Here is a 144179-nt window from a genome sequence, read left to right on the forward strand (position 1 = left end):
GTTACGACATGTGCATACAGAACATTCAGCCTGAATGTTATGTATTTTGTTGTTGAGCTTTTCGTGCAAGTCTTTGTGTGCTTATGGGGAGATTGCATGCATTATTTAAGGAGTAATTCTATTTAAAGCCAAAATATTCGGTTTCCCAAAAAGGAATGATTCGCTGTTATTTCTTAGGGAATACGCAATAAATAGAATTAGGGTTTCATGCTGCCCAGGCTCATTTAGAAAGATTCTATTTAAAGACTTTGTAAACCCTATTTCGAATACAAGAAAATACGAACGTGAAGTGAGTGAGGATTAGGGTTTTAGTCTTGTGTGAGTTTGTGAATTGTGAGCCATTCATCCATCTTGTTGATGTGTGAATTGGACTGAGTTTTTGAGTTGTAATTTGTCCACTCTAAGCTTTGAAGTACGAGTCTATTTTTTTACTTGATTGAAGATTTTAAGTAAGATCAAGTGTGTGTCCTTGAAGTGTGTCTTCTTTCTTTTTGGCATTTGTTCTAGTATCACTGCTGTTATTGAGGGGGAGTGAGTAGGGTCTCATGTCTAAGAGTTCTTAGATAGAAATCACACGGGTAGAGATTAGGTGAAAAGACTGTAACTTGAAGTTGTTTGCTGAGAGTCTTTGAACTAATTATGTTTAGTGGATTTCCTTCCTAGCTTGGCAGCCCCCAGACATAGGTGTGTTTGCACCGAACTGGGTTAACAATTGCTTGTTTCATTTTTCAATTGTTTCCTGATTTTTATTTTGTTCATATTTCATCTGTTGTTCAGATATTAGTGTCGTGACATTACCTTTGACATCTCATATCTGATACCAGAATTTCAACTTTGAATTTAGCAGTATTGTCTACCAACATATCAATGTGTGGCAGAGAGAAATCATCTTTCGGATTGGCTTTATTCAAATCTCTATAATCAACACACATGCAGACCTTTCCATCTTTCTTCGGCACAGGAACAATATTGGCCACCCATTGCGGATACTCAGCGGTCACAAGGAAATCGGCGTCAATCTGCTTCTGCACTTCCTCTTTGATCTTCACAGCCATATCAGGATGCTTCTTCTCAACTTTTGCTTGACTGGCGGGCATTCTGGCTTCAACGGCAATCTATGCTCCACAATCTCAGAATCCAAACCAGGCATGTCTTGATAGGACCAAGCAAACACATCTGAATACTCTCAAAGAAGATCAATCAACCCCTTCTTGACATCTGGACACAGTCGAGACCCAATCTTGACTTCCTTCACATCATCCTCGGAAAGTGGAGGTAACAGCTCCCGCCTCATGGATCCATGTCCTTTCCAATAAACAACTGTAGGCCGGGTGGATATCCATTACTTGAAAAGTAATTTGAAAATCACTCGGACCTATCTTAACTGGAAGGTCCACTTCACCAATAACTGTTTTGCGTGAACCGTCAAAAGCTTTGACGATTACACCGTTATACCTCATAGGTGCTCCTTGGTACGATAGCTTTGACAAAGTTGACTTTGGCAGCATGTTCAACGAAGACCCGGTGTCAACTAGCATATTAGACAAAGCATTCTCTTTTCAATTCATGGAGATATGCAAAGCCAAGTTATGATTTCTGCCCTCCTCAGGGAGTTCTTCATCATAAAAGCTGAGATTGTTGCAGGAAGTGATGTTAGCCACAATATGATCGAATTGATCCACTGTAACATCATGTTCCACAAATGCTTGCTCTAGAACTCTCTGCAGTGCTTCTCTGTGTGCTTCTGAATTCATGAGCAGAGATAACACTGAGATCTTTAAGGGGGTTTGGAGCAGCTGCTCCACCATATTAAACTCGCTCCTCTTGAACAATCGAAGTACCCCATCATCATCATTAGCCTTCAAATCGCTGGATTCACCAGACTTACCTTTTGAAGCACTAATGGGATCTACGGAAGGCACCTCCACCTTCTTACCAACAACTGATTCTTCTTTATCTTTTGGGAACACCGTCCCAAACAACCGACCATTGCGAGTCACCTTGGTAACATCAGCAATCCTCACCACAGAACTAGTCGTAGGCAACGGGACCTCTTGACCATCCTTCATCATTGTAGCATATACTGATATGGAACAACTTTATCAGATGAATACGGGACTGGGCCCGCTAATCGTATAACCAACAGCGATACTGATCTATTGTTGACATTGTTACTGTTGCTGCTGTCATACTGAATTACCAATCTCTCTGGCTGCTTGAAAATGGGCACTATGACATTTACATCGTCATCTACATGAAGGGGTTGAACAATCTGAATCATGCCTTCATCCATCAGTCGTTGGATGTCCCTTTTCACAACCTCGCAACCCCTTGAATTAACACTGCAAACAGCACAACCATCATGGTCATGCTCACAATCACTTACCAAACAAATGTCCTTATGCATCTGCACCAAGGACCTCGGATAAAGCGAACATCAAAAACCTTAAACTCGCCAGGACAACCATCCACCATATTCACAGAAGAATTCCCATGGGCGGGCAATGGATTTGCTTTCACATTCGGCGCTCGGTCCTCAAAGGACACCATTCCACTCTTCATCAGCTTCTCAACCTCATACTTGAGCAGATAACAGTTCTCTATATCCTGTCTGGGTGCCCTTGATGAAAAGCACAACGGAGTTCAAGTTTGTAGCACCAAGGAAGTGGTTCTGGAATCTGCGGCGGGTTTCTTGGTTGAAGTAGGTTCTTGAGAACCAAAGATGGGTACATTTCTGCATAAGACACAGGAATCGGGTCGAAAGAGACCTTCTTCCTCTCAAAGTTTTGTTGATGATGATTGTTGTTGGTATTGTTGTTGTTGTATGTGTTTGTTCGTTGTTGCGGTTGTTGTTGTTGACGTTGTTGTTGTTAAACTAGTGTTGAATGATTATTAGAGAATACTGGAATGACTGAAGATACTTGATGATGATGTTGACGGGATGGTTGACTCCTCCAGATCTGAGGCCTCCTCTGCCTCCCACTAGTTACTGCATTAGCTTCATTGCCCTTTTTCTTCCCAAAACTACTGTCGTACCTCTTACTTGACGATGCTTCATCTTTTGACAATCGTCCTTCTCGGACTCCTTCCTCAAGCCTCATCCCCATGTTTACCATTTCGGTAAAGTCACTAGGGGCACTAGCAATCATACGTTCATAATAAAGTGAACTCAGGGTTTTCAGAAAGATCTTTGTCATCTCCTTTTCCTCCAAGGGAGGAGTGATCTGAGCAGCCAATTCCCTCCATCTTTGCGCGTATTCTTTGAATGTCTCCTTATCCTTCTGAGACATAGACCTCAACTGGTCTCTATCAGGCGCCATATACATGTTGTACTTATAGTGCTTAACAAAAGCCTCTCCCAAGTCGTTGAAAGTGCTAATGCTTGCACTGTCCAACCCCATATATCAACGGAGTGCAGCTGTAAGACCCCAATTTTGTCCCTAAGATCCCTCATGGCATCATATCATACCATATCATTGCCTCAAGGATCTTTGTGCACCTTTGCTTCCCTCCTAGTGGGTGGGTTATCTTGTGAGTGTGGTTCTTGATCACCAAGCATGTTTTGCGTTTGTGTATCATTGCTTTTCATCTATCTATTAACCAAAGGTACAAAAATATTGTCATCTAACCATGTTACTTGCAAATGAAGCAAGCTAGGTCAAATCAGTCAAATTATTCATTGAACAGTGGATGGTGGCCATTCTTGAAGAATTTGGGCACCATGATCATTCATCAAGAGTTCATATGAGTTATGACATCATTTTGAATCAAGATATCAAGTGGTAGGGGCTTGGAATTCATCAGAACATGGTTCAGTCAACCAAAACCCTAGCAAAGTCAACTGAAGTCAACTGTGGTCAACTGTGCATTTAATCAGTGATTTGATGGTGGGAATTGGTCTGAGAGGTCTCATTCATGTCCACATAAGCCTCATATAACATGTCAAACATCCACAGTGAAGAATTTGAAGTCAGACAAGAAATTTCCAAAAATAGAAAGTTGACCTGTAATTGGAATTTGCCAAAAATAGAAAGTTCTTCCCCTCAAATTTACATCATCATACAAGCCTCAAATGAATTTTTGTCCAACATGACAGTTGAAGATCTTGTTCTCCCATTTCCAAAAAGTCCAAGAACACTCATTTCTCATGTGTGGTTGGCAAGTTATGATCAAATCATTCTCAAAAAATTTTGAACTTCAAAGTGGCATATCTTCCAAACCATTTGGCCAAATTGAGTGAGGTTTTTTGCTACAAGTCATATTTGATGCGCTCTATCCAAATCCTTCATCACAATTCACCAAAAATCAACCAATCAAAATGGCCTTTTTCAAGTGGCATGAATTAAAAAGGAGAGGGGTGAAAAATGAGCTTTCAAAATAAGCTTTGCCAATGCATTTTACCAATTGCAAGTGTTCAGAAATCACATTTGGAGAGTGGTTTTGGGCCCATTTCGCACTGTAGCTCATGCACATGCAACACTTAAGTGAAATTCATCAATTAACCAAAACACTTCATTTAGCAAAATGTGATTACCACTTAACTAACCAAGGTTATGCAATGCTAAACAGAGTATATATTTCACTTTTCTGATGGAAAAACCCTAGCCACACTTCACCAAAACAGATCAAACTTCATTTTCTCTCAAAACACTCTCATTCTCCATTTGAAATTTTTTCTGAAAATCTTCAAAGAACCCTTGCTATTGTCCATCGTGTCATCATTCACCAATATTTTGGAAGCCATTGCAAGCATTATCTCTCAGCTGTAAATCCTTTCTCTAGCACTGTTCTACTAAGCTTCTCACATGGCAGCTCGAGTTTGGAGCTAGAATCAAGGCAGCTGGGTTTTCAATACTCATTCATCCATCATCTGGAGCATCAAGAAGTTGTTGTTTCTACTAATCACGGCCAAACAACCACCAAATCATCACTGTCTTGCAGATTAGGTAAAAATTCGAATCACACTATTCTTAAAATGTTGACATGCTTATTAAAGATCTTGCCATGCTGATTATTTTGAACTTTGAATCGTGAAAAATGGTTGTGTATTGAGAGAGAAACACTGTTTTGAAGTTTGGTTGGTCAAATGTGTTTTTGCTCGATGCTTCCTTGTTAGTTCAAATTAGTGTTAATGATTGTTGATTTGATGATGTACATGATTAGATGAACATGTTGGTATGTCATTTGTGGATTTTAATTGCAAAATGTTCTTGCTGGGTTCCATTGATGAACACTATGAAGTTGCTGCCCAGAAACCCTAAATTATGAACCCAGGCGCGCGTTTTGGCTTTTCTCTGCATGTTTGTCACTATTCCATTGCCATGTAACGAATCACTGAGTGCCATGCAGTCTAATTGGAACGCAGCGTTCCATTTAAATGAACGCCATATTACAAAAACACCACTGCCGGTTTTAATAATTATTTAAATCATTTTATTTTTTCAATTTTTATTTCATTTGATATGCCAATCTTCCAAAATTCATAAGTCCTTCATTTTTAATCCAAATTTGATGGGATTTTTTGTGAAATGCTCCTCATGACCTCTAGTTTTTTATGATGTTTTTTCCAGATTTTTTGCATGTGTGGATTTTAAAATGTGCTAGGGTTTGTTCATGTTGTCCATTTTATGTATGCCTTGCCAAATTGCTTGTGAAATGATGATACTTAATCCAATGAGGCTGAAATTTTTTGTGCTTAAACTAGACATGTTCATGGTGATTTTGGTGTAGAGTTTGTGAATTTATCATTACTGGTTGATGAGATATGATTTTTTGAATAGAGGTGTGACAATTTGTGTCACACCATTCATGTCCAACTTCATGATTTTAATTACCATGCTTATTGAACTCAAAATGGTCTGGATTTTTGCATGAACATACTTGTGGATGTTGAGAATACATGTGAATGTTTCTGGAATTATTGATGGCATTTCCTATTTGATTGGAATTTTCTCCCCTGTTTGGTCATTTGTTGACTTTTTGTGACACATGATGTTATATGATTTGTGAAATCCTCATGCATTATTGGATGGACTTGAAATTTGACATGTGAATTGTAGACATCTTAAAGTTTGTCATGGTTTTAGTCCCATTCATTCATCATGTGTTGTCACTGTTTTATGATTTATTGAAGTTGGTGCATGTTTTGATGCTTTGTATGAGTTTGCTTGAACTTGCTTTGACTTTCTGATTTTCATTGACCTACTTCCCTTGATCCAGATGAGCTGAAATTTGGTATGTTTATCATGTTATGGATGATGTTTGATCATGAATTATTTGAGGATTTATTGAAATGTTTGTGATTGGATTTGACTTGAATCATTCTGTTGACTTCTATGAGCTTCTATATGACATGTTTTGATCTAATTTGTTTGTGAAATGATAATGATGAATGATATGAACATGAAACCACTTGGGTTTGTTTCTTAATTGTTTGGAATTGATTTTGGATGGCTTTCACTTGCTGTTTTGGATTTTTTATCCCCTTTTGACCCTAGGCTTGTCCTAGTGGTCTTGTTGCTCATGTTTAAGCTTGGTTTTTCAGGTTAAGAAGCAAATGCTTCAAGGAGCTTTATGCAAGTTGATTAAGTTTGATTGATTATCATGAACTAACTTGTTTGTTTTGTAGGATGTTTAGCTCATATGCTTTGAGCTTTGTGCATTGCACATTTGACTGATTGTGTCAATCCTTATCTTATATTGGTTTTGAATTTGAGTTGTGTACTGATTTTATTTGATTGATTTCAGGTACCCTTAGTTGCTTATAGTTCTTTGAGAACTTGCATTGCTTTGCTTGATAGCATTTGCATTGAGGTAGAATCCTTTTTCTTCATGTAGTCTGGAAGACCTGGCCTGTTACTTGGCCAGGCAACTGTCTGAAGTCCTCCTTAAGAGGCAATGTTTTTGCTTGTTTACTTTTGTCCCAAGCAGGTAAAGACCTCATGTGAGGCAATTGGTAGACAAAAGAGATATGTAGCCTATCTCCTACTATTCTGTGAGTCACTCACCTTGCTCACACTACTTGTGTTGATGCATAGTGAGTAAAAAACCCAAGATCTATCGAGTCTAACTTGTGGAGAGAGTTCCATCTTTCTGAACTCCCACACCTTCTGATATTTAAAGCTCTCCCTGACCGGGGATAAGAGCATGAGGCACACCCCTCATATCCTTTCATCTGCTTCACCTTGGCTCTTAATGTCAAGGTTAAGAGCACCAGTAACCCTATTCTAGTTGGCTTCAATGCCTAACCCTTTTGTATGAGCCTTATTGCTTGGTTATAGTGTGTGCTGAATGACTTCTTTTGATTGATTGCTTATTTCATATGCACATGTTTGCTTGTATGCTTTGTGCATTTATCATCATTTATTGCTCATTAGTGCATGATCATCTCATTTGTCTTTGTGACATATCTTTGTTGTTTGCCCATGGAGGACAATTGTAAGACCATTCATTGGCCATTGTTCCTATGATATGGAAGTGAGTATAAGACCATTTCATTGGCCACTCATATTCTCTTTGCTTGATGCATTTGTTTGATTTATGTGAGGATGCAATTGTAAGTCCGTGTAATTTGGCATTTGTTTTCCCATGATCATATGTTGGAGGTTAGAGTAAGCCCAGATAGATTGGCATCTGACATCCAAGTGTTTGCTTTGTTTTTGTTGGAGATTGGTATAAGCCCAGATAGATTGGCATCCGGTATCCACTTTTTATTCCTTTGTTGAGGAGATTGGTATAAGTCCATAGAGTGGCCTCTGATATCCGGTTTTGTTTTAGGAGATTGGTATAAGTCCAGTGATTGGCATCCGGTATCCGCTTTTGTTGACTTTCTTCCTTTCCTTTGCTTGTTTGTTATTGCTCATTGCCTATTCCAAAGGACACACTTGAGTCATCTTCTATATGATTTCAAGAGGTGAACCTTCTAGGAAGTTTTACACTCCATTTTCATCCACTCATCCATTTTGTCCTAAACCTTTTCACACATTGCTTTCAAAACTTGAGATAAATATTGTGCAAACATCTTCATGCTTTCAAATTAAAAACCTGGACCCCAAGTCCTTGACTTTTTCAAACTCCATTTCATAATACTTCTTTTGAATCAATCTTAATCATACTTTGACCCTCCTTTTGTGAATAATCATAATCAATTAACTTCACCCATTCAATTGTTTTGTGGCTTTGTCCATTCTTGTTAAGCTTTCATACATTAGTCATAGGTTTGATTTATCCTAGTTGGTTGATGTTAATCTCACCTATTTGTCCTTAGTTGATTGAATTGTAAGTCTTCCTTGCTTATTATAGGGTTAACCCCTCACTAGCAAGTTGAAGCTTTTCTCACATGGTGGACTTGTTGTTTGTATAAGGTTGAGTTTTCTCCCGTGGATAACGTAAGACCTTAAGGCTTGTGTTTAAAATTGAATCCACTAACTTTTGGAAATCTTTTAGCCGAACTACGGCGTTTTGATCCTTACCTTTGATGGAAGGTACGTAGGCAACGGGTTCATCCGTTCGAACACAAAAACAATAAAAATTGTATATTCTTTTCTCATCATCCCAATCATGTTTGCACAATAAATATTTCATAACAAATAACAATATATACAACAAGTGTGAAAAGGGCTCCCTAGGAGTACCTAGGACGTGATGGGTGCCTAACACCTTCCCATTGCGTAATTTACCCCTTACCCAGACTCTCTGATCTTTTCATTAGTTTTCTACGCGTAAAACTTCTTAGGCTTTTGTTCGCTTTTTAGCCAGTCCTTTGGATAAATAAAAGTGCGGTGGCGACTCGAATTCATTGTATGCTTTGCTTATGGTTTAATCAATAAATCATATAGCGACGAATACACCGCTACAGTAGCACCGGCCAAATTGTCTTGGAAGTAGTGAATCAACAGTTGATCATTGTCAGTTTGGGTAGACATCTTGCGAGCATACATCACTAGATGACTGAGCGGACATGTGTTCCCTTTATACTTTTCAAAGACAGGAACTTTGAACTTTATCAGGATCTTCATATTTGGCACTAAACACAACTCAGCAGCACTTTTCCCAAACGAATCCTTTACCCTTAGTGTCTTCAACTCCTTGCACAGCTCAAGAAACTGATCCTTCATTTCATCCATTTTCTCGTAAACATCCAGACCCTCAGACGGTTCGAAATGATAAATTGTGTCTTCTACACGAGGCAAGGTGTGCATAATGGGAGGTGGCACAGACATGACTTGGCTAGATGCCGACATGGAAGCAAAAGTAGGCGCAAAGCCTTCAGGAAAAAAGTTAGGCGGCATTTCCCATGGTAATTCGACAGACATAGCAGGCGCAAATTGAGCGGCAGCAGCAAGCATGGTAGAGGTATCCACCTCTGAAATAATTGTCCTCTAAGGAGGAGTTACGGGTGTTGGAGAAGACTGGCTCTGAGCAGCCAAGACGGACTCCATCATGGCAGTCAGGTGGGCGATCTCGTCCTTCAGTTCTTTGTTCTCTTGCTTCAAATGTTCCATGATTCTGATACGATTGGCGCGAGTATTGTACCGATGAGTCAGCTTGGCTAAAGCACATAAGAAACACCAATGAGACATCTGGCGAAAGAGAAACCTGCTTATGCAAATGATGCATGAAATGCAATGCTTGTTTATTTATTTTTATTTTCAAGGAACTTACTATATCATTTTCGAATATATATATATATATATATATATATATATATATATATATATCAACAATTGCAATAATTTTTTATATGACCAAAAATCTCATTTCATTGATATAATTGGAAGGATTGCACTGAGTACAATTTCAGAAACCAAATCAAAAATACAAGAGAAAAGGAGACTAGTCATCCTAAGGATCCCTAACAACAATGTTAGAAGACCTAGCTGAAGGAGCGTACTTCCTTCGAATGCGACGGATCTCGGTCTCAAAAGAAGCCTTAATCTAAGTCTTCTCGAGGACAACCTGATCAACAATCTTCTTCCAAGAAACGGAAGGCTGAGGTATACTAGAAGATGAAACTTCCGGGTCTCTCTGTCTCTTTGTCACTCGGTCTTCAAGTAGCTCGATAAGTGAATCTTTTTCCTTAGACTCCAACTGCAAGTCTTCATGCTTCTTGCTCAAAGCATGGAAATTCTCTTCCCACATATCTTTCTCTTGCTTCATCTTGGCGAGCGCGTCTTCCAACTCCTCTACATCTTGGTTAGGGAGACTTAATGGCTCAACCACAACCATGGACATAGGTCTTTCACAAGGATAAGGCATCTTAAACTCCAAATCTCTCTTCTTCACCCAAAGAGTGTAAGCTTCCAAAGCCACACAATTGCACGGACCAAGCCTAGATCTTCCTTTCCTATGCACATTATGCCAAGCATGCACAATCTTCTGCTTCAAATGTTGGGGATCTTTACCCTCTTGATAGAAAAGACCTTCTAACAAAGTGTTATTAGGTTTGTCTCTCAAGGGGAACCCAAGTTGACGACGAGCCAAAGCAGGGTTATAGTTAATTACTCCTTGTGTACCAATGAGAGGCACATTAGAGAATTCACCACAACAATCAATAATATCCAAACTGCTTAAAGATGGATCATACCAAACTATATCATCATTAGTGAGAGATATAAGTCTCTGAGACCACCGTAGACATTGTTTGTTCTCCACAAAAGCAGGTGTTTGAGGCAAGTGCGAAATAAACCACTTGTACAGAAGAGGAATGCAACAGACAATAGTTCCACCACCCTTAGAATTCCTTAGATGCAAAGAGAAATACATATCACCCAACAAAGTAGGCACATGATTCTCAATCAAGAAAACTCTAATGGCGTTAACATCAACAAAACTGTCAATGTTAGGGAGCAAAGCTAATCCATAAATGAGAAACAAAAAGATAGCTTCAAAAGCATCCACACTACAGGCTTGAGAAAAAGCAATAGCTTCCTTGATGAGGAAATCAGATGGCAACCCAAACAATCCTCTTTTCTTCACCCAATGAACCTCTATCTCAGACTTCTTCAAGTGAAGAGCTTCAGTAATAAGATGAGATTTGGGAATCTCTTCCAATCCACTAAAATGTACTCTACTAGAAACCGGTATTCCTAAAAGATGAGAATATTCCTCCAACATAGGCATAAGCTGATAATCAGGAAAAGTGAAGCAACGGTAGGGAGGATCATAGAACTGCACCAACACACTCAAGAGTCCTTCAACTACATCAGCAAACAAGATAGATAGAAGCTTCCCATGACGTTGATTGAAGTCCAAGGGATCTAATACAAAATATGCTAGCTTCCTTAACTCTTTTAAGTCGGGACATCTGAAACTGTACTTCTTAGTGTTCCTTCGTCCATAATCCATGGTCTGAAAATATTTGCAAATAAAACCTCAGTTCCTCAACATTTTCGTGTGATGAATATTATGATGCGTATGAATGCATGAATGCAACAATCACAAATAAGGGATCACACACAAGGAAAACAAACAAAGGTCAAGGGATGAATCAAGTCATTGTCAAGATCAATCATCCATTTTGGTGGATTATGGTTTACACCTTATCAACACCCAAGTTCCATTAATATTGACAAGACTTGATTGGATCAATCAAGAATCAAGGGTTTGTTGTGAGTCACGAGCATGGAGTCTGGGTAAGAACCATCCCAAAGGAATGAACTAAGGATAAAAATCTGTAGATCATGTTCTAAAAAGTTCCCAGAGTCTTAATTCCATTTATCGGATATTACAGGTTAAGATGACTGACTCATCGACCCATAATATTCTCAAGAGAAACTCGTCTGAGTGTAGTATCGCATAACAACTGTTATCAAGTCTACACTTGAACAGTCTCCACACTACGTCCTAAATAGGCAAAGAGGGGGTAAATGTTCTACGGTCCTCAGCTTCTCGGACCCAAATTAGAGATAGTAATGCCTAACCATAAATACTTGTGTGACATTTCCAAATCTAAAAGAGTCTCCACTGAGCAGATGGATCTCAAGCCAACTTATTAAGGACTACTCCATACAAGTCGAACATGACTATACCATCCTCCTATCTTAATTGCACTCAAGTTCGGGTTAGAACTTATCTCACCACTCAGAGATCACCAAGCACAACAAGCAGATTATATCATACAAGCAAATATAAAAACATCACATATATACAAATTATATACACACAAAAAATTAGGCTAAACCCACTTGAGACTACTCCCCAGCAGAGTCACCACTTAATTTCTGTTGCGGTAAATTCATGATCGTCAAGCTATGGATAAGCTAGAGATCAATAAAACTAGAGTCGCCACCGCGTTTTTATTATTTCCAAGGGAAAAGGGAAAAAGTACGAACAAAACCCAAAAGTAAGAAGTTTTCAAATCAAAACTAATAAAATGTCAGAGATTACAGGTAGGGGGTTGGTTACACAGAGGGAAGGTGTTAGCACCCAAAGTGTCCTAGGTACTCCTAGGGAGCCCTTTTTTGTGTGAATATGTGTTTTGTACAAAGATGATGTTTACAAACAAATAGAGTGAGGGGATGAGAAAAGAATTCATTAATTATATTTTTGTGTTTGACAAGACCTTCGGACTTGTGCCTACGTACCAACATAAAAATGAGGGATCAAAACCTCGTAGTTCGTGATACAAATTTCAAAGTGGATACATTGCTTTTAACAAAATTAAGTTTAAAAGACACAAAGTCCTGAAAATGGTTTGAATGAGTTAGTTCTTTTTGGCTTTTGAAAGTTTAGGTCAAGTATAGTTAATTTCATTTATAAGTTTGATTAAGAAAAGAAGTTTGAAAATGCGATGGCATAAGGCAAAAGTTCCTAGTTTGCAAAGTGGTCAAAATTTAGAAAAAATAATAAGTTCAAACAAAGAGGTTTTTAAAAGGAGGGAGTGATTTTGAAATTAAAGAGACGGGAAGGAGATGAAGAGACTAATCATATGCACAAAATTAAAAGTTAAGAGTTGAAAAGATCTGACGGATGGGTAGCAATCCAATAGGCAAGAATGCCACATAGAAACCCCAAATTCCCTTGGATATTAGAATCAAGCAACAAACAATGCATATAATATTAACTTGAAGAGCAAGGCATCAAGTAAAGATAGCCACATCCAAGCTTAACCCTTTCATGATCTTTCTCCAAATTTCCCCATGTAGCAGATGAATTCCATAATGTCATAAGTCACAAGTTCAAAATAACAGCTTCACAATGATCATGTTGCAGATGAACTCAAAGGGGTCTTGAATGGTGTATCAAATGAAGTTTCAGATTGCAATCACTTAGTTTCACAAAAGTTGGCATTGACCAAGTCCTTTAGCATAGGGAGGTTGCCTAAATTCTAAGTCCAATTTTGTCCAAGATCAAGTCAACAGTCCCCACAAAAGTTTTTTAGGGTTTTTGTTCTTATTATGTACATTAATGGTCCAAGACCACACAAACAAACAAAATATACACAAGCAAGATATATCACACAATATGGTCCAAATGGACAAAGTGAAAATTGCATTAACATAAACAATTAGAATGGTATGAATAATGGCAAATGAATATAACTTAAAAATTAAAGTGCATTAAAATAAAGGACTTGAAATTAAATGTTAGTTGTTAATGAGTTAGAGGTTAGTATTTTTTTGCTTTTGCTTTTCATTTTAAGCCATTCTTTGGAGAAAACTCAACCCACTTATCACAAGCATGGATCCTTGAACCAAGACATCTTCCAAAGGAAGGAAAAAAGGCCAAGTTTCCACATAATACCATGAAAGAGGGGAGACTTACAATCTCACTAACTAGAATGCTATGCCTTTTTGTGTCACAAATTTAGCGCTATGTTAAGCAATCATAATTGGACTTATGTAGAAGTCACAACTATTTGAGGTTGGGCAATAGAATTTTGGTGTTAATGGATGTTAGAGACATAGTATATTGGACTATGCTCATGAAACATACCACACACAAAAAGGATATGCAAAAGAGGTGGCCTAATCTCATCCATACTTATGTTGATTTTGCAATCAACTAGCCTTAGGACTTAGAGATATCATAGGCCAAATGAGATGAATGCATAAAGAATGGGAAATAGATGAATAGGGAGGGGAATGGATCAAAACTCAAATTGGTCAAAGGAGGACTTTTACCAAATTAATATCATCCATTCATTTTGGGAGATGAAATGTACATTCCATCAATCCCCTAAATCCAATGATATTAACTTGACAAAGTCAAATCAACCTTGACCAAGGCCCAACAACAAGAGTCAAACTTATACAAGTCATCACAATAGGTCAACATAATTAATTGGCATTTATTCAAATTAAAAATACTAAAATAATACATTTAAATTAAATATGGTTTGTTAAATTCCTAAAACCTCATCAAAACACCAAAGAAATGGCCATGAGATTTATCATAGGTCAAACAAGGTCAAAGGACCTTGGAGAAAAAATTTCAGAATTTTTAAAGACTTAAAAATATTTTTAAACAATTAAAAATAAACACAAAATCAATTAAATCATGAAAAATATTAATAATGCGATGCAGGGATGGTAATTAAAACCAATGCGTGAGATTAAAACATTTTAAATGAAATCAATGGCTCAGAACCTGTCCAGAACACCATCGGCGCTGGACCTCCGGTCACCTTCTCAGGCGAGGTCCACCGAACTGGTTCACTCATCACCATCAAGAAAATGAAAAAGGAGGACATGATCTGAAAGAAAAAATGGCGTAGAGCACGGATCTAACCTCGATTTCAACTAACTCCAAATATATAGAAAAATACGAGGAGTTGAATTTTGAGGTGTGTCAACTGAGTTGCTTCGATTTGACCTCTAAGCAACTCAATTTTCTTGCCTACATTGGTAGGACTTCAGACAACCAAAGATCCAAGAGAATTGATGAGAATTGAGTGAGAATCGAAGAGATGAAGTTTTCTGAAAATTACCTTCAATGCTGTACAGAACTTGATGTCGCTTGCTTCAAACACGATCTGATCACACTTGAGAAGCTTGCAGGAAGTGATTAGCAAGGGTGCAAGGCTTTGGATCCTGGAGTTTTTGAATCTCCAACAATTGAGATTCAAACTCAATTTTCAAATTGAAGATTCTCAGGTTTTCCTTTAGAATGAGAGGGTTTGAATTGGGGGGAAAAGTTGGCGCGCAAGGGGTGTTTGAATTGAGCACAGAGGTCATGTATTTATAGCATGAGGGAGTGATATTTGCACACTTGAAATTTTGTCCAAATTTAGCAATGTGAATGGCACGAGTGCATGGGCATGTACATGACCATGAGGCAATGCATTAAGGTCTAAAATCAATCATGTTGAAGTATGAATGAAGCTTGAATGGCAAGGCAAGGTGAAATGAAGTTTGTACATTTGATTTCGTCCAATGATGCAGCTCTGTTAAAGCCATGCACAACCCTAGCACACCTCATCCAAAATGCATGATTTTAGGTTCTTTGGAAAGCCTGGATCAGGGGGAATAAGTTTGATGTTGAACAATTTTTCATTTGGAGCTTGGATCATGGTGAATTTTGAGGTGGAAGTTTGGAAATTTCAACATGTTGAAATTTTTTCTAAGTGTCAAGCCATATATCTCAATGTTCCACCTTACTTAACCTTTTATGTGAGCTTCAGATGAGAAAAGTGTCTTCATCAAAGTTGTATCTCTTTCAAAGACCTTAAAAATGGTCACCAATTTCATGTCATTTGGATTTAGAATGATAGAGTTATGCATTTTTGATGTTTGGAAAAATCACTTGTTCAATGGTATAGGTAAAAAATGACCTATAATGTCTCCTCATATCACATGCTCATAAAAGTTGAATTTGCTTCCACTTCAAACATGAAAGTTGAAGTAGACATCTTGAATTTGATGTTTCAACTTGGATATCTTTCATATCATAAAAAATGAGCAAGTTATGGCCTTGGGAAGTTGACTTTCAAATTAGGGTTTAGACAAAATGACCTATAATGTTTCAACATAGAAAATGATTTTCCAAGCAAAACTAGCTCTAGGTCTCAACATGAAAGTTGTTTGGAATGTCACTTAGAGTAACTTTGATCTTGGAATCATTTTCATATGGTGAAACTTGTAGGAGATAGGGTCTAGGGAGACCCAATTTTGATCAGATGAATTCATCTGGCCAACCACCATCAACCAACTTGCTAACCTTTAATTCTCTTGACTTTCTTCGATCATGGTAGATCATATATGCATAAGATGATGAATTTTGAAGTGTCCCTTGCCAAATTTTATCAATTAGTGAGATAGCTTGTTGGAGAAGTTACTCAAGATACCCAGTCAAACTAGGGTTTCCAAGGCAAATCACCCTTAAGATCTTGAAGAAAACTTGATCAATATGACATGTAGAGATCAGTGGAACTCATATATGATGCTCATAACCATCCTTGGATCAATTCATGGTTGTGCTCTTTGTCATGGTTTTGTTGGAATTGTACAACTAGTCAAGCTAGTATTGTGATTGATAAATCTAAAAATTGATTTAATTTAGTAAGCCACATTGAATCAATTGTGTACACTTCTTGTGACTACATAACTTGAACCAACTCATACCAAACGTTTCATTATTTATAATCATAGATATTTGTGAAATGAACTTTGTGTTTTCTTGATCATAATCGATTGTGTAATTTTCATTTTTGCTTCAAACCTTTCACGCACAACTCATTTTTTAAAACACTCTGATTTTGTAAAATAGCAGTTGCATTTTTAATTCAGGGTGTTACAATAATGACCAGAGAATAATTATTAAATATTGTGACGTTTTGTTAAAATGACGTATACAGACTGGGCAAACAATGTCGAAAGATTATAAAAACACCATCTTTCTTCCAATGATCATATGATTGAAAGTGACATTTTTGGGGGTCATCTGTTAGCCTGAGATTTTTACTTAGTAGAAAAGTCAAATGAATACTAAAGTGAATGGTGCATTAGTGAAATGTTAAGTGTTATCATTGATTGGAAAGAGTAGACAACAAGCCCATGTTGACTGAGACTATCGACTGATATTTACAGATGTGGTTTTGAAGAATATCAAGAGTAAATTTTAAGACAAGATTTAGAGGAGTCTCAGAAATAGACCTGGGCAAGAGCTCGACACCATTTCGAGGACGAGTCTTTCGGCAAGCTCTGAAGATTTAGAAAATTAAGGAAACTAAAGACAAAAGTGAAACACTATCAATAACTACCTTTGACGGACATACAACTACTAGTTCCTAAGATTAGTTAGAGAACATGGGATAATGCTTCAGCAGTTTTAAAGCCCTGGAGATGTGGCAGTACGTTGAAAGATGAGTTGCATGCATTTGAAGACGTGCCAATTCTTTAGCTGTAAACTGTTGGAAACAATTATTTTTAGTTTAATATATATAGCAAACTGATATGTTGTAATCATGGTAATTATAATATTTGATAATATATTATATTAATTGATAGGCTTAAATGCACTCTTGGTCCCCCTAGATTGTATGTTTTAAACTATTGGTACTCCTATTACAAAACCAGTCATTCTGGTCCCTTAATTTTGATGGCCTTTGGAATTTTATAGTCTCCTCCAATTTTGATACGTGGAAGTGATGATTAGGTTAAAAAAAATTTAATTTTAATGACATGACATTGATGACTAGATTATTTATTTTTTTATAGAATAAATTAATATTTTTAATCAAGTAAGTGTTTTTAGAAATTTATTAATTAGAATTTTCAAAATCAATTTTTGAAACATGGGAGTCTGACACATCACTCACTCATACACAGACACACATGCACTCTCTCTCTCTCTCTCTCTCTCTCTCTCTCTCTCTCTCTCTCTCTCTCTCTCTCTTTCTCTCTCATGTGCTTCATTTTGCAATCAATAGATTTATTACACTTTATAAACACTAATTTTATTTCTTGATAAATCGATTTGGGACTTCTCTCGTTCTCAATTCTACAATTTTGCTTCTCTAGTTCTCTAGTTTTGTTGAGCTTCATTTTTTCACACCATTGGTATCATCTGAATTTTCTCCCAAATAACAAAATTGTTATTGCTTTTCTTTATTATACAAGTAGATCCTCTATTCCATTTCATTCTTTTCATTTTCTCTTCTTTACTTTTCCTCATAACACAGTGCACAATAACATAACCCTCACAACCTTGTAACAACTACACTACCTTACATCCTGCAAACACCACCACACCAAGCACCACCACATATATAACTTCTACACTTGATTCTATATTGAGTTTGTGCATTACCTTAATTTAGGCTTACATAATCTATGAACCATCATAATCTGAAGTTTCTGAACCAACATCTAATGCAAATAATTTATCAGTTTGCTTCCACTTCTTATTGAACTTACATGATCGTGTACTTTCCTATGATATTGTCGGTGGAATTGTTTTTCGCCTGACAATAATACTTCTTGGAACAGACACGATTCATGTGTGTTTTCAACATGAATATATTTCTCATAATATTTTTCATATTTTTATTCTTTTTCGATAAAGTATGCATACTTTTTATTGATTGTCATGTCTAGATTAATACCATGATTTTTAGACGTTTGAGGCAGTCAACCTTCTATTGGCAGCAATATTACTCTTCTCATCATTTAAAGTAACTAATCTCATTATCAAATATTTACTACTCCTTACTTGCTTGGTATAAGGCCTCATACATTCATATTTGTAAAAAAAACATTGATCCTTAAAGCTTAAAATATTAGAACATGGATCCTTTTATATAGCTCATTATCCCCTTCATGTTATCGTTTCTAAGCTCAGATCTTCTATTAATAATAAATATTGTCATTTTATCTTGTGCTCAAGTTTACTTAAGTTACGAAGGAACGAGAGTCACGAGAATCAATTTTTTTTGGCTATCAGATGAATGAGACTTTTATATGATATCAAGGACCAAGCATCTTAAACCTTAAACATATTTGATGAAGAATTTAAATCAAATTATTTATCTCCTCAACGTTATGCTAGAAACTTCAAACTTCTTATTGTGGTATTGACAATTCTATATACCGGCTTTAATCGCAACTTGTTTCTTGTTTTATGAATATCTATTTGCTATTGAAAAAGAAGAGTCGGATTTATCTGATAACTTTGGTGAAGACATGCCATAAACTTATTCCTATAACAAGTAATGTTCTCTAATCATGCATATGTATCATACAGTCATTTTATTCGAGAATGTGCCATATATAAATTCTACACTTAATTATATATGTGGTGGTGTTTGGTGTGGTGTGTTTGCAAGATATAAGATAGTGAAAAATTTAGATGAAATCAATGGTGTAAAAAAATGAAGCTCAACAAAATTGTAGAACCAGAGAAACACAATTACAAAATTCAGAACAAATTATAATGTGTAATAAATTTATGGATTGCAAAATAAAACATATGAGAGAGTGAGAGAGTGTGGGTGTCTTACTCCTATGTTCCAAAAAATAATTTTGAAAATTTTAATTAATAAATTTCTAAAAACACTTACTTGATTAAAAATATTAATTTATTCTATAAAAAATAAATAATTTAGTCATCATCAATATCATGTCATTAAAAGTCAAATTTATATTCTAATCATTAATGTCATGTCTATAAAAAATAAAAAATTAAGGGAGTAGAATGATTAATTTTATAATAGGTGAATCAATAATTTAAATACTTTAAATTAGACAGTCTAGAAATGCATTTAAGTCTAATTGATAAAATAGTTGATTGATTAATAAGAGTTAGGTTCATACAATGCATGTATGACTACTTTCTAATATTTAATCATTTAACATTAACTAACCAAACCAAACTAGTACTATCAAAAGAGAAAACCAAACCAAACTAGTACTATCAAAAGACAAAACAAAGATAAAAAACAAAATGAGAGTTAGGTAAGTGATGTGATCTGTCAGCACAATTGAGAAAAGAAAAGAAAGAAATAATTAAAGGTTATGGAACAACACAGTATAATGCTTGCCTCATTCATGATGTCTCTTTGGTATAAGTAAATACACACACACATCATGATATGTAGGAAAATGTTTGTACACTTTTTTATTTTACATTCATGCCATAAGTAGTGTAATACGTGAAATAATCTATGATTAATTCAGTTGAATACATTTAATTTGTTTAATTTATATTTAAAAAATGTGATTAATTAATTTTTAAACTCAATTTAATCAGTCACATTTTTTTTATATTAATTAATCAAATCTCACATCAATTAAAAAAAAGGGCAAATTTTACTGAAAATATGTTTGAATTTAACATTTAAAAAATTATGTTAAGAGATAAAGTTGTTGTCACATATTTATACATTCATTCAACTGTCCAAAATTTAAATGATGTGAAACTTTGTCCGAAAATTTAAATAATGTGAAAATTTAAATAATGTGAAACTTTGAATATACTTACTTCAACAAAATAAATACAATTTAAATATTATGACTGATACAATATTAAATGTTCTTGTCTCTTATACATTTATTTTATTTTCAAATTCATCTTAGTTTATATAGGCGGTTTGGACCAAAATTTAATTTGTCTTTTACATTGTATTAGAAATTCTCTTTAGTACAACTAACTTCACATAAAAGTCATTAATATATTTTGATTTACTACTACTATTATTTTCCATATATCATTAGTTTGAATAAATTTACTTCAGGATCAGTATATGGACAAGTCCATCAAATTTAAACAAATATCTCAAACATTCAAAAGTACAAAAAGAAAAGTAATGATTTTTTTTATATTTTATTATTTTAAATTTTAAATTAATAATTTATTATCTAAAATAAATAATTTTAAAAAATATTAATATGATCAATATTTTAAAAAATGTTAAATAAAATTGATTGCATTAAATTAATTATATATATATATGATTAAAGCATCTTATTACCTTTAACAAACTTCTAAATAACACATGCTAATAGTAGAAAAGCTTACATCATAAGGTATCAACTAACATGCTATAAAGGGAAATTGTATCTGATAAATTAGTTATTGAAATAATTAACTTGGAATTTCCTAGAAATAGACTTCCTTGCTCAAGTCCTCAGACAAGAGACTTCCTTACTCAATCAATTTAGAAATAGACTTTCTTGCTCAAGCACGCATACAAGAGATTTCCTATACTTTAAACAGAAATTTAGTAGATAAGATAACTACTATACTTTGATACACAATCACAAGTATAACAGTTGTACAACAATCACAAAGATTTTCAACCTTTCTAAGATTTCTAAGATAAACAAAGATAATAAATCTTATGATCTTTATGCTATAACAGTTATAGAAATAACATCTCAGAGTTATGCCAAAGATCTTGTAATGTGTTGTGATATTGTAACCTTCCTTTGAGTCTGTAGTTTCCTTTTATAGAGACTGAAAAAAGTTGTTGGAGAGTTCTATCATAATGTGCAAACTTGGTGAAGAAGTATGTCAAGAGATATGTTGGAGACTTGCATCTGGTCTGAAACTTTATCCACTAAATAATAGCATTGCTCTCAGTATTTTTCATCGTACTAGATATTTACCAAAAGGTAGAACAGACTGAAGATGTCACATATCTTTTTCTTGAGCCTTGCAAAACGAAAAACCTAGTTGACTTTGTCCAGAAATTTGAGGCTTTGATTAAACAAGATTATTTTGATTCAGTGTATGGATCAACTGCTCTCTATGTCGTTAGCGTCTGAGTTATCATCAGAAGTCGGGTCATGAGGCCAGAGTCTGACGCCTTCAGAGGCGATGAACTAGTTCAGATTCTGACCAATCAGAATCAAACTTTAAATTACATCTCCACATTTGCTAACAATACGGATTAGTTCTATTGTTATGATCCCGTGCACTTAAACAAAATATTAGAAAACCTCATTGTTCTTTAAATACTTTGTTATAATCAAAACCTTTTAAGGGCATAAACAAATGTTGTTTTAACAATCTCCCCATTTTTCATGATGACAAACAAATGTATTTAAAACTAATGGTTGATGATTTAATTAACACAGTCTAGCCTCAAATTCTGAGGTTTGTAATCTCCCTCTAAGTTAGACATTCCATTGAAGTGAGGTTTGTAAGCTCCCCATAAGTCTGATAGTCCATTAAGACGAGGTTTGTAAGCTCCCATTAATTCATTATCTATGTTAATTGAATCGTATAATTTTAATCAACAAATTTTAACATCAGGGTCTGAGGTTTGTAAGCTCCCCCTGAGTTTGACAGACCTTAGGTTGAGGCTTGTAAGCTATTCCTTTAATCTTGCAGTTCATTAAGGTAAGGTTTGTAAGCTTTCCTTAACTACTGTCTTTGTTAATCAAAATTAGTCATTTAAGCTCAGTGATATTACATTTATTTAGAAGAAATTAATATCAAAATAATTGAGTGATTAGGTTTCAGGATTAATTAAAAGCATAAAAAATACTTCTAACCTTCTTAACTATTCCCATGATTTTCTCCCCCTTTTTTAATCAACAAAAAAATGAGTTCAGACAGGTCAACAAAAATATTAAATAAGACTATCACATATATGGGAAAAGATAGTTCTGATAAGAACATACCGTGAACAACCCTTACACTTCCCAATACTGAGAAATGACTAAAATGGTTGAACATTTTTTGCTTTTCTCAAGGTGTCACACGTCATTCAAGAATATCAACCATCAGAAGTCACCATTGTAAGCATTAAATGAGTCGATGTTACATCTGCTTATTGCAACGTTCAAGACACATAACTTCCTCTATAAAAGCACATCATTAGAGAAATACTTCTCATCTTTTCATCCAACTCTTCTTCTAAGCAAATGAGTTCTCCATCAAAGAAGTCAACGAGCACCGTTCCAAAGGAGGTTACAACCCCATTCAGCAGCAAACCATAGAGGGGCCCAAGAAGAAAAAGAAGAAGTTGAAGAAGAAAAAGAAGAAAAAAATGCCCATAAGAATGTTCTTCTATGATTCAGATGAGGGGAGTAAGGAGCGGGTGCCTGACTGGGATGACTTTGTAGCAGCTAGGGGTTATTTTTCTGATTTGTACAAATTAATGTAAACACATGACTATTGTAACCTTCCCAGTCTGTAAATGAAAAATTCTCCCCCTTTTTTGCAATGATATTTACTCTGCACTTTTTTATTCTCCTTTGAATTCGTTTAAACATCAAGAGAATAACCGGAAAAAATTCATTCAAAAGATAACCAAGCAAAGATATTATCAAACACTTATCAGAAGAACGATCATAGTTTCCAGAAATATATAACTTAATGCAAAAAACATAAGCAAGATAACAAGACATGCACAACAGATAGAAAGAAAAAGATAATATTTTATAAAAGGAAACAATTTAAAACAAAAAAAAGGTTCAGATCCTAAAACTAGGGTTTCTTTAGAAGATCCAAGATCGCCCTTAGATTTGCACCGTATCTCTTCGATCAAAAAGAGTTAAGTATGAGACAAAGAAGATAACTCGAATTTCTGAAAGATTATGATTTTGGTTTGAGTTACCATCAGGGTAAAGCCAATGTCGTGGTTGATGCATTGAGTATGAAGTCGTTGCATATGTAGATGTTGATGGTTCAGAGACACGAGTTTGGTGTGTGAAGAGACTCCTAATAGTGTGAAGTTGAGAATGTTGAAGTTGATCAATGGTATCCTTGAAGAGATCAGAGAATGTCAGAAAGTCGATTTAGGATTGGTTGACCGACTAGTGTTAATCAACCAAGGTAAATGAGGTGATTTCAGGGATGATGATAACATGATGAGATTCAGAGACAGAGTGTGCGTACCTAATGTGAAAGAGTTTAAGAAGAGTATTCTTGAGGAATGACATATAAGTGGTCTTAGTATTCATCTTGGTGCTACTAAAATATATCAATACTTGAGGAAATTTTTTTGGTAACCAAGAATGAAGAAGGAAGTAACTTAGTTTGTTTATGTGTGTTTGACTTGCCAGAAGTCGAAAATTGAACATCAGAAGCCGTCAGGTCTGATGCAACCGTTGAGTATTCCTGAGTGGAAGTGGGATAACATTTCCATGGATTTCGTGACAAGTTTGTCAAAGACGATGAAAGGATATGATTCCATCTTGGTTATTATTGACAGACTGACTAAATCGGCTAATTTCATTCCGATTAAGTCCAGTTACCCTTTGCAGAAGTTAGTTGAATTTTATATTGAGAAGGTTGTTAGCTTGCATGGTATTTCGTCGAGTATTATGTATGATAGGGATCTAAGGTTCACATCAAGATTTTGGAAGAGTTTGCAGGAAACGATGGGTACTAAGCTAAAGTTGAGTTTTACTTATCATCCACAGATATATGATCAGATAGAGAGGACTATTCAGTCTTTGGAGGATTTACTGAGAGCGTGTGCTTTGGAGTAGGGAGGTAATTGGGACAGTTACTTACCATTGTTTGAGTTCACCTACAATAACAATTTCCATTCTAGCATTGGAATGACACCGTTCGTGGCGTTGTATGGTACCTGTAACGTCCTTAATTTTAATGGATTGCGTAGAACTCATATTTTTTTATTAATTATTAGAAGTAGCTAAGTTAGCGTGACTATAATAGTTAAATATTAAGGGGAAAAAACCCATTAAAAATAATATTTATATAATTTTAAATATAAAATTTTGTGTGATCGTTATATTTATTAAATAAAGCTTAAATAAATAAATAAGTAATCTAAAGAAAATTTAAATAAATTAATTATGAATATATTAAGTAATCTAAAATATAAAATATAGTGTGTGATTATCATTTTATAAAACAAAGTTTAAATATATATTAAATTAATTTAATACTTAATGATAATATGTGTTGTTGTTTTCCTTTTAAACCAAATTTAAATAAATATAGTAAATGAATTTGACACTTAATGGTATGTGTTGTTATTATTATTTTAATTTTAATTTATTAATATAAATGGATGAATGTGGGTATGGAAGTAATATGGATGCATCATGCTATTATTGGTTGGAAAATACACTACAGGAAGTAAGTGAGTTACGTAAAACACACAAAGTGGAGATATTTAATTCAAAATTGAGAATTCAATTTTGACTAAGTGAGGTACTTCCTAAAAATAGTGGAGGGTAGTAGACTAAGTTGGAGTGGATAAATCAAATTAATAAAATTCAGTTTATTCCTATCCAAAATTCCAGTCTTCCACTTCTCCAAATTCCTCCTTTGTTTGTTTTAACCGGTGTCACTTATGTCCCTCTTTTCCCTTAACTTCCAACTTTCTAAAAATCTATTAATTCAATTGTTCTCTCTCACAAAAAAGAAATAATAGTTGCACTTTAATAGCATCCATTAAATAATATCTTGAAAAAAATTCGGGATGTTACATTTGGTATCAGAGCAATAATCCTTGGACACACATTTTTGGGTGAGACGATCTTTTATGGCGTATGAGTATGAAGATTCTGTGATGCCTGAGTTATTTAGTCTTATAATATTTTATATAAACATTGTGACTATTTATGGGTTTAATTACTTATGTTATGTACTAACAAGTGTGAAAAATTATGTGTAGCAAATTTCTTTGGATACCACTTACTTATAGCCCAAGTGTTAGGATGAGATCTTAAAAATCCTTCTAATGCAAGTGTAATTGTAGGAAGTTACAATGAGTCGACGAAGAACTTCTACCGACCCACAAAATACCCAGCCAATTGCCGACATGGCAGACGCCATTCAAGCAATTCACGCAATGGCTACTGCTATTGCAAAACAATCTGCCACTACTATTCAACAAGCGAAAACTTCTGCCCAACAAGCTGCAATCCGAGCTCAACGTGAGGCGCTAAGGGATCAGAGAGAAGAAGTTGTTGCTGCTGCGAGAGAACTGACAAATTTTAATCGTCAAAACCCACCAAAATTCAAAGGGGAACATGACCCAGACAAGGCTGATCTTTGGATACAAGAAATTGACAATTTTTTTGAAATGTTGCATTGCACAGATGCTAAGAAGGTGGAATATGCAACCTTTTTGCTTAGGGCAGAGGCTGAATCCTGGTGGCGGGGTGCGAAGCAGCTAATGGAGAGTAAGAATGAAGCACTGAATTGCGCAACATTTAAACAGAAATTTTTGGACAAGTATTTCCCATCAAGTGCTAGATCTGAGAAAGAAGCTCAATTCCTTAGATTATACCAAGGTAATATGACTATCTCTGAGTATGCTGACAAATTTGACTCACTAGCCAAATATTTCCGCTATTTTCGTGACCATGTGGATGAGAACTATAAGTGTGAGAGGTTTGAGCAAGGACTCAGATATGAGATTAAGGAATATGTGGAGCCCTTGGAGATCCGTCAGTTCCAAGTGCTAGTGGAGAAATGTAAGAAGGTGGAACAGATGAAGCAAGGACGTCCGAATAGATGGGTTTCTGGAGGACCGTCTAGACACCAGGTAGAATCTGAGAAATCTCTTTAAATTTGTTCAAAACTTTATATCACTAAGCCTTTTAAAACAGGGACATCAAGACCGCAATAATATGGGCAAGCAACAACAACCATACATCCGACCTCAACGGGGTGGAAGAGACCAACCTCAAACACAGTTCAAGGGAGGTCAGAGGCCACAAAATTCAAGTAGTATTCGCTGCTACAACTGCAATAAGGAGGGACATGTGAGTACTCAGTGCCCAGAAAGAGTGAGAGTATGTTATCTTTGCCAGCGACCGGGACATTTTACTAGGGATTGTCGAGCACCAAGGAGAGATCATGTTCCATCTACCAACAACAACAATGATGCTATCCGGCCTACTGCTAAGGGACGTGCCTATCACATTGGGGGAGAGGAAGCTTCGAACGCCTCAGGATTAATCCAGGGTGAGTGTGAAATTGCAGACAAACTATTCCCAATATTATTTGATTCTGGTGCTACTCATTCTTTCATCTCTGTGGAGTATGCAAATTATGTACAACTACTTGTTACTTCACTGCCTTTTGATTTGGTGGTCACAATACCATCTTCTGAACCTGTAATACTTAATGAAGCTTGCTTGCAATGCCCCTTAACTATCTTGGGCATGAAATTCAAAGTCGACCTGATTTGTATTCCCCTAAAACATTTGGGAGTGATCCTTGGGATGGACTGGTTATCTAGTCATCATGTTCTTTTGGATTGTGCTCGAAAGTCTGTAATCCTTCCAGACCACGATGTTTCTCGATTTCTAAATAGAAATCGAATGAAAATATCTTTGAAGGGAGGCATCCAGAAGTATGTGTTCTTAAATTCTGTCAGCATGAAGCCAGAAGTAACGATTAATGAGATACGAGTGGTAAGAGAGTTTCCAGAAGTATTTCCATTAGACGTGCTGGAGTTACCTCCAGTACGTGAGGTTGAATTTGCTATCGATGTGATCCTAGGAACTGCACCTATTCATATTGCTCCATACAGAATGGCTCCATCTGAGATGTTAGAACTAAAAAGACAACTTGAAGACCTGCTATCAAAGAATTTTATCCGACCAAGTGTCTCACCATGGGGAGCTCCTGTATTATTGGTGAAGAAAAAGGATGGGAAGTCGAGATTGTGTGTTCACTATCGACAACTTAATAAAGTCACTATCAAGAATAGATACCCTTTACCACGCATTGATGACTTGATGGACCAACTTAGAGGCGCGGTGATATTCTCGAAGATTGATCTGAAGTCTGGATACCACCATATTCGAGTGAAGGAACAAGATATATCCAAGACAACATTCAGAACGCGATATGGGCATTATGAGTATTTGGTGATGCCTTTTGGAGTGACCAATGCACCAGCGATTTTCATGGAATATATGAATCGTATCTTCCATCCTTTCTTAGACAAGTTTGTTGTGGTTTTCATTGATGATATCCTTATATACTCCAGGAGTAGAGAAGAACATGAGGAGCACTTACGCATACTCTTGCAAGTGTTAAAGGAGAAGCAGCTGTACGCTAACCCGGGGAAGTGTGAATTTTGGTTGGAGGAGGTGAAATTCTTAGGCCATGTAATCTCAAAGGAAGGTATTGCAGTTGACCCATCCAAGGTTGAAGCCGTAGCTTCTTGGGAACAACCAAAAACAACCACTGAAATTAGAAGTTTTATGGGATTGGCAGGATATTACAGAAGATTCATTGAAGGATTCGCCAAGATTGTAGCTCAATTGACACAACTCACTCGAAAAAATCAAATTTTTGCATGGACAGAGGAGTGTGAGAAGAGTTTCCAACTAATGAAGGAGAAATTGACCACATCACCAGTGTTAGTGCTACCACAGCCAGAAGAACCTTATGAAGTTTATTGTGATGCTTCATATCAAGGTTTGGGTTGTGTACTTATGCAGCATAAACAAGTTGTGGCTTATGCCTCAAGGCAATTGAAAATTCATGAGAAGAACTATCCCACTCATGATTTGGAGGTCGCTGCTATAGTATTTGCACTTAAGATCTGGAGGCATTACTTATATGATTGTAGCTTTGGAGTGTTCAGCGACCATAAGAGCTTAAAATATTTATTTGATCAGAAAGAGCTTAACGCTAGGCAGAGGCGATGGATGGAATTCATCAATGATTATGACTTCACTTTGCAATATCACCCAGGAAAAGCAAATGTATTGGAAGATTCATTGAGTAGAAAGCGAGCCCGACTCTCAACTATTGCATTGAAGGGGTTGGAACTATTAGAGAAGTTTCGAGACTTGAACTTAGATTTGGATTCTTCAAATGAGAGAGTGCATTGTGGAATGATCACTATCGAGAATGAATTGATGATTAAGATTGCGACCCTTCAGGGAGACGACGAAGAAATTCAGGAGAAGAGGAAGTTGATGGATACCGAAAGAGCACCATAGTTCAAATTAGGACCAGACAACATTCTGCATTGTAATGGGCGTGTGTGCGTTCCTAATAATGCAGAGTTAAGAAAGACTATTTTGGATGAGGCCCATAAAAGTAAGCTGAGTATTCACCCCGGGACGACAAAAATGTATCAAGACTTAAAGCAGAGATTTTGGTGGTCAGGAATGAAAAAGCAGGTGGCCGAGTATGTGGCTTCTTGTTTGACATGTCAGAAAGCTAAGATAGAACATCAGAAGTCAGCTGAATTATTACATTCTCTGGATGTTCCAAAGTGGAAGTGGGATAACATTTCTACGGACTTTGTAGGGGCGTTACCGAAGACTCAGAGCAAGTTTGATTCCATTTGGGTGATCGTGGATAGGTTTACGAAATCAACTCTCTTCATACCCGTGCGAACCAATTATAATGTAGCCAAGCGTGCAGAGATATATATTGCCGAGATTGTGAAACTACATGGGGTACCTTCTAGCATTGTGTCAGATAGAGATCAAAAGTTTACTTCCCACTTTTGGGGAGAATTACAGGAGGCCTTAGGGACAAAGCTAAGACTAAGTTCTGCTTATCATCCTCAGACAGATGGACAAACCGAGAGGACTATTCAGACCTTGGAAGACATATTAAGGGCCTGTGTCTTGGATAATGGAGGTAGTTGAGACAGTTTATTACCACTTATTGAATTTACTTACAATAACAGTTACCATTCAAACATTAGTATGGCACCGTATGAGGCTTTATATGGACGCAAATGCCAGACCCCATTATGTTGGTATAAGGATGGTGAGAGCATGTTAGTAGGCCCTGAATTAGTCTTGCAAACAACTGAGAAGGTCAGGTTAATCCAAGAACGAATGAAAATAACCCAGAGCAGACATAAGAGTTATGCAGATCAACGGAGGAGACCTCTAGAGTTTCAGGAAGGTGATCATGTATTTTTGAGGGTGACGCCTACAACTGGGGTAGGTAGAGCGCTGAAATCCAAGAAGCTTACCCCTAAGTTTATTGGGCCATACCAGATTCTTAAGCGTGTAGGTCCGGTGGCGTATGAGATTGTTTTGCCTCCAAACTTGGCCAACCTTCACAGTGTATTCCATGTGTCTCAATTGAGAAAGTATATGGCTGATGATTCACATGTTATCACACCAGACGACATTCAACTGAAGGATAATCTTTCGTTTGAGGTCCTTCCAATGAGTATTGATGGTCAATCCAGTAAACTTTTGAGAGGCAAGGAAATCCCATTGGTCAAGATAATTTGGAACCAGAAGACTGGTGACACTATAGGGGAGCGAGAGGATCAAATGCGAAAACTCTATCCAGATCTTTTTGCGATTGTCTAGTTTCGAGGACGAAACTATTTTAAGGGGGTAAGAATTGTAACGTCCTTAATTTTAATGGATTGCGTATAACTCATTTTTTTATTAATTATTAGAAGTAGCTAAATTAGCGTGACTATAATAGTTAAATATTAAGGGGAAAAAAACCCATTAAAAATGATATTTATATAATTTTAAATATAAAATTTTGTGTGATCGTTATATTTATTAAATAAAGCTTAAATAAATAAATAAGTAATCTAAGGAAAATTTAAATAAATTAATTATGAATATATTAAATGATATAGAATATAAAATATAGTGTGTGATTATCATTTTATAAAACTAAGTTTAAATATATATTAAATTAATTTAATACTTAATGATAATATGTGTTGTTGTTTTCCTTTTAAACTAAATTTAAATAAATATAGTAAATGAATTTAACACTTAATGGTATGTGTTGTTATTATTATTTTAATTTTAATTTATTAATATAAATGGATGAATGTGGGTATGGAAGTAATATGGATGCATCATGCTAGTCTTGGTTGGAAAATACAGTAAGTAAGTGAGTTACGTAAAACACACAAAGTGGAGATATTTAATTCAAAATTGAGAATTCAATTTTGACTAAGTGAGGTACTTCCTAAAAATAGTGGAGGGTAGTAGACTAAGTTGGAGTGGATAAATCAAATTAATAAAATTCAGTTTATTCCTATCCAAAATTCCAGTCTTCCACTTCCCCAAATTCCTCCTCTGTTTGTTTTAACCGGCGTCACTTATGTTCCTCTTTTCCCTCAACTTCCAGCTTTCTAAAAATCTATTAATTCAAATGTTCTCTCTCACAAAAAAAAAATAGTTGCACTTTAATAACATCCATTAAATAATATCTTGAAAAAAATTCGGGATGTTACAGTACCAGGAGTAAGACACCTTTATGTTGGTATGATTCTGGTGAGAGTGTTTGAACCTGAGATAGTTCAACAAACTATTGAGAAGATCAAGATGATATAATAGAAGATGAACGCTTCACAGAGTCTCCAAAAGAGCTATCATGACAAGAGGAGGAAAACACTTGAGTTCTCTTGTATCCCAGAATTTACCCTCTTCTTTTCAACCCTAATTTGCTCATGCCTCATTTATCATACATACTCATGCATATCATTGGTTCTGTAGTTATGGGATCAAGGTACCTTGCTCTATTGGCTCATCTCAAAGAAGAAAGAAGAAATACAAGTATTCTAGTCAATAGTGAGGGGATGTCTTCAATTTCTTGGGTCACTCAAGCCACAAGGATTCCATATACCTCAAGAGATTCCAACATGCTCATTATATCCTCAATTGATTGATATTGACAAGGGATTTGAGGATGATCATCATTCTCCTATCATTTGGCTAACAATTAGGGATTTGGTCAAAGTCAGTTTGTGACTGACTTTTTGAGCAAAACTTGCTTCCATGATCCTATGTATGTCTCAAATCACTCATGAGTGAAGTATTGGTCATTAGATGTAATAAGAGAAGTTCAATTGATCAAGAGGGAAGAAGAATTGATTGTGTAGAACAAAAGTCAATTGTGCAACCAAAAATTCAACTCTTGACTTTTTAAGGTCAAATTTGGGTCTTATAAGTCAAACATGGCCAATGGTTAAGATTTTTCCAAGTGGAATCACAAGAATCAATAAAGTCAAGAGATTTATCAAAGTTGCCTAATTTGGGAATTAGGGTTTTAGGGAAACTTACTATTTTTGGCAAGTTTGGTGTTAATAATCAGTTGTCTTCATTACCAAGTTTCCATATGACCAAGGTTTTAAATCAAATTGGCCTCACCATGAATGTTGTTCTCCTTTCTCCAAGCTTTAATAAGATACCAAGTTTGAAGCATTTGGAGCATCATGGTTCAAGTTATGATCATTGGGAGATTGGTATTTCAAAATCATTAAATGTCCAACACTTAGAAAATTTTCTTAGTGTTTCAAGTCTGGATTTTCAAGTAGGTTCATGGAAAATTTAAGGAGTCTTAGAGGATTCATTTCAAGTTTTATTCAACATGAAAAGTGTTCCTTGATCTTCCCTCTTTCCATTGGTATCAAGTTTGTAAATTTTGGTTGAGCACACACAAAGTTGCATTCGTGCCCAGTTGGTTGCATGACCATGTTTGAGCTCGAGGAGAAATCATGCAATTAACCAAGTTTCACACATGTTTTCCCCAAATGACCTATATTTTGCATTTCTACACGCACCACCTATTTTGACCTTTCCTCAAATGGCCCAAACCAAGTGATTTCCATGCACACTCTTGCTCCCATGCATTTGGCAAAAGAAGGAATGTTTCAAATAAGAAAATTTATTGATTCTGTTCACCCTCATGCGCCAACCCACATTGGTGTTTTCCACCCATTTTCTCATGGCCAAAACGCATCAAGCATGTCCTTAAAACATCATGAAATGCAACATTGCACTCCATTTTTCATTATTCACACAAACTCCCCAACATGCCCCTCAATAGAATTCCAAACTTGGTAAACACTGAACCTCTTTCTGTACACCCCATATAAGACCTTCATGACCTAATTTTGAGAGGAGACGCCATTCAGGAGAGATAATACGGATCTGCATTTTTTGAAGCTTGAAAGCATTTTCTCCATTGGAAGTTCTTCCCTCTCCATTTCTTTTACTCCCTTCCTCTCATTTGAAGATCACAAAGCTCTGTTTGTGGGATTTCTGAAGCTCAAACAAGCACAAGAGGCAGTGAACCTTCTCCACTAGGTAAAGCTTCTTCTCATTTCATCTCCTTCATTTTTTATCTGAGCATGCCATGAGTAGCTTGCATATGTTGTATGTGAATGGTTTAACATGATGGTTTAGCTTGAATGTTTGAATTTTTGATGTATGAGTTGTTGAAACTTTGTAAAAATAATGTGTTTTGCTTAACTTTCGTGCCAACTTTCTCCATGATTTATCCATCCTTTTAGGTTTTGCTTGACATGGTTGTGTTCTACTCCATGAGATATGCATCTTTGCTTTTGATTTCGTTTAATTTTATGAACTCTGGATGAAGTTATGTGCATGGGAAGTTGTTGTATGGGATTGCATGGGATTAAGGTTTAACTCGTTTTTTTTTTGTTTTTGGACCAAGGTTGAAGATGATGTGTTGCGCTCTATGATTGGTTGGGTTTCGTTTTTGTCTTTTATGACTTAAAACATGTGTCTGGTTGATGCAAGGTCACATGTTATTTTGGTATTTTTTAAAATGTCACGCTTGTTTTAATTCTGATTATTGGAATTGGGTCATGGGCCGTATGTTTTCACTTTTCCCACCCCCTTGTTTTTGGCCAATGCACATGTTTTAACTATTATCCAATTGTTCCCATATTTTACTCATGTACCCCCATTTGCCTCTTAGCTCCCTTTTATTTCTTTTATTTTATTTTTCAATTCTGATTTTATTTTAATATTCTCAATGCTCCAAAAATTCATGATTATATTTTAATATGTTATTTAATTATTTATATTTTTTATTTTATTTTTCTAATTGTTTTAATATTTTATTTTAATCATATTATAAAATGTGTTTGTTTGACCTAGTTTTTGAATTAGGGTTTGGTTCTTGATAATTCCCTTTGACTTTTAACCCCAATTTTTGTACACACTTAGACACATATATGTAGGATATTTGGGTATTATTTTAGTGATTTAATATTTAATTTTGGATCATGTTTGGATTCATTTTTAATGCTTGACTTGTATGATCAATGATGGATTGTAATGCTTAATGATTGATGCCATGTTGAACTTTTTCTTCGCCATACTTTTAGGCACATGTTAAGAAACTCTTGAGTTGCTGACTTCTTGCTGTCTAGTTAATTTTCCACTTGTTTTTGGAGCCTCCTAATTATTTCTTTTGAGTGATACAATGCATGCCTATATGGTTGGCCTTGGTTTGCTTTTCTTGTTTGTTTAGAGAATGCACTTGTGCAACCATTTAGGGTTTATTATCCTCTCTTGTTCTTGATTGAGATACCATGAGGTAGAGTCCCTTTACTCATTTTTATAGGTCATTCCATGCCTTTTGTTTGGGATTACAATTGTGTTTTGCTCATGATATTTGTTTGCCCACTTTGTGATCTTTCCTTAAGCATACCTTGTGCCATGACTTCTCAATGTTAGGTTGACTTACATGATTAATATAACATGCCATTGGTTTCTGACTTATGGGTTATGGTACCTAATTTACATGTTCCATCCTGACCTTTGTGCATGTTTGTGCCACTTCTTTTCCAAGCATGATTGATGGATGATAATGAGTTTATTGTGCCTTAGTTGCTGACTTATATATCTTCTAACTCTTGCTTTTGTGCATCAACTTTGACCTTTTGTCTTTCAATTCTTCCTTCACATTGAACTAATTTATGATTTTGATCTTCATTTTCTTTTGCTAACATTTGCAATATCTTTTTTTGCTTCATGATAAATATGTCTTCATCATCTTTCAATTCATCATAATACCAAGCAAAATAATCACATCCATTTTTATTAGACCTCTGAGTGAATTTACGAAAACAACTAAGTGTGGACATAAAAAATACTGTGTCAAACTAAAACTGAAAGATGACAAATAAATCATAGCTTAAAGTATTGACATCTCCAAAATTGCTTCCCAATATTCTTATTTTTTGTTCCCCGTCTAAGGACAACCAAATTTCCACATAAACAACTAAGACCCCATTGCTTCTTCTTCGAAGAGAATAACCCCTAGATTAAAAAATGTTATTGTCTTCTCCACCGTTACGATAATATTTTCATATACGAATTTGAAGACATCATTCTTTTACTTCGTTTCGGAAATGAAGATTTCCTAATTCGTACTATGAACCCTAAATCGTAAAGTTGAAGAATAAAAACTTCGGTTGCAGAAGGTGTATTTGACGGGGTCATAGAAGAAAAAAAAAGAACAACGAATCCTAATTTTATAGGTTGAAGAAGAAGAACGTTCAAATTAACTCAGAAGAATTTCAATGCAAACTTTCAATGTTTAAAACCCATGATCTTATATGGAAGCCACGTCTTCTTGACTAGGACAAATCATTAAAAACATTTAACAATGTTTAAGTAAAATGGCTTAGAAGGATAGAGTTTGTGGGAGGAGAAAATCATCCTTCTTTGCCCTTACCTCCATTAGATGAAGGAGACAAACATTTCAATTTTAGTATTACAAACATTAATATCGGCTAATAATGCGCCACCCATGTGCATAATAGTACTATACACTAATAAAAATAAAAAACACAAAAAAGTAAAAGGGTACTATTTGGAAACAGTTTCCACACAAAATTGATCAGGAACATTATCACAATAAACTATCAAATTAATGATTTTTATCCACAAGTCACCTACCTTAAAATTTAAGGTAGCAGTGTCACGTGTTTTATTTTAGTATTTTCCAAACAACTTACAATAGACATTGTGTTACGCCTCTCCCTCTCCTCCTCTCTATATAACTAAGATCATAAGATCACAAGAACTAGAAAAACTCAAAACAAACCATATAGTAAAACTTCACATGGCTGATAATAACCAACATTCTAACGGAAATGTCAATGATGGCCTCGAATTTTGCACACAAGTAACAGGTTCAATTATTCTTCCATTGGCTTTAAGAACAGCCATTGATCTTGGTGTTTTTGACATCCTAGCAAAAGCTGGTGATGGCGCAGAACTATCCGCAGAAGACATTGCTATTAAGATTGGAACCAAAAATCCAGAAGGACCAACAATGTTGGATCGTGTTCTTTGTTTCTTGTCAAGTCACTCTATTCTAAATTCATCTGTTCCTCAACATCCTCAAAGCCTTCAAAGATTCTATAGCCTCTCGAACCAGTCCAGGTTTTTTGTCCCCGATTCCGATGGCATCTCGTTGGGACCGACATTAGCATTGCTTCTAGACAACGTCTTCTACCAAAGCTGGTTAGTTAAGAACCACACTTATTATTATTATTACTATTATATAACTCGTACACAAAAATTTATTGAATAAATGATGTATCTGATCTATTATAAATCAAATGAATGCATAAGTTATAATAACGATTATGTTGGTGTTGATTTAGGACGGAATTGAAAGGCGCGATTATGGAAGGAGGTGTACCATTCGATAGGGTTCATGGAATGCATGCATTTGAGTATCCACGTGTGGATCCAAAGTTCAACGATGTTTTCAACAAAGCTATGGTTTGCACAACTACAATAAACATGAAGATGGTTCTTAATTGTTATAACGGTTTTGAGAATATAAATAAGCTCGTCGATGTTGGTGGTGGTCTTGGAATTAATCTCAAATTGGTTACAACAAAATATTCTCATATCAAAGGAATTAATTTCGATTTGCCTCATGTCCTAGAACATGCTCCATCCTATCCAAGTATTAATCGTTCATACTTTATACATTATATTTTAAGTTTATTGAATAATCAATGTATCTGATTCATTTTATTGATGCAGACGTGGAGCATGTGGGAGGAGATATGTTCGAGAGTGTTCCGTCGGGAGACGCAATTTTTATGAAGGTGGAGTTTACTTTCTTAACTGTTTTTTTTCCAATTATTATGGAGTTGGTATAATTATTAATTAATATTGATATTTCAGTGGATACTTCATGATTGGAGTGATGAACATTGTTTGAAGCTGTTGAAAAATTGTTACAAAGCAATTCCTGAAAATGGAAAGGTTATTGTGGTGGAAGCAGTTCTTCCTATATTGCCAGAGACAAGTGCAACTGCTAAGAGTGGTTACATGTCAGATCTTGTAATGTTGACACAAAATCCAGGAGGAAAAGAGAGAAATGAGAATGAGTTTAAGGAATTGGCAAAAGGATCTGGGTTTAGTGATGTGAAACATGTATGTTCTGTGTCTGGATTAGTGGTTATGGAGTTTTATAAATAGATAGGGTCCCTCTAATTTGTGTCTAAACAAATGTTTACATATATTTTATATATTTTGCTTTATAAATGTGTGGAAATTCTAAGGCGTTAGGTATTAGAGAGGTGAATGTAAAACCAATTTAAGTTTATTCGAAGGTTTTCTATAAATTTGTTAGAGCTTAATCCTTTTAATAAAACCCTCCAACTTATAAAATGTATTAACTACTTTTTTTTCAAACATACTTCTAATTATATTATATCCTTTTCCGCAATAAGTAATAAACAGTCTTCTAACATAAATATAAGAATGTTTCATTAGTCAATTTTACCATTAAACTAATCATAAAAATAAACGTTATTAATCACTTATTTGACTTATAATTTATTAACAATTTTTTTTACTTTATTAGTTAATAAAATAAATAATATTAACTATTTTTAAATAGGTTTAAGTAACATTTTCGTTCTTACGTATTTTTGATTTTATTCTCTAAATTTTTATTTTTTTTAAAATAATTCTTAAATATTAAAATTATTTTTATTTTAATTTCTTAAGTAAAAATCCGTACAAAAAATCCGCATGAAATCTGAAGATTTTAAATCCGAAAAAAAAAAAATCAAAGAGAAATACATAGGAAATCTATCGATTTTTTCTATCCATTTTGATTTTAAAGACTAAAAACAAAAAAAGTTATTTTAAAGATTATTTCCACAAAAGATTTAAAGATTAAAACAAAAAACGCATAAATTTAAAATAAACTAAAAGACTATTTAAACTTTTTACATATGTTAACATGCTAAATCGGATTTTCAAAAAGATTATAATTGAGTTAAAATCAAATCTAAGTTAAGCTATAAATTAGACTTAAACATTATACTTTTTGATCATACAATACTTAAATTTTATAATGCCTAACTCAACATAGCTTATTTCCACTAACTCCAAATCTCTTCATATAACAAATTAAGGGTAAAACATAAATACTATTATTTTGGTCAACATTCGTTGTCTACATTTGTTTTGTTTGATACCTTGAATCAATTGGGTGATATGGTTAGTAGGAATGTTTACACATTTCCACCAACTACAACACTTTTTTGACAAAGACTACCTATGCTGATTGAATCAATATACATACAATCACGACCAATATATGCATGTTTCCATCCAATCTCTTCTTTTTCCCTCGTGTACAATGCATTTAGGTATTAAATGGATTAAAATATATCAATTCAAAACTGTATTGGATGCTTGCACACACTCATCTAAAACCAAAGGTAAGTCAAGCACACATACCGAGAATAATTCACTACTTTTTCTACCCACCCTACCCGATGTTCTCTTTATGCATGCAACCATTCAAATCATATATTCTAATTAATCCAAATAAAAGCAAGTGGGTCACATTGCTCTTTTGTTAATGTGTCCTCTTTTCATTTTTTCCCTGATACACATGAGAGAAGTAAACAAAGAAAGAAAAGTAGAAAAAAGTTACATTTTAATAAAAAACACTCCAACAACTAATGATAACAACGTTGAATAGTGGTAAGCCAACTTCTCATGCATCATAACAAAAGATTCTTTATGATTAGCACATAAATAAATTGAAGCAAATAGCATCTTCGAACACACATATGTGGACTAGTTGGAACTTGAAGGATTGAACGTAGAGCAAGTACAACTAATTTTCTAGTGGTCATAACTGCCGTTGACGGTTATTTTGTAAATAGAATAAATAACAGACTCATACATAGGATTAAAGGTTGCAAAATTTCATACATACTCTCCATACCACTGGAATGCCCGAATGAAAGAGCGAAATAGTTAAGCGAGAAACATGTATGCATCTGCGTCCATCCATTTTTTTAAAGTTTTTTTATTTCCTTTAACGGAACATGTAATTTTTGTTTTGCTTTATTTAATGTCATTTAATGCATTTGACCTTATTATTTATCACAACTTAATTTTATTTAGTCTTTTTGTTATGCTGCATTCAATTCACACGCAAATGTGTTCACACAAATTATTTGCACAAATGATTTTAGAGATTTTTCGAGTTAATCTAATAAACTTTCAAACTCTTGATTGTTTACCAAAAATACTGGTAAAAAAATTGGCACGCTCGGCGGGACCCTTTTGTGCGAATACTTTTATAGAAAAGTAGTGTCTTACGCTTTGTTTTGGTGTCTTCCGTTTTTGTGGTCTTCTGTGTTGTATGTACTTAAGGAGTGGTAAACATCCTTTCGGTATGTCTCAAAAAAACCAAACTTCTTCCCAAAGTAATACTCCAAATCCAAGAGGACAATCAACGATTGTTAGTGTCAGCAGTTTTGTGGCTCCAATCTCAGTCGAGGAGATGCCCACTCTCATAAGTCAAGAGGTGGCATATTCGATGTGGGGATTTCATCACCAAAAGCGTCAACCACACCAACCTTTTCTAGGGAGGCATGGAACCTAAGAGACCATAAACCTCCTTATTTAGGCTTCTCGTTGCCTCAAAAGGAACAACTGTATGGCAATGCCAACTGCAATGATGGCAAGCCTGCGCCCTAGCACGTCAATATATTCAGAGAGCGTGATGGCAACATCATCGCCCTTCAATCCATATTTGGCTTCAGCGTCCATCATGGGCAACATTGGCCAACTAGGACAACCACCAAGAGGTATGGGATATTTCCCTCCACGGGGTGCTTTATCTTTAACCAATAGCTCTCTCTAAGTCATGAGATAGTTAATGGATAAAAGTAACCACAATATGGTTCACACGATTATACAAAAAATAGGAAACATGTTTATCCCACTTCTAGAAAACACAACTAGGAGTTATCAACAGTTAACCCACCAAATGGGTAGGATTGTTGATTTTTTAGGGGCACCACCAGCGCCCTCAACTCCAGTGCATAACATTCTCCAGGGGGTTAACCCCCCGGAAAATAGGGTTGTCGAACACGATCAAAGGCTGGAAGGCCTCGACATGTTTCTGGTGCAGCGTAATCAAGATGTTGACCATGTCCAGAGACAAGCCCGACAAGACAACATATGGGGTACATGATAATATCACCAACGTCATTGAACGTGTTTTGGTCCAGAATGGCCTCAACGTAGGCCTCCACAGGCCAAACTATATATCCCCATTGTCTGAGTATGTAAGGTAAGCCAATTTGGCTAGGGGATGGAAAGTCTCAAAATTCACCAAGTTCGTTGTCGACACTAGTGATTCGATTGTCGAACATGTCTCCCAGTACTAGACTGCATAAGATGGCTTGCCTAAGCACCAGGTCTCACAAGACAAACATTCATGAGTAATGGTTTTCCTAAGCATTGGGTCTTACAAGGCAAACATAAAAACAGAGGGTATGCATAAGCACTGGGTCTCACAAGAAAGACATGCATGAAAAAATGAGGGGTTTGTCTACGTATTGGATCCCATAAGGAAAACATGCATGAAAAGGGGTATGCCTAAGCGTTGAGACTCAAGAAAGACATGCATGAAAAGGGTTTTAACTATGAGAAGGTGATTAACCCAAAGAGAGTTGTATGGTTTAGATATAGGTATTTAACCAAGAGGATGTGATTAATCCATGAAGGAGGTGTTTTAACCAATAAAAGGTGATTAACCTCAAGAGTGTATGGGTGTCCACAGAGTATTGTGTTTGGTCCAAAGAGAGTGATGTTGTTGATGTGAATTATTGAATTATTGGTTTGAGGATGAAAGTTGAAAGTTGTTTTGATTTGAATTGCACAAAAGTCTATGAGTGGAGGTGAATACTTTGAATAACTAGGTCAAGCGTCCCGTATCAAAAGATATTTAGAATAAGGATAAGAATACTCCCTCTCATTCTTTTTCAACTTCTTAAGGCTCGTTGTCGCAGCCCGAAAAATACGGTATGCGAAAAAACAACCGGCGAAAGAAAAAGATGACAGGAGAGTCGCCACCGTGCGTTATTTATCCCAAAGGAGGGAAAGGAAACGCTCGAAGTAAACCTGGAGAAAGGAAAGGAAAAGACAAGGTCTCGCAACCAAATCTTGGGTTCGGGAGTCGATTATGCGAAGGGAAGGTATTAGCACCCCTACGCATCCGTAGTACTCTACGGGATCCACTCTTGTTTGTTTCTTGTCTAAAGGGTGTGTGTTATATCTAATGTATTATTTACTAAAAGAAAGGGTCAAAGAAAATGACTCGCACGGATGTCGCATCCACTGCATACGTATCTCATCTGAATATGAGAATCAGAGTCTTCGTAGCTCGGGTACCTAAGGGTTAAGGATAAATGTGCTCGCTAAGACATCGCGTCTTATGCCTACGTATCTCATCGGGAATGAGAATCAGAGCAAAACGTAGTTCAGCTAACTACGGGAATAAGGGTCTCAATTGCAACTAGGGCAAGAGAAAGGGAATGTCTCGATCGCAACGAGGGCGAGAGAAAGGATCGCAACGAGGGCGAAAGCAAACAAGGATTAGTTGTTAGTCGTTAGTCAAACTCGGCAAGACATCGCATCTTGTGCCTACGTATCTCATCTGAACATGAGAATCAGAGTTGCCGTAGTTCGGCTCACGCACGCCAAACAAAACAAGACACCTACACATAAAAAGGTGGCAAACATGGAGCCCGACTGCCAATCACTGGACTTACATCAGCATCCGAACCAAAACACACACAAAAGGGCAAACATGGAGCCCGACTGCCGATCACTGGACTTACATCAGCATCCGAACCAAAACACACACAAAAGGGCAAACATGGAGCCCGACTGCCAATCACTGGACTTACATCAGCATCCGAACCAAAACACACACAAAAAGAAAAAGAAAGGTGCCCGGAGTGGTCTCGCACGACCACCTGCCTACATACCTCGTCTGGAACAAGGATCAGGGCGATGTAGTTCCCCTAGATAGGGGTTGCCATCTGAATATGGACTTAGAGAAGGAGGACACCAGTTGTGTCAAAAGAGAGTGGGCAATGTGTTCACGCCCTAGTAGTAGGTGTCGTAGCTCGCTGAATCGAGTCTTAGGCAGTTACCTCTTTGCAATAGGACGGACTACATGCCACAAGATCGTAGACGCTCGGAAAGGTCTAGAAGTGGGGAAACTCTGCCCTAAAGTTGTCATGCAATATGTGCTTAAGTGTTAGGATTTACAAATGGGAATATCTACCTAATGTTAGCATGCAAAGGAATATGGGAATCCTACCTATGTTATCATACAAAGGGTTCTATCTAATGGGTGCTACCTAATCGGAACAAGAATCGACGAATGGAGCAAGGAGAAGTGTTAGGGATAAGGGTAGATGGCGATGCATGAAGCAATCGACCTACAAGGTTGATGGCGATGCATAAAGCAATCGACTTACAAGGTTGATGGCGATGCATAAAGCAATCGACTTACAAAAGGGTGGATGAATACGTGCTGGTTCTGTTAGGTTTTGAAAAATGATTACTCGACGTTGGATCGAGGTTTTGATCTTGTTTTGAAATGGTTATCGAATGTTCATTTTAATTCTTGTATTAACAGGTGATATAAAGAATGAAAGAATAAATATTATACATTTCATGGGAGAGGGATACATTTGTTATGAATGGGGGTTGTCATGGCAATCAAACAACGTAAATATATGCCTCATACATCATACAAGTAGGCAACAGTCAAACAATAAAGATATAAACAAGTATATGATCAAATCAAATAATCAAAGAATGAAATAATGAAGCATTAAACAATGTATGAGTGTAAGTGCAAGGGACATGTCTCATTGTAAGAAAGCCCAAGAGTAAGCTATGTGAGGTTGATGGCGATGCTTAAAAAGCAATCGACTTACGAGGGTGTAAAAATGGGCTCGATATTAAATCGAGAAAAGTATGATTTTTATAGTTTTTTTAAAAAAAAATGGTTTTGAACTAAACTAAAATACAACAACTATGCATTATTAACAAATGAAATCATGAGTATATAAAAGATATTAATCAACATACTAAAAGAATAAAAAATGCTAAAGGAAGATAAAATCAAATAACAAGCAAAAGCAACACACATGAGTATTGAACCCTCCCCACCTAATATTATTCAACTACCCTCTCTCCACTAGGCCATTCAACACTATCTGCTATTGAAGTACTGCCAAAAATAAATGAACTGGGTTAAAAATTTAAAATAAAATAAAAAATAAAACAAACATTTTCATGGTTTTCGTATTATCTCTGTTAAAAACAAATTAAGTTAAATAATAAAAAGAATAAATAATAAAAAAGAAATCAAGAACATATAAACATTTTCTGATTTTTGTATTAAAAAAACAAAATAAATTAAATAGTAAAAAGAACGAAATGAAACAGTGTCGTCGTCCTCGTCTAGCTCCCTCGCTCTCTCTTCTCCTCTCTCAGCTTACTCCCCCAAAAACAAAACCAAACCCTACTAACAGTAACCAAACCTAAGTATCAAGAAGAAAACAAATGCAACTGACACAACGAATCCCTAAACCTAGTCCACGAGATCCGACTCGAATCATCCATACGAAAGAAGAAAAACAACATAATTTGCATAGAAAACAATCAGGTTTGGAAGGTAGTAGATAAGCACACATTTATGCATCTGAATAGGGAACGACAAAAGGGCGAGAATTCTACCAGATTGGGATGTCTTGGAAGTGAACGAACAGGTACGTGACCCTCCTTCTGCTTTCTCCTTCGTTGCGCTTCTCTCAATCGATCTCTTTTTTGAGTTGGGGATTTAGGGTTCTTGGTAGAATCTTTGTCCGCCTCCAATTTTCTCTGTTGTGCTTTTCAAAATTGCCTCCCAGCTCTTACTGATTTCTCCTCCTCTTTTATCCTCCGTGAATTAGGGTTTCAAAGGTGCCTTTGGTAATCCAGAAGAGTAACTCTGCAAAGCACTTTTTGATGTTCAGAAACTGGATTGACCCCTTTGATGCTTGGCCTTGGAAAGGTAAACTGAACGCAAGCTTTCTTCTTTGAATTTCATCTCTATTCCAAATTGGGAATTTCTGGATTTACTGCCTTTGCTAATTACCTGTATTGTTTACTGCAGTGAAAAATTAGAAGGAAGTTACAACTTCAGTCATCACAAGGACTTTTCATCGTGATTTTGGGTTGAGCGAACTGAAACGAAGTCTTTGATTTCCCTGACCGGGTAACTTTGGGCTGTGCAAATCATTTCCGCCAAGAATGGAATTTTCTCTCACGATTCGATTGTTGTTTTGCTGCAGGAAATGTGTTACGAGGTGTGAGCGTAATGGTTGGCCTTGTGTTGATTCTACAATGTTGCCTGTTCTAGGTGCTATGATATTGTTGAGGATACCTAAGATTCCACTGCTGCCATCTTGTTGCAAGCCAACAATCCCACTTGAAGAACTTGGCCAATCTGACATATTTGCGGTGAGTTGTTTCTCCTTTTCATTTCTGGGACTGTGCCTCATCACTAAGACATTTACTGGATTTGGTAGCAGTTCGTGTATGTGAATTTGGCTTTTCACAACAGCAAGATTGGGCAGCAGCAGGAGTGACACATAATGGAATACTAGACATGAAACTTATGTGATCAATTCGTCATCGATAATTATGGCAGGATCGTGAGCAACCTTACGCCACTCCCTCCCTCGCTTCCTCCGCAAACTTGCTTCCAATAATGGACAACGAGTCATACTTAGTACTGAGAGAGATGAAGGCAATCCTTTTTTGGCAAAGTCTTAAGTTTGGGAGCATTAACAATCTCAAGATTTTGGAGAGAATTGAGATGTTGAAGCCACTTCCCGTCAAAGCTTGTATCACTAAGACCACAAATGCATAGTGTCACAAGAGATGAAGGTAGAAATGCCCCCATCAGCGTGGTCACCATAATATCGTCGTTAATTCGCAACACTGAAAGACAAGTGAGATGCTCCCAAGTTGGCTTAGTATTCCACATAATCCCTCCAATAGAGCCAACAGTCAGTTCCTGCAAACTGCTAGGTAAATCATCCATGACAAAAGATTGAAGGTTTGGTAGATTATCAACTTCCATTTCTTGAAGGTTGGTCATAATGCATTATGTGCTGCCATTATTTGTAAGATTTGTTATTGATGTGGTTAGGTATGATGTAAGATGACATCCATAATGAATATACTTGTTGCTACCACATTGTGAATGATGATGAACTGAACTCCTGTAAACCATTTCCCTGCTGCTGATTATTGCTACTTTGCAGGTTCTGACATGGAATGGCTTGAAGCCATGCATTGAGCCATGTTGATGTGGAAGTGGTTGTGAAGGTAAAGTAACTAGCGAAACTGAAGGGTTGTTGTTGTTGATTTGAGTAGCACCCCAATTGGGAAACATGTTTTGATTTTGGTTTTGATTCAGAAGAGTTGAAGAGTCAGAAAAATGTAAACTTGTTGGAACAACATCATCAACACGGTTCATGAGTTTCACTGAAGAGTTATTAACATTTGAAGCAGCTAAAACATTACCATCAACATTAACACCACTTTGTTCAGTGCTGTTTCTTTTTCTCTCTGGAACACAAGTGTTTGGTTCTGTGAGAAGACGGAGCCTGTGTTCAAGAACAAGAGCAAGGTTTGGATTGCAACAAAGATTGTTGTTTAAGAGACAAAGGCTGATGATGCTGCCACTGTGGCCCGGAATTACGTGCATGAGAAGGCAAGTTAGCCGACGACTGCCGTGGGTCCTGCCCCTGATTAACAGTCAATGACTCAGTTGCAGCTGAATTTCCAATAGATGTGCCCTCCACAGAGCTCACTTGAATAACTGGATTGGGGGAACCAAATGGTGGTTCTGATGATTTCCACTGAGAAGACGCGGTATGAGCAACTGCTAACACACTAGCTGAATCCATAGAACCTTGAGACATTGAGGTGCTTGTACTGACTTGAGAAGCACTATTTCCAGGTTGTTGATCAATTTTAAGTGAATCAGGTTGAGATGCACTTAATGACTCAGAATGCCCCTGACAATTATGTTGCAATGTCGTCTGAATATTTGGTTGCGTTTGATTAATTTGCTTAGACTGTGTCTGAGATTGCACCTGCAGTTGGTGATGGTTGGGAGCAACAGCAGCAGGCTGTGTTGATGTAGCTATATGACCTGAAATAAACCGGTGAAACTGGAATTTGTATGTTACTGTCAGAAGAAGATGCCAATGGCTTATGTTGCTTCAATGAAGAGCTGGTTGATCCAGAATGTAGCTTCTGCTGCAATTGGCAATTATTAGAAGGATGAGCAGAAACTGGTGGCTTGGGTGGTTGGCTTGGATCTAAACCAGATCCAGGATATAAAGTTTGACCTTGCATCATTTGCGTGATTTGATCACCTTTCTCAACAGGTTGGCTTCCTGAAGCTACAGATAATCCATTTATATGAGAAGGATCAACAGAATCGTTCTGATAGATCAACATGTTTCCTCTTCCCATTCCCTTCAAAAGTTTAGCCTGCTGTTGAGCCTGTGCATGCTGTGGCTGATTAGGATGCTGCCTCGCAGGCTGTTGATACTGCCTCTGTTGTGCCTGCCGTTGTCGTTGCTTCACTGCTTGACTAGTCACACTAGAACCAGGATTTCTACTGAACCCAGGTTGTGGCAGATGATGTTTTTGCTGTTGATGCTGAGATGACATCGGAGTCAAAGGAGATGATGGTGTTGCAGGTGAAACAGATACTTGCTGAGATGAACTTTGTGATTGGGCCTGAGAACTTTGTGCTTGACCATGTGGAATCGGTGCATTTGTTGCAGCAAGCTGCTGTTGCTGCTGTTGAATATAACGCTGCTGATGCAGTTGCCTTTCCTTTGCCAATCGGATTGCATAGGCTTGTTGTGAATTTGTAGTGTGATTCGGACCTTGAAGATGAGGATGGGATGTACATTGAAGCAAAAGGGTCATGCCAAGTTTGGATGGGCAAAAGCAAATGAGGGTTGACTTTGGTCAAAGTTGACCAAAAAGTCAATTGCTGACCAAAGTCAACAAATTGGTCAAAGTTCATTCATTTTTTTGTATTTTTCTTGTAAATGGAATTCAATGGACTATTATGGGTGAATTTTTGGGTTTAATGAATTTGGGTTGACTTTGGTCAAAGTTGACCAAAAAGTCAACTATTGACCAAAGTCAACAACTGGTCAAAAGTGTCAATTTTTTTATTTTTCTTGTATGGAATCAAATGTACTGGTTTAAACAACGACATGAAATAAATTGAAATGGATTAACAAATGGTTGAAAAAATGATTGGAGATTGTTTTCACAATTTGCTTGAATGTTCGACTCTTGAGAAGAAAATAACTTGACTGATAATGTGTATGAACAAAACCATGAAATAAGACCATAAGGTTATAGTATCCATGAACCAATAACAAGACTGGCAAGTGGTTAGAAACACAAGAAACTTGGTTGTTCAGATGACCCAGACCATAGAGGTATCCACAATCACAACACCATGACTTTGGATCAAAACCAATCCTCATGTAAAACCAAAGTTAGGTTAGGCCAAGCATGCCAAACAAACATAAAAAATTCAGGAGCAAAATCGGGGTATGACAGTTGCCCCTATTTAAACGTCTTCAACTAGAGAATATGAAGTAGGATATTCTTCATATGATCATAGTGGGAGATGGTTAAATACTAAGAAGACCCGGATTTTGATCCTGAATCCCTATGAAACAATGCCTGTCAGCATCGTCAAAGAAGCAATCTCAAAAGAAGAATCCGTCTGATACGGTGAAAATCGGCCTGAGTACCGAAACGGAAAGTTGACCTGAATACCAAAATAAATGGTAACATAGGAATACCCATGGCCTGAACGCCGCACTAAGCATCGGAATATGAGAGTATCAATGTTGGTCTGATCACCGGAAATCTGAAACTGGCCTGAACGCCACTTCGGCCTGGATACCGGAAACTTCTTCGATCTGAAAATCGGGAAAGACTGGCTTGAATGCCACTTCGGTCTGGATACCGGGAAAACTGGCCTGAATGCCACTTCGGTCTGGATACCGGGAAAACTGGCCTGAATACCACTTCGGTCTGGATACCGGGAACTTCTTCGATCTGAAAATCGGGAAAGACTGGCTTGAATGCCATTTCGGTATGGATACCGGGAAAACTGGCCTGAATACCACTTCGGTCTGGATACCGGGAACTTCTTCGATCTGAAAATCGGGAAAGACTGGCTTGAATGCCACTTCGGTCTGGATACCGGGAAAACTGGCCTGAATGCCACTTCGGTCTGGATACCAGGAAAACTGGCCTGAATACCACTTCGGTCTGGATACCGGGAACTTCTTCGATCTGAAAATCGGGAAAGACTGGCTTGAATGCCACTTCGGTCTGGATACCGGGAAAACTGGCCTGAATGCCACTTCGGTCTGGATACCGGGAAAACTGGCCTGAATACCACTTCGGTCTGGATACCGGGAACTTCTTCGATCTAAAAATCGGGAAAGACTGGCTTGAATGCCACTTCGGTCTGGATATCGGGAAAACTGGCCTGAATGCCACTTCGGTCTGGATACCACCTCGGTCTGAACACCGGAAAATTCTTCATGTCTATCAGCATCGGCGAAGGTAACAAAACAGTGATACGTGAGCCGACACGCATGCCAAAGACCCATGCTGGGGATAACAATCGAAAGATTGACCAAAGAGTGCATGAGATATATTATCTATAGCCGTCAAAACGTAGATAATACACTCGCATGGAAGATTATCCATAATCGGGTTGTAGGTTGTTAAATGAATAATCGACCGAAAAGAAAGGCATCAGGGTACCAGGACTAGGCATGCAAAGATGACCAATCAAAAGAGGATAAAGTTGCTTACTCGGAGCAAGTATCCAAAAAGAAGGGGAAGACCCAATGGGGGACAATACTGCTTGATCAAGGCAAGTATCCAGAGGGGAAAAGAATATCAATACCGCCAACCGGGTACCGATAACCACAAAGAGGGGATTACATCTACCGGTTAGTAGGCAGAAAACCACGGAAAAGTAACCAGTCATCGATAGGATGAGCACAAAGGGTTAACTCCAACAAGGGGATGAAAGTGGGATTTTACAACTACCAGCTATTAGGTAGAAAACCACAAAGATAGGACTTACAACTACCGGTTCGTTGGTAGAAGCCACAAACAGCATGAACCACAAAGGCTACCTCTGCTAGGGGGTGAAAGTGGGATTTTACAACTACCAGCTTGTAGGTAGAAAACCACGAAGATAGGACTTACAACTACCGGTTCGTTGGTAGAAGCCAAAAAATTCCGCTGAGGATGAGATGAATGAGTGCCGGTTAGTGAGCGACTATTCATTTATGCCCCAGGGAAGCACAAGAGACAGCGAACAAGAAGCCAATTTAGGATCGATCCAAGAAGGCAAATTGAATCAAGACTCATCCTAATGAGGAAAGAACTCAATAGGGAAAACCCATCCCGTCAGGGAGGGAACAGAAACAACCGTCATCCACGAGGATATAACTCAGTGGGGAGCGTAGAAGGAAATGGTAGACACTTTCTGCTTAAGGGGTAGACTCTACATGGAGAGATCAGACACACCCACTGCTGCTAAGGGAATGGACCCAAGCTTGCAAGATGCTGCCAACTTCAAGGAGTAACACTGCTGGGGATACCCACTCAACTAAGGAGTCACTTGTTGGGAAAACACCAACTTCTCAACCATGCTGATGAACCCAATTCTGAAGCCGATCCAATGGCGCGATGCTAAACTCTTTCCAACAACCCAATCTCGGCTGGTCACCACGGCCTAGGGCTAATGGACATGTTTGCAATGTGGATGCATGAGTTTTTTTTTGTTTTACACAATGCCCCATGATCATGGAAATGCTATGCACTAATGATGCAATATGCTACGCTTATCTAAATGATGAATGCATAAACACACGTCTCCTCCAGAGACAAACACCGGGGAACTCCAGGAACTGTGTTGAGGATCTTATAATCACGTCAACTTCCACCCTGCTGGGGAAAGACAAACCTTGCTGAGGATGCATTCCATCGAACCCGAACTGCTTGGAGATTACCCTGCTAGGGGAGGCAACCCATTCTTATCTCTACTGGGGATGATTTTCTCCGAACCCGATCCGCTTGGGGATCTTGCTGAGGGAAAACCATCAACACAAATCCTACTGGGAAGGCAGTAACCTTCAGGCTCGCTGAGGAGACACTGATCTCAAATCTGTTAGGGAGGTAACCCCCTCACACCTACTGGGGAAATACAGCTTATTGGACACGGAACACCTGTCGAGTCGCCGAACATTGGCATCCATCGTCCACCCACAGTGTCGGCTTTCCTCTTTTGAGAACACCCAGACTCGCCTAGACTCTTCTGATTCATCCCACGAAGATCGAAATCCTGGGATTCATACAAACTTTCCAGTCCTTAGACTTTGAAGATGATTAATCCTCCAGGGTCGCCGTCACAACTCTGTCACGGGCCTTTCACCGTTCAACTATCTCTTGCCCCTGATCAGGCTCTGCAACAGAGATCGTTAGATAAAAGCGTGCCTCAGGTATGCCCCAGGTGTTCCGATATTTCAACGCCTAAGTCACTCAAACTTCCGAATAAGATTTCCAGATTTCAACCTCATAAGCATGCATCGGAAGGGACCTCTATGTTTCAAAATGCAACTATTCTTATCAAAACGAATGGATGTTTTCGTAATCAAAACGGTAATGAAAACAAAAACAAAATTATTTGACTGAACACGCACTTTATTGACTGGAATAAAAGATGGCTCACAACCGAGCAACACACAGGAAGCAAACCCTGGAAAGAGGTGATTGCACATAAAAGGAAAAAATCTATCCTAATGGCAACGTGAAACTGTGATCTCATCGGGTTCCAACTCAGTTACACCTCATATATCCTCAAGACTTTCCGCACTTTCTGTCTTCTGAACAAGATGCTTCCGATCGGTTTCTGTCGGAGATTATCCAAGTCATATCTCAAGCACAAACGATCATGTCAGACGCAGTTGTTCGTTTCAATCCCTCTTTTGCCTGGGCCGCCCTTTCGGGTTTCAGTCCACCGGGATACCTTTTTTTGCCCAAGTCGCCCTTGTGGGGTTTTCGACTTGCCGGGTGTACAGTTTTTTTCTTTTATTATCCCTAACTTTTGCCCGAACCTTTTCTCTCTTTTTTTGGTTCGCCGGGATGCCCTTTTTTGCCTGGACTCTTTTATTCTTTTTGTCCAGCGGGTCTCTTTTTCACGAAGTATCTTTTAACTGCGTCCGCATTCACAGGGGATGGAAAATCCTCATCATCCGTGGTCGTCAGCGACAAGGCTCTGTCAGAGGAAACCCCTTTTTTTTGACCACGAACGGACATTCATAATTGTTTATCCACTTGCCCCACGATCGTCTTGAGAAGGAAGGATCCTTTTCAACACCACATCTCTTCCATGCTACCCACGAGGTCGCATTTCTCGGTCAACAACACGCTTCATTTACTGGGTACAACTGCCCCATGACAAGTAACTGTCAGCCTCTTTTCCCAACCAGGCTCAACGCGTTATACCGAGTTCTCATCCACTCGCCCTTTTCTAACTTCTCATCCATCCAGACTCTTTACAATGAAATCTAGCCTCCAGCAGGTAATATCACTTCTATCCCATACCGCATGAGGAAGGTGTTGCCCCAGTAGATGCACGTACCAAAGTACGACACTCAGGATACCAACTTCGTACTCAGCCACTATCATTGGTGCGTTCACATGTTATCGGGGAAGCACTAGCTCACTCTCTTTAAACTCTCCCCATCAGACATCAAAACCCGTTCGGATTCGGGGTCAGGCCCCTCCTCCGGGATCGGTCACTCTCAATCTTTCGATTCGAGTACCTCGAGATGTCCTCATCAGGGACTTCAGACTTCCTTGGTTGACAATCATCAGTGGGCTGTTGGGCGAGATAACCATACAATACCCTCCTCCTGGTTGCTTTCTAGGAGGTATACTGAATATCGTATTCAGTCGACATCACTTGCCCTCTCACAACCCGTCCGTTCGATGCTAGCTCCTCAAGCACATACTTGATCAGATCCATTTTGGACATCCACAAGGTGGTATGAACCAGCATACACTGTCTCAATCGGCGAGCAGCCTATGCCAAAGTACATCAAGTTTTCTCGAGCAGTGAGTGTATTGTTTCACAGTCGATAAAATTTTTGCTTAGGTAAATTGCGTGCTCTTTTCGACAAGACTAGTCATACTGACTCAATACGCACCTCATAGACCCCTTAAGGGCTGCCAGGTACCAGATTAGCAGTCGTTTCTTCCCCGGAAGGTATCAGAATCAGAGGTTCCTACTACTCTTTTTTTTTTTTTTTTTGCAGGATCAACCTTGATTCCTCTTTCGTTTGCAACATGCCTCGGCAGCTTGCTGGACAACACTCCATAAGTGTGCTGATTCGAACTCAACAGTATGAGTTATCTCTACCTGTCAAACAACTTGATCCACCGGATGCCCCTCTTCTGCTTGGGACTTTGCCATCATGTCATCATCATGGCATTTGCTTTCACGATGAATCATATCACGAAACAAAGTCACCCTAGACTTCTGATACTTGGCACCGGCCTTCTCGATACTGAGCGACATCACCTTATAACCAGAAGATGCCCCTTGTGTGATGGACATGGTTTACGTCATATCATCTGGCAACAGTTCAATCTGGTCTCGGCCAAGAAGCCATCCATGAAGATAAATTGAGCATTATAATCAATCCAATACCTCGTTGTGACGTACCGGGAATTCATCTTTCAGCTTAGCTCAACTCACATCTCGACAGTCCACACACATTCTCATCTTTCAGCACCGATTTCCGCTTCCCTAGAGGACAGTCTTCTCTCCATGGTAACTCGTGCCTCCACAACATTGATATCCTACCTTGGTGTATCTAGATACAACCAGGTGCACATATACCATCCTGTTCTTGACTTGCCTCTGAAGCGGCCTCAATATTCGCTTTCTGACCTCGGCGGTGCTTGGAGCAACAATTCTGAGCACTCCTCATGCGGTTGAATCACCTTCTCCTCTGGTTTCAATGACCCGGCTAATTCCAACAAATCACAATCTTCTTCGCCTTCTCCTTCGGCATGATAGATCGAATTGTCGAAGTCATACAAAGGTGTAACCAAATTGTTATCGATGAGATCAGGAGGGTAATCACTTTTGAGGTTGGAACGAGACAAGTTCAAAAGAAAAACGAAAAACATTGCCATTTTTATTTTTTTTAAACTGCAAAAAATGAAAAACAGGGAACACCGTTTTTAATCACAAAAACATCCATTTATTACTGATGCAAAACGTTGCAAAATGAAACACATGAGATGGCCCTTACAATGGACCAGTACGTTTCGGGCAAAACGTATGGCTTTCATGCAAACAGAATTAAAACAGAAATACTACACTTCCGGATGAGCGACAGTGATGCTTTTGGAGGCCCTCCAATCGCCTGGTACGCACGACTTTATCCACAGCTCGAGCTCGCAGTCACAGTCAATCTCTTCACTCACTGAACAAGCATGATCAGAATCCAGCATTCCTGCACTGACAAAGATGTACGGTGGACGACGTCCTCTGTTTGGTCTAGACGACTCTTGATCTGGATAACCAATCCCAAACATGTCTGCCTTCACCACTATGTCAATGATCCTTCCCCAACCTCGGGCCTCTTTGTTTTTCACCACCTCTAGAGCTTGTTTATAAGAAGAAATGGACAGCTTCTTCTCTTTCTCGACAACAAGAGCGCTCTCCACCTGGACGGTTTCGATTGCTTGACTGGGTATTTCAAGTTTTCCAATGTCCATTTCTACTTCTTTCATCTTCTGGGTCGTGTCTCCCATCAATACATACCCTTCTGTGGCAACGGCTGCACAACAATTATCAACCACAGGGAAGACTCCATCCTGCCCCGGAGGTTTTGGAGCCACAGCCAGGGGAACCTTTAGCTGATCTTCCTCAGTCGTCTCCATTCCTTTCTTGACCTTTTTCACCATCTTCATTCTTACAGGACCCTGCCTGGGTACCGGGTTGACATCCCCACTCATTATCTGGGCCAAGCTGATGGTCTTGGAGTCCACCATGTCCTGGACGACATGCTTAAAAGCTTTACAACCCTCAACGCTGTGCCCGGGTGCCTCAGAATGGAATTCACAACTGGCATTCTCATCATAGTGTGCTGGCCTCTTCTGTTGTGCTATGGGAATCAAAATCCTTGGCTGGACTAACCCCAAATCCCTCAATCTCCTGAACAGAAGGGTGTAGGTCACAGGTGGCTCCTCAAACTGACGATCCTCCTTCTTTCTCTTCACCTGGCTCCTAGCTCTCGGTGCCTTCTGTTGAGGTGGTGGTTGTTGCGGGGGTACAGGTGAGTTACCAACAAGAGTGGTTACAGCAACAGCATAAGGATGATAACGATCCTTACTGCGTTCTTTCTTTGCCGGCACACCACTTGACTCAACCTCCTTTTTGAGCGGACCACTGTCAGAGAGTTTCTTTGCTACCGAGCCAGAGGGATTTGTTACATCGGATGATGGAGCCTTTCCCTGAACTTTCTCCTTGATCATCCAGCTCTCAATCCTTTCCAATCTCTCAGACATGGCTTTCTGTCCCAAGGCAAGCCCTTGCACAATACTGAACAATCCCCTCATCATCTCTTTCAGTTCAAGGATGTCGGCGCTGGGAAGATCCATCAGCTTGGATTTGTTGAGTCTGACTGTATGTCTGAATGGAAGAGCTATGCGCACCGGTTAACACCTTCAAAACAGCAAATGGGTTAGTATGACTCACGCATGCAATGTCTATCCGTACCAGAAATATTCCTTGGATTTTGGTTTCACAGAGACAGATAATTTTTCATCAATAACATTCTGACATCTGGACATCTTGTAGCACCTCAAATTTGCACCCATCATTGTACATACATTCTCACATTAGGTCATAGCATAACATGGTCCACTGCATAGCATTGCATTGTCCCATTTGCCTCAAGTGCAAGCCAATCAAGAAATTAAGTCAAACTGGTCAGGAGATCAGTCAGTCAAGCAAGCAAGCACAATTCTCAAGGAGCCAAGGCCTTAGGGTTGGTCCAACATGTTCACATGACTTGGGGATCCATTTGAAGTGTTTTGGTCGAGGATTGAATGTTCAGAAGTCATCAGTCAATGCACAGTCAGTCAGAAACCCTAAAAAGTCAAACTTGGTCAACTGTGTCTGATTTTATGGTTTTGATGGTGGGATTTGGTTTGAGAGAGCTTATTCATGTCCAAATAGGCCTCATATATCATGTCAAACACCGTCATGGAAGAATTTGAAGCCAGATCAGAAATTTCCAAAAATGGAAACTGGACCTGTAATTGAAACCTGCCCAAAATGGAAAGTCTTGATCCTCAAACTTACATCATGATACAAGCTTCAAATGAATTTTTTCCCAACATGAAAGTTGAAGATCTTGTTCTCCCATTTCCAAAAAGTCCAAGAACACTCAATTCCCATGTATGGTTGGCAAGATATGATCAAATCATTTTCAAACATTCTTGAACTTCAAAAGGCCATATCTCTCAAACCATTTGGCCAATTTGGGTGGGGTTTTTTCCTACAAGTCACATTTGATCTCCTCTTTCCAAAAAAGTAACTTTCATGTACCAAAACCTTATGGATCAAAATGGCATTTTTTGACTTACTTGAATTAATTTCAAGTAAAGTGGGATTTTGACTTTTCAAAATAATCATTTTCTAACCATTTGGCCAATTGAAATAGTTCAGAAATGTGGTTTTGGTCATGTTACAAAGTCAAATTCGTGCAAGTACATACACCCATGCCAACTTGCTTGAAAATTGGAAAGAAAGTACATTTTTCAACAACTCTATCCCATATTTCCATGAACTTGGATTTGTACTCTAAAACAGCAGAGGTATAACATTTTTTCTGTCAAATGAAACCCCTAGTGGCAGCCATCTAACTCAGAAAATCTCACTCTCTCTCAAATTCATTTTTTGGCCATTTTCCAAAGTCTTCAAAAATCCTCCAAAGAACCAAGCCTTGCCTTGCTCGATTCACCTTCCAAGCAACCTTGTGAGCACTTTGCAACCACTTTTTTCCATCTGTAAGCAGCTTCATTGCAACTGTTTTCCAAAGCACCCTTCCATGGCAGATTTGAATTAAGTTATCTTCAAGCTTCTTCGAGCAAAGGCGTTTCCTCCATCCACCTTGTAGAAGCATAAAGAGCAACTGTTTCACTTCAAAACGACCAAACAACAACTGCACCACAGCTGTTCTTCAAATTTGGTAAATCCTCGACCTTAACCATTCCAAAAAACATGATATGCTTTAGTTAAATCACACCATGCTAATCATTTTGAAGTTTGAATCATGTTAAATGGTTGCCTATGCTAAAAGATATGTTGACTTGAAATCTGATGTGTGAATATGTTTAGCTTCGGTTCATGAGTGTTAGCGTGTTTTAAGAAAAATGGATGATGGATTCTTAATGTGTGTGGTGTGCTGGTTCTAGTGATATGTTGGATTCCAATTTCTGGGCGTTTTTGAAATTCACGATTTGGGGAAGGGGATGAGATGTACTGTACATGGAAGAACCCTAATTTGCCCAGATTTTCCTCTTTCTCACGTGCTGCATGCCATGTTGGCCCATGAGCCAATCAAAACATTTCCCTGGCCGCGCCTAAACGGCGTCGTTTTGTTTAATGAGGTCCAATATTACGCTTTTGCCATCCGGCCATTTAATTAATCCAATTTAATTCATTTTCATTTCAATAATTATTTCATTTGATCACCAATCTTGTAAAATTCATAAATCATTCATTTTAAATCCATTTTTCATGGGGTTTTTTGCCAAATGCTCATCATGACCTCTAGTATTTTATCATAATTTTTTCAGAATTTTGTGATCAATGGATTTTAATTGGTATTAGGGTTTGTGACATCTATGCATATTTTGTACACTTTGCCAAAACATTTGTGAAATGGTGATACTTTATCCAATGGCTCCCAAATTTTTTGTGCTTAAACTAGACACACTCATGGTGATTTTGGTGTAGAGTTTGTGAATTTATCATTGCTGGTTTGTGGGTTATGATTTTTTGAATTAGGGTGTGACAATTTGTGTCACACCATTGATGTGCAACTTCATGATTTTTGATACCATGCTTCTGGACCTCCAATTGATCTGATTTTTGCATGAACCTACTCTTGTATGTCTACTTTACATGTGAATTTTCTTGGAATTATTTGTGGCATTTCCTAATTGTTTGAGATTTTCTCCCCTGCTTGGTCAAATGTTGACTTTTTGTGACACATGTTGCCATTTCATTTGTGAAATCCTCATACTTTATTAGATGGACATGAAATTTTACATGAGATAACTAGACATCCTCATCTTTGCCATGGTTTTAATCCCATTCATTTATCATACACCATCTATGATTTATGATTTTTATAAGTTGATGCATGTTTGGTTGACTTCTTTGAGCATGTTCAAAATTGCTTTGACTTTCTGATTTTCATTGACTGCCTTCCACTTGTCCAAGTGAGATGAAATTTGACATGCTTACCATGCTGTGGGTTGTGATTGATCATGATTTATTTGGTTATTTTTGGAAATGTTTGAGATTGGTTTTGATGCAAGTCTTTCTGTTGACTTCTATGAGCTTCCATATGCCATGCTTTGACCTAATTTGTTCATGAAATGATGATGATGATTGATATGAATGTGAACCCAATTGGTTTTGATTCTTGATTGTTTGAACATGATTTTGGGTACTTGCCCTTTGCTGTTTTGACTTTTTCATTCTCTTTTGACCCTAGGCTTGCCCTAGTGGTCCTGTTACTCACCTTTGAGCTTATCTTTTCAGGTTGACCAACAAATGACCAATGAGACCATTTCTATTTGATTGAGCTTGTTTGAATATCATTGACTAACTTGTTTGTTTTGTAGGTGGCTTGGCTCACATGCCTTAAGCCTTGTGCCTTGCACATCCATTTGCTTCTGATTAACTGTTGATGACTGTTTCCTTTTGCTTTGTTTTGAAGTTACATACTAACATCTGCTTGACTGTTTCAGGTGCTTTTAGTTGCTCAGTTCCTTGTGAACTTTTGCTTTGCTTTGCTTATATAAGCAATTTGCATTAAGGTATATTCCTCATCTTCATGTAGTCTGGAAGACCTGGCCTGTTACTTGGCCAGGCAATTGTCTGAAGTCCTCCTTAAGAGGCAATGTTTGTGACTGTTTACATTTGTCCCTGTACAGAGTCAAAGACCTCCTAAGTGAAGAGGCAATTGGCAGAACCAAGGGATAAGCAACCTATCCCCTGCTATTCAGTGTGTCTTCTGTTTTGCTCACACCACTGTGTTGATGCATTACAGATAAAAACCCAAGATCTTGTGCAATTGCACAGTTGAGTCAGTATCAAATGTGTAGAAGGGTTCCCACTTTCTGAACCCACACATTCTTGTCTTAAGCTCTCCCAGGCCAGGGATAAGAGCTGTGAAGTCTTATCTTCACTCACCTTTCATCTGCTTCACCTTAGCCCCTCAATGGCAAGGTTAAGAGCACATTCACCCAGTTCCAGAGGTTTGTTTGTTGAGGTTGATATGACCCCTCGACTAAAACCTAACCTTGTTTAAGCCCCTTGCTTGTGTATAGTGTGTGCTACCTGTGCTTGTATGTTTGTTTGACTTGCTTCCTGTGCGAGTTAGGGTTAGCTTAGACTTGCTTCCTGTGCAAGTTAGGTTTTGCTTGGCTTGCTTCCTGTGCAAGTTAAGTGTGTGTGTGGCTTGCTTCCTGTGCAAGTCATGTCTAGGATAGGCTGGCTCCCTGTGCCAATTAGCTAGAAACCTTAACTTAGGGTTGATTTGCATGATAACATCTAGGCTCGAGTTGTAGTCTCCCTAGTTGTGTCTCCCTCTGTTATCTGGTTAGGCTAGTCCTTTATCCCTCTGTAGGGGAACTACGTCGCCCTGATCCTCATACCAGATGAGGTACGTAGGCAGGAGATGAGCAGATCTCTCCGGGCGCCTGTGTCTTTGTTTTGCCTTGTTGTGTGCTTGGAAGCTGATGTAAGTCCATCGAGTGGCATTTGGGTTCCAGTGTGCGTGTGTTTGGTTCGGATGCTGATGTAAGTCCAGTGATTGGCAGTCAGGCTCCACGTTTGCCTCTTTGCGTGTGTTTGGTTCGGATGCTGATGTAAGTCCAGTGATTGGCAGTCAGGCTCCACGTTTGCCTCTTTGTGTGTGTTTTGGTTCGGATGCTGATGTAAGTTCAGTGATTGGCATTCAGGCTCCACGTTTGCCTTTGCCTAGTTTTGTTTGTGTGCGTGTCAGCCGAGCTACGAGTGCTCTGATTCTTCTCTCGTCCGAGGAGATACGTATGCATAGGATGCGATATCCTAGCGAGCATGTGTCGTTTCCCCAGTCCGAACTACTTCGACTCTGATGTCTATGCCTGATAGACTAAGTAGGCCCAGGATGCGGTATCCTGCCGGGTCAGTTTCAGTCAGTTTCTTGCGTCTCTTTCAGCCAGTGTGTGTGTGTGTGTGAGCAGTGTTTTAGCAACCATTTTTCCTTCCTTTTGTGCGTGGATCCCGTAGAGTACTACGGATGCGTAGGGGTGCTAATACCTTCCCTTCGCATAACCGACTCCCGAACCCATTCTCTTTGGTCGCGAGACCATGATCTTTCCTAGGTTTACTCTGAGCGTTTCCTTTCCCTCTTTTGGGATAAATAACGCACGGTGGCGGCTCTGTTGTTTCTTCTTTTCCCGCCGGTTTTTCACGTGATGCGACAGCTGGCGACTCTGCTGGGGATAATAGAGAAGTTGACCTGTGCTGGTCCATCTTCCCTGAGCGAGTCTCTCCTAGCGCTCTCTAGGTTAGGGTTTTGGTTGCTGTTTGTTGTATTTATTGCATTCATTTGTATATATTTGCATTTACTGCTTGCATTTATTGTTTGCATTAATGTTTGCATCCATATTCATCTGTTGGTTGTGCTGTGTCTCTCTGTTGGGGTGGGAGTTACTTGAGGTAAAAGGCCCAATACCCAGGCCATGAGTGAAATTTAGGATACTTAGGAATAGAGTGATTCATGGGAAGCGGGTGGTATTGCGCCACTTAGCGGAACATTGATATCACGAGCAGTTCAGACCCTGGTGGGATATTGTCGTTACATACTTCAGGTGTGTATATGATGGTATTCTGCGAAAGGTTATTTATGCTGCGTTTCTCTTCGACTTTACCCTGGCCTAGATAACACCCGTGAGTGGGGAGGGTTTGATCATTACAGGTACAGTTGCTGATTGGTTGGTGATTTGTTGGTGACTCTTGGTACTGATGGTGACTGTGAATTATGGGGCATTTATTTCTGGGACGCCAGAGTTCTGTCCGTGGTTTATCAGCGGGTTCCGTTTATTTCGGATCCCCGGGCTGAGTTGAGAGTACTTGTTCAGAGGATCCGTTTGTCACCCGTTCAGTGGTTGTTCCTGTGAAGATAGTGATATAATCTCCGGTTCCGTTTATTTCGGAACCCCCCAAGTTGGATTTATGGTGACTTGATCCCACAGATATGACTGGTTCAGAGAAGTGTTGGGCTTTCAGATGACTTGGTGGCACAAGGGCCTGCATTCATGCATTTGCATCATATCATCTCGCATTCATCTGCATTCAACTCCTGTCTGTCCGTACTCAGGGTCCATTATTTTTTAACTAAGACTCAGGTTGAGAGACATCCGGATGTCAAAATGTTGTCAATAAAATTTTATCTGTCTCAATGAAAAAAAAAAACACAAAAAAAAACAAGTCTGATTATTCCTAGTACGGACAGACATTGCATGTGTGAGTCATACTAACCCATTTGTTGTTTTGTAGGTTTTAGTATTCAACCGGTGCGCATAGCTCGTCTGTTCAGATAACCTGCTGGGGGTCAACAAATCCAAGCTGATGGATCTTCTCAACGCCGATATCCTTGAACTGAAAGAGATGATGAGGGAGTTGTTCAGTGTTGTGCAAGGACTTGCCTTGGGGCAGAAAGCCATGTCTGAAAGATTGGAAAGGATCGAGAAATGGCTGATAGTGAAGAAAGTCCAGGGGAAGGCTCCGTCCTCCGAAGTGAACAAACCTTCTGGTACTGTAGCAAGGAAATCCTCCGACAGTGGTCCATTCAAGAGGGAAGTTGAGCCAGTTGGTGTGCCTGCAAAGAAAGAACGTAGTAAAGATCGTTATCATCCTTATGCTGCCACTGTGACCACTCCTGTCAACAATCCGCCTGCTCAACAGCAACAACTGCCACCTCAACAGAAGACACCGGGAGCTAAGAGCCAGGTGAAGAAGAAGAATGAGGATCGTCAGTTTGAGGAACCACCTGTGACTTATGCCCTTCTTTTCCAAAGGCTGAGAAATCTGGGATTAGTTCGGCCGAGGATTTTGATTCCTATAGAACAGCAGCGGAGACCTGCAAACTATGATGAGAGTGCCAAGTGCGAGTTTCACTCTGGGGCATCCGGACACAGCATTGAAGGTTGCAGAGCTTTTAAGCATATTGTCCAAGATCTGGTGGACTCCAAGGCTATCAGCTTGGCCCAGATAATGAATGAGGATGTCAACCCCGTACTCAGGCAGGGACCGGTAAAGGTAAAGATGATGAAAAAGGTCAAGAAAGGAATAGAAGTGATTGAAGAGGGTCAGCTAAAAGGTCCAATGGCTATGGTTCCAAAACTTCTGCTACGGGATGGAGCCTTCCCTGCTGTTGATAATGCTTGTGCGACTGTCACTACAGAAGGGTGTGTGTTGATGAAGGACCCGACCCAGAAGATGAAGAAAGTAGAAATGGACAATGAAAGATGTAAAGCACCCAGTCTGGCAGTTGAAACCGTCCAGGTGGAGAATGCCTTTGTCGCTGGGAAAAAGAAGAAGCTGTCCATTTCTTCTTATAAACAAGCTCTGGAAGTGGTGAAGAACAAAGAGGCCCAAGGCTGGGGGAGGATCATTGACATCGTGGTAAAAGCAGACATGTTTGGAGTCGGTTATCAGCCGGATTTAGAGTCGTCTAGACCAGACAGAGGATGTCGTCCACTGTACGCCTTCGTCAGTGCAGGAATGTTGGATCCTGGTCATGCCCGTTCAGTGGGTGAAGATGTTGACAGCGACCGCGAACTCGAGTTGTGGATAAAGTCGTGCGTACCAAGAAACTGGAAGGACTCCAAAAGCATCACTGTCACTCATTCTGAAGAGTAGTATTTCTGTTTTTCAATTTTTGTTTGCATGAAAGCCATACGTTTTGCCCGAAACGTAATGGTCCATTGTAAGGGCCATCTCATGTGTTTCATTATGCAACATTTTGCATCAGTGATGAATGGATGTTTTTGTAGTTAAAGGCGGTGTTCCCTATTTTTCATTTAATTTTGCAATTTAAAAAAGGAAAAAAACAAATAAAAATGGCAACGTTTTTTTCATTCTCTTTCCTTTTGATTTTGTCTCGTTCCAAAGTGATTACTCTCCTGATCTCACCGATAACGATTTGGTTACACCTCTGTATGACTTCGACAATTCGATCTATCATGCCAGAGAAAAAGGCGAAGAAGATTGTGATTTGCTGGAATTAGCCAGGTCATTGAAACAAGAGGAGAAGGTGATTCAACCACACGAGGAGCGATTCAAGATTGTTACTCCAAGCTCCGCCGAGGTTAGAAAGCGAAAAGCTGAGGTCGTTTCAGAGGCAAGTCAAGAGCAGAATGGTAGCCCTTTTGAAAGAGAAGGTTGATACATGTGCCTGGTTGTATCTAGATACACCAAGGTGGGATACCAATGTTTTGGGGCATAAACTACCATCAGGAGGAGACTGTGCAAAAGCTGAGGCCGACAAAGGATGAGAAAGAGAGAAGGTGTGAATAGACTATCAAGATGCGAGCAGAGCTAATCTGAAAGATGGATTCCCGGCACATCACAATGAGGTATTGGTTGATTATATGGCTCAGGTCTCAGTGTTTATCTTCATGGATGACTTCTTGGCCCAGACCAGATTGAATTGTTGCTAGATGATATGAAGTAAACCAGGTCCATCACACAAGGGGCACCTTCTTGTTCTAAGTTGATGTCGTTCCGTCACATGAGGCCGGTGCCACGTATCAGATGTCTACGGTGACTTTGTTTCGTGATATGATTCATCGTGAAAGCAAATGCCATGTTGATGACATGATGGCAAAGTCCCAAGCAGAACAGGGGCATCCAGTAGACTTGGGGCAAGTTGTTTGACCGATTGAGATAACTCATACTTTTGAGTCTGAATCAGTGCACTTATGGAGTGTTGTCCATCAAGCTACCGAGGCTTGTTGTGAGCGAATCAGAGGAATCGAGGTCGATCCTGCTAAAAAAAAAAAAAAAAAAAAAAAAAAAAAAAAAAAAAAAAGAGGGTAAGTTGTAGGAACCTCTGATTCCGATACCTCAGTGAAAGAAATAACTGTTAATCCGGTACTTGATAACCCTCGAGGGGTCTACGAGGTGCGTATTGAGTCAGCATGACTAGTCTTGTCGAAAAGAGTATGCAATTTACCTAAGCAAAAAGTTTATCGACTGTGAAACAATACACTCACTGTTCGAAAAAAACTTGATGTACTTCGGCATAGGCTGCTCGCCGATTGAGACAGTGTATGCTGATTCATGCCACTTGGTGGATGTCCAAAATGGATCTGATCAGATATGTGTTTAAGAAGCTAGTAGCAACCCATGGAAAGGTTATCAACCAAGGAAGTTTGAGGTCCCTGATGAGGACATCTCGAGGTACTCAAATCGAAAGATTGAGAGTGACTGATCCCGGAGGAGGGGTCTGACCCCGAATCCGAACGGATTCCGATGTCTGAGGGGGAAGGAGATGAGGTGAATAAGTTAGTGCTTCCCAGATCACAGTTGGTTGCACCAACAATGGTGGCTGAACATAAAGTCTGTATCCTGGATATTGAACCTAGGGATGTGTATCTACCTGGGGCAGTGTCTTCCTCACAGAAATATGAGAAATCAGAGAAGACTGAATGGATAAGGACTCGGAATGACACGTTGAGCCCAACTGAGGGAAAGGGCTGACAGTTACCTGGCATGGGGCAATTGTACCCAGTGAACGAAGCATGTTGTTAACCAAGAAGTGTGACCTCGCGTGTACCACGTGGAAGAGTTGGTTGAAAAAAGATCATTCCTCCTCAAGACGATTGTGGGGCAAATGGATGAGCAGTTATGAATGTCCATTTGTGGTCAAGAAGGTTTCCCCTGACAGAACCTTGTAGTTGACAACCACGGATGACGACGATTTTCCATCCACTGTGAATGCGGACGCAGTTAGAAAATACTTCGTGAAAGAAACCCGCTGGACAAAAAGAATCAAGAGTCCAGGCAAAAAAAAGGGGCATCCCGGCGAACCAAGAAAAAGAGAAAGGTTCGGGCAAAAGTTAGGGATAAAAATAAAAGAAAAGAACTGTACACCCGGCAAGTTGAAAACCCGCAAGGGCGACTTGGGCAAAAAAGGGTATCCCGGTGGACTGAAACCCGAAAGGGCGGTCCAGGCAAAAGAGGGAATGAAACGAACAACTGCGTCTAGCATGATCATTTGTGCTCATGATGACTTGGATAATCTCCGACAGAGACCGATCGGAAGCGTCTTGTTCAGAAGACAGAAGGTGCGGAAAGTCCTGAGGACATATGAGGTGTAACTGAGTTGGAACCCGATGGGATCACAGTTTCGCGTTGCCATTAGGATAGATTTTTTTTCTTTTATGTGCAATCACCTCTTTCCAGGGTTTGCTTCCTGTGTGTTGCTCAATTGTGAGCCATCTTTTATTCCAGTCAAATAAAGCGTGTGCTCGGTCAAATAAATTTTGTTTTTGTGTCATCACTGTTTTGATTACGAAAACATCTATTCATTTTGATAAGAATATTTGCATTTTTGAAACATAGAGGTCCCTTCTGATGCATGCTTGTGAGATTGAAATTTGGAAATCTTACTTGGAAGTCTGAGTGACCTAAGTGTTGAAATATCAGAACACCTGGGGCATGCCTGGGACACGTTTTTATCTGACGATCTCTTGTGCAGGTGCTGTTAGATATCTTCATTCACTTGCCAGTGGTAATATGAACCTTTTTGACAAGAGATCCCCTCAGAGTCCAACCAGGGGCAAGGGATAGATGAACCGTGAAAAGACGGTGAAGAATTATGACAACGATCCTGGAAATTTAATCAAGAAGACTCTTCAAAGTCTGATGATTGGAAAGTATGTATGAATCCCAAGAGTTCAACCTCCGTGAAGTACGGACGAGTTGGGAATACAAGATGATGGAGCAGAAAAGTCCAGAAGAGTCTGGGAGTTCTTAAAAGTGGAAAGTCAACACTATGGGTGGATGATGGATACCAGTGTTCGACGAGTCGACCGACACCCCTGTCAAACAAGCTGTATCTCCCCAGAGGATTAAGAGTGTGATCTCCCTGGCAGATTCAAGATCGTTGTCTCCTCAGCGAGCCTGAAGGTTATCACGTCCCCAGCAGGGGCAGGGGCAGAATGTTTCTCAGGATGGAGGACGTCTCCCCAGCCCAAGCCAGTATTGAAGCTATCAGAGTTATTTCCCCTGCAGAGATACCTGTGGACAGTACCTTCTTTCCCCAGCAGATCTAAGGATTGCTTCTCCCCAGCAGGCCTATGATTGCAGATTTCCCCAGTTGAGAATCCCCGCTGAGCGCCTGGCAGTTATTTTCCCCGGGAACACCCCAGTGGAGTCTATCAGTAGACTGTTGGTGTGTTCCCCAACAATTGGTTTTGTGATGCTATTATCTCCAGTATGGCCGTGAGTGCCTATCCCAAGCAGGTTTGTGGGAATTCATCTCCAGTATGATATGACGTGTTATCATCCTCAACAGAGTTGTTACTCTCACCACTATGGTTGTTCTCTCCACTAGGATCGTTCTCCTCAGCAGAATGGTGTGGTTTTTCCTCAGCAAGTTCCCCGAGTGGAGCGGGTCTCATGAAATACATCTCCAGCAGTGATTCTCCTACATATGGATTGGTTGGGTCGTCCCTAATGGAGTAGCATTTATTTCTCCAGCAGAGTTCATCCTACCAGTGGATTGGACGGGTTTCTGTAGTAGACTGATATCAGCATCCCCAGCTGAGTTGATTCTACCTATGGATCGCGTGGGTTATCCCTAGCGGAGTAACAGACATTCTTCAAAGCAGGGTTTATCCTATCTGAAGATTGGTTGAGTCTTCCTCCCAGTGAAGTCGCTTTACCGTTCCCCAAGCAGAGTTCCCCGCAGAGTATTTCCCCAAGAGGAGTCTCCCCACAGAGTCAGAGTATCTGATCATTTCGGCTCCCTAGCCAGGGTTCATTTGCATTTTGCATGTAGTAACCATTGCATCCTCAAAAATCGCGTAGCATTTCCATTCATAAATGGAGCTTTACGCCATAGAAAAATCAAACATATGCATTCATATGTTCGAAACCCCATTAGACCGTATTCCCTGCAGAGACGGATTTTTGTTCAACCTGTACAACGCATTTGCTACAGTTGCTCCAGTCAACAATTGGTGTTGATAATCCCCATAGAGGTTTATTTCCTCATCCGTTGGTGAAAGGAAAGCCTGCTTCTCCCCAGTGAGACCCCCCTGCAAGTGTTCAGCCTTGCCCGGGTCATCTTGTGGATTTCAGTATCCCGTCAACACCCGCGTGTGTTTGCTTTCCTTGGTGTCGGTAAACACCATCTTTCGGTGATTCCCAGTCATGCGTAAGTTTCTGGTCTTCTTTGATGTCTGTAAACATCATCTTTCGATGTTCATAACGTCGTCCCTCCCCTAGTGAAGTTTCCTCCTCTCCGTTGGTGTCGATAAACGACGAGTTTTTCCCAGTCGTCCGTTGACGTCTGGTTGTGTTTCTCTTATTCCCATTCATCAGCAAATGTCTGGTCGATCTTTTTGGTGTCTGTAAACATCATCTTTCGATGTCTGTAAACGTCGAGTTTTCTCCCATCCATCAGTAAATGTCTGGTCGATCTTTTTGGTGTCTGTAAACATCATCTTTCGATGTCTGTAAACGTCGAGTATTCCCATTCATCTGTAAATGTCTGGTCGATCTTTTTGGTGTCTGTAAACATCATCTTTCGATGTCTGTAAACGTCGAGTTTTCTCCCATCCATCAGTAAATGTCTGGTCGGTCTTTTTTGGTGTCTGTAAACATCATCTTTCGATGTCTGTAAACGTCGAGTTTTCTCCCATTCATCCGTCGATGTCTGGTCGAGTTCTTCCAGTCATTCATTAATGTCTGGTTACCTCTCCGTTGGTCCCGATAAACGTCGAGTTTTTCCTGGTCGTCCCCAGTTGTTTACCTCTCCGTTGGTCTTGGTAAACGTTGAGTTTTTTCCCATTTCGTCCGTTGACGTATGGCTGTATCTTTTCCAGTCATTCAATAACATCTGGTTACCTCTCCGTTGGTCCCGATAAACGTTGAGTTTTTCCTAGTTGTCCGTTGGCATCTAGTTGTGATTGTTGTTCCCATTCACCATCGTTGTGATGTCTGGATGTGGCCGTACCCTTTGAAAACAAAACCAAAAAATATATACCCAGTAACAAATATCAAATCCCAGTGGACGTTTCCATTGGTGGATCCCTGTATTGTGCAAATTTCTACGGTTCTTGGTATTCAATCCCTGTTTACCCTGAAAGTCTGACAGCCGTTGCTCTCATCCATTCGGGTTCCCAGCTGATTGAATAGGGGCAGCTGTAGCACCTCAAATTTGCACCCATCATTGTACATACATTCTCACATTAGGTCATAGCATAACATGGTCCACTGCATAGCATTGCATTGTCCCATTTGCCTCAAGTGCAAGCCAATCAAGAAATTAAGTCAAACTGGTCAGGAGATCAGTCAGTCAAGCAAGCAAGCACAATTCTCAAGGAGCCAAGGCCTTAGGGTTGGTCCAATATGTTCACATGACTTAGGGATCCATTTGAAGTGTTTTGGTCGAGGATTGAATGTTCAGAAGTCATCAGTCAATGCACAGTCAGTCAGAAACCCTAAAAAGTCAAACTTGGTCAACTGTGTCTGATTTTATGGTTTTGATGGTGGGATTTGGTTTGAGAGAGCTTATTCATGTCCAAATAGGCCTCATATATCATGTCAAACACCATCATGGAAGAATTTGAAGCCAGATCAGAAATTTCCAAAAATGGAAACTGGACCTGTAATTGAAACCTGCCCAAAATGGAAAGTCTTGATCCTCAAACTTACATCATGATACAAGCTTCAAATGAATTTTTGCCCAACATGAAAGTTGAAGATCTTGTTCTCCCATTTCCAAAAAGTCCAAGAACACTCAATTCCCATGTATGGTTGGCAAGATATGATCAAATCATTTTCAAAAATTCTTGAACTTCAAAAGGCCATATCTCTCAAACCATTTGGCCAATTTGGGTGGGGTTTTTTCCTACAAGTCACATTTGATCCCCTCTTTCCAAAAAAGTAACTTTCATGTACCAAAACCTTATGGATCAAAATGGCATTTTTTGACTTACTTGAATTAATTTCAAGTAAAGTGAGATTTTGACTTTTCAAAATAATCATTTTCTAACCATTTGGCCAATTGAAATAGTTCAGAAATGTGGTTTTGGTCATGTTACAAAGTCAAATTCGTGCAAGTACATACACCCATGCCAACTTGCTTGAAAATTGGAAAGAAAGTACATTTTTCAACAACTCTATCCCATATTTCCATGAACTTGGATTTGTACTCTAAAACAGCAGAGGTATAACATTTTTTCTGTCAAATGAAACCCCTAGTGGCAGCCATCTAACTCAGAAAATATCACTCTCTCTCAAATTCATTTTTTGGCCATTTTCCAAAGTCTTCAAAAATCCTCCAAAGAACCAAGCCTTGCCTTGCTCGATTCACCTTCCAAGCAACCTTGTGAGCACTTTGCAACCACTTTTTTCCATCTGTAAGCAGCTTCATTGCAACTGTTTTCCAAAGCACCCTTCCATGGCAGATTTGAATTAAGTTATCTTCAAGCTTCTTCGAGCAAAGGCGTTTCCTCCATCCACCTTGTAGAAGCATAAAGAGCAACTGTTTCACTTCAAAACGACCAAACAACAACTGCACCACAGCTGTTCTTCAAATTTGGTAAATCCTCGACCTTAACCATTCCAAAAAACATGATATGCTTTAGTTAAATCACACCATGCTAATCATTTTGAAGTTTGAATCATGTTAAATGGTTGCCTATGCTAAAAGATATGTTGACTTGAAATCTGATGTGTGAATATGTTTAGCTTCGGTTCATGAGTGTTAGCGTGTTTTAAGAAAAATGGATGATGGATTCTTAATGTGTGTGGTGTGCTGGTTCTAGTGATATGTTGGATTCCAATTTCTGGGCGTTTTTGAAATTCACGATTTGGGGAAGGGGATGAGATGTACTGTACATGGAAGAACCCTAATTTGCCCAGATTTTCCTCTTTCTCACGTGCTGCATGCCATGTTGGCCCATGAGCCAATCAAAACATTTCCATGGCCGCGCCTAAACGGCGTCGTTTTGTTTAATGAGGTCCAATATTACGCTTTTGCCATCCGGCCATTTAATTAATCCAATTTAATTCATTTTCATTTCAATAATTATTTCATTTGATCACCAATCTTGTAAAATTCATAAATCATTCATTTTAAATCCATTTTTCATGGGGTTTTTTGCCAAATGCTCATCATGACCTCTAGTATTTTATCATAATTTTTTCAGAATTTTGTGATCAATGGATTTTAATTGGTATTAGGGTTTGTGACATCTATGCATATTTTGTACACTTTGCCAAAACATTTGCGAAATGGTGATACTTTATCCAATGGCTCCCAAACTTTTTGTGCTTAAACTAGACACACTCATGGTGATTTTGGTGTAGAGTTTGTGAATTTATCATTTCTGGTTTGTGGGTTATGATTTTTTGAATTAGGGTGTGACAATTTGTGTCACACCATTGATGTGCAACTTCATGATTTTTGATACCATGCTTCTGGACCTCCAATTGATCTGATTTTTTGCATGAACCTACTCTTGTATGTCTAGTTTACATGTGAATTTTCTTGGAATTATTTGTGGCATTTCCTAATTGTTTGAGATTTTCTCCCCTGCTTGGTCAAATGTTGACTTTTTGTGACACATGTTGCCATTGCATTTGTGAAATCCTCATACTTTATTAGATGGACATGAAATTTTACATGAGATAACTAGACATCCTCATCTTTGCCATGGTTTTAGTCCCATTCATTTATCATACACCATCTCTGATTTATGATTTTTCTAAGTTGATGCATGTTTGGTTGACTTCTTTGAGCATGTTCAAAATTGCTTTGACTTTCTGATTTTCATTGACTGCCTTCCACTTGTCCAAGTGAGATGAAATTTGACATGCTTACCATGCTGTGGGTTGTGATTGATCATGATTTATTTGGTGATTTTTGGAAATGTTTGAGATTGGTTTTGATGCAAGTCTTTCTGTTGACTTCTATGAGCTTCCATATGCCATGCTTTGACCTAATTTGTTCATGAAATGATGATGATGATTGATATGAATGTGAACCCAATTGGTTTTGATTCTTGATTGTTTGAACATGATTTTGGATACTTGCCCTTTGCTGTTTTGACTTTTTCATTCTCTTTTGACCCTAGGCTTGCCCTAGTGGTCCTGTTACTCACCTTTGAGCTTATCTTTTCAGGTTGACCAACAAATGACCAATGAGACCATTTCTATTTGATTGAGCTTGTTTGAATATCATTGACTAACTTGTTTGTTTTGTAGTTGGCTTGGCTCACATGCCTTAAGCCTTGTGCCTTGCACATCCATTTGCTTCTGATTAACTGTTGATGACTGTTTCCTTTTGCTTTGTTTTGAAGTTACATACTAACATCTGCTTGACTGTTTCAGGTGCTTTTAGTTGCTCAGTTCCTTGTGAACTTTTGCTTTGCTTTGCTTATATAAGCAATTTGCATTAAGGTATATTCCTCATCTTCATGTAGTCTGGAAGACCTGGCCTGTTACTTGGCCAGGCAACTGTCTGAAGTCCTCCTTAAGAGGCAATGTTTGTGACTGTTTACATTTGTCCCTGTACAGAGTCAAAGACCTCCTAAGTGAAGAGGCAATTGGTAGAACCAAGGGATAAGCAACCTATCCCCTGCTATTCAGTGTGTCTTCTGTTTTGCTCACACCACTGTGTTGATGCATTACAGATAAAAACCCAAGATCTTGTGCAATTGCACAGTTGAGTCAGTATCAAATGTGTAGAAGGGTTCCCACTTTCTGAACCCACACATTCTTGTCTTAAGCTCTCCCAGGCCAGGGATAAGAGCTGTGAAGTCTTATCTTCACTCACCTTTCATCTGCTTCACCTTAGCCCCTCAATGGCAAGGTTAAGAGCACATTCACCCAGTTCCAGAGGTTTGTTTGTTGAGGTTGATATGACCCCTCGACTAAAACCTAACCTTGTTTGAGCCCCTTGCTTGTGTATAGTGTGTGCTACCTGTGCTTGTATGTTTGTTTGACTTGCTTCCTGTGCGAGTTAGGGTTAGCTTAGACTTGCTTCCTGTGCAAGTTAGGTTTTGCTTGGCTTGCTTCCTGTGCAAGTTAAGTGTGTGTGCGGCTTGCTTCCTGTGCAAGTCATGTCTAGGATAGGCTGGCTCCCTGTGCCAATTAGCTAGAAACCTTAACTTAGGGTTGATTTGCATGATAACATCTAGGCTCGAGTTGTAGTCTCCCTAGTTGTGTCTCCCTCTGTTATCTGGTTAGGCTAGTCCTTTATCCCTCTGTAGGGGAACTACGTCGCCCTGATCCTCATACCAGATGAGGTACGTAGGCAGGAGATGAGCAGATCTCTCCGGGCGCCTGTGTCTTTGTTTTGCCTTGTTGTGTGCTTGGAAGCTGATGTAAGTCCATCGAGTGGCATTTGGGTTCCAGTGTGCGTGTGTTTGGTTCGGATGCTGATGTAAGTCCAGTGATTGGCAGTCAGGCTCCACGTTTGCCTCTTTGCGTGTGTTTGGTTCGGATGCTGATGTAAGTCCAGTGATTGGCAGTCAGGCTCCATGTTTGCCTCTTTGTGTGTGTTTTGGTTCGGATGCTGATGTAAGTCCAGTGATTGGCATTCAGGCTCCACGTTTGCCTTTGCCTAGTTTTGTTTGTGTGCGTGTCAGCCGAGCTACGAGTGCTCTGATTCTTCTCTCGTCCGAGGAGATACGTATGCATAGGATGCGATATCCTAGCGAGCATGTGTCGTTTCCCCAGTCCGAACTACTTCGACTCTGATGTCTATGCCTGATAGACTAAGTAGGCCCAGGATGCGGTATCCTGCCGGGTCAGTTTCAGTCAGTTTCTTGCGTCTCTTTCAGCCAGTGTGTGTGTGTGTGTGAGCAGTGTTTTAGCAACCATTTTTCCTTCCTTTTGTGCTTGGATCCCGTAGAGTACTACGGATGCGTAGGGGTGCTAATACCTTCCCTTCGCATAACCGACTCCCGAACCCATTCTCTTTGGTCGCGAGACCATGATCTTTCCTAGGTTTACTCTGAGCGTTTCCTTTCCCTCTTTTGGGATAAATAACGCACGGTGGCGGCTCTGTTGTTTCTTCTTTTCCCGCCGGTTTTTCGCGTGATGCGACACATCTCTCAACCAGAATCTTAATCAAAAAGTGGACCCTGAGTACGGATAGACACGAGTTAAATGCAGATGAATGCGATGCAAATGCATGAATGCAAGTCACTGCGCCACCAAGTCATCTGAAGACCCATTCTCTGAACTAGTCACAGTCATCGGGACTAAGTCACCATAAATCCGACTTGGGGAATTCCGAAATAAACGAAACTGGAGATTACATCACTATCATCACAGGAACATCCACTGAACGGATGACAGTCAGATCCTCTGAACAGGTACTTTCAAATTCAACCCGGGGATCCGAAATAAACGGAACCCATTGATAAACCACGGACAGAACTCCGGCGTCCCAGAAATAAATGTCCATAAATTTGGCTGAACCAAAGTCACCATCACAGCACCACTGGCAGAAACCGTATCTGTAGAGATCAAACCCTCCCCTCACTGGTAGGTTCTAAGAACAGAAGTTTGTCAGCTTCAGCCCTTCAGTCGAGAATAATACTTTTACCACTGAAGGTTTGGCATTATTACGGGATAAAAGACCTCTGCTGACTCCCCTCAACAGGATATCCTAAAGCAAGTTCCCAGTCTCGGGGTCCTCGGATTGAGCAGCGAGAATGCGCCCACCAGGGCTAACATAAACGCGTCTCGGAGGAAAGGCCTCGACTGAGTTCTCGGGAAATGGTCACCAGAGTCGACGATTTCTAAAGGAATATCTGTCGTTATGGAACACCCATAGGACAAAATATATCCAACAGAAACCTCGTCTGGAATGTGGGTCTCATGAACGACTTAACGTAGCAACATGCCATGCAAGCCTCATGACTATCCACTCTAACACCTATGTGTACACTCAAGCCTAGGTAGTGGGCTTATCTCTCATAGAACAATCCCAACCCAACAAACAGATAAACGGCAGCAGATACAGCAAACATATGTACATGAATGCAATAAGGTAAAGCAGGTAAATGCTGAAAATAAATAACTGTACAAAAGAATAAACACCCAATAAACAAGAAACCTACAAAAGCTAGGAGGGACTCGCTTAGGGAAACCATGATCCCCAGCAGAGTCGCCAGCTGTCGCAGCCCGAAAAATACGGTATGCGAAAAACTAACCGGCGAAAGAAAAAGATGACAGGAGAGTCGCCACCGTGCGTTATTTATCCCAAAGGAGGGAAAGGAAACGCTCGAAGTAAACCTGGAGAAAGGAAAGGAAAAGACAAGGTCTCGCAACCAAATCTTGGGTTCGGGAGTCGATTATGCGAAGGGAAGGTATTAGCACCCCTACGCATCCGTAGTACTCTACGGGATCCACTCTTGTTTGTTTCTTGTCTAAAGGGTGTGTGTTATATCTAATGTATTATTTACTAAAAGAAAGGGTCAAAGAAAATGACTCGCACGGATGTCGCATCCACTGCATACGTATCTCATCTGAATATGAGAATCAGAGTCTTCGTAGCTCGGGTACCTAAGGGTTAAGGATAAATATGCTCGCTAAGACATCGCGTCTTATGCCTACGTATCTCATCGGGAATGAGAATCAGAGCAAAACGTAGTTCAGCTAACTACGGGAATAAGGGTCTCAATTGCAACTAGGGCAAGAGAAAAGGAATGTCTCGATCGCAACGAGGGCGAGAGAAAGGATCGCAACGAGGGCGAAAGCAAACAAGGATTAGTAGTTAGTCGTTAGTCAAACTCGGCAAGACATCGCATCTTGTGCCTACGTATCTCATCTGAACATGAGAATCAGAGTTGCCGTAGTTCGGCTCACGCACGCCAAACAAAACAAGACACCTACACACAAAAAGGTGGCAAACATGGAGCCCGACTGCCAATCACTGGACTTACATCAGCATCCGAACCAAAACACACACAAAAGGGCAAACATGGAGCCCGACTGCCAATCACTGGACTTACATCAGCATCCGAACCAAAACACACACAAAAGGGCAAACATGGAGCCCGACTGCCAATCACTGGACTTACATCAGCATCCGAACCAAAACACACACAAAAAGAAAAAGAAAGGTGCCCGGAGTGGTCTCGCACGACCACCTGCCTACATACCTCGTCTGGAACAAGGATCAGGGCGATGTAGTTCCCCTAGATAGGGGTTGCCATCTGAATATGGACTTAGAGAAGGAGGACACCAGTTGTGTCAAAAGAGAGTGGGCAATGTGTTCACGCCCTAGCAGTAGGTGTCGTAGCTCGCTGAATCGAGTCTTAGGCAGTTACCTCTTTGCAATAGGACGGACTACATGCCACAAGATCGTAGACGCTCGGAAAGGTCTAGAAGTGGGGAAACTCTGCCCTAAAGTTGTCATGCAATATGTGCTTAAGTGTTAGGATTTACAAATGGGAATATCTACCTAATGTTAGCATGCAAAGGAATATGGGAATCCTACCTATGTTATCATACAAAGGGTTCTATCTAATGGGTGCTACCTAATCGGAACAAGAATCGACGAATGGAGCAAGGAGAAGTGTTAGGGATAAGGGTAGATGGCGATGCATGAAGCAATCGACCTACAAGGTTGATGGCGATGCATAAAGCAATCGACTTACAAGGTTGATGGCGATGCATAAAGCAATCGACTTACAAAAGGGTGGATGAATACGTGCTGGTTCTGTTAGGTTTTGAAAAATGATTACTCGACGTTGGATCGAGGTTTTGATCTTGTTTTGAAATGGTTATCGAATGTTCATTTTAATTCTTGTATTAACAGGTGATATAAAGAATGAAAGAATAAATATTATACATTTCATGGGAGAGGGATACATTTGTTATGAATGGGGGTTGTCATGGCAATCAAACAACGTAAATATATGCCTCATACATCATACAAGTAGGCAACAGTCAAACAATAAGATATAAACAAGTATATGATCAAATCAAATAATCAAAGAATGAAATAATGAAGCATTAAACAATGTATGAGTGTAAGTGCAAGGGACATGTCTCATTGTAAGAAAGCCCAAGAGTAAGCTATGTGAGGTTGATGGCGATGCTTAAAAAGCAATCGACTTACGAGGGTGTAAAAATGGGCTCGATATTAAATCGAGAAAAGTATGATTTTTATAGTTTTTTAAAAAAAAAATGGTTTTGAACTAAACTAAAATACAACAACTATGCATTATTAACAAATGAAATCATGAGTATATAAAAGATATTAATTAACATACTAAAAGAATAAAAAATGCTAAAGGAAGATAAAATCAAATAACAAGCAAAAGCAACACACATGAGTATTGAACCCTCCCCACCTAATATTATTCAACTACCCTCTCTCCACTAGGCCATTCAACACTATCTGCTATTGAAGTACTGCCAAAAATAAATGAACTGGGTTAAAAATTTAAAATAAAATAAAAATAAAACAAACATTTTCATGGTTTTCGTATTATCTCTGTTAAAAACAAATTAAGTTAAATAATAAAAAGAATAAATAATAAAAAAGAAATCAAGAACATATAAACATTTTCTGATTTTTGTATTAAAAAACAAAATAAATTAAATAGTAAAAAGAACGAAATGAAACAGTGTCGTCGTCCTCGTCTAGCTCCCTCGCTCTCTCTTCTCCTCTCTCAGCTTACTCCCCCAAAAACAAAACCAAACCCTACTAACAGTAACCAAACCTAAGTATCAAGAAGAAAACAAATGCAACTGACACAACGAATCCCTAAACCTAGTCCACGAGATCCGACTCGAATCATCCATACGAAAGAAGAAAAACAACATAATTTGCATAGAAAACAATCAGGTTTGGAAGGTAGTAGATAAGCACACATTTATGCATCTGAATAGGGAACGACAAAAGGGCGAGAATTCTACCAGATTGGGATGTCTTGGAAGTGAACGAACAGGTACGTGACCCTCCTTCTGCTTTCTCCTTCGTTGCGCTTCTCTCAATCGGTCTCTTTTTTGAGTTGGGGATTTAGGGTTCTTGGTAGAATCTTTGTCCGCCTCCAATTTTCTCTGTTGTGCTTTTCAAAATTGCCTCCCAGCTCTTACTGATTTCTCCTCCTCTTTTATCCTCCGTGAATTAGGGTTTCAAAGGTGCCTTTGGTAATCCAGAAGAGTAACTCTGCAATGCACTTTTTGATGTTCAGAAACTGGATTGACCCCTTTGATGCTTGGCCTTGGAAAGGTAAACTGAACGCAAGCTTTCTTCTTTGAATTTCATCTCTATTCCAAATTGGGAATTTCTGGATTTACTGCCTTTGCTAATTACCTGTATTGTTTACTGCAGTGAAAAATTAGAAGGAAGTTACAACTTCAGTCATCACAAGGACTTTTCATCGTGATTTTGGGTTGAGCGAACTGAAACGAAGTCTTTGATTTCCCTGACCGGGTAACTTTGGGCTGTGCAAATCATTTCCGCCAAGAATGGAATTTTCTCTCACGATTCGATTGTTGTTTTGCTGCAGGAAATGTGTTACGAGGTGTGAGCGTAATGGTTGGCCTTGTGTTGATTCTACAATGTTGCCTGTTCTAGGTGCTATGATATTGTTGAGGATACCTAAGATTCCACTGCTGCCATCTTGTTGCAAGCCAACAATCCCACTTGAAGAACTTGGCCAATCTGACATATTTGCGGTGAGTTGTTTCTCCTTTTCATTTCTGGGACTGTGCCTGATCACTAAGACATTTACTGGATTTGGTAGCAGTTCGTGTATGTGAATTTGGCTTTTCACAACAGCAAGATTGGGCAGCAGCAGGAGTGACACATAATGGAATACTAGACATGAAACTTATGTGATCAATTCGTCATCGATAATTATGGCAGGATCGTGAGCAACCTTACGCCAATCCCTCCCTCGCTTCCTCCGCAAACTTGCTTCCAATAATGGACAACGAGTCATACTTAGTACTGAGAGAGATGAAGGCAATCCTTTTTTGGCAAAGTCTTAAGTTTGGGAGCATTAACAATCTCAAGATTTTGGAGAGAATTGAGATGTTGAAGCCACTTCCCGTCAAAGCTTGTATCACTAAGACCACAAATGCATAGTGTCACAAGAGATGAAGGTAGAAATGCCCCCATCAGCGTGGTCACCATAATATCGTCGTTAATTCGCAACACTGAAAGACAAGTGAGATGCTCCCAAGTTGGCTTAGTATTCCACATAATCCCTCCAATAGAGCCAACAGTCAGTTCCTGCAAACTGCTAGGTAAATCATCCATGACAAAAGATTGAAGGTTTGGTAGATTATCAACTTCCATTTCTTGAAGGTTGGTCATAATGCATTATGTGCTGCCATTATTTGTAAGATTTGTTATTGATGTGGTTAGGTATGATGTAAGATGACATCCATAATGAATATACTTGTTGCTACCACATTGTGAATGATGATGAACTGAACTCCTGTAAACCATTTCCCTGCTGCTGATTATTGCTACTTTGCAGGTTCTGACATGGAATGGCTTGAAGCCATGCATTGAGCCATGTTGATGTGGAAGTGGTTGTGAAGGTAAAGTAACTAGCGAAACTGAAGGGTTGTTGTTGTTGATTTGAGTAGCACCCCAATTGGGAAACATGTTTTGATTTTGGTTTTGATTCAGAAGAGTTGAAGAGTCAGAAAAATGTAAACTTGTTGGAACAACATCATCAACACGGTTCATGAGTTTCACTGAAGAGTTATTAACATTTGAAGCAGCTAAAACATTACCATCAACATTAACACCACTTTGTTCAGTGCTGTTTCTTTTTCTCTCTGGAACACAAGTGTTTGGTTCTGTGAGAAGACGGAGCCTGTGTTCAAGAACAAGAGCAAGGTTTGGATTGCAACAAAGATTGTTGTTTAAGAGACAAAGGCTGATGATGCTGCCACTGTGGCCCGGAATTACGTGCATGAGAAGGCAAGTTAGCCGACGACTGCCGTGGGTCCTGCCCCTGATTAACAGTCAATGACTCAGTTGCAGCTGAATTTCCAACAGATGTGCCCTCCACAGAGCTCACTTGAATAACTGGATTGGGGGAACCAAATGGTGGTTCTGATGATTTCCACTGAGAAGACGCGGTATGAGCAACTGCTAACACACTAGCTGAATCCATAGAACCTTGAGACATTGAGGTGCTTGTACTGACTTGAGAAGCACTATTTCCAGGCTGTTGATCAATTTTAAGTGAATCAGGTTGAGATGCACTTAATGACTCAGAATGCCCCTGACAATTATGTTGCAATGTCGTCTGAATATTTGGTTGCGTTTGATTAATTTGCTTAGACTGTGTCTGAGATTGCACCTGCAGTTGGTGATGGTTGGGAGCAACAGCAGCAGGCTGTGTTGATGTAGCTATATGACCTGAAATAAACCGGTGAAACTGGAATTTGTATGTTACTGTCAGAAGAAGATGCCAATGGCTTATGTTGCTTCAATGAAGAGCTGGTTGATCCAGAATGTAGCTTCTGCTGCAATTGGCAATTATTAGAAGGATGAGCAGAAACTGGTGGCTTGGGTGGTTGGCTTGGATCTAAACCAGATCCAGGATATAAAGTTTGACCTTGCATCATTTGCGTGATTTGATCACCTTTCTCAACAGGTTGGCTTCCTGAAGCTACAGATAATCCATTTATATGAGAAGGATCAACAGAATCGTTCTGATAGATCAACATGTTTCCTCTTCCCATTCCCTTCAAAAGTTTAGCCTGCTGTTGAGCCTGTGCATGCTGTGGCTGATTAGGATGCTGCCTCGCAGGCTGTTGATACTGCCTCTGTTGTGCCTGCCGTTGTCGTTGCTTCACTGCTTGACTAGTCACACTAGAACCAGGATTTCTACTGAACCCAGGTTGTGGCAGATGATGTTTTTGCTGTTGATGCTGAGATGACATCGGAGTCAAAGGAGATGATGGTGTTGCAGGTGAAACAGATACTTGTTGAGATGAACTTTGTGATTGGGCCTGAGAACTTTGTGCTTGACGTGGAATCGGTGCATTTGTTGCAGCAAGCTGCTGTTGCTGCTGTTGAATATAACGTTGCTGATGCAGTTGCCTTTCCTTTGCCAATCGGATTGCATAGGCTTGTTGTGAATTTGTAGTGTGATTCGGACCTTGAAGATGAGGATGGGATGTACATTGAAGCAAAAGGGTCATGCCAAGTTTGGATGGGCAAAAGCAAATGAGGGTTGACTTTGGTCAAAGTTGACCAAAAAGTCAATTGCTGACCAAAGTCAACAAATTGGTCAAAGTTCATTCATTTTTTTGTATTTTTCTTGTAAATGGAATTCAATGGACTATTATGGGTGAATTTTTGGGTTTAATGAATTTGGGTTGACTTTGGTCAAAGTTGACCAAAAAGTCAACTATTGACCAAAGTCAACAACTGGTCAAAAGTGTCAATTTTTTTATTTTTCTTGTATGGAATCAAATGTACTGGTTTAAACAACGACATGAAATAAATTGAAATGGATTAACAAATGGTTGAAAAAATGATTGGAGATTGTTTTCACAATTTGCTTGAATGTTCGACTCTTGAGAAGAAAATAACTTGACTGATAATGTGTATGAACAAAACCATGAAATAAGACCATAAGGTTATAGTATCCATGAACCAATAACAAGACTGGCAAGTGGTTAGAAACACAAGAAACTTGGTTGTTCAGATGACCCAGACCATAGAGGTATCCACAATCACAACACCATGACTTTGGATCAAAACCAATCCTCATGTAAAACCAAAGTTAGGTTAGGCCAAGCATGCCAAACAAACATAAAAAATTCAGGAGCAAAATCGGGGTATGACAGTTGCCCCTATTTAAACGTCTTCAACTAGAGAATATGAAGTAGGATATTCTTCATATGATCATAGTGGGAGATGGTTAAATACTAAGAAGACCCGGATTTTGATCCTGAATCCCTATGAAACAATGCCTGTCAGCATCGTCAAAGAAGCAATCTCAAAAGAAGAATCCGTCTGATACGGTGAAAATCGGCCTGAGTACCGAAACGGAAAGTTGACCTGAATACCAAAATAAATGGTAACATAGGAATACCCATGGCCTGAACGCCGCACTAAGCATCGGAATATGAGAGTATCAATGTTGGTCTGATCACCGGAAATCTGAAACTGGCCTGAACGCCACTTCGGCCTGGATACCGGAAACTTCTTCGATCTGAAAATCGGGAAAGACTGGCTTGAATGCCACTTCGGTCTGGATACCGGGAAAACTGGCCTGAATGCCACTTCGGTCTGGATACCGGGAAAACTGGCCTGAATACCACTTCGGTCTGGATACCGGGAACTTCTTCGATCTGAAAATCGGGAAAGACTGGCTTGAATGCCACTTCGGTCTGGATACCGGGAAAACTGGCCTGAATACCACTTTGGTCTGGATACCGGGAACTTCTTCGATCTGAAAATCGGGAAAGACTGGCTTGAATGCCACTTCGGTCTGGATACCGGGAAAACTGGCCTGAATGCCACTTCGGTCTGGATACCAGGAAAACTGGCCTGAATACCACTTCGGTCTGGATACCGGGAACTTCTTCGATCTGAAAATCGGGAAAGACTGGCTTGAATGCCACTTCTGTCTGGATACCGGGAAAACTGGCCTGAATGCCACTTCGGTCTGGATACCGGGAAAACTGGCCTGAATACCACTTCGGTCTGGATACCGGGAACTTCTTCGATCTGAAAATCGGGAAAGACTGGCTTGAATGCCACTTCGGTCTGGATACCGGGAAAACTGGCCTGAATGCCACTTCGGTCTGGATACCGCCTCGGTCTGAACACCGGAAAATTCTTCATGTCTATCAGCATCGGCGAAGGTAACAAAACAGTGATACGTGAGCCGACACGCATGCCAAAGACCCATGATGGGGATAACAATCGAAAGATTGACCAAAGAGTGCATGAGATATATTATCTATAGCCGTCAAAACGTAGATAATACACTCGCATGGAAGATTATCCATAACCGGGTTGTAGGTTGTTAAATGAATAATCGACCGAAAAGAAAGGCATCAGGGTACCAGGACTAGGCATGCAAAGATGACCAATCAAAAGAGGATAAAGTTGCTTACTCGGAGCAAGTATCCAAAAAGAAGGGGAAGACCCAATGGGGGACAATACTGCTTGATCAAGGCAAGTATCCAGAGGGGAAAAGAATATCAATACCGCCAACCGGGTACCGATAACCGCAAAGAGGGGATTACATCTACCGGTTAGTAGGCAGAAAACCACGGAAAAGTAACCAGTCATCGATAGGATGAGCACAAAGGGTTAACTCCAACAAGGGGATGAAAGTGGGATTTTACAACTACCAGCTATTAGGTAGAAAACCACAAAGATAGGACTTACAACTACCGGTTCGTTGGTAGAAGCCACAAACAGCATGAACCACAAAGGCTACCTCTGCTAGGGGGTGAAAGTGGGATTTTACAACTACCAACTTGTAGGTAGAAAACCACGAAGATAGGACTTACAACTACCGGTTCGTTGGTAGAAGCCAAAAAATTCCGCTGAGGATGAGATGAATGAGTGCCGGTTAGTGAGCGACTATTCATTTATGCCCCAGGGAAGCACAAGAGACAGCGAACAAGAAGCCAATTTAGGATCGATCCAAGAAGGCAAACTGAATCAAGACTCATCCTAATGAGGAAAGAACTCAATAGGGAAAACCCATCCCGTCAGGGAGGGAACAGAAACAACCGTCATCCACGAGGATATAACTCAGTGGGGAGCGTAGAAGGAAATGGTAGACACTTTCTGCTTAAGGGGTAGACTCTACATGGAGAGATCAGACACACCCACTGCTGCTAAGGGAATGGACCCAAGCTTGCAAGATGCTGCCAACTTCAAGGAGTAACACTGCTGGGGATACCCACTCAACTAAGGAGTCACTTGTTGGGAAAACACCAACTTCTCAACCATGTTGATGAACCCAATTCTGAAGCCGATCCAATGGCGCGATGCTAAACTCTTTCCAACAACCCAATCTCGGCTGGTCACCACGGCCTAGGGCTAATGGACATGTTTGCAATGTGGATGCATGAGTTTTTTTTTGTTTTACACAATGCCCCATGATCATGGAAATGCTATGCACTAATGATGCAATATGCTACGCTTATCTAAATGATGAATGCATAAACACACGTCTCCTCCAGAGACAAACACCGGGGAACTCCAGGAACTGTGCTGAGGATCTTATAATCACGTCAACTTCCACCCTGCTGGGGAAAGACAAACCTTGCTGAGGATGCATTCCATCGAACCCGAACTGCTTGGAGATTACCCTGCTAGGGGAGGCAACCCATTCTTATCTCTACTGGGGATGATTTTCTCCGAACCCGATCCGCTTGAGGATCTTGCTGAGGGAAAACCATCAACACAAATCCTACTGGGAAGGCAGTAACCTTCAGGCTCGCTGAGGAGACACTGATCTCAAATCTGTTAGGGAGGTAACCCTCTCACACCTACTGGGAAAATACAGCTTATTGGACACGGAACACCTGTCGAGTCGCCGAACAGTGGCATCCATCGTCCACCCACAGTGTCGGCTTTCCTCTTTTGAGAACACCCAGACTCGCCTAGACTCTTCTGATTCATCCCACGAAGATCGAAATCCTGGGATTCATACAAACTTTCCAGTCCTTAGACTTTGAAGATGATTAATCCTCCAGGGTCGCCGTCACAACTCTGTCACGGGCCTTTCACCATTCAACTATCTCTTGCCCCTGATCAGGCTCTGCAACAGAGATCGTTAGATAAAAGCGTGCCTCAGGTATGCCCCAGGTGTTCCGATATTTCAACTCCTAAGTCACTCAAACTTCCGAATAAGATTTCCAGATTTCAACCTCATAAGCATGCATCGGAAGGGACCTCTATGTTTCAAAATGCAACTATTCTTATCAAAACGAATGGATGTTTTCGTAATCAAAACGGTAATGAAAACAAAAACAAAATTATTTGACTGAACTCGCACTTTATTGACTGGAATAAAAGATGGCTCACAACCGAGCAACACACAGGAAGCAAACCCTGGAAAGAGGTGATTGCACATAAAAGGAAAAAATCTATCCTAATGGCAACGTGAAACTGTGATCTCATCGGGTTCCAACTCAGTTACACCTCATATGTCCTCAAGACTTTCCGCACTTTCTCTCTTCTGAACAAGATGCTTCCGATCGGTTTCTGTCGGAGATTATCCAAGTCATATCTGAAGCACAAACGATCATGTCGGACGCAGTTGTTCGTTTCAATCCCTCTTTTGCCTGGGCCGCCCTTTCGGGTTTCAGTCCACCGGGATACCCTTTTTTGCCCAAGTCGCCCTTGTGGGGTTTTCGACTTGCCGGGTGTACAGTTTTTTTCTTTTATTATCCCTAACTTTTGCCCGAACCTTTTCTCTCTTTTTTTGGTTCGCCGGGATGCCCTTTTTTGCCTGGACTCTTTTATTCTTTTTGTCCAGCGGGTCTCTTTTTCACGAAGTATCTTTTAACTGTGTCCGCATTCACAGGGGATGGAAAATCCTCATCATCCGTGGTCGTCAGCGACAAGGCTCTGTCAGAGGAAACCCCTTTTTTTTGACCCCGAACGGACATTCATAATTGTTTATCCACTTGCCCCACGATCGTCTTGAGAAGGAAGGATCCTTTTCAACACCACATCTCTTCCATGCTACCCACGAGGTCGCACTTCTCGGTCAACAACACGCTTCATTTACTGGGTACAACTGCCCCATGACAAGTAACTGTCAGCCTCTTTTCCCAACCAGGCTCAACGCGTTATACCGAGTTCTCATCCACTCGCCCTTTTCTAACTTCTCATCCATCCGGACTCTTTACAATGAAATCTAGCCTCCAGCAGGTAATATCACTTCTATCCCATACCGCATGAGGAAGGTGTTGCCCCAGTAGATGCACGTACCAAAGTACGACACTCAGGATACCAACTTCGTACTTAGCCACTATCATTGGTGCATTCACATGTTATCGGGGAAGCACTAGCTCACTCTCTTTAAACTCTCCCCATCAGACATCAAAACCCGTTCGGATTCGGGGTCAGGCCCCTCCTCCGGGATCGGTCACTCTCAATCTTTCGATTCGAGTACCTCGAGATATCCTCATCAGGGACTTCAGACTTCCTTGGTTGACAATCATCAGTGGGCTGTTGGGCGAGATAACCATACAATACCCTCCTCCTGGTTGCTTTCTAGGAGGTATACTGAATATCGTATTCAGTCGACATCACTTGCCCTCTCACAACCCGTCCGTTCGATGCTAGCTCCTCAAGCACATACTTGATCAGATCCATTTTGGACATCCACAAGGTGGTATGAACCAGCATACACTGTCTCAATCGGCGAGCAGCCTATGCCAAAGTACATCAAGTTTTCTCGAGCAGTGAGTGTATTGTTTCACAGTCGATAAAATTTTTGCTTAGGTAAATTGCGTGCTCTTTTCGACAAGACTAGTCATACTGACTCAATACGCACCTCATAGACCCCTTAAGGGCTGCCAGGTACCAGATTAGCAGTCGTTTCTTCCCCGGAAGGTATCAGAATCAGAGGTTCCTACTACTCTTTTTTTTTTTTTTTTTTTTTTTTTTTGCAGGATCAACCTTGATTCCTCTTTCGTTTGCAACATGCCTCGGCAGCTTGCTGGACAACACTCCATAAGTGTGCTGATTCGAACTCAACAGTATGAGTTATCTCTACCTGTCAAACAACTTGATCCACCGGATGCCCCTCTTCTGCTTGGGACTTTGCCATCATGTCATCATCATGGCATTTGCTTTCACGATGAATCATATCACGAAACAAAGTCACCCTAGACTTCTGATACTTGGCACCGGCCTTCTCGATACTGAGCGACATCACCTTATAACCAGAAGATGCCCCTTGTGTGATGGACATGGTTTACGTCATATCATCTGGCAACAGTTCAATCTGGTCTCGGCCAAGAAGCCATCCATGAAGATAAACTGAGCATTATAATCAATCCAATACCTCGTTGTGACGTACCGGGAATTCATCTTTCAGCTTAGCTCAGCTCACATCTCGACAGTCCACACATATTCTCATCTTTCAGCACCGATTTCCGCTTCCCTAGAGGACAGTCTTCTCTCCATGGTAACTCGTGCCTCCACAACATTGATATCCTACCTTGGTGTATCTAGATACAACCAGGCGCACATATACCATCCTGTTCTTGACTTGCCTCTGAAGCGGCCTCAATATTCGCTTTCTGACCTCGGCGGTGCTTGGAGCAACAATTCTGAGCACTCCTCATGCGGTTGAATCACCTTCTCCTCTGGTTTCAACGACCCGGCTAATTCCAACAAATCACAATCTTCTTCGCCTTCTCCTTCGGCATGATAGATCGAATTGTCGAAGTCATACAAAGGTGTAACCAAATTGTTATCGATGAGATCAGGAGGGTAATCACTTTTGAGGTTGGAACGAGACAAGTTCAAAAGAAAAACGAAAAACATTGCCATTTTTATTTTTTTTAAACTGCAAAAAATGAAAAACAGGGAACACCGTTTTTAATCACAAAAACATCCATTTATTACTGATGCAAAACGTTGCAAAATGAAACACATGAGATGGCCCTTACAATGGACCAGTACGTTTCGGGCAAAACGTATGGCTTTCATGCAAACAGAATTAAAACAGAAATACTACACTTCCGGATGAGCGACAGTGATGCTTTTGGAGGCCCTCCAATCGCCTGGTACGCACGACTTTATCCACAGCTCGAGCTCGCGGTCACAATCAATCTCTTCACTCACTGAACAAGCATGATCAGAATCCAGCATTCCTGCACTGACAAAGATGTACGGTGGACGACGTCCTCTGTTTGGTCTAGACGACTCTTGATCTGGATAACCAATCCCAAACATGTCTGCCTTCACCACTATGTCAATGATCCTTCCCCAACCTCGAGCCTCTTTGTTTTTCACCACCTCTAGAGCTTGTTTATAAGAAGAAATGGACAACTTCTTCTCTTTCTCGACAACAAGAGCGCTCTCCACCTGGACGGTTTCGATTGCTTGACTGGGTATTTCAAGTTTTCCAATGTCCATTTCTACTTCTTTCATCTTCTGGGTCGTGTCTCCCATCAATACATACCCTTCTGTGGCAACGGCTGCACAGCAATTATCAACCACAGGGAAGACTCCATCCTGCACCGGAGGTTTTGGAACCACAGCCAGGGGAACCTTTAGCTGATCTTCCTCAGTCATCTCCATTCCTTTCTTGACCTTTTTCACCATCTTCATTCTTACAGGACCCTGCCTGGGTACCGGGTTGACATCCCCACTCATTATCTGGGCCAAGCTGATGGTCTTGGAGTCCACCATGTCCTGGACGACATGCTTAAAAGCTTTACAACCCTCAACGCTGTGCCCGGGTGCCTCAGAATGGAATTCACAACTGGCATTCTCATCATAGTGTGCTGGCCTCTTCTGTTGTGCTATGGGAATCAAAATCCTTGGCTGGACTAACCCCAAATCCCTCAATCTCCTGAACAGAAGGGTGTAGGTCACAGGTGGCTCCTCAAACTGACGATCCTCCTTCTTTCTCTTCACCTGGCTCCTAGCTCTCGGTGCCTTCTGTTGAGGTGGTGGTTGTTGCGGGGGTACAGGTGAGTTACCAACAAGAGTGGTTACAGCAACAGCATAAGGATGATAACGATCCTTACTGCGTTCTTTCTTTGCCGGCACACCACTTGACTCAACCTCCTTTTTGAGCGGACCACTGTCAGAGAGTTTCTTTGCTACCGAGCCAGAGGGATTTGTTACATCGGATGATGGAGCCTTTCCCTGAACTTTCTCCTTGATCATCCAGCTCTCAATCCTTTCCAATCTCTCAGACATGGCTTTCTGTCCCAAGGCAAGCCCTTGCACAATACTGAACAATCCCCTCATCATCTCTTTCAGTTCAAGGATGTCGGCGCTGGGAAGATCCATCAGCTTGGATTTGTTGAGTCTGACTGTATGTCTGAATGGAAGAGCTATGCGCACCGGTTAACACCTTCAAAACAGCAAATGGGTTAGTATGACTCACGCATGCAATGTCTATCCGTACCAGGAATATTCCTTGGATTTTGGTTTCACAGAGACAGATAATTTTTCATCAATAACATTCTGACATCTGGACATCTCTCAACCAGAATCTTAATCAAAAAGTGGACCCTGAGTACGGATAGACACGAGTTAAATGCAGATGAATGCGATGCAAATGCATGAATGCAAGTCACTGCGCCACCAAGTCATCTGAAGACCCATTCTCTGAACTAGTCACAGTCATCGGGACTAAGTCACCATAAATCCGACTTGGGGAATTCCGAAATAAACGGAACTGGAGATTACATCACTATCATCACAGGAACATCCACTGAACGGATGACAGTCAGATCCTCTGAACAGGTACTTTCAAATTCAACCCGGGGATCCGAAATAAACGGAACCCATTGATAAACCACGGACAGAACTCCGGCGTCCCAGAAATAAATGTCCATAAATTTGGCTGAACCAAAGTCACCATCACAGCACCACTGGCAGAAACCGTATCTGTAGAGATCAAACCCTCCCCTCACTGGTAGGTTCTAAGAACAGAAGTTTGTCAGCTTCAGCCCTTCAGTCGAGAATAATACTTTTACCACTGAAGGTTTGGCATTATTACGGGATAAAAGACCTCTGCTGACTCCCCTCAACAGGATATCCTAAAGCAAGTTCCCAGTCTCGGGGTCCTCGGATTGAGCAGCGAGAATGCGCCCACCAGGGCTAACATAAACGCGTCTCGGAGGAGAGGCCTCGACTGAGTTCTCGGGAAATGGTCACCAGAGTCGACGATTTCTAAAGGAATATCTGTCGTTATGGAACACCCATAGGACAAAATATATCCAACAGAAACCTCGTCTGGAATGTGGGTCTCATGAACGACTTAACGTAGCAACATGCCATGCAAGCCTCATGACTATCCACTCTAACACCTATGTGTACACTCAAGCCTAGGTAGTGGGCTTATCTCTCATAGAACAATCCCAACCCAACAAACAGATAAACGGCAGCAGATACAGCAAACATATGTACATGAATGCAATAAGGTAAAGCAGGTAAATGCTGAAAATAAATAACTGTACAAAAGAATAAACACCCAATAAACAAGAAACCTACAAAAGCTAGGAGGGACTCGCTTAGGGAAACCATGATCCCCAGCAGAGTCGCCAGCTGTCGCAGCCCGAAAAATACGGTATGCGAAAAACTAACCGGCGAAAGAAAAAGATGACAGGAGAGTCGCCACCGTGCGTTATTTATCCCAAAGGAGGGAAAGGAAACGCTCAAAGTAAACCTGGAGAAAGGAAAGGAAAAGACAAGGTCTCACAACCAAATCTTGGGTTCGGGAGTCGATTATGCGAAAGGAAGGTATTAGCACCCCTACGCATCCGTAGTACTCTACGGGATCCACTCTTGTTTGTTTCTTGTCTAAAGGGTGTGTGTTATATCTAATGTATTATTTACTAAAAGAAAGGGTCAAAGAAAATGACTCGCACGGATGTCGCATCCACTGCATACGTATCTCATCTGAATATGAGAATCAGAGTCTTCGTAGCTCGGGTACCTAAGGGTTAAGGATAAATGTGCTCGCTAAGACATCGCGTCTTACGCCTACGTATCTCATCGGGAATGAGAATCAGAGCAAAACGTAGTTCAGCTAACTACGGGAATAAGGGTCTCAATTGCAACTAGGGCAAGAGAAAGGGAATGTCTCGATCGCAACGAGGGCGAGAGAAAGGATCGCAACGAGGGCGAAAGCAAACAAGGATTAGTTGTTAGTCGTTAGTCAAACTCGGCAAGACATCGCATCTTGTGCCTACGTATCTCATCTGAACATGAGAATCAGAGTTGCCGTAGTTCGGCTCACGCACGCCAAACAAAACAAGACACCTACACACAAAAAGGTGGCAAACATGGAGCCCGATTGCCAATCACTGGACTTACATCAGCATCCGAACCAAAACACACACAAAAGGGCAAACATGGAGCCCGACTGCCAATCACTGGACTTACATCAGCATCCGAACCGAAACACACACAAAAGGGCAAACATGGAGCCCGACTGCCAATCACTGGACTTACATCAGCATCCGAACCAAAACACACACAAAAAGAAAAAGAAAGGTGCCCGGAGTGGTCTCGCACGACCACCTGCCTACATACCTCGTCTGGAACAAGGATCAGGGCGATGTAGTTCCCCTAGATAGGGGTTGCCATCTGAATATGGACTTAGAGAAGGAGGACACCAGTTGTGTCAAAAGAGAGTGGGCAATGTGTTCACGCCCTAGCAGTAGGTGTCGTAGCTCGCTGAATCGAGTCTTAGGCAGTTACCTCTTTGCAATAGGACGGACTACATGCCACAAGATCGTAGACGCTCGGAAAGGTCTAGAAGTGGGGAAACTCTGCCCTAAAGTTGTCATGCAATATGTGCTTAAGTGTTAGGATTTACAAATGGGAATATCTACCTAATGTTAGCATGCAAAGGAATATGGGAATCCTACCTATGTTATCATACAAAGGGTTCTATCTAATGGGTGCTACCTAATCGGAACAAGAATCGACGAATGGAGCAAGGAGAAGTGTTAGGGATAAGGGTAGATGGCGATGCATGAAGCAATCGACCTACAAGGTTGATGGCGATGCATAAAGCAATCGACTTACAAGGTTGATGGCGATGCATAAAGCAATCGACTTACAAAAGGGTGGATGAATACGTGCTGGTTCTGTTAGGTTTTGAAAAATGATTACTCGACGTTGGATCGAGGTTTTGATCTTGTTTTGAAATGGTTATCGAATGTTCATTTTAATTCTTTTATTAACAGGTGAATAAAGAATGAAAGAATAAATATTATACATTTCATGGGAGAGGGATACATTTGTTATGAATGGGGGTTGTCATGGCAATCAAACAACGTAAATATATGCCTCATACATCATACAAGTAGGCAACAATCAAACAATAAGATATAAACAAGTATATGATCAAATCAAATAATCAAAGAATGAAATAATGAAGCATTAAACAATGTATGAGTGTAAGTGCAAGGGACATGTCTCATTGTAAGAAAGCCCAAGAGTAAGCTATGTGAGGTTGATGGCGATGCTTAAAAAGCAATCGACTTACGAGGGTGTAAAAATGGGCTCGATATTAAATCGAGAAAAGTATGATTTTTATAGTTTTTTAAAAAAAAATGGTTTTGAACTAAACTAAAATACAACAACTATGCATTATTAACAAATGAAATCATGAGTATATAAAAGATATTAATCAACATACTAAAAGAATAAAAAATGCTAAAGGAAGATAAAATCAAATAACAAGCAAAAGCAACACACATGAGTATTGAACCCTCCCCACCTAATATTATTCAACTACCCTCTCTCCACTAGGCCATTCAACACTATCTGCTATTGAAGTACTACCAAAAATAAATGAACTGGGTTAAAAATTTAAAATAAAATAAAATATAAAACAAACATTTTCATGGTTTTCGTATTATCTCTGTTAAAAACAAATTAAGTTAAATAATAAAAAGAATAAATAATAAAAAAGAAATCAAGAACATATAAACATTTTCTGATTTTTGTATTAAAAAAACAAAATAAATTAAATAGTAAAAAGAACGAAATGAAACAGTGTCGTCGTCCTCGTCTAGCTCCCTCGCTCTCTCTTCTCCTCTCTCAGCTTACTCCCCCAAAAACAAAACCAAACCCTACTAACAGTAAACAAACCTAAGTATCAAGAAGAAAACAAATGCAACTGACACAACGAATCCCTAAACCTAGTCCACGAGATCCGACTCGAATCATCCATACGAAAGAAGAAAAACAACATAATTTGCATAGAAAACAATCAGGTTTGGAAGGTAGTAGATAAGCACACATTTATGCATCTGAATAGGAAACGACAAAAGGGCGAGAATTCTACCAGATTGGGATGTCTTGGAAGTGAACGAACAGGTACGTGACCCTCCTTCTGCTTTCTCCTTCGTTGCGCTTCTCTCAATCGGTCTCTTTTTTGAGTTGGGGATTTAGGGTTCTTGGTAGAATCTTTGTCCGCCTCCAATTTTCTCTGTTGTGCTTTTCAAAATTGCCTCCCAGCTCTTACTGATTTCTCCTCCTCTTTTATCCTCCGTGAATTAGGGTTTCAAAGGTGCCTTTGGTAATCCAGAAGAGTAACTCTGCAAAGCACTTTTTGATGTTCAGAAACTGGATTGACCCCTTTGATGCTTGGCCTTGGAAAGGTAAACTGAACGCAAGCTTTCTTCTTTGAATTTCATCTCTATTCCAAATTGGGAATTTCTGGATTTACTGCCTTTGCTAATTACCTGTATTGTTTACTGCAGTGAAAAATTAGAAGGAAGTTACAACTTCAGTCATCACAAGGACTTTTCATCGTGATTTTGGGTTGAGCGAACTGAAACGAAGTCTTTGATTTCCCTGACCGGGTAACTTTGGGCTGTGCAAATCATTTCCGCCAAGAATGGAATTTTCTCTCACGATTCGATTGTTGTTTTGCTGCAGGAAATGTGTTACGAGGTGTGAGCGTAATGGTTGGCCTTGTGTTGATTCTACAATGTTGCCTGTTCTAGGTGCTATGATATTGTTGAGGATACCTAAGATTCCACTGCTGCCATCTTGTTGCAAGCCAACAATCCCACTTGAAGAACTTGGCCAATCTGACATATTTGCGGTGAGTTGTTTCTCCTTTTCATTTCTGGGACTGTGCCTGATCACTAAGACATTTACTGGATTTGGTAGCAGTTCGTGTATGTGAATTTGGCTTTTCACAACAGCAAGATTGGGCAGCAGCAGGAGTGACACATAATGGAATACTAGACATGAAACTTATGTGATCAATTCGTCATCGATAATTATGGCAGGATCGTGAGCAACCTTACGCCACTCCCTCCCTCGCTTCCTCCGCAAACTTGCTTCCAATAATGGACAACGAGTCATACTTAGTACTGAGAGAGATGAAGGCAATCCTTTTTTGGCAAAGTCTTAAGTTTGGGAGCATTAACAATCTCAAGATTTTGGAGAGAATTGAGATGTTGAAGCCACTTCCCGTCAAAGCTTGTATCACTAAGACCACAAATGCATAGTGTCACAAGAGATGAAGGTAGAAATGCCCCCATCAACGTGGTCACCATAATATCGTCGTTAATTCGCAACACTGAAAGACAAGTGAGATGCTCCCAAGTTGGCTTAGTATTCCACATAATCCCTCCAATAGAGCCAACAGTCAGTTCCTGCAAACTGCTAGGTAAATCATTCATGACAAAAGATTGAAGGTTTGGTAGATTATCAACTTCCATTTCTTGAAGGTTGGTCATAATGCATTATGTGCTGCCATTATTTGTAAGATTTGTTATTGATGTGGTTAGGTATGATGTAAGATGACATCCATAATGAATATACTTGTTGCTACCACATTGTGAATGATGATGAACTGAACTCCTGTAAACCATTTCCCTGCTGCTGATTATTGCTACTTTGCAGGTTCTGACATGGAATGGCTTGAAGCCATGCATTGAGCCATGTTGATGTGGAAGTGGTTGTGAAGGTAAAGTAACTAGCGAAACTGAAGGGTTGTTGTTGTTGATTTGAGTAGCACCCCAATTGGGAAACATGTTTTGATTTTGGTTTTGATTCAGAAGAGTTGAAGAGTCAGAAAAATGTAAACTTGTTGGAACAACATCATCAACACGGTTCATGAGTTTCACTGAAGAGTTATTAACATTTGAAGCAACTAAAACATTACCATCAACATTAACACCACTTTGTTCAGTGCTGTTTCTTTTTCTCTCTAGAACACAAGTGTTTGGTTCTGTGAGAAGACGGAGCATGTGTTCAAGAACAAGATCAAGGTTTGGATTGCAACAAAGATTGTTGTTTAAGAGACAAAGGCTGATGATGCTGCCACTGTGGCCCGGAATTACGTGCATGAGAAGGCAAGTTAGCCGACGACTGCCGTGGGTCCTGCCCCTGATTAACAGTCAATGACTCAGTTGCAGCTGAATTTCCAACAGATGTGCCCTCCACAGAGCTCACTTGAATAACTGGATTGGGGGAACCAAATGGTGGTTCTGATGATTTCCACTGAGAAGACGCGGTATGAGCAACTGCTAACACACTAGCTGAATCCATAGAACCTTGAGACATTGAGGTGCTTGTACTGACTTGAGAAGCACTATTTCCAGGCTGTTGATCAATTTTAAGTGAATCAGGTTGAGATGCACTTAATGACTCAGAATGCCCCTGACAATTATGTTGCAATGTCGTCTGAATATTTGGTTGCGTTTGATTAATTTGCTTAGACTGTGTCTGAGATTGCACCTGCAGTTGGTGATGGTTGGGAGCAACAGCAGCAGGCTGTGTTGATGTAGCTATATGACCTGAAATAAACCGGTGAAACTGGAATTTGTATGTTACTGTCAGAAGAAGATGCCAATGGCTTATGTTGCTTCAATGAAGAGCTGGTTGATCCAGAATGTAGCTTCTGCTGCAATTGGCAATTATTAGAAGGATGAGCAGAAACTGGTGGCTTGGGTGGTTGGCTTGGATCTAAACCAGATCCAGGATATAAAGTTTGACCTTGCATCATTTGCGTGATTTGATCACCTTTCTCAACAGGTTGGCTTCCTGAAGCTACAGATAATCCATTTATATGAGAAGGATCAACAGAATCGTTCTGATAGATCAACATGTTTCCTCTTCCCATTCCCTTCAAAAGTTTAGCCTGCTGTTGAGCTTGTGCATGCTGTGGCTGATTAGGATGCTGCCTCGCAGGCTGTTGATACTGCCTCTGTTGTGCCTGCCGTTGTCGTTGCTTCACTGCTTGACTAGTCACACTAGAACCAGGATTTCTACTGAACCCAGGTTGTGGTAGATGATGTTTTTGCTGTTGATGCTGAGATGACATCGGAGTCAAAGGAGATGATGGTGTTGCAGGTGAAACAGATACTTGCTGAGATGAACTTTGTGATTGGGCATGAGAACTTTGTGCTTGACCATGTGGAATCGGTGCATTTGTTGCAGCAAGCTGCTGTTGCTGCTGTTGAGTATAACGCTGCTGATGCAGTTGCCTTTCCTTTGCCAATCGGATTGCATAGGCTTGTTGTGAATTTGTAGTGTGATTCGGACCTTGAAGATGAGGATGGGATGTACATTGAAGCAAAAGGGTCATGCCAAGTTTGGATGGGCAAAAGCAAATGAGGGTTGACTTTGGTCAAAGTTGACCAAAAAGTCAATTGCTGACCAAAGTCAACAAATTGGTCAAAGTTCATTCATTTTTTTGTATTTTTCTTGTAAATGGAATTCAATGGACTATTATGGGTGAATTTTTGGGTTTAATGAATTTGGGTTGACTTTGGTCAATGTTGACCAAAAAGTCAACTATTGACCAAAGTCAACAACTGGTCAAAAGTGTCAATTTTTTTATTTTTCTTGTATGGAATCAAATGTACTGGTTTAAACAACGACATGAAATAAATTGAAATGGATTAACAAATGGTTGAAAAAATGATTGGAGATTGTTTTCACAATTTGCTTGAATGTTCAACTCTTGAGAAGAAAATAACTTGACTGATAATGTGTATGAACAAAACCATGAAATAAGACCATAAGGTTATAGTATCCATGAACCAATAACAAGACTGGCAAGTGGTTAGAAACACAAGAAACTTGGTTGTTCAGATGACCCAGACCATAGAGGTATCCACAATCACAACACCATGACTTTGGATCAAAACCAATCCTCATGTAAAACCAAAGTTAGGTTAGGCCAAGCATTCCAAACAAACATAAAAAATTCAGGAGCAAAATCGGGGTATGACACTCGTGGTGCACAATTCGTATCAAAATGGTTAAGGGTCATGAATTTTGAAAAGGAAAAGGAGGTTTTGTTTTGTGTTGAATAAGTTAGGGAACAAGGTTGGAAGAAAATGATGAGGTACCAAAGAATAGGATGAAGTTGATGTTCAACTATCTCTAGGGTTTTGAATGGGAAATGGATTAACATTGACTTGATGGCTGGTGTGCAGGGGTGAGTATAAATATCTAATTCTAATCAAGTGATCAAGGGACTTGTGATCACTTAATTGAATATGAATCCTAAAGGAGCATGCAAATATATCTTTGAAAAGTCATACAACCAAATCTTAATCCACAAATATGATTAATTGATCAACACAAGTTTGATCAACTAATCAAGCACATGATACCATGAAAAATAAAGGCATTATAAATTTAATTTAACATGTTAAAAAAACTTAATTTCTATCATATTCCTAAATGAGCTAAGAGTTAAATTCAAAATATATAATTTAAGCCTAACCTAATGAATTGTATGTGATCACACTGAATTACACAGTGTTTTTGACTCGGATTTCACATGTTTATTAGGACTTTATTATCATTTTGTTTGTATTATGCTCTCTTTTATGTTGTTTTCAGAAATTGACCTCTTTCGGACCCTTTTAGAAGAAACGAAGCAAAAATACCTAAAATTAAGGTTTTTCGGCAAAAATTGTACAAATGGCGTTGCACATGGCGGCCGCTATAGGAGAAGCCATGACTCATCAGCCCTCAACTAGGAGGTAACCGCCACGTTCCCATGATCTTTCCCATTTACACACATGGCGGGCGCCATGAAGGGATGGCAGGCGCCACCTTTGGAAATCACGTTCCCACTAAGGATAAGTTGGAGGGCACCATGGTCTTTGCAAGCTGCTGAAATCCTCTATAAATAGTTTGTTCTATTTCATTTTCAAATCATCCAACTTAGTTTACAACACTAAGCCTATATTTATCATTTGTAAAAGCGGTAATCTGTCACATCGGGGGGTTATCGCACCTTAGTGAGATTGAGTTGGGTCACTTCGAGTTGCTGTCGTCTTTATCTTCAGAGTCGGAGGGTTATTTTTCTTGTACCAGATTTAAAGCCCTCCGTTTGGAGCAGGTTCTTATTTTATCGCTTTTTATTTATTTACTTTCTGTCTACGCTTTACTTTATTTAGTTTCCGCACTCGCTTTACTTTATTTATTTTCCGCACTCGCTTTACTTTATTTATTTTCCGCACACGCTTTACTTTATTTATTTTCCACACTCGCTTTACTTTATTTATTTTCCGCACTCGCTTTACTTTATTTATTTTCCGTACTCGCTTTACTTTATTTATTTTCCGTCTCGCTTTACTTTATTTACTTTACGCACTTTACTCGTTCTTTAAGCCTTACATTCTAAAACAAACTTTTCATCATGATCAATACCGTTGTGTTTGTTTGTATTACCATGTCTGGCTAAATCTTTTAAAGGTTAGAATGTAAGGATCGCGGTTAAAGTAATGTTTCACATATTGAATCTGTAGAAATACTTTAAAGGTTGTTTTGATTTTTAACTTGAGTTTTCTAAAACAAACTTGGTTAGTTTTAATTATTCAAGGAGTGCGAAAGCACCCTGGCTTAGTTAACTAGGAATTTTTATCACTTTAAGGAAAAACTATTTTTGAAACTATTTTCGGACGCGTTGGTAGATTTAAAATCAGGAAACTCCTTGGGTAAACTTTCCAAATCTAAATCACTTTTCAACTAAGTTTACGAGTCTTATTTCTTAAAAATAAGTTTACTACTTTAGCGTTCTGCGCACCTTTTATAAGTGACAATAAAAGGCCTTAATTTAAGGGTAAACTCGGTTCTGAATACGCGAAAGCGACAGTTCCTGTTAAATGGATTCTTTTCAAAAGTAGAAAATATTGCCTCATAAGTAGTTCTATTTAGACAATCGAAACATCACTTAACTGACGTGATATACATTCAAACCTGTCTTTACCTGCATTTATTATTTACCGTTGTTTTACAAACCCAATATCTCTTTTACACCGCCTTAGATAAACACCGTAACGATAGCAATCGATAGATTGACGATTTGGTCTATGTGGGATCGATATTCTTTTATATTACTTTGACGCGATTCATGCACTTGCGAATTCACACGGTCAGTATGCAATTAAAAAAAGTTCATTTTTATGTGCATTTTTAATGTGTTTACAAGAAAATATTAAAAGGAAAAAATGTAATTAATAAACCAAATACTCTGCCAGGGAGTTCTATGGTTGGAAAGAGTTTCTGAACTGAAAGGAAAGGGCGTTAGGACCAGGAATTAGAGGCCCATGTTAGATCCTTGTTTGAGTTTAGGTAGGGGTGTGAGTTAGAAACGTAGGGTGCAACACATTAAAATCCAATGGGCTTTAGTTTGAAGCCCAAGTGGATGAGGGAAAAGGGGGAGCGTTGAGACCTCAATTCCAAATAAGTCTTTCTTCACCTTATCAGACCCCTCCATTCCTTTTCTTAATATCTCAGGTGGCCGAAAATCGATCCGCCACGCCAAGAATCATCCTGGAGGTGGCAGAGCTCATAAATGCACATGGCCACCACTACTGAAATCCTTTTTTCCCCTCTCTCTGTTTCTCCCAACCATCTCACCTAAATCTCAACCCAGAGTCCCAAATCAAAGTAAAACTTCATGAACCCTAAAGTACTCAACCTAAAATTAAATAGCCTAGCCTTCACAATTTTCCCTAAACACCTTAACAGGAATGCAAGAAGAAGAAAACATTTTAAGAACAACCTGCCTGTAAGACCCCAATTTTGGGCCCTAAGATCCCTCATGACCCATATCATTCATATCATGGCCTCAAGGATCATTGCATGCCTTTGCTTTCCTCTTAGTGGATAGATTGCCTTGTGGGTTTGTTTCTTGATCACCAAGCATACTTTGCATTTGTATATCTTTGCTTTCATATGTTTATCATTTAAAAAAGTACAAAAATATTGTCAGTCTAACCTTTTTGCTTGCAGTTGAAGCAATCATCAGCAATTAGGTCAAAGACAGTCAAAGTCAGTCATTGATCAGTCAAAGCAATGGATGGTGGCCATTCTTGCAGAATTTGGGCACCATGATCAATAATCAAAGGTTCATACATCTTGAGACATCATTTGAAGTCAAGTTCTCAAGGAATTAGGGTTTGGAATTCATCAGAAGTGCATCAGTCACTCAAAACCCTAGAAAAGTCAAACTTGGTCAACTGTGGATTTAATCAGTGATTTGATGAATAGAATTGATCTGAAGGAGCTCATTCATGCTTGTATAAACCTCATATATCATGTTCAACCTCATCATGGAAGAAAATCAAGCCAATCAGAAATTTTCCAGAAATAGAAAGTGGACCTGTAATTTCAACTGCCAAAAATGGAAACTTCTTGATCTCAAACTTACATCATGATACAAGCTTCAAATGAATTTTTGCCCAACATGAAAGTTGAAGATCTTGTCTTCCCATTTTCAGAAAGTCCAAGAACATCAAAATCCCATGTATGGTTGTCAAGATATGATCAAATCATTTTCACCAATTTTTGAACTTCAAAGAGCCATATCTCTCAAACCATAAGGCCAAATTTGGTGGGGTTTTTTCCTACAAACCACATTTTTCATCCTCTTTCCAAAAATATAAATTTCATGACCTAAAACCTCACCATTCAAAATGGCATTTTTGGACCTTTTGCATTTAAAATCAAAGTTTGACCAAACTTTGACTTTTGGCTTCTTTGACTTTTTCTTGATTTTGCCAATTGGGAAATGTTCCATATCACATTTGTGACTTGTTCCAATTCCAAAACCATGTCCATACCATCATTCCATCATCATTTTGAATCAAAATTCAAAGTTGGCAAAAGGTGCAAAAAGGAAGTACATAAACAAAACACATACAGCATTTTCTTGTACAACCAAAACAGCAAATATGTTGTCCTTTTTGCAGCCTGTAGCAGGCCCAATTCGCAGCAGCACACACCCTCCATTTCACTTGTTCCTCAATTAGCAAAAATGCAAATCACCCATTTTGAACAAAACCAGCTTACCATTTAATTAAGTGATGTTAAACAGTTGATATATAAAGGTTTTTCTGTCCAAACAAACCCTAGTTCTGCAGCCTACCACACAGAAAATACACATTCTCCTCTCTCTTGCATTTTTGCATTTTGGCTCGAATTGGACAAATCATCAAAGCACCCAAGAAACCTGTGATCCTTTCCTCACCTAGACAGCATATTGAGTTCATTTCCACCATCAAAATCGTGCTGGAAGTTCCTTTTCTCCACTGTTCCATTCAAGCTTTCATCAATGGCAGAGCTAGATTGGAGCAAAGTTAAGCACTCTTGAGATAAGCCATCTTCACCATTCACCACTTGGAGTCCAAATCATCATCTGTTCGAGCTTGCCTTGGCCAAATAGTAGCTGCATCTTGAATTTCTTCAAAACCAAGTAAATGTTTGAATCTCTTTTTTTCACCAAATCATGATATGTTTCTGTTAGTTCTTTGTATCCTCATGTCATTGCAACTTGAGTCACGCTGAATGATGGACTATGCTGTTTTAAATCTTGATTTTCATTTTGTGCACAAATGTGTTTTCCCTCGAGTTGGTTTAGCCATGATGAATTAGAGGAAATGGATGCTATATTCATGTTGGGTATGACTTGATGATGCTATTGTTTTACTTAATTTGGATTTCTGGACCTTTCAAATTTTCAAGTTGCAAGATGATGATGAATATATGCTGTCCATGTTGAACATTACCCTGTCCAGAAATGTGTTCGATTAAGCTTTGTTGTGTTGAATGGTTGATGTTAGATGATGATGGTTTCATATGCCCTGCTTGGTTGGTGATGCTAGATGTGTTTTGTTCATATTTTTTGTTCGAGTGCATGCTGAACCCTGTTGCTGTTATGCTTGAACCCAAAAAAAACCATATGTTTGGTGTTACATACTGTTGGTTGCTTGCCGCATAAACTTTACCAGTGCCCTGCTATCAAACCATAATATGCCAGAAAATCCATGTGAAATATACTGAATACTGTGTCATTGCCTTGTTTGCTTGCCATGAGGTTTTGTATCTTGTTTAATGATGACTTTGCTCGAATTGATGACTGCTGTTGTATGCTGTTATTTGAGTTGCAGTATGAACATTACCATTGCCATGTTAATTTTTGTTTTGCTGGGTTTGATGATGATGAAACATGATGATGAATACCATTGCTACATATGCCCTGCTGATGGAAAACTTCAAACTTGCTCATAAAATACCATGCTGTTGTGTGTTTAATGTTTGGACTTGCTTGGATGTTGATTGCATATGTATGAAAATACCAATGCCATGCTGTTAAACCTCAACTGTCCAGTATTTTCTTCCTGCTGTTGGTCTGTTGGTGCATGAGTCGTGCTCATGTGATTTGCCAAATGCTATGCTGCTATGTGCTGTTGTTTTGTTTTGCTTGATTTGGTGATGGACATTGGATGATGAATATGCCAATGCTGCTGTTTGAAACTTCCTGAACCTTGCTCATAAAATCCACATGTTGGTATTTGTTGTGTTTGGTCATGAATATTGGTTTGTTGAATGATCAATGTTTTGCATGCTGCTGCTTATTTGATGATGAACTTGGTCTGATAATTACATGATGATGATACCCTACTGCTGTTCAAACCTGACCATTGCCCAAAAAACCATTTGATTTATGCTGAATGCTGTTGTTTGTTGGCTGTGTGAGCATCACCATGAAAACCATGCTGCGGTTTCGAAATCCCATGAGCATTGTCCTAAAAACCATATGAACTGTGTTGCATATTGTTGTTTGGTTGCTATGTGAACATTGCTAAATGCTATGTTGTTTGTTTTGTTGGGATGTTTGATGAACACATGAATACTTTGCTGCTATGCTGAATTTCAATTGATTATGATTGATTTCCAATACCCTGCTGTTATGATGAATATTGCTACTGCTGTTATGATGCTTTGCTGTTGTTTAAATATGACCATGACCAGGAGTTCCTATGGTTATTGATTGTTTTGTTGTGGTTATTGTTGCATGAGGATAGTTTGGCATGACTATTGTGTGATTGTTTATTGTAGATGCTGTTGATTGCCTGCTTGCTACATGAACCATTTATGCCATGCTTTTGAATGGTGCTTGTTTCGGATGTTATTTATTAAAGATGATGAACTTGCTCAAAATTCCATGAGGCTATACCATGCTAATAAAACCCTGCTGCTATTTTGCTATCTTAATATGCCTAGGTTTTCATGCTTATGTTGTGTGGTTTGGTTGAATCATTTTTGTTTGATGTAGCTGAATGATGAGCCATTGTTGTTGTTTGTTTTGTTTGGTCAAATGATGAAATGCTCTGCTGTTGTACTTAAATCATCAACTTGCCAAGAATTCTGCATGAACTAATGATGTTGGTTTGTTGTTATGTTATGGTTGTACGAAGAGTTTTGTTGAAATGCTATGCTGATGTAATTACTGGTCGAGTTTGTTGTGTTGCTGTTGTTGCCAAACCCTAAGTATGCATGAACCTAGAAACATGAAGCCCCATTGGTCGTGTACTGTTCCATTGGGAACTGGCCAATCACAACATTTCGTTGTGTAGGCCAAAACTGTGTCGTTTTGAGTAAGTGAGGCGGATATTACCAACTCTGCCATCGTTGACTCCTTAGTTGACCAACATTGCCATGCATTTTGTTCATTTTTGCTCCAATTGTTACACAAACTTCCACAATTATTTGCTCTTTCATTTCAACTCCAAAAATTATGATTTTTTTTGCATGATGATCACAAAGATGTCTATTATTTAATCATGATTTTTAATTAATTTTTGGTTGGCTGAATTTTAATTGATAAATGATTTCTTCACATGTGTGCATGAATGATACCCTTTGCCATTTCAATTGTGAAATTGTCATATTGCATCCAATGCCTTTGAAATTTTTTTGTGGTAAAACTAGACACATTGACCTTCATTTCCATATAAAGTTTGTGCATTTATCATTTGTGGATTGAGAGTTATGATTTTCTGAAGTTATGTGTTGAATTTGGTGTCACAACATGAACATGCATTTTCCCAATTTTTGTTCACATGCTTCCTCTTATCCAAATCACTTGAAATTTTGCATGAATGTTCTTTAACATGTCTAGTTTATGTATGAATTTTCTTGGAATTAATCATGCTGTTTTCTATTTGATTGTGAATTTTCTTCCATATGTGGTCATTTGTTGACTTTTTGTGCTATGCCTTGCCAAATCTTTTGTGAAATTCTCACATCATATTGTATGACTTTGAAATTTCATATGTGATAACTAGACATCTCAAGCTTTGCATTGGTGTTAATCTCATTCATTTCTCTTCTGTTTTCAAATTGATATGATTTTTTGAAGTTGACCCATGCTTGTTGACTTTCACCATGCTTACTTGAATTTGGTTTGACTTCATGAATTTCATTGACTGCCTTCCTCTCATCCAAATGCCATGAAATTTTACATGTATACCATGTTAGATGTTAGGATTGAGTGTGATTTATTTCATAATTTTTGAGATTGTTTGAGTTGACTTTTGAAGGAAGTCTTTGCTGTTGACTTTTGTATGCTTCTCTTGCCATGCTTTGCATCCTTTTGCATATGAAATGACCATGATGCATGATATAATTATGAATCCAATTGAAAATGCTTCTTGAATGTTTAGACTTGGTTTGGGTTGACTTTTCCTTGCTGCCTTGACTTTTTCTTTCATCTTTGACCCTAGGCTAGTCCTAGTGGTCTTGTAAGCTTACAATTGAGCTGTTTGTTTCAGGTTGAGCACCAATGCCTCAAAGACCTTTCAATTTTGATTGAGTTGGTTTGTTTATCATGTGCTAACACTTGTTTTGTAGGTGACTCATATGCTTGAGTCTTTGTGCCTTGCACAATTGGTCCCTCTGTGGTTGACTATTGGTTCATTTTCTTTTGATTTTGACTGTTGACTTGTTTACTAATGAGTTTGACTTTTTCAGGTACTTTAGTCGCTTAAGTTCTTTGAACTTGCTTGCTTGCTTTGCTTTTTAGCATTTGCTTTGAGGTATAAACCTTCTTCTTCATGTAGTCTGGAGACCCGGTCTGTTATTTGACCGGGCAAACTGTCTGAAGTCCTCCTTAAGAGGCAATGCCTGTGTTTGTTTATATTTGTCCCAAGCAGGAAAAGTCCTTCAAGTAAGGCAATTGGTGGAAGGTAGGGATAAGCAATCTATCCCCCACTATTCAGTGTGTCCTCTCTTTGCTCCCATTACATGGTTGAAGCATTGAGATAAATACCCAAGATCTAATCGAGTCAATAATGTGGAGAGAGTTCCTACTTTCTGAACTCCCACACTTTCTTTGATGCTCTCTCTGATTTGAGATTGAAGCAATGAGGCACACCCCTCATATCCTTTTCATCTGCTTCACCTGAGCCCCTCAATGGCCAGGTTAAGAGCGACCTTTACCCATTACAGTGGACTTTTAAAGTCAAACCCTCTTGTGTGAGCCCCATTGTTTTGGCTATAGAGTGTGCTGTTTGTTATTCATTGATTGATTGATTGCTTCATGTGCACATGTTTGCCTGTATGTTATGCATCTATCATCATCATCAATTGCCATTAATGCATGATCATCTCATTTGCTTTTGTGATGCTATCATTGTTGTTTGCCCATTGAGGACAATTGTAAGTCCATTGCTTTGGCATTTGCTCCTGTGATATGGAAGGATAGAGTGTAAGACCTCATTGGTCACTCATATCTTCTGTTTATCTGTTTGTATGGGAGGATACAGTTATAAGTCCCTGTAAGTTGGCATCTGTTATCCTGTGATCATAATTTGATCTGTTTGATTTGTATGTGAGGAAGCAACTGTAAGTCCCTGCTAGTTGGCATTTGCTTTCCTATGATCACATGTTGTTTTGCTTGTTTGTATGAGAGGATACAACTGTAAGTCCCTGCAAGTTGGCATTTGTATTCCTAGGACCATACTGTGGAGGTTAGAGTAAGCCCAGACAGATTGGCATCTGACTTCCATGTTTTGTTTTTCTTTGTATGAGAGGTTGCAATTATAAGTCCCTGTAAGTTGGCATTTGCATACCTGTGATCATATTGTTGCTTTTGTTCTTGTATGTGAGGATCCACTGTAAGTCCCTGCAACGTGGCATTGGTATTCCTATGAGCATATTTGTGGAGTTAACCTAAGTCCAGACAGATTGGCAGTTGACTTCCATATCTCATTTCTTGTTTTCTTCTGTGGAGATTGGTGTAAGTCCATTGAGTGGCTTCTGATATCCTGTTCTGTTTTAGGAGACTGGTGTAAATCCATCTATTGGTATCCGGTATCCGCCTTTTATTTCTTCGCCTGTGGAGATTAGTGTAAGACCATTGAGTGGCATCTGATATCCCGTTCTGTTTTAGGAGATTGGTATAAGACCATTGATTGGCATCCGGTATCCGCTTTTCTTTTGCTTTGCTTGTTATTATTAATTGCTATTCCAAAGGACACACTTGAATCATCCGCTATATGATCTCAAGAAGTGAACCTTCTAAGAAGTTTTACAATCCATCTTCATCCATTCATCATTCATTATGTCCTAAACTTTTTCACACTTTATCTTTTCAAACTTGACATAAGTGTTGTGCAAACATTTTCATGTTTTCTAACTAAAAACCTGGACTCAAGTCCTTGACTCTTTTCAAACTTCATTTCATAATACTTATTTGAATTGATCTTAATCATACTTTGACTCCATTTTCATAATCATAATCAGTAACTTCACTCATTCACTTGTTTTGGCTTTGTCCATTGTTAATCTTTTCACATTAGCCATAGGTTTCAATTATCTTTGTGGTTGATGTAAATCTTGCCTATCCTTAGTGAGTCGACAGTAAGACTTCCGTACTTCAAACAGGGCTAACCCCTCTAGTACGTCGAAGCTATCCTCGCATGGTGGATGTTGTTTTTGGTCGAGTGTTCTCCCATTGATAATGAAAAGCCTCAGTGCTTGTGTTTAAAACTGAACCCACCAACTTTTTGGAAATCTTTTAGCCGAACTACGGCGTTCTGATCCTTACCTTTGATGGAAGGTACGTAGGCAACGGGTTCATCCGTTCGAACCCAATAATAATAAAAACTGTATATTCTTTTCTCATCATCCCAATCATGTTTGCACAATCTTTATGTCATAACAAATAACAATCTTTTACAACAAGTGTGAAAAGGGCTCCCTAGGAGTACCTAGGACGTAGTGGGTGCCTAACACCTTCCCATTGCGTAATTTACCCCTTACCCAGACTCTCTGATCTTTTTATTAGTTTTCTACGTGTAAAACTTCTTAGGCTTTTGTTCGCTTTTTAGCCAGTCCTTTGGATAAATAAAAGTGCGGTGGCGACTCGAAATTTCAAGGTATCTCTTAGCTTATGATTTAATCGATAGATCATATAGCGACGAATACACCGCTACAGAAAAGTGGCGACTCTGCTGGGGAAAAGATAAAATCCCTGGTTGGTATTGCCTACTTTTCACCCTTGTTGTGATATATGTTATTATTTGTCATTTCTGACATATTTTTGTACAATTTGGGATAAATGTATTGATTGTAATGTGTGAATTGCTTGATATACATTTGTTGTTTGCTTTGGTGATCTGTGAGATGAGTTCTATACCCGAACTCGAGTGCTCTCTAGGATAGGAGAATGGCATAGTCTTGTCGACTGGTGTGGAGTAGTCCTTAGCCAGTTGACTTGCGAGTCCATTCACTTGGTGGAGGTCATGTTGAACTAATAATGTCACACAAGTTATTTGTGGTTAGGCATTATTCTTTCAATCATGTTCCGCAGAAGCCAAGGACCTTAGCTTACCAAACCCATCTTGGCCTATTTTTAGGACCGTAGTGCGGAGGTCGTTCAGATGTCAGTTCTGATACGATTGTTACGCGATACTACACTCATAAGAGTTTCTCTTGAGAATATTCTTGGAATACGAGTATTCGTTCCTCCGATAATATTCGAAAGATGGAACGATGATTATGGGAACCTCTGATAGAACATGTCTGGCAGGTTTAAACCCTAGTACACTCCCTTTGGGTGGCTCTTAACCGAGACTCCATGCTCGTGACTCTCAACAAACCCGTGATTCGTGGTTGAGTCGTTCAAACATTGTTAATATCAATGGATCCCGGATCAGGTGTAAAACCTAAAATCCATCGAAGCGGCTGGTTGATATTAGGAATGTTTGAACCGGTTCATGTACCGTTAATATCAATGGAACTTGGGTGTCGATAAGGTGAAAACCTAAATCCACCAAAATGGATGATTGATATTAGGGATACAACGAGCTTTCCCACGACCTTTGTTTGGTGTGCTTTGTTTGATCCTTGAGTGTGATTGTTGCATTCATGCATTCACGCATTCATCCGCATTCATATCATCAGAAAAAAGAAAATTTTCAAGGAACTCAAAGGAGTTTATTTGCAAAAATTTTCAAAACATGAAAAACCGGAAAATTTTTTTCACCTGATATATCTGATGAGATATTCTCATGTATGATCAAAATGCTTAAATATTTCAAAGTTTGCAAATAAAACCCTCGGGTTCCTTTGATATAAAAAACAAGCATATGCATAAACACTTCATGCATCATTTGCATAAGCAGGTGTTTTGTTCTGGTCTCCCGTCCTGTGGTCTGACCCTGCGATCTTCATTTATTTTGAAGACGCACTTTGCCGGTATTATACCAAAGCCATCTCTGCCAGATTGATGGATAATCCTGAGCAAGAGGATTGTGAATCCGAGGAGGATTTTGTCAGCCTAAGTGCCTTTGATGGATTTATTCCTGTTGATGGATTTATTCCTGTTGATGGATTTATTCCTGTTGATGGATTTGTTCCTGGTTAACTGATCCCGGGCTGACATTGGCTGATGTCCTGGGGCACTTAAGGAGCAAGGTTTGTTCGCAAGAATGGAGGATTCATCCATGCTGATCAACCTGAAGAAGAAGAAGCTGTTGCTTTCTTAGAAGAAGATGCAGAAGATCTGAACAATTTCATCATTCCTGGTGGTGTCTTGCCACAATTGGGTCGCTGTGGATGTTCCTCCGGTCATTCATAAATCAGCATGATTTGTTCACTTTGTTTGAAACCCTTCTCCCATGCCAAAAGGAGAAGTGATGACATTGTTGGCAGCATTTAATACAATGATGTTTTCATTCAATTAATGCATTGTTAAACATTTGTTTTTCCATTTGTTTTCACTTTTTGCTTTTGCATGAAATCAGTGATCACAAAAAACCCTGAAAAACAAAAGCAAGCATTTTTCATCTGCATAACTGATTTGCTTGTTTAAAATACAAATGCTTTTCATTATCCAGAATCATTATGCAGGGATTTCTAAACCCATTGAACATAATGATCCAACGCCATCTCCCAATCTTGAAGTCCTTGTATCTGAGGCAGAGGAAGATGATGTTGAAGGGGATTCCTGACGAGATTACCCGCCTTCTGGAGCACGAGAGAAGCTCATTCAGCTGTATCATGAGAATCAGCAAACCAGTCAAACTGGGGCATTAAAAAAAAATCAATCAAAAAAAAATCAATCAAAAAAAAATCAAAAAAAAAAAAAAAAAAAAAAAAAAAAAAAAAAAAAAAAGAAGAAGAGAAGAAAAAAGAAAGAGGGTGAAAAAGATGGAAAAATCAAAAACCAGGAAATTTTTTTCAAAATTTTTCCAAAGGAAAAAAGAAAAATTATACCCTCAAGTCCCTAGTTGACTGATGCTGAATGGATTCAGAGTCGTTATGACCAGTTGAATCTGATTGAAGAGAAACGATTAACTGCCATGTGCCATGGTCAGTTATATCAACAGAGAATGAAGAAAGCATTCGACAAGAAGGTTAAGCCTCGTGTGTTCCGAGAAGGTGACCTTGTGCTCAAGAAAGTTTTGTCTTTCGCGCCCGATTCCAGGGGCAAGTGGACTCCAAACTACGAGGGTCCATATGTTGTTAAGAGAGCCTTTTCAGGCGGTGCTTTGATGCTTACAACAATGGATGGGGAGGATTTCACTCGTCCTGTGAATTCAGATGCAGTTAAGAGATACTTTGCCTAAAAAGAAAAAAGTATATGCAAATGAAAAAAAAGAATGAAAAAACAGAATAGCTCGCTAAGTTGAAAACCCGAAAGGGCGGCTTAGGCAAAAATGAGCGTCTCGGTGGAGAACCCGCAAGGGTAATTCAGGCAAAAATTAGAGACTTGGAAAAATATATTTGCATCCCGCTAGATTGAATACCTCACTCTGGGGCAATCTAGGCAAAAATAAGGGATTTGGCAAGTAACTGCATCCCGACAAGACTTTCTGGTTTATCAGTCGTCATTTCGTCAGAAGATTCTCGATTCGTCGTCAACTGAAGCTTCGGATACATCGAGATTCAAATTGGTAGAGAAAGGATCATTATGTTCAATGTAGCCCTCTTCCAATATATATCACTGATTTCAAATTTGTACAGATCTATGGGGTCTTGCCATTTGCAGACTACCATTCTATCAAATCAATTTGAGCTTTTTATCCAATTATTTGCACTCTTATTTGTTTCAAATCAACAAATGTTTTGCATGTTTTAAATTGATAAAATGTCATTGTTTTAAACAAATCAATTTTTCAAAATTTTTGTTTTAAACAAAGTGAACATTCACAAGATTGAAAGGATACTCAAGAATATCTCAGTGCTCTCCCGAGGGTGGCATGATTCCCAACAGGTAAGACATTGGTTCATATTCCTGGTTTGGTGGTATCTTCTTTCTTCAGATCTTTGTTGGGGTTATTCCTCAGACAAAGTTGTTGTTGGGGTTGTTCCCCAGTACAGTCGCAAGTGATTTGTTGTTGAAGACTTTGTTCTCTCCAGCAGCAGTTTTCCCCTAGCATGGGTGTTTTCTTGAGAAGTTTCGACGGTTGATGGTCTGTCATCTTGGTGCCCCGTCACTTTCTCCAGTGGGTCATATCCCCAGACTTCATTTGTCTCCTCAGCACAGTCATGAGTATAGCTGATTGTTTGATACTCCCCTCGAAGTCGCGAGTAGAGCTGTCATTAATATCCCCACCAGGGTTGCAAGTGGAGTTGTTACCTCTTCTCCCCATGCAGTGTGCCAGCAGGATTTGTCTGTTTCCTCAGCATGATCTCTTTCTTTTTGAAGACTCGGTAAGTCGGTGGTTTGATACCCGGTACTTTACCCTTTCCCCGACGAAGTCGTCTGCGGAATTGTTGCTATCTCTCCATCAGAGTTATTCTCTCCAGCAGAGCAGGATTTATTTTCCTGAGCAGTTTTGATTTGGGTTGACATCCCAGTATATTGCATCATCTTTTCCTCAGCGTAGTCTGCAAGATGTTTGTTGTGGCAGTTTCGCCCGTTGAATACTCCCTTCAATCCCGATATGGTCGGATGATGGCTCTAGCCTCCAGTGAATGGATTTATTTCCTGACTGTTTGTGATCCCCAGTAGAGTGGCTTATATTGCAGAATCTACTTGTTGTGATCAATTTGCTGTATATTCTCCCCAAGTGGAGCGGTCCGTTGCAGAATATACTTGTTTGATCTGTCCTCCCTCAGTGGCTTGTTCCCAAGAGAGTAGCCGACAGTTTTCCCCAGTAGAATTGCTTATGCAGTAAGACTCTATTTGGATGATATCATTCTCCCTCAGTGGGTTATTCCCCAGCGGAGTTATGTGGATTTGCTTCTACAGCAGTTCGTGCTTATGCACCTTTTGTTTCTCAGTTGACACTGAGATCCCCTGCGGATACTTTGGGATTTCTCTTGTTCCCCTACAGAGTTGTCTTGGTGGCTGTCTTGCCCGTTGTGACTTTCTGTACCCTGAGTGGGTTGTCTACTGATATCTCTGATTCTCTGCTTCTTCAGCAGTACTCGCAGATCTTTGCTTTACAGCACGCAGATCTCCGCAGATTGGCTCTCCAGTTGGGTTATTTCCCTGGAAGTATAATACCGGACGTTTGATTCCCGAACCTGTTTGTGTTAGAATTGTCTGTTTTGTCAGTATTCATCAAACATAAATCACGCATATTCATGCATACTCATAAACATTCAGATATTCATGATGCATTTCTTGCCATATATCTTTTGATTGTCGTGTCTCCTGCTATGGTGATATAGATCTCTTTACAGATCTCCCCAAGCAGATGTCGGGTGTTATAAATCTCTCCATATAGAGTCAACCCCATAAGCAGAAAATATGTCTGTCTTTTCTTCTGCAGTTCCCCATTGAGATTATCCTCGTGGATGACGGTTTCTTCCGTTTCCTCCCAACACATATATTGGGATGGATTTTCCTATTTGAGTTATATCCTCATTAGGACGTGTCTTTATTTAGTCTGCTTTTTGGATCATTCCCGAATTGGCTATTTGTTAAGATATCTTGCGCTTCCCAGCGGGTTGTTCCCCAGCGGAATGTTTTTGGGCCTCTGCCTACAAACCAGCAGTTGTAAGTCCTATCTTTCCTGGCTTTCTTGACAGAATTTGTGGTTATACACCTTTTTATTCTCCAGCCAGAGTTTTGGTTTTCTACCTCATCCCGGTAGTTGTAAATCTTATATTTTCCTGCTCTTCAGCAGTTGGTGGTTTGTTTTAAACCCTATTTTGGTTTCCCGTGCGGATTTGTGATTTGTTCTATCCCCACGCGGAGTTTTTGGTCTTCTACCCCGTATTCGGTAGATGTAAACCCTAATTTTGTGGTTATCTTCATTCATTTTTTGATGATGATTTTCCTTTGCTTGTATAAGTTGCTCAGATCAGCACTTATATACTCAGCAAGTCTTTTGTGGATAATTGCCGTATGCTAGCAATTTTATCCCCAGTGGGTCTTTTCACCGTATGCTTGTGATTTGTTCCCCGGATCATTGATTCTTTATCAATGCATCCCCAGCTAGTCTCTGTCGATAATTGCCGGATGCTTGCAATTTATCCTCAGCAGTTCGCCTTTCATTTACCCTTTTGTTGGTAATGTCTGTTGCTCATTTGATTGGTTATCATTATATACCTAGTTTGGTATCCCGATGCCTTTCTGTTCGGTTGATTTATCCTTTGTTAACCCAGTAACCGGTTGTGGATAATCTTCCATGCGAGTATATTATTCACGGTCTGCCGGTAATGAATAATATATCTCATGCACTCTTCAGTCGAAGCCTTTTGTGTTTCCCCAGTCGAGTAAGATTCGTTATTCCCCTTTGTGGAGTCGAATATTCTTGTCGTTGGATAATTGCCGGATGCTTGCAATTTATCCTTTGAGTTGTCTTTCGTTTACCCGTTTGCTTGGTATCGATTGTCTCTCTCTTTGGTTAGTCACCTATTATATACCCAGTAACCGGTATCTCTGGTGTCTTTTCCTTTCGAGTGTATTATTCACGGTCTGCCGGTAATGAATAATATGTCTCATGCGCTCTTTGGTTGGAGTCCTTTGTTGATTTTCCCCAACTGAGCAAGATTCGTATTCTTTGTAGAATCGAATAGCCATCCTTTAACCAATTCGTGTTTTGGATGATGAGTGTTTTGGAACACACACCAATTCACGTCTTCGGATCTTATCCTATAAACAACCCAGTAACCGGTTCAGGATAATTTTCCTTTCGAGTATATTATTCACGTTTTGACGGCTATGAATAATATGTCTCATGCGCTCTTCGGTTGGAATCCTTTGTTGATCTTCCCCAGTCGAGTAAGATTCGCATTCCTTGTGGAATCGAATATCCATCCTATAAACAAGTCTGCTGTTCTAGCTTTCTTCAGGGTGATGAGTGTTTTGGAACACACACCAATTCACGTCTTCGGATTTTTATCCTATAAACAACCTACAACCCGGTTCAGGATAATCTTCCTTTGTGAGTATTCTATCCACGTTTTGACGGCTATGGATATTATATCTCGTTCACTCTTGGGTCAATCTTTTGTTGTTTTCCCCTCAGAGTAAGATTCATTTTCCTTGTGGAATTGAATATCCATCCTACAAACAAGTCTGCTGTTCTAGCTTTCTTCAGGGTGATGAGTGTTTTGGAACACAAACCAATTCACGATTTCGGATCTTATCCTATAAACAACCTACAACCCGGTTCAGGATAACTTTCCTTGCGAGTATATTATCTACGTTTCGACGGCTATAGATAATATATCTCATGCACTCTCTTGTCGAACACTTTGTTTGTTTCCCCAACTGAGTAAGATTTGCATTCTTTACAGAATCAAATATCCATCCTATAAACAAGTTTGCTTTCGCTCTCTTCAGGATGATGAGTGTTTTGGAACGCACACCAATTCACGTTTTTTGTCCATCCTATAAACAAGTTTGCTTTCGCTCACTTCAGGATGATGAGTGTTTTGGAACACACACCAATTCACGTCTTTGGTCGGTCACCTGTTACATACCTACAACCCGGTATCCTTGGTGTTCCTTCCTGAGTTTGCTACCCTTATGCCTGGTAACACCTCATTTTGCTTATTACTTCCCCAGTGGAGTTTTCTGTTGCTTCTCCTCCAGGAGTCAGCTTGTGTCTTTCCAATGGATTTCTTTTCCTTTGGAATTCTCTTCCCAGTGTGAGTCCTTCACTCCCCAGTGAGTTCTCCTGTCTGTTTTCTGTTTTCCTTAATCAGAGTCGTGTCTTGTTCACGTTATGTCAGTTTTGTTTTTCCCCAGTTTGGAGTCGTGACTTGTTCACACATTTCTTTTTCTTTTATTATCCCCATAGAGTCTTATTAGAGTCTCTGTTCCTGGTGAGTGTACTACTCCGATGGATCGTCTTTTCTTCTGTGTGAATCATATTCCCCACAGAATTTTTGTCTTTTGCACGCATACATCTGCATCATGAGGTCTCTTAGGGACCAAAATTTGTCTCATTACTGTTATTTAAGCCCATTCTACCGCGTCGAGATGAAGATTTCTAAACTTCACTTCTCCGGCTAGAATGACCTTAAATAGGGGCATCTGTAAGACCCCAATTTTGGGCCCTAAGATCCCTCATGACCCATATCATTCATATCATGGCCTCAAGGATCATTGCATGCCTTTGCTTTCCTCTTAGTGGATAGATTGCCTTGTGGGTTTGTTTCTTGATCACCAAGCATACTTTGCATTTGTATATCTTTGCTTTCATATGTTTATCATTTAAAAAAGTACAAAAATATTGTCAGTCTAACCTTTTTGCTTGCAGTTGAAGCAATCATCAGCAATTAGGTCAAAGACAGTCAAAGTCAGTCATTGATCAGTCAAAGCAATGGATGGTGGCCATTCTTGCAGAATTTGGGCACCATGATCAATAATCAAAGGTTCATACATCTTGAGACATCATTTGAAGTCAAGTTCTCAAGGAATTAGGGTTTGGAATTCATCAGAAGTGCATCAGTCACTCAAAACCCTAGAAAAGTCAAACTTGGTCAACTGTGGATTTAATCAGTGATTTGATGAATAGAATTGATCTGAAGGAGCTCATTCATGCTTGTATAAACCTCATATATCATGTTCAACCTCATCATGGAAGAAAATCAAGCCAATCAGAAATTTTCCAGAAATAGAAAGTGGACCTGTAATTTCAACTGCCAAAAATGGAAACTTCTTGATCTCAAACTTACATCATGATACAAGCTTCAAATGAATTTTTGCCCAACATAAAAGTTGAAGATCTTGTCTTCCCATTTTCAGAAAGTCCAAGAACATCAAAATCCCATGTATGGTTGTCAAGATATGATCAAATCATTTTCACCAATTTTTGAACTTCAAAGAGCCATATCTCTCAAACCATAAGGCCAAATTTGGTGGGGTTTTTTCCTACAAACCACATTTTTCATCCTCTTTCCAAAAATATAAATTTCATGACCTAAAACCTCACCATTCAAAATGGCATTTTTGGACCTTTTGCATTTAAAATCAAAGTTTGACCAAACTTTGACTTTTGGCTTCTTTGACTTTTTCTTGATTTTGCCAATTGGGAAATGTTCCATATCACATTTGTGACTTGTTCCAATTCCAAAACCATGTCCATACCATCATTCCATCATCATTTTGAATCAAAATTCAAAGTTGGCAAAAGGTGCAAAAAGGAAGTACATAAACAAAACACATACAGCATTTTCTTGTACAACCAAAACAGCAAATATGTTGTCCTTTTTGCAGCCTGTAGCAGGCCCAATTCGCAGCAGCACACACCCTCCATTTCACTTGTTCCTCAATTAGCAAAAATGCAAATCACCCATTTTGAACAAAACCAGCTTACCATTTAATTAAGTGATGTTAAACAGTTGATATATAAAGGTTTTTCTGTCCAAACAAACCCTAGTTCTGCAGCCTACCACACAGAAAATACACATTCTCCTCTCTCTTGCATTTTTGCATTTTGGCTCGAATTGGACAAATCATCAAAGCACCCAAGAAACCTGTGATCCTTTCCTCACCTAGACAGCATATTGAGTTCATTTCCACCATCAAAATCGTGCTGGAAGTTCCTTTTCTCCACTGTTCCATTCAAGCTTTCATCAATGGCAGAGCTAGATTGGAGCAAAGTTAAGCACTCTTGAGATAAGCCATCTTCACCATTCACCACTTGGAGTCCAAATCATCATCTGTTCGAGCTTGCCTTGGCCAAATAGTAGCTGCATCTTGAATTTCTTCAAAACCAAGTAAATGTTTGAATCTCTTTTTTTCACCAAATCATGATATGTTTCTGTTAGTTCTTTGTATCCTCATGTCATTGCAACTTGAGTCACGCTGAATGATGGACTATGCTGTTTTAAATCTTGATTTTCATTTTGTGCACAAATGTGTTTTCCCTCGAGTTGGTTTAGCCATGATGAATTAGAGGAAATGGATGCTATATTCATGTTGGGTATGACTTGATGATGCTATTGTTTTACTTAATTTGGATTTCTGGACCTTTCAAATTTTCAAGTTGCAAGATGATGATGAATATATGCTGTCCATGTTGAACATTACCCTGTCCAGAAATGTGTTCGATTAAGCTTTGTTGTGTTGAATGGTTGATGTTAGATGATGATGGTTTCATATGCCCTGCTTGGTTGGTGATGCTAGATGTGTTTTGTTCATATTTTTTGTTCGAGTGCATGCTGAACCCTGTTGCTGTTATGCTTGAACCCAAAAAAAACCATATGTTTGGTGTTACATACTGTTGGTTGCTTGCCGCATAAACTTTACCAGTGCCCTGCTATCAAACCATAATATGCCAGAAAATCCATGTGAAATATACTGAATACTGTGTCATTGCCTTGTTTGCTTGCCATGAGGTTTTGTATCTTGTTTAATGATGACTTTGCTCGAATTGATGACTGCTGTTGTATGCTGTTATTTGAGTTGCAGTATGAACATTACCATTGCCATGTTAATTTTTGTTTTGCTGGGTTTGATGATGATGAAACATGATGATGAATACCATTGCTACATATGCCCTGCTGATGGAAAACTTCAAACTTGCTCATAAAATACCATGCTGTTGTGTGTTTAATGTTTGGACTTGCTTGGATGTTGATTGCATATGTATGAAAATACCAATGCCATGCTGTTAAACCTCAACTGTCCAGTATTTTCTTCCTGCTGTTGGTCTGTTGGTGCATGAGTCGTGCTCATGTGATTTGCCAAATGCTATGCTGCTATGTGCTGTTGTTTTGTTTTGCTTGATTTGGTGATGGACATTGGATGATGAATATGCCAATGCTGCTGTTTGAAACTTCCTGAACCTTGCTCATAAAATCCACATGTTGGTATTTGTTGTGTTTGGTCATGAATATTGGTTTGTTGAATGATCAATGTTTTGCATGCTGCTGCTTATTTGATGATGAACTTGGTCTGATAATTACATGATGATGATACCCTACTGCTGTTCAAACCTGACCATTGCCCAAAAAACCATTTGATTTATGCTGAATGCTGTTGTTTGTTGGCTGTGTGAGCATCACCATGAAAACCATGCTGCGGTTTCGAAATCCCATGAGCATTGTCCTAAAAACCATATGAACTGTGTTGCATATTGTTGTTTGGTTGCTATGTGAACATTGCTAAATGCTATGTTGTTTGTTTTGTTGGGATGTTTGATGAACACATGAATACTTTGCTGCTATGCTGAATTTCAATTGATTATGATTGATTTCCAATACCCTGCTGTTATGATGAATATTGCTACTGCTGTTATGATGCTTTGCTGTTGTTTAAATATGACCATGACCAGGAGTTCCTATGGTTATTGATTGTTTTGTTGTGGTTATTGTTGCATGAGGATAGTTTGGCATGACTATTGTGTGATTGTTTATTGTAGATGCTGTTGATTGCCTGCTTGCTACATGAACCATTTATGCCATGCTTTTGAATGGTGCTTGTTTCGGATGTTATTTATTAAAGATGATGAACTTGCTCAAAATTCCATGAGGCTATACCATGCTAATAAAACCCTGCTGCTATTTTGCTATCTTAATATGCCTAGGTTTTCATGCTTATGTTGTGTGGTTTGGTTGAATCATTTTTGTTTGATGTAGCTGAATGATGAGCCATTGTTGTTGTTTGTTTTGTTTGGTCAAATGATGAAATGCTCTGCTGTTGTACTTAAATCATCAACTTGCCAAGAATTCTGCATGAACTAATGATGTTGGTTTGTTGTTATGTTATGGTTGTACGAAGAGTTTTGTTGAAATGCTATGCTGATGTAATTACTGGTCGAGTTTGTTGTGTTGCTGTTGTTGCCAAACCCTAAGTATGCATGAACCTAGAAACATGAAGCCCCATTGGTCGTGTACTGTTCCATTGGGAACTGGCCAATCACAACATTTCGTTGTGTAGGCCAAAACTGTGTCGTTTTGAGTAAGTGAGGCGGATATTACCAACTCTGCCATCGTTGACTCCTTAGTTGACCAACATTGCCATGCATTTTGTTCATTTTTGCTCCAATTGTTACACAAACTTCCACAATTATTTGCTCTTTCATTTCAACTCCAAAAATTATGATTTTTTTTGCATGATGATCACAAAGATGTCTATTATTTAATCATGATTTTTAATTAATTTTTGGTTGGCTGAATTTTAATTGATAAATGATTTCTTCACATGTGTGCATGAATGATACCCTTTGCCATTTCAATTGTGAAATTGTCATATTGCATCCAATGCCTTTGAAATTTTTTTGTGGTAAAACTAGACACATTGACCTTCATTTCCATATAAAGTTTGTGCATTTATCATTTGTGGATTGAGAGTTATGATTTTCTGAAGTTATGTGTTGAATTTGGTGTCACAACATGAACATGCATTTTCCCAATTTTTGTTCACATGCTTCCTCTTATCCAAATCACTTGAAATTTTGCATGAATGTTCTTTAACATGTCTAGTTTATGTATGAATTTTCTTGGAATTAATCATGCTGTTTTCTATTTGATTGTGAATTTTCTTCCATATGTGGTCATTTGTTGACTTTTTGTGCTATGCCTTGCCAAATCTTTTGTGAAATTCTCACATCATATTGTATGACTTTGAAATTTCATATGTGATAACTAGACATCTCAAGCTTTGCATTGGTGTTAATCTCATTCATTTCTCTTCTGTTTTCAAATTGATATGATTTTTTGAAGTTGACCTATGCTTGTTGACTTTCACCATGCTTACTTGAATTTGGTTTGACTTCATGAATTTCATTGACTGCCTTCCTCTCATCCAAATGCCATGAAATTTTACATGTATACCATGTTAGATGTTAGGATTGAGTGTGATTTATTTCATAATTTTTGAGATTGTTTGAGTTGACTTTTGAAGGAAGTCTTTGCTGTTGACTTTTGTATGCTTCTCTTGCCATGCTTTGCATCCTTTTGCATATGAAATGACCATGATGCATGATATAATTATGAATCCAATTGAAAATGCTTCTTGAATGTTTAGACTTGGTTTGGGTTGACTTTTCCTTGCTGCCTTGACTTTTTCTTTCATCTTTGACCCTAGGCTAGTCCTAGTGGTCTTGTAAGCTTACAATTGAGCTGTTTGTTTCAGGTTGAGCACCAATGCCTCAAAGACCTTTCAATTTTGATTGAGTTGGTTTGTTTATCATGTGCTAACACTTGTTTTGTAGGTGACTCATATGCTTGAGTCTTTGTGCCTTGCACAATTGGTCCCTCTGTGGTTGACTATTGGTTCATTTTCTTTTGATTTTGACTGTTGACTTGTTTACTAATGAGTTTGACTTTTTCAGGTACTTTAGTCGCTTAAGTTCTTTGAACTTGCTTGCTTGCTTTGCTTTTTAGCATTTGCTTTGAGGTATAAACCTTCTTCTTCATGTAGTCTGGAGACCCGGTCTGTTATTTGACCGGGCAAACTGTCTGAAGTCCTCCTTAAGAGGCAATGCCTGTGTTTGTTTATATTTGTCCCAAGCAGGAAAAGTCCTTCAAGTAAGGCAATTGGTGGAAGGTAGGGATAAGCAATCTATCCCCCACTATTCAGTGTGTCCTCTCTTTGCTCCCATTACATGGTTGAAGCATTGAGATAAATACCCAAGATCTAATCGAGTCAATAATGTGGAGAGAGTTCCTACTTTCTGAACTCCCACACTTTCTTTGATGCTCTCTCTGATTTGAGATTGAAGCAATGAGGCACACCCCTCATATCCTTTTCATCTGCTTCACCTGAGCCCCTCAATGGCCAGGTTAAGAGCGACCTTTACCCATTACAGTGGACTTTTAAAGTCAAACCCTCTTGTGTGAGCCCCATTGTTTTGGCTATAGAGTGTGCTGTTTGTTATTCATTGATTGATTGATTGCTTCATGTGCACATGTTTGCCTGTATGTTATGCATCTATCATCATCATCAATTGCCATTAATGCATGATCATCTCATTTGCTTTTGTGATGCTATCATTGTTGTTTGCCCATTGAGGACAATTGTAAGTCCATTGCTTTGGCATTTGCTCCTGTGATATGGAAGGATAGAGTGTAAGACCTCATTGGTCACTCATATCTTCTGTTTATCTGTTTGTATGGGAGGATACAGTTATAAGTCCCTGTAAGTTGGCATCTGTTATCCTGTGATCATAATTTGATCTGTTTGATTTGTATGTGAGGAAGCAACTGTAAGTCCCTGCTAGTTGGCATTTGCTTTCCTATGATCACATGTTGTTTTGCTTGTTTGTATGAGAGGATACAACTGTAAGTCCCTGCAAGTTGGCATTTGTATTCCTAGGACCATACTGTGGAGGTTAGAGTAAGCCCAGACAGATTGGCATCTGACTTCCATGTTTTGTTTTTCTTTGTATGAGAGGTTGCAATTATAAGTCCCTGTAAGTTGGCATTTGCATACCTGTGATCATATTGTTGCTTTTGTTCTTGTATGTGAGGATCCACTGTAAGTCCCTGCAACGTGGCATTGGTATTCCTATGAGCATATTTGTGGAGTTAACCTAAGTCCAGACAGATTGGCAGTTGACTTCCATATCTCATTTCTTGTTTTCTTCTGTGGAGATTGGTGTAAGTCCATTGAGTGGCTTCTGATATCCTGTTCTGTTTTAGGAGACTGGTGTAAATCCATCTATTGGTATCCGGTATCCGCCTTTTATTTCTTCGCCTGTGGAGATTAGTGTAAGACCATTGAGTGGCATCTGATATCCCGTTCTGTTTTAGGAGATTGGTATAAGACCATTGATTGGCATCCGGTATCCGCTTTTCTTTTGCTTTGCTTGTTATTATTAATTGCTATTTCAAAGGACACACTTGAATCATCCGCTATATGATCTCAAGAAGTGAACCTTCTAAGAAGTTTTACAATCCATCTTCATCCATTCATCATTCATTATGTCCTAAACTTTTTCACACTTTATCTTTTCAAACTTGACATAAGTGTTGTGCAAACATTTTCATGTTTTCTAACTAAAAACCTGGACTCAAGTCCTTGACTCTTTTCAAACTTCATTTCATAATACTTATTTGAATTGATCTTAATCATACTTTGACTCCATTTTCATAATCATAATCAGTAACTTCACTCATTCACTTGTTTTGGCTTTGTCCATTGTTAATCTTTTCACATTAGCCATAGGTTTCAATTATCTTTGTGGTTGATGTAAATCTTGCCTATCCTTAGTGAGTCGACAGTAAGACTTCCGTACTTCAAACAGGGCTAACCCCTCTAGTACGTCGAAGCTATCCTCGCATGGTGGATGTTGTTTTTGGTCGAGTGTTCTCCCATTGATAATGAAAAGCCTCAGTGCTTGTGTTTAAAACTGAACCCACCAACTTTTTGGAAATCTTTTAGCCGAACTACGGCGTTCTGATCCTTACCTTTGATGGAAGGTACGTAGGCAACGGGTTCATCCGTTCGAACCCAATAATAATAAAAACTGTATATTCTTTTCTCATCATCCCAATCATGTTTGCACAATCTTTATGTCATAACAAATAACAATCTTTTACAACAAGTGTGAAAAGGGCTCCCTAGGAGTACCTAGGACGTAGTGGGTGCCTAACACCTTCCCATTGCGTAATTTACCCCTTACCCAGACTCTCTGATCTTTTTATTAGTTTTCTACGTGTAAAACTTCTTAGGCTTTTGTTCGCTTTTTAGCCAGTCCTTTGGATAAATAAAAGTGCGGTGGCGACTCGAAATTTCAAGGTATCTCTTAGCTTATGATTTAATCGATAGATCATATAGCGACGAATACACCGCTACACTGCCTACAGAGCAGAGAAAGGCTCTGGAATTCATTGGAGCACTTGAAGATGAAGATGGAGACAAGAATACCAAAGAGTATGCAATCAGGTGAACCCTTTGATCCTTCACATCTTGTAGTTTTTCCTCTTTTCCCTTCTTCTTTCTTCTTTTGTGAACTTAGTCTGTAGGATTTGGCTTGTAGGAACTTGATAGCTAGACTGGGAATTGAGAGAGAGTTGAGATTTTAGCTCTACTCTTTTAGAGCTTAAATGTGAAGCTCTGAGGAGTACCTTGAAGAAGAGCTTTAGTGGAGTTTGAGGGAGAGTGAGTAGAGAGGTTGTAGAGAGTTGTAGAGAGTTGAGGGTAATGGTGAATTGTGATTGGAGTGTAGTTGTTGAAGAATGCTGAAGAGAGGGCTGCTTAAATAGATGAGTTGAGGATTGAATTGGAGGGAAATTTGATAACCGATTTGGGAAGCTCATGGCAAGGGTAGTTAAAGGTTAGGGCGTTGTTAGGTTCAATTGAAGTTAGTTGGTTCATGAGAAAGTTAGTTAGTGTGACTTAACAATGCTAGTTTTTGTTTGACATTTAGAAACTTTGACAGTTAGAGATGTTAGTTGTTAGGTTAGCTTGAAATGTTAGTGAGTTGGTTAGTTGGAGATTTGAATTGTTATGTTAATTAAGTTAGTTAAAGGTTAATTGAATCAGTTTGAAGAAGTTGTTAGTTAGGTGGAATGGGAAAGTTTCAAATGTCAGTTAGTTTGTTAACTGAGTTAGTTTGCATTATTAGGTAGTTAGGGGTTTGAATAAGACGTTTTCCTTGAACTAGTTATAGGTTAGTGTCGCAACCTGAAAAATACAGTGTGCGAAAAAACAACCGGCGAAAGAAAATGACAGAAGAGTCGCCACCGTACGTTATTTATCCCAAAGGAGGGAAAGGAAACGCTCGAAGTAAACCTGAAAAGAGGAAAGGAAAAGACAAGGTCTCGCAACCAAATCTTGGGTTCGGGAGTCGGTTATACGAAGGGAAGGTATTAGCACCCCTACGCATCCGTAGTACTCTACGGGATCCACTTTTGTAGTTCTTGTCTAAAGGGTGTGAGTTTATCTTGTACTGTTTACTAAAAAAGGGGTTAAATGAAAATGACTCGCGCAGATGTCGCATCCACTGCATATGTATCTCATGTGAATATGAGAATCAGAGTCTTCGTAGCTCGGCTGACCTATGGGTTTGGGGGATGTGTGCTCGCTAAGACATTGCGTCTTATGCCTATGTATCTCATCTGGAATGAGAATCAGAGCAAGCCGTAGTTCGGCTAACTACGGGGTTATGGATTGGGTTTTGGACGAACGACGTTACTACGCAATCTACCGGATGCTCGACCTTTGGAGGCTTACTCACATGTAGCAGAAGGAGTAAACGTGTGTTTAGGAGAAGAAAAATCAATGAAGGGTTAGGGTTTGGGATGCTCATGCAAAAAGGCAGTCCTTGACGAAGGAACCGCGCTACCTGCGGGGATACGAACACATACAAAACAAACATGTATAAAGTAAATGTGCCAACAAGGAAATCAGAATAAATCTCCCAAATGGTATCCCACAAGCAAAATGGAATATCCAGCGAGCTATCCCTGCAAAAGTCATGTGAGCCTTCACAAAAACTCAACAAAAGGGTTAGTGAAACACGATAAGCATTTTTTTCATGGATAACAGTATGGTTTCAGAAACCTCAAACCCTGTGGCATACACTTCAGAAATTAAACGATTAAGCATTCAAGGCATTATTTATACATTCATACATAATTATGAACCCGTGGGCAAAAACCTAATGAAATTCATCCATCATACCTCAAACATTCAGAGTATTCAACTTCAAAGCACAAAGGTAATGGGAATAAGGGCAAACCTGATTGGAGAGATCGGTTGAAATCAAATGGCACGGCTGGATTTGCAAACCAATGTTAGAGTTTGCTTGAGCTGAAAGTGTGTGAGTCAGAATGAACCTTTCAGAGTTGCCTGGAGGTTGCTCTGAATTCTGTTAGCTCTTCTCTCACTATCTTTTTCCCCAGGGTTCTTCTCTCACTATCTTTTTCCCAGACAGGGTAATAGGAATCGAATTTCGTTTTGTTTCACTGAAACTCTGAATTTATAACCTGATTTTTGTGGACCTGTGGGCTAAAATGAGAGAGGTCCAAGTCCAAGATTTCTTTTATTTATTTATTTATTTACTTTTTTTTTTCGTTTTTTTTTGGGAAAAATGAAGGGTAAATTTTGGGGTATTACAGTTAGCTGGTAGTTAATCTTGGTGATGAAAAATATTAACAGATTGTTAGAATAGTTATGAGTTAAATGGTATCAGAAGTTAGTATTTGGGAAAAACAATTAGGGTTTAGTTTGAATTAGTGATAGTTAGCGATTAGTTAGCTCTCTTGATTGTTAGGTAAATGTTAATTAGTCAATGTTGGTGATCAAAAAAATGTTACTGACAAATAGTTGCTAATTGGAATTTGGTTTTCATGGCTTAGAGAACTAATTAATTATGGTTACAATTTAGGAATTGGTTTGAACTCTTACTGAGTTAAATCAGTTACAATTTTAGTTAGAGGTTAGGAAAGACAACCTGGCAGATAGTAAATCACTTAGAACCTTATAGTTGGAAGCTATGTTAGCTTGCAAAAAATTTAATAGGAAGGTTGGAACTGAACTATCATCAATTAGTAGCAAATTAAAGTGGAAATGTTAGTTGAAGGTAGTATTAATAGAAATTAGTTGAATTTGAAAAAAAAACACTTAGGGTTGGTTAGTGCTTCAGTTAGAAATTTGTTAGTTTGAACTGTTAGTAAGCTATGATAGTTGGTTTGTTAAGTGATTGAATGATGAATTGCATGGTATGTCTTGGACTTGTGTGCTGCTACGAATTGGACTTCTATGGTATGCCTGCTATGTCTTCTTTTTTATGGTATGCATGTTGAGTTCTAAAGTGTGGATCATGGGTATGTATGTGTATTGTTGGGTTTTATTGTGTGAATTGTGATTATGTGCATTGCTATCATGGCTTAGCTTGTTAGCATCAATGTTATAACATACTGTCATGAATTGTCATGGCTTTGTTGTATTGCATGAAATGTCAGGGAATAATGTATTTTTCATATATGTATGATTTTGACTTGATCTTATTGATGCAGGGCTGATGTAAACTTGGTAGGGTGAACAAATCTTGAGGCTTGACATGGTTTAATCATGGTTTGGCATGTCATTTCACCATGGTGGAGGCTTGGTATGGAAGTGAACATGAAGAGAACTTGTGTTGGTTCTAGGTGTTGGCAGCAATTTTGGTAAAACCAAGAGTGTTCACAAGATGTCACATGTGATATCTTAACATAAGATATCTTGTACCTGCTGGATGTTTAAAATATAATTATGCAGGATTCTTTCAGGATGTCATACCTGATGTCATGACATTTGATATCATGTACCTGCTGGATGTTTAAGATATAATTATGCAGGATTGTTCCAGGATGTCAGACCCGATGTCATGACATCTGTATACAGAACATTCAGTCTGAATGTTATGTATTATGTGATTGCGCTTTTAATGGAAATTTGTGTATGATTGATGAGTTAATTGAACATGATATCAATCAGTAATTACAACGTGATTAACTTATTTTCCAAGGAGATCTAATCAACTGTCATAAGAAGATTTGAATGGAAAATAGTTTTAGGGTTTTATGATTTCCAAGCCCAGCTGAATGCTTCTATAAAAAGGACATGGAAAACCTGATTTGATACACAAGAAATAACGAACAAAATATTGAGAGAGAATAAGGGTTTTAGTCTTCTGTGGTCGTGTGGATTGTAAGCCATTCAATTCATCCATAGATGATTGAATTGGTCTGATTTTTGAGTTGTAATTTGTCACTCTAAGCTTTTAAGCATGAGTATGTGTCTACTTGATTGAAGCTGTTAAGTAAGATCAAGTGTGTGTCTTTGAAGAGTGTCTTCTTTTCATTGTAATTCTTGTTTAATATCACTGGTGTGATTGAGGGGGAGTGAGTGGGATCTCATATCTAAGAGTTCTTAGGTAGAAGTCACACGGGTAGAGATTAGGTGAAAAAGACTGTAACTTGTGTTATTTACTGAGAGTCTTTGAACTGATTCTATTTTAGTGGAGTTCCTTCTTGGCTTGGTAGCCCCCAGACGTAGGTGAGTTGCACCGAACTGGGTTAACAATTGCGTGTGTCTCTTGCATTACTGTTCTTTATCTTTTATCCTGTTTGTGTTGTTCAGATATTAGTGTCGTGACATTACCTTCGACATCTCATATCTGATACCAAAATTTCAATTGGTATCAGAGCAGGCATCCCGCTCTGGTTCTGAGTGAGATCTAGGGACGATACTTTCTAGTACTATGAAGAGAGATGGAGGATCTGTTCACAAGCCACCTATTTTGGATGGATCCAGCTATGACTACTAGAAACCTCGAATGGTAGCCTTCCTAAAATCTCTGGATAATAAGGCTTGGAAGGCTGTGTTAACAGGCTGGGAACATCCAGTAGTTACTAAGGAAGGAGAAGCTACAACTGATAAGAAGCCTGAAGACCAATGGTCCAAGGAGGAGGAGGATTTAGCCCTTGGAAGTTCTAAAGCATTGAATGCTATATTCAATGGAGTAGACAAGAATATCTTCAGATTGTTAAACAACTGTGAGGTGGCTAAAGATGCTTGGGACATTCTCAAGACCACTCATGAAGGCACCTCTAGAGTAAAGATGTCTAGATTGCAGCTGCTCACTACCAAGTTTGAAATTTTAAGGATGAAAGAAGATGAAAAAATTCATGAATTTCATATGAATATCCTTGAAATTGCTAATGCCTCAGGAGCCCTGGGAGAGAAGATGTCAGATGAAAAATTAGTAAGGAAAATACTCAGGTCACTCCCTAAGAGATTTACTATGAAGGTGACAGCCATAGAAGAGTCTAAAGACATCTCCAATATAAGAGTTGATGAGCTAATTGGATCCCTCCAAACATTTGAGATGGGAATGTGTGATGGATCTGAAAAGAAATCCAAAAGTATAGCCTTCATATCAAACACTGAGGAGGAAGAGGAGGAAGGTGGTCAAGATTGGATGAAGATCTGGAAAATGATGTAGCAATGCTGGGAAGACAGCTCAACAGGCTTATGAAAAATATGGATGTAAGATCTAAGGCTAATGTCAAGAACATCGCATCTGACATCAATAAATCCAACAATATTGGAAGAAGAACAAGGTCAGATGAAAAGCCCAAAGAAGGAAAAAGAGTTCAGTGCCATGAATGTGATGGGTATGGACACATTAAAACTGAATGTGGGACCTACCTCAAGAAACAGAAGAGGAGTCTTGCTGCCACTTGGTCTGATGAAAGTGAAACAGAAGAGTCTTCAAATCTTGTGACTGCCTTGACTGGAAGATGGGGTTCTGATGAAGGTTCAAGTGATGATGAAGTAACCTTTGAAGATTTAACCACTACCTACAGAGAGTTGTGTCACAGAAGTGAAGAAGTGTGTAGACAAGTTGAAAGCCAGAAGAAAGTGATAGCACAACTGGAGAATGAGAAGGCAGAACATGTGGAAACCATCTCCAAGTTAAAAAATGAAGTTGTATTCTTGAATTCTAAACTGGATGAGATGACCAAGTATGTAAGAATGCTAAATAATGGATCTGACACCTTAGACAAAATTCTCTAGACTGGACAAATAACAGGAGACAAGTCTGGTATTGGGTTTAGTGAATCTAAGCTTGAGTGCAGTTACACTGTTGGCAAACCTAAATCCAAACCTAAGCGCATCCATACTGATAGAAAACCTGCGATGTCATATCATATGTCACAACATCATAAAGGAAGACATCAGAAAGGAAAACACTAAAGAAGGAGATGTCATTACTGTGGAAAATTTGGCCACATAAAGCCTTTCTGTTATAAGCTGTATGGTTATCCTAGTCCTGCTCATCATCAACCTAGACCCAAACATCACACACCTGTTAACATTACGAAATGGGTTCCTAGGACTAATGTTACAATTCTGATAGCTCACATTTCCTTCAGAGTTTCAGCCAAAGAAGATTGGTATTTTGACAGTGGGTGTTCCAGACACATGACTGGAAACAAAAACCTGCTAACTGGTCTACATCCTCATGCCACAAGCTATGTAACCTTTGGTGATGGAGCAAAGGGTGAAATCAAGAGGATTGGTAAGCTTGACTGCCCTGGAGTTCCTGACCTTGACAATGTCCTATTTGTTAAGGGATTAACTGCAAATTTAATAAGCATCAGTCAACTGTGTGACCAAGGTCTAAATGTTAACTTCACTAAAACTGAATGTCTGATTACTAACAAAGAAAGTGAAGTGATCATGAAAGGAGTCAGGTCTAAAGACAACTGTTACATGTGGAGTCCTCAAGAAACTGGTTATTCTTCAATGTGTACTTTAGCCAAAGAAGAAGAAGTGAAGATATGGCATCAAAGATTGGGCCATCTGCATCTTAAAGGTATGAAGAGGATTATATCTGTTAAAGCTATTAGAGGAATTCCCAACTTGAAGATTGATGAAGGAAAAGTCTGTGGAGAATGTCAGATTGGAAAACAGACAAGGATGTCACGCCAGAAGCTCATACATCACACCACTTCCAAAGTTTTGGAACTCCACCATTTGGATTTGATGAGACCCATGCAGGTGGAAAGCCTTGGTGGGAAGAAGTATGCTTATGTAGTGGTGGATGACTTCTCCAGATACACCTGGATCAATTTTATAAGGGAAAAATCTGTTGTGTTTGAAGTCTTCAAAGAACTTTGTCTAAAACTTCAAAGAGAAAAGGAAAGTCATGTCATGAAAATTAGAAGTGATCATGGGAAGGAATTTGAGAACAACAAGTTTGCTGAATTCTGTTCTTCATAAGGAATTCATCATGAGTTCTCATCTCCCATTATCCCCTAGCAAAATGGTGTGGTGGAAAGGAAAAACAGAACCCTTCAAGAATCAGCCAGAGCTATGATTCATGCTAAGAAATTGCCCTACCATTTTTGGGCTGAAGCCATGAACACATCCTGCTATGTTCGCAACAGAGTGACCTTGAAGAAAGGGACTCCTACAACTTTATATGAAGTCTGGAAAGGGAGAAGACCTACAGTCAAATACTTCCATGTGTTTGGTAGTAAATGCTATATCTTGATTGATCGTGAACAAAGAAGGAAGATGGATCCCAAAAGTGATGAAGGAATATTTATGGGCTACTCAAAAAATAGTAGAGCTTATAGAGCCTTTAATTCCAGAACTAAAGTAATGATGGAATCTATTAATGTTGTGGTTCATGACCAACAGACTGATGTCACAGACAATGTTGAGACATCTCTGGATGATCCCCCAATTGATTTCTTAGACAAAAATAAGGAGAGTGAGCCTCCTCAAGCTAAACCTGAAGATGCCAAAATCAACAAGGGACCCTCCATCAGAGTTCAGAAGGATCATCCCAAAGATCTCATTATAGGAGATCCAAATAAAGGGGTCACAACTAGATCAAGGGAAGTGATCTCACATGGCTGCTTTGTGTCCAAGATTGAGCCTAGGAATGTCAAGGAAGCCTTGACTGATGAGTTCTGGATCAATGCCATGCAGGAGGAGTTAGGTCAATTCAAGAGGAATGAAGTATGGGAACTGGTTCCTAGACCTGAAGGAGTAAATGTCATAGGTACAAAGTGGGTGTATAAGAATAAATCTGATGAACAAGGGGTGGTTACTAAAAACAAAGCAAGATTAGTAGCACAAGGATATACTCAACTTGAAGGAGTGGATTTTGGTGAAACATTTTCTCTTGTAGCTCGCCTTGAGTCCATTAGACTATTGGTTGGAGTGACATGTATTCTGAAATTCAAACTGTTCCAAATGGATGTAAAAAGTGCCTTCTTGAATGGCTACTTAAATGAGGAAGTATATGTTGAACAACCTAAAGGATTCACAGATCAAAATCTTCCAAAGCATGTGTACAGATTGAAGAAAGCCCTATATGGTTTGAAGCAAGCTACTAGGGCTTGGCATGAGAGACTCATAGTGTTCCTCACTAACAACGGATACAGGAAATGAGGTATTGACAAGACCCTATTTGTGAAGAATGAAGGAGGAAAACTCATGGTGGCACAAATATATGTGGATGATATTGTGTTTGGTGGGATGTCGGATCAGATGGTTGAACATTTTGTTAGACAAATGCAGTCTGAGTTTGAGATGAGCCTTGTTGGAGAGCAGACCTACTTTCTTGGGCTACAAGTCAAGCAGATGGAAGATTCTATCTTTCTATCTCAAAGCAAATATGCCAAGAACATTGTTAAGAAGTTTGGCATGGAGAATGCAAGTCATAAAAGGACACCTGCTCCTACACATGTGAAAATATCCAAAGATGAAAATGGTGTCAGTGTAGATCAAAGTCTATACAGAAGCATGATAGGAAGTCTGCTATATCTCACAACAAGCAGACCTGACATTGCATTTGCTGTAGGTGTTTGTGCTAGATATCAAGCTGAACCAAAAGTCAGTCACATAAACCAAGTGAAGAGAATACTGAAATATGTCAATGGCACCAGTGACTATGGGATGTTATATACTCATGGATCTGGATCTATGCTGACTGGTTACTGTGATGCTGACTGGGCTAGAAGTGCTGATGATAGGAAAAGCACATCAGGAGGACGTTTCTTCTTGGGGAACAATTTCATATCATGGTTTAGCAAGAAACAAAATTGTGTGTCCTTATCCACTGTTGAAGCTGAATACATAGTAGCTGGGAGTAATTGTTCTCAACTGGTTTGGATGAAACAAATGTTGACTGGATACACTGTCACACAAGATGTCATGACATTATACTGTGACAACCTGAGTGCAATAAATATTTCCAAAAATCCTATTCAGCACAGCAGGACAAAGCACATTGATATTCGTCATCACTTCATTAGAGAACTTGTGGAAGATAAAATCATAGCAATGGAGCATGTTACTACTGAAATGCAATTAGCTGACATATTTACAAAGGCTTTGGATGCTAATCAGTTTGAATGTTTAAGAGGGAAATAGGAGATTTGTATTCATGAGAATTTATAGCAATTAAAGTGGAGTGAAAAAGGTAGTAAAAATATTGTCTGCCCACTTAAAAGAAAGTGCCTCATTTATGGTCAATCATTACCTAGTATTGGAACTAGTATCTATACCATTTCTACACGCTACCTCAACACGACCATTTCCATCTTCATCCAACTTCTCAGACAACCTCTGCTAGGGCAACAAGAATTTTCTCAAAAGTTCAACAAAATGTCACAACATCCTTCATCCTCTGGATCAAAACCCACTCATAAAGCAAGGACTCCCTCCATGGAGTTTCTGGATGAAGACGTTTTGGAAGTTATTCCTCTTTCTGTAACCCAGGCGACACCCCTGGTCCTTCTTCCACGGCAGGAAACAATCAAGATAACAGCTCTGAAAACTCTCCACCTAAGGATGACATGCACTATACGGATCGTGTCATTAGGAACCTGGTAACTAGGATTCTAAATGAAAGACACTCAGTCAAGGGGGTTTCGACTCCTCTGTCTAGAAGGGACCCCTCACCCGAGGTGGAAGCTCAAACTGAGAAAGATGATGATTCATCTAGATCAGAGAAAGACATGGCTGCTGAGGGACTATGCTCTATAGGTAAAACCTTGCCTAGTAAGAAACCTGTATATGCTTCTCAGTCTAAGAAGCATGAGACTACTGAGAAAGTGATTGATTTGGAGGAAGAGAGTTCAGAAGAGGAAGATGACACCTTGGTTCATCACTTGAAACCAAGTGTTGCAAAGAAAATGAAGACCATGAAAGGCAAGACTGTGGCTGAGATGTTGACAGCCAGAACTGGTAAGAAGGTTGCTGTTGTAGGTCCTTATAAGTCATGGAGTAAAGTGGAAGTCAAGAAAAGAAATGTCAGAGAAAGTTCTGACTCTAAAGATGATGTCGAAGACGATGTCCCAGATATCTCTCCTGCTAAAAAGCAAACTGTTAAAAAGTCTCCAGCTAAGGTTGCAGCTGTGCATTTGGACAACATTTCCTTTCACCTGGAAGATGGTGCAGCCAAGTGGAAATTTGTTATACAGAGGAGAGTTGCTATGGAAAGGGAGCTAGGGAAGGAGGCTGTAGAAGTGAAGGAGGTTATGGAATTGATCAAGACTGCTGGTTTGGTGAAAACAGTTAGTACATTGCCCCAATGTTTTGAAGGTTTAGTGAAGGAGTTTGTGGTGAATATACCAGAGGATATTTCTGACAAGAATAACAAAGAATTCTGCAAGGTCTTTGTAAGAGGAAGGTGTGTAAGGTTCTCCCCAACTATCATCAATAAATTCCTAGGAAGAGGAACTGAAGGAGTTATTGAGTTAGAAGCCACAGACAATGAAGTCTGTAGGACAACCACTGCTGGTCAAGTCAAGGAATGGCCAAGCAAAAAACATCTATCTGCTGGCAAATTAACTGTAAAATATGCTATCTTGCATAAGATAGGTTCAGCCAACTGGGTGCCCACAAACCATATCTCAACAATATGTAATGCTCCTGGAAGGATTATATATGCTATTGGAACCAGGCTCAACTTTGATTATGGAAGGTTCATGTTTGAACAAATTGTTAGACATGCCTCCACTAATGCAGTAAAGCTGCCAATTGCCTTTCCCTCGATCATTTATGGAATTACTTTAAGCCAGCAACCTGGTATTCTAAGCACAAGGGATATCCCCAGCAGAAGGAAGCCTCCATTGTCCATTCATTACAAGTTATTTGAAGGCAGTCATGTCAATGACATTGTCATGACATCTGCAAGGAAGGAGCCAGCCTCACAAGGTGGCCTGATTGCTCAATTAAAAGAAACCTGTAAGGAGTTGGAAAATGGGATTAAGGTGGCCAAGGCTAGGAAAGAGGCTTTAGAGGTTCTCATTAGTAGCTTGGAGCAAGAAGAGATGGATAAGGTTGGTGAAGCCAAGGAGTCAGATGCCCATACCTCAAGTGAGAGGTCTAATTCTCAAGATCAATCTATTGGCAGTTTTGCATCTGAAGATGAAGAAGATGCTACCTCCTCAGACTAAGTTGTGGTGATGGTCCCCCTGTTAATGATGTGTGATGTTTTAGATGCTGGATGATTTGATGTTTTCTATTTGATGTTTGTAATTTTTGGAAGTCTTTTTGATGCCATGATGTAATATTTGGGCTCTTTATGAGTTCCCTGGATTTCTGATTATCTCAGCTATTGCAGCTGTGTATAATTATGGTTATGTACCACCTGACATTATGTTTTAACATTTTATATGTTATAACATTGTTTGTGACATTCTCTGCTGGACTGATTGACATTTATTTTGTCTAATTGGTCACTTTGGTCTATTTTGACTAAAAAGGGGGAGAAGTTATTATGTGGAGAGCTGCAGTTAATGTGTGGAGATGTGGACAGTTGCAGTTATTATATGCTGAAGTAACTAGCTAGGCTAAACAGGGGACATCTGATGTTGAACAGAAGAATGTTCTGTGTTGTACAGATGGTTGTACAGGTGATGTTAAAGGAGATGTCAGAATGTGATTCTGTATGTTACAGATGTTGAAGGAGATATCAGAAGGAAATTCTGATTGTTACAGGTGTTGTTGTTGTTGAAGGAGATGTCTGTAGGTGAACAGACTTAGGGGGAGAAGAAGTACCCATGTGTGCATTACTAGTTGCTATAATAGCTAGTAATTGTGTTTGCTTCTACTGCTGCTTAAACTGCTGTTATGCTTTTTAACTACTGATGTTTTTTTCTTGTGAACAAAATGGACTGATATATGTTTTAGCCAAAATTTGCCAAAGGGGGAGTTTGTTTGTTCTAGGTGTTGGTAGCGATTTTGGTAAAACCAAGAGTGTTCACAAGATGTCACATGTGATATCTTAACATAAGATATCTTGTACCTGATGGATGTTTAAAATATAATTATGCAGGATTGTTTCAGGATGTCATACCCGATGTCATGACATTTGATATCATGTACCTGCTGGATGTTTAAGATATAATTATGCAGGATTGTTCCAGGATGTCAGACCCGATGTCATGACATCTGTATACAGAAAATTCAGTCTGAATGTTATGTATTATGTGATTGCGCTTTTAATGGAAATCTGTGTATGATTGATGAGTTAATTGAACACGATATCAATCAGTAATTACAACGTGATTAACTTATTTTCCAAGGAGATCTAATCAACTGTCATAAGAAGATTTGAATGGAAAATAGTTTTAGGGTTTTATGATGTCCAAGCCCAGCTGAATGCTTCTATAAAAAGGACATGGAAAACCTGATTTGATACACAAGAAATAACGAACGAAATATTGAGAGAGAATAAGGGTTTTAGTCTTCTGTGGTCGTGTGGATTGTAAGCCATTCAATTCATCCATAAATGATTGAATTGGTCTGATTTTTGAATTGTAATTTGTCACTCTAAGCTTTTAAGCATGAGTGTGTGTCTACTTGATTGAAGCTGTTAAGTAAGATCAAGTGTGTGTCTTTGAAGAGTGTCTTCTTTTCATTGTAATTCTTGTTTAATATCACTGGTGTGATTGAGGGGGGGGTGAGTGGGATCTCATATCTAAGAGTATTTAGGTAGAAGTCACACGGGTAGAGATTAGGTGAAAAAGACTGTAACTTGTGTTGTTTACTGAGAGTCTTTGAACTGATTCTATTTTAGTGGATTTCCTTCCTGGCTTGGTAGCCCCCAGACGTAGGTGAGTTGCACCGAACTGGGTTAACAATTGCTTGTGTCTCTTGCATTATTGTTCTTTATCTTTTATCCTGTTTGTGTTGTTGAGATATTAGTGTCATGACATTACCTTCGACATCTCATATCTGATACCAGAATTTCAACTTGGAATGAACTTGGAGGCACACAAAATAGAAGATCTTAAGGAAGAAGAAAAAATACCATTAGGGTCAGTTTGACTTTGGTCAACTGTTTGACCAAAAATCAACCTTGTTAGATGATAAGCCTATATCTAGAAGGGGGTGGGGGGTGAATAGATCCCAAGTGAAAATTTTATTTAGAAAATTTTATGACGCTGAAGCAAGTTTAAAATATTTCTTGGATACAAAATCGTCTAACCGAACCTTATATTGAAAAGCCCGAATATGAGTATGAGTACCAATGGTATTGTAAGACCCTAATTTTGACCTTAAGATCCCTCATGGCATCATATCATTGCTCATTGCATTTGCCTCAAGGATCATAGCATCTTCGCTCCTTTACCTTTGGGTTGGGACTTGTGTAAGTTGGTCTGAGACCACCAAGCATGCTTGAATTGTATATTATTGCTTTTATTATTTTGTTTACCAACCAAAAGCACAAAAATATGTCACTAACATCTTTTGTTTTGTAGCTTGAGCAATCATAAGATCTGAGGCTCCTAGGAGACCCTATGCTCATTGAAATGGCCAAGTGAGGGTGAAAGCAAGCATGACAATGGTTCCCAAAGCTCTAATTCATCATATATGCCTCTAAAGCATCTAAATCTATCAATTTGATCAAGGAAACCAAAGGGCTTGAGGCTTGTTTCCCAAGGAAACCCTAATTCAGCTATGCATCAGTTGTGCCTTGCTCATGAAGCAATCTCAACCCATGATCAAATACAATCAAGGGAAGTTATTTCATTCATAATTTCATGCATATTTGGGCTTATTTGAGTGTCCTCAATCATCATATCATCAAGATTGGAAGTTTGGACTTGAGAAGTTGATCAGTCAATTCATCTGACTATTTTGAAATACACTGAGACCTAACTTTTAATGTGTTTGTCAAATGGAGATGACCCCAAGAGAAAATATGTTCTTAAGAACCATATGAACAACTCTCATGTTCATCAAAAATTTATTTGAAGCTTGGAAGGTCATCATCCATTTCAAAACATTATAGGTTATTTTGACTGAAACCGTAATTTTGGGTCAACTTCCCAAGAACATAACTCATTCATTTTTCGTTATTTTGAGGTGGTATCAAATGAATTGGAAATTTTAAGATGTCTACTTCATTTGTTATGTTGAACAAATTTTCATAATCCTAAGAAAAATACATGTGATAATGCAAAACATTATAGGTCACTTTGGACCAAAGGCATTGAAATGTGAAAAAGTCCAACTTCAAGTGCCCATAACGTTCTCATCAAAAATCCAAATGATGCATAATTTGAGTCCAAGTTGATTATCTTGAAAATATCTACAACTTTTATGTTGAAGGTTTTGTCATTTGGAGCTTGCATCATTGAAACATAAGTGCTTGAAGTTGGCCATTTTGGGAAATTTTCACATACACATGTTTTGCACCTTGCACTTTATGATCAATTTTCATCAATTTCCCAACTCCAAATAAAGTTTTGTTCAACATAACAATTGATCCTTATATCAAGAGCTTTCCAACCATTACCCATAAGGCCATGTTCTATTTTTGGAAGTGGCATTTTCGAAGAAGAGAACATTTTGGTGCATTTTTGGAAACTAGTTGAAAACTCATTGCACAAGCCAATTACATCAATTCTGCACGTCCATTTCAATTCAAGATGATATCAGCATTCACTTGCAATAGGATTTGGGCCCTCCATGCACCTGTACAGGCCCATGCATGGAGGCCCTCTCCATTCATGCACATGCATTGCTCATGCATACCTTTGCCAATTGCTATAAATAAGAGTGCTAGGCTTCATAATTCAGCAACCTGAAGGCGCCTGTTATGCTGCACAGCTCCCTCCATAGCCGTACCTAAAGGAATTCTCACTTTCTTTTCAAAATTTTAGATCTGAATTTCAACTTCATTGGTTGATTTTCAGACTCAAAATTCCTTGACCTTGCTTCATCTTCATCTCTAGATCACACTGCAAGCAATAGCTAAGAGGAACTGTGCTCCATAGATCCATATTTCAGAGGTTGCTACACAAACTTTCCTTCTTCGAAACTCACTAATTGTAGCTTATTTATTGCATTTGTTGGTTTGGCTGAAGTCCTCTCATCAGAGGCAATTGATTTATGCTTCTAATTTTGAAAATCCATTGAGTTCAAGTTGAACACCATCATTTCCACCTCTGATTTCTCTCTCCATGGAGGTCTAGAGTGAAAATAGATGGCACAGGGGTGATGTACATCACCCCAGCTTTCCATTGCTGTATAGATCGTTGCATTTGGTTGAGGTTGCCATGTCTGCAACTCTCACCGGCGCCGTTGAGTTCGCCGGAGAAAACGGTGGTGTACACCACCGTCCCAGCTCCAGATCAAACCACAAACCTTGGATCTAATCTCCAGATCTAATCTGGACCTTCTCTTTTTATGACTTTTTTTAATGCCACCTGTTTCTCATTGACCTTGGTGTTTGGTGGACGCGCGCATGTAGACTGTCTGATGTGCCAGCTCAATTAATGAGCCTGGATCCAACGTATCACGTTTTTCCTATTTTCTATTTCTGATTTAATTTCCATTTTATTTCTTTTATTTCATTTCATTTCAAAAAATCATATCTCATTCATTTTAAATCCAAAAAATATGAGACCAATTACATTATTTCTCTTTTAATTTCTAGTTTCTAAAAATGATTTTTAATATTTTTTATTTTATCATTTGATATTTTTTATGAATTTTCTCTTTTCTGGTTATTTTTAATTCATTTGAAATAGTTTTCAATATCCAAAATATACAAAAATATTTTCTCAACCTCTTTGAATGATGATGGATCTATGAAAAATATTCTCATCAATTTATTAATTGATTTCAGATTTATTTGAGATTTTAATTCAATTAGGTTATTTTTATGCATTTTTTAATTGATTAAAAATAGTTTCTGGTTTCTAAAAATGCTGAAATTTTTTGTCAAACTTTGTTTGACGTTGTTGAGCTTAGGATGATCCATTTGGACTTTTCAAAGTTGATTTGAAATGGATTTGAAGTTTGACCTTTAATTGTTTATTTTAATTCAAGTATTATTTTAATTTTGAAAAATACCAAAAATATTTTATTTGTTTCTTGACTTCTAATTTTCATTTTGCTTTTGTTTACTAATGTTTGACCTTGATTCCATCTATCTTTGGTCAATGTATGTTGATTACTTCATTTGAATTTCCATTAATGTTCATCCTTATTCATCTCCTTCTTCATCTTTTTCTTTTTTGATCAATGAGTTAAAGATTGGTGGTTAGCCTTGATGTATGGGAGGTTTAACCTTCCTTGATTCAAATATAATTCATCTTGATTATAGATCAAGTGAATGGCTTTGCATTAAGGATAGGTTGCTTCCTAATCAAGCAAAGAACGTAAATCAATACAAGATCATTTCCCATCTTCTTTTGGCATGGCAAGTTGTAGGAGCTTGATTCACTAATCAAGATCTCTAACTTGTGTTTGTTGCCTATATTTTATTGACCGACCTCAAATAGGTGTGACTACTACATTAGTCCACTTACGATTGCTTAACATAGCGCTAAATTGCCTTATGGCACACTAACACTAACAATTGACCACTAACATTTAATTCTTGCACTTTACATTTATGGAATTTAATATTCTTGTACATATCAATCATTTGCTTTTGCCCTTTGCTCATTTGAGGACATGTTTATGTTAATGCAATTTGCCTTTTGCTCACTTGAGCACATAATTGTGTATATACTATTGTGCTTGTGTTTTGTTTTGATTGTTGTGAACCAAATGCAAATGGACAAAAGGACTTCGATTCTAGGACATTCCCTATGCAAAAATGGAGTAAAAAGGACTTAATGTTGAAGATGAATTGGAAGGACCTAATCTCTAAACTCACTCTTGTCCATTCTTTGTTTGCATTATAGAACTTTTTGATGTGTGTGCTTTTGTGCAAGGGATTCCTATTTGAGCCAAATTGAAGAATCATTGTCATGTGCACCTAAAGTGAGAGATATAAGAGCCATTGGAAGATTCCTAAAAGCTTGCTTGATTGATTGATTGCTTGAGTATTTGCCTATTTTGCTTGCTTATTCCAAAAGGATAGGAGCTACTTGGATCATGACTATGATCTCAAGAAGGGAACTCTATTTATGGTTTTATTTATCTTCCTTCATCTTTGTATGTTTAGGACTTAGCCATTCTTCTTCTTCCCTCCACTCTAACCCAAGCCAAAACTTTTGTGCAAACATTAACATTTGTTTTCAAACATTAGAAACCTAAGCAGTATGCTTTTGATTTTCAAACTTTCCTTTCATAACACTTATTTTGAATTGAATCCTTAAGTCAACTGTGACCATATTTTGTAAATACTTTTCATTGGTAAATATAACTCATTCAAATGTTTTTGTGGTTTCAATGGCCACTTTCTTATTAAAACTTTTCATAACCATTAGCTATTAGGTTTGAGTTATCCTTGAGGTTGGTATAATACTAACCTATATCCTTAGTGATGGACAATGAGTCTTCCATGCTTATTATAGGGTTAACCCCTCCCTAGCATGTTGAAGCTATCCTCACATGGTGGATTTGTGGTTTTAGGTTGAGTTTTCTCCCTTAGATAACAAAAGACCTTAAGGCTTTTGGACCAATCAATTCACCAACTTGCTTCGAGATTTTTACCCCGAACTACGAGGTTTTGATCCTAATCTTCTTTAAGATGGTCTGTAGGCAGTGGGTTTATCCATTCAAACACAAAAATTGTAAATAATTTGTACATTCTTCTCTCATCTCCCCAATCATGTTTGCACAAATGATTTTTCACAAATACCAACCTACCTTATAACAAATTGTGAAAAGGGCTCCCTAGGAGTACCTAGGATGTTTTGGGTGCTTAAAACCTTCCCATTGCATAACCAACCCCCTTACCCCGATCTCTGACATTTTTATTAGTTTTTTATTCGATAAAACTTCTCGTTTTTTGTTCGCTTTCTAACCTTTCCTTTGGATAAATAGAGGTGAGGTGGCGACTCGAATTGTATGATTTACTTTTGATTTAGTCAATAAATCCAAAGGTAACGAATACCCCGCTATAGAAAAGTGGCGACTCTGATGGGGAATAACATTTGCCTAGTGGGTTTTGCCTACTTTTCACATTTGTTGTATTGTAATGTGTATATTATTTGGGGACATATTTTTGTGCAATTTGGGATTACTGTATTGTATGTAATGGTTGAATTGCTTGATATATTAATTCCTTGTATGCTTGGTGATCTATACCCAAACTCGAGTGCATTTAGGATAGGAGATTGGCATAGTCTTGTCAACTTGTGTGGAGTTATTCCTTAGCAAGTTGACTTGCAAGTCCATTCACTTGGTGGAGGTCATATTGGGATAAATAATGTCACACCAGTAGTCGTGGCTAGGCATTACTCTTTCCAATATAGACTTTAGAAGCCAAGGACCTTAGTTTACCAAGCCCATCTTGGCCTATTTTTAGGACGTAGTGCGAAGGTCGTTCAAGTGTAAGATTTGATACGATTGTTATGTGATACTACACGCATAAGAGTCTCTCTTGAGAATATTTTTGGAATACGAGTAGTCGTTTATCTGATAATATCCGAAAGATGGGATGATGACTATGGGAACTTCTTGTAGATCATGTTTGGCAGGTTTAAACCCTAGTACACTCCTTTGGGTGGTCCTTAACCAAGACTTCATGCTCGTGACTTGCAACAAACCCTTGATTCATGGTTGATCCGTTCTTGTGTATCCTTAATATCAATGGAACTTGGGTGTTGATGAGGTGTAAACCATAATCCACCAAAATGGATGATTGATATTAAGGATGGCTTGATCCATCCCATGACCTTTGTGTGGTGTGCTTTGCTTGATCCTTGAGTGTGATTGTTGCATCCATGCACTCATGCACCCATTTGCATCCATATCATCAATAATGAGAAAATTTTCAAGGAACCTAAGAGGTCTATTTGCAAATTTTCAGACATGGATAAACAAAGAAGGAATACAAAGAAGTATAGTTTCAGACAACCCGACTTGAAAGAGCTAAGGAATTTGACATCCTATGTATTAGATCCGTTGGAGTTCAAGGCTCTTCATGGGAAGCTTCTATCTATTCTGGCTACTCAGGTGGACGAAGGTCTGATGAGTGTATTGGTGCAGTTCTATGATCCCTTGTACCGTTTGAAATTCTGGTATAGTCAGAGTTAAGATGTTCTACACGAAGTCATGACATCTGATCCAACATTGTTACTTATACAACAAGACAGTTAGAAAAATTAAAGCCCAGTACTCATATGCACACAGTCCCAGATGTCACTATATCTGCTACACCACCACCATGGACAGAAGAACATCCAGTTTTGTCCATCTAGAACAACGACACAGTAGAGATCAAACATGGCACTTATGTTTATGAATCCTGCCCAGTTATCAGCATGATGTCTCAACATTGATTTGAACATCATCTGTTCCAATAACACAAAAGGATGAACTGTAACAAACCAACCAGTCTATCAGTAACAACAGTCAATAATGAATGTCATAACATTCTGTTTTGCAATCAGACTGCAGGCTATGTGTCAAGTCTGTTATTCTCTTCATAAACAGACTAGAAACAGACTGAGGTATAACAAACAAAATATAGTGTGCAGAAGGTAAACACACCAGTAATTGTTAACCCAGTTCGGTACAACGTTACCTACTCTGGGGGCATACCAAGCCAGGAAGAAGATCCATTATTAGTAGTATTAATTCAGAGTTAAACTCCCCCGTTTACAACTCCTCACTTAATCCCTACCCAATGCAATCTATACCTAGGCACTCCTATATAGAAACCTCCAGTTTCCATTCCTATCATTACAAGTACCATGTAATGTTTAAACAACTTGAACTTGCTTCACAGCTTCGTTCAAGAACATAACCACTCTTGCCTACAGGCTTTGAGTTACAAATAATCTCATGCTTTCAAGCACTGAGAAACACTTGGTAACCTTCCCACAAGTTGAGAGGTTTACCTCATACACACACCTCTAATTTTTACATTGTTTGAGGCTTACAAAACCTAGGTTACAATCTCCTATTTATAACCTAACCACCCAACTGGATTTGGGCCTTCAGAAATCGCAGCAAATCTTTCCTTTGCTGTTACAGAGCTGGCAGAATTCTTCTGCTCCAATCATGGTCTTCAATCTTTTATTTCCTAAAAGATCTCCATATTTGGGAACTGTATATTCACCAAATATATTACCAAATCTTCTGATTGAATCTTCAAGATCTTCACATAGGAGATAGGATATTCACCAGATCTCCTAATTAATCACAAACTAAACCAGAATTAACTGATTCAGTTTGATACACATGTGAGATGTCACAGTCCTGATGTCGTGACATCTTACATGACATGTTGGTCCAGATGTTGAACTTCTTCAACCCAACATATTAAAACAACAGAGGTGATTACATTATTTGTTTTACAAAATTAATGCCAATCTTAAGGTACTAACAATCTCCCCCTTTGGCAAATTTTAGCTAAAACAAATAACCCAATATGGGTCTGCACTTCCTCTTTGTCCTTGACAGCCCCAATGCCACCACCACTGTTGGTGTACATGAGGAAGAAGATGTACAAGGATCAGCTCCACCACAGGCCTTCCCCTCAGCAGTAGGGCTTCCTGAAGAATATGTAATGCTGAGTACATATGTAATATAACTCAGATTACAAGACACAACTGTCTTCTTAACTCAGATCACAAGACACAACTGATATACCAAGTTAGTGACTTTTGTGTCTGAATCCATCTTCTTCTTGCTACCAGATGTTGCTTGCTTCTGGTGCATCCTCAGGACCATGTTTCTCTCCCCCTTTTTAGCTAAACATTTACAAATGACACCTTCACAAAACCAGATCCAGGAGCAGTATGCCCAGATCTTAACAAACCCCATGGTTTAGAGGGAATGAAATGTCGCTCTTGTGAGAAGAGGAATGCTGAAACATCCTTTAAATAGGCCAAACCATGCTTAGGAATTAACGGTAGGAGTAAATGCTTGGTCAAGATTCATAAATATTTGCTGAGAATCAGTCAGAGAATCACCACCAATATCCCAGACAATCTTTGAATACCTTTTACGGCTCTTGACTGTTTCCAGAAACAGCAGTTCCAAGACTATTTCATAAATGCTGTCAGACACGTTACAAGCTATGTCTTAACCTTTGATACTGCTTTTGTCTGCATTCTTCAAGTATTCTCCCTATCCCCATTTTCTAAAACCACTTTCTCATCTCCAGTGGTAGCTTGACATCTGGCATCACACTTCCACATATCCTTATACAACTTCCAGCAGGAACATAAGATATCTTTTGTTAAGATATCACTTATGACATCTCTGTCCTTTTTGTTCACAAGGAAAACTATCAGCACTTAAACCACACACTAGTAGTTTAATCAGCAGCAGAAGCAGAAAACAATTACTAGCTATGGCTACTAGTAATACACACATGCACAAGGGTACTTCTCCTCCCCCTAAATCTGTGCATTAAAAAAAAACAGCTACTGAAAACTCCAGCACCTGTACCAGCCAGACTGTCATACTGACATCTGCTTCTATATTTCCTTATGACTGTAAGTTTCAGAAGGAAATAACAGTTTTGTCCAAGGCAATGTCATGACATCCGGTCAGACATTGTTCTGCTCACTCAGCCTTGACACTCACCACATCATCCCACAACTAACAAGGTTCCATACCTTGTTATCTGAGAACACATAGACCATAAGCTTAATGATTACTTGCAGTGCAAAGACAGAACTCCCCCTGTCATGAACAACCAACTCTCCTCTTGAACCTTGGAGATGAACATATCCAACACCCCAAGGTTGGACCTTTACAAACTTCCTGATTCAAGGAGAACCCAGACCACTTGATGAATGGAAAACATAAGACGCATCTTCATGTCTTCAAGAGCACGCCCTTTGTTCAACCTTCTTGGATGAACACATCCACACTCTGTGACAATCTCTCTTCTAACCAGAACAGAAAACAACATAACACCATCTGATATTCTTCAGATATCACTGAATCATAAGCTTGATCCACAAGAAACCAGACACAACCCTAGCTCTCTCTCTAAATTTCGCTCAGTCTTGGTTGTGCTTTCAAACAGGTTTTCTAAGTCCCTTTTTATAGAGGCATTGGACATCTTGAAAACCCTCAATATATTTTCCAATCAAATCTTTATAACAGCTGTAAAGATCATCCTGGAAAATAAACAAATCTGGTTGAAATCCCTGATAGAATGCGCCAGTTAGCCGTATCTTCAATCAACCAATGATTGCCATTAATTGTGCAATCACAAAACACCAGACATTCATACTGAATGTTCTGTGTACAGGCTATCATGACATCGGGTCTGACATCTGGAAAAATCCTGCATAATCTAGTTTCCTTTTATAGCAGGTACAACCATATCAGTTACCATGACAATGAGTATGTCAACTGAAACAATCCTGCAGCATACGTCTTCCATATAAGCTCCAGCAGGTACAACCAATATCAGAAGCCTTATCTTTGTATGTGGCATTCTGAAACAATCCTGCTTGCATATCTTCTTTAACTCCAGTAACAAGCTCCAAGAGATGACTAGAAAACACCTCCTTTTGTCTTTAACTTACTACTTTTCTGCTCAAAAGTAACTTGTCTCAGACTATCTTCAAGAATAATCAATTGCCATATGTAGATTATCTTGAATCTTCAAACTCACTTCAGAGATAGACCAATTGCCACTGGTTGATTACCTCCTTCATGACTCCTCATATGAAAAAGTCAAATGCCATTCTTTTGACCTCTCCACGTTTATCAGATTTCTCCCAAAGATATTTTTACCTTCCAAGTGAGACTTGAACTTCAAGCTTTTTGAAG

At 39.1% G+C, this 144179-nt stretch overlaps 4 protein-coding genes across 4 annotated transcripts; 2 read left to right on the top strand and 2 right to left on the bottom strand.

Moving 5' to 3' along the window:
* The first annotated feature begins 25684 nt into the window (after nucleotides 1-25684).
* Nucleotides 25685-26437, top strand: LOC127128798 (uncharacterized). The gene has a single exon (XM_051058170.1). It carries the CDS (start codon nucleotides 25685-25687, stop codon nucleotides 26435-26437), a length of 753 nt encoding a protein of 250 aa, XP_050914127.1.
* Nucleotides 26438-35560: 9123 nt separating this feature from the next.
* LOC127132055 (anthranilate N-methyltransferase) lies at nucleotides 35561-37297 on the top strand. Its single transcript, XM_051060926.1, has 4 exons — nucleotides 35561-36122; nucleotides 36266-36576; nucleotides 36657-36721; nucleotides 36801-37297. The coding sequence occupies exons 1-4, from the start codon at nucleotides 35719-35721 to the stop codon at nucleotides 37095-37097; spliced, it is 1077 nt and encodes a 358-aa protein (XP_050916883.1). The 5' UTR covers nucleotides 35561-35718; the 3' UTR covers nucleotides 37098-37297.
* Nucleotides 37298-45111: 7814 nt separating this feature from the next.
* On the bottom strand, nucleotides 45112-46958 carry LOC127128800 (chromatin modification-related protein EAF1 B). The gene is made up of 3 exons (XM_051058171.1): nucleotides 46179-46958; nucleotides 45675-46030; nucleotides 45112-45616 (listed from the first exon to the last, which is right to left on the bottom strand). The coding sequence occupies exons 1-3, from the start codon at nucleotides 46956-46958 to the stop codon at nucleotides 45112-45114; spliced, it is 1641 nt and encodes a 546-aa protein (XP_050914128.1).
* A 31028-nt stretch (nucleotides 46959-77986) lies between these two features.
* On the bottom strand, nucleotides 77987-94724 carry LOC127128801 (chromatin modification-related protein EAF1 A). The gene is made up of 4 exons (XM_051058172.1): nucleotides 94691-94724; nucleotides 79080-79598; nucleotides 78550-79042; nucleotides 77987-78491 (listed from the first exon to the last, which is right to left on the bottom strand). Exons 2-4 carry the CDS (start codon nucleotides 79567-79569, stop codon nucleotides 77987-77989), a joined length of 1488 nt encoding a protein of 495 aa, XP_050914129.1. The 5' UTR covers nucleotides 79570-79598; nucleotides 94691-94724.
* Nucleotides 94725-144179: the final 49455 nt, after the last annotated feature.

The sequence above is a fragment of the Lathyrus oleraceus genome, chromosome 3 (genome assembly GCF_024323335.1).
Source record: "Lathyrus oleraceus cultivar Zhongwan6 chromosome 3, CAAS_Psat_ZW6_1.0, whole genome shotgun sequence".
Classification (NCBI taxonomy): domain Eukaryota; kingdom Viridiplantae; phylum Streptophyta; class Magnoliopsida; order Fabales; family Fabaceae; genus Lathyrus; species Lathyrus oleraceus.

Bases quoted from the DNA above. Each gene is read 5' to 3' on its own strand.
- LOC127128801 (XM_051058172.1), bottom strand. From the start codon at position 79,569: ATGTCATCTCAGCATCAACAGCAAAAACATCATCTGCCACAACCTGGG. The intron at 79,043-79,079 runs GTAACATACAAA...GGTTTATTTCAG, and splicing joins ATTGGCATCTTCTTCTGACA to GTCATATAGCTACATCAACA. The intron at 78,492-78,549 runs GTCTCTTAAACA...TCTTGAACACAG, and splicing joins TGGCAGCATCATCAGCCTTT to GCTCCGTCTTCTCACAGAAC.
- LOC127128798 (XM_051058170.1), top strand. From the start codon at position 25,685: ATGGCAGACGCCATTCAAGCAATTCACGCAATGGCTACTGCTATTGCA.
- LOC127132055 (XM_051060926.1), top strand. From the start codon at position 35,719: ATGGCTGATAATAACCAACATTCTAACGGAAATGTCAATGATGGCCTC. The intron at 36,123-36,265 runs GTTAGTTAAGAA...GTGTTGATTTAG, and splicing joins AACGTCTTCTACCAAAGCTG to GACGGAATTGAAAGGCGCGA. The intron at 36,577-36,656 runs GTATTAATCGTT...TTATTGATGCAG, and splicing joins ACATGCTCCATCCTATCCAA to ACGTGGAGCATGTGGGAGGA.
- LOC127128800 (XM_051058171.1), bottom strand. From the start codon at position 46,958: ATGACCCTTTTGCTTCAATGTACATCCCATCCTCATCTTCAAGGTCCG. The intron at 46,031-46,178 runs GTTTATTTCAGG...CATAATTGTCAG, and splicing joins TACAAATTCCAGTTTCACCG to GGGCATTCTGAGTCATTAAG. The intron at 45,617-45,674 runs GTCTCTTAAACA...TCTTGAACACAG, and splicing joins TGGCAGCATCATCAGCCTTT to GCTCCGTCTTCTCACAGAAC.